Genomic DNA, 109,103 nt, shown 5'->3' with positions numbered 1-109,103 from the left:
GACACGACCCGAAAAAATAAAAATTTAGGCACAACATGGCACAACAAACCCGAAAAGTATGACACATAAGCACGAATATATTAGCTTGAAACTATAACACATCAAAATATTAAATAATCTAATAATAATTACTTATTTAATAATTAAAATAATAGTAATATTAAAATTATAATAATTACGATTATTTTTTATATGATTATCTATAATTATTATTGGAAAAAAATATAAATATAAAAATAATTAAAATTGTAAAATACACATATTTTAGTATTTAGTTCATTAATTGTAATGAAAAAATAAAAATATAAAGTATTCATAAAAAAGTAAATGAATCTATTTTAGAAACGGATTGGCCACTATACGAATATTCGAGCATGGTACGAAATTATCAAATTTACAAACTGTATTGAATTTATCTTATAAAATTATTATACGACAAGACAGAACCCGTATTTTAAAAATACGACAAGACACGATTTATATTTTTTTATGGCACTACACGACTTATATTTTTTATAATCTAGCAGAACCCGTATTTTAAAAGTACAAAAAATATGAGAAATGCTAAAGGACACCACTGGTGCCTAGCACCCTCCTACGTGTCAATATCGCTATTGGTGCAATTAAGTATCGGGTCCCATATAGTTTAATATAATAATTTTTATAGAGTATCGCTAGCCAATTGTAAGTCGACACATTTAGAAGTTGCTAGGCTCCACTGGTGCCCAATAGCAATGCTCTTTTTTGGACCAAATTAACACAACGCGCACAGTAATTACAGCTATTAGTATCGACTCACCTCACCAGCTTTGGAAATTGAACATAAAATACATATTTCCCAAGTTGAAAATAGATGTTTTGGCACCAAACTAGCAACCAAACAAAATGGACTTTTTTTGTCAGCTATTGTTTTTATTTCATATTTTTATTTTAAAGTATTGCAATTAAATATTAGTGATTTGATGCTTAATCTTTTTTATTAACAGCATCTTATAATTATTAGTAATATTTTTAAATAACTACTTGAGACTAGTTTTTTTTTTTGAAACATACTTGAGACTAATTTAAATAATCATAAAAAAAATAAGTGTATGTTAAAATTTAAATTATAATATATAAACGCTTCAAAAAAAAAACCCAAACATTAATATTACCTTTTACCAATTTCCCTTTTTATTTTGAGTAATTTGCGGCAAAACCCCCTTAACTTTCAATTTACTTGCAAAAAACCATCCAACCTCATATTTTGGTGGGAAAACCCTCCAAAGTACTATTCTGTTTACATTTTAAGATGTCGTCTGTCCAGCTCATAATTTTGCCCACGTGGCAATGACAAGTCACTAAAAAATTATCATATGTGACCATATTTTACAAAATAAAAATAAAACTTTAAGAGTAATTTGCGGCAAAACTCCCCCAACTATCAATTTACTTGCAAAAAACCATCTAAGAAACTTTAAGGTTGGATGGTTTTTTGCAAGTAAATTGATAGTTGAGGGAGTTTTGCCGCAAATTACTCTTAAATTTTTTGTTTTTATTTTAATTTTTATTTTGTAAAATATGGCCACGTAGGATAATTTTTTATTGACCTGTCATTGCCACGTGGGCAAAATTAAGACTTAACGAGGCTGAATAGACGACACCTTAAAAATGTAAACGAAACAGTACTTTGGAGGGTTTTCCCACCAAAATATGAGGTTGGATGGTTTTTTGCAAGTAAATTGATAGTTGAGGGGGTTTTGCCGCAAATTACTCTTTTATTTTTATTAAGTTCAAACCTTTCTTTGATTTTGATTTGATATATTCATATATTTTACAGCCTCAGCTCCTCACCCAAGATAAAGTAAAATACAATAAGAGACACACTTGTTCATTACATTCAAACTGAAGCTTTTTCTAATTTATTTTAACATTATGAATGAAAAACAGAGAACTCATGTACAAAAACAAAAGTTTGTGTAATTTAATTTAAAATCTAATCTAAAAGAAGCATGAAGGAGAAAGATTTGGAGGAAAAATCACTCCTTTGATCTGCAAATTTGGGACTTTTCTTCCTCTAACTGAAGAACAACCCTCATTCCAAAACCATTCCCACTTACCCTTTTCTTCTTCTTCTTTTTCCTTCCAAACAATCATTCCAGACTCAAGATCTCTGTACAAGTAAATTGCTCCATTACTGCTCACACACTTTGTACTAACCCAACTTCCTTTTTCCCCCAAAAACTTCTTTTTAAGCTCAAATGGGACCTTCCCAACCAAAACCCAGGTATCACCCTGACCCAATTCCCACACGGACGCACAATCACCACACGTGCCACCCACGAGGGTCAATTTCTCGTTTCTCAACACAATAGACGCGAATTCAAGCTCACTAGCCATTGGAACTCTCAACTCCCTCCATGTGTTCGACGAAATGTCAAAACCCATTAAACTGTAAGCACGAGCTGATGTTATCCAGTACATCACTCCATTACAGTACACATTATCATTTGGTGTCCAAACAGTGAGTCTCACAGCAAATTCCATTGGTAAAGACCCAACAATCTGCCACGTGTCGTAATGTGAATCGTACATTTCCAACGTGGACTCGTAAGCTGAACAACCACTGGTTGGCGAGTCTGACATCCCACCTGCCACGTAGACCTTGAAACTGGGGAAAGAGGAAGAGAAGGAGTGATCATCATCATCATCATCATCATCATCATCGTCTAGAGCTATGAGACCCACAGCTGGATTGGTTCTGGACATGTTTAGCTTAGGAAGTTGTTTGTATTCCTTTGTAAAAGGGTTACAAAGGAGTAAATGGGGATAAGTATTGAGGCTTGTGGTTCTGAAAAGAATAAGGCTTTTTACAGACCCAAGTGGCTTAACTCCTCCAACTCCAACTCCAGGTAAGAAATCAATAGGAATTGAGTACCAATTCTTTGATATGGGATTGTGGGCATAGCAGAATTGAGTGTTGCTCCGATTTGGTAAGGCCATAAACCAATCTGGGTAGTGCTTAGAGTGAGATAAAGGTCGAGTCTTGGCACAGTTTTGCCACTGTCGACATGTGGAGCGCGCGCAGGCAAGTGAATCAGGTGAAAGAAAGTAAAAAATATTGGCTAGGAGATCAAATGGAAGGTCTCTCCACATGGTTGAAACTTTGGTTTGATTCTAATCTTATCTTTGCTTGTAGAATTTGTACATATATATATGTATGAAATTTGGTGGCTGATGAAGTTCAATAATTGGCGGTGAATTATATAAGATTGGATTGTTGTAGGTGAGTGATATTGGCATAGGGACGCGTGACTAACATGCTGAGATTGTGTGTGTTGTGGCGCTATATGATCTGACCCACATGTGAGTCTGTCAATTTGTATAATTTTCTTTCTTTCTTTCTTTCTTTCTTTCTTTTGCTGTTACAAAATCATAAAGAGTGGTTTTCAGATGACCCCAAAGGGCAAATAGATATGGACAAATAAGTTCCTATCAAGTGTTTTACATTGGTTTGGTCTCTCTTTAAAACCAACCCTTCTTTCTTTATGTTAAGATTTTTAGCTTTGTAGGTATGATGCTTTCATCATAATTATCTTAAAACTAATGAAGCTTTTTCAATATTTTTATTTATAGGATAAATGTAGACCCGTTGAATATGGTATATACTTAGGATAAAGCTGAAATTTTGACAAAGTTTGAATTATGATGTTGAATGATATCATGTTAAAAATAATGGGACTTTTTGTAACCATTTATTATCATTAAAGTTTGAACTGATCATATTTATTTATGTTTGGTGAAAATTAATATAGTTGTTGTTGTTATTGTCATTATTGGTTGAAATGAAGAAATGAACGTCTGAAAGTGAAAGTTGACATTGTTTATAACGTTTGTAAGTAGAAATAAAAGAAATATTTGCGAATCTCCCAAGGATTATAATAAGGTTTGGCTCAAAGAAATTTGTAACTGCTGTAGTAAACTCTTAAAATTGTAATAAAATAATTATTGCATTGGATCCAGTTCATTATCATTTATGTATTTAAATAATTAAATATATATATATTTATAAATACTTGTTTTATTACTTGAGTTGTGTCTGTCAGCTCAGCTAGCTTCTATCAATTTTATTTGTATTTTTGTTGCAAATATCTGAGAAAGTGTTTGTCCACAAATTACGTTTGTTTTATTAAAACAAGAAAAAGAAATCTCTTAAAAAAGAAAATGATAGAACAAAAGAAAATTAAATAAAATGGGTCTGCCATTGAAAAAATGATATGTTATATAGGGAAGCAAAGCATTACCAAATTTAATACAACGTTATCATCATCTGTCAACTTGTTTTTGTGCTCTCTAATCTTTAAATACCAACTGTTATATATGTATATATATATTTTTAAAATTTACGAGATAAATATTTAAATTTAATTTTTGATTAAAAATAAATGCTTAAATTTAAATTTTTGTAGTAATAATATTTAAGTTACATATATAAAACTTCCGTAACTGGATATCTGACAGTTAAAAGTCACATTATTATTTATGTGTCATTTTTTATTAGTATATTTAAATTAATTTTCAAATAAAAAATAAAATTTTAATAAAGTGGACTGATGAAAGACTAATTGATTTGGCACTTAAGGACTAAATATCTATAATAAATTAAAAATTAAATTTAAATATTTATTCTGTTAATTACTCATTTTTTTTTTCTTATTCTAATAAAAACATAAAAAATTACACCAAAAATAATATTTTTTTAGGGGATTACCTCATATACTATTTTTTTTAACTTTTTTTTCTTTTTCAAATTTACGGTTTGAGTTTCTAAAGTGGTTGCAGCCCTAATTACAATAGGGGTTTTTATACGATTTTTTGTTGCAAATTAAGTTGTAGCGCTAGTTACAATATGAGTTTTTATGTAGAATTCCGTAAAAATACAAAAAAAAAAAACTATTTTTTAAATGTAAAATAAAAAACCTCAATTTTTTTTTATTACTATCCCAATTACTATTATAAACATAAACAATATATATAAATATTAAAAAAATGTTATTACTGTAGCAAAACTGCATATATGTCATGGTGCAGCCTTTTATGGAAAAGTTCATTGAGAATCTGATATTTTTTTGCAGCAATAACTTTCATTCAAAAAGAAAATATAATGCCATACAACCAAGAATTTCTAACAAAAGAAATCTTATATCAATATTTTTAGAAAATTCTATAATATACCATTTTAGAAGAGATGCATTAATACATTTCTATATTTTCGTATCTAAAATAATCTTTTTCTTATAGTTATGTAAGTTATAGTTATTTAAGACATCCTACAAAATTTTAAGAAATTCAAACTTCACTTCACTTCACTTCTAACTTCACATTCCATACTCCCTATTTCTATCCATACTAATGAGAGTCTGATAGTGGTACGATGGTTGCTTGATGCTATCTATTTTTTTTTAATGTTTTTGTATATAAAAAAATGGTAGCATCAGGACACCATCAGATTATCATCAGATCAGATTCTACATTTATAGATATTAAGCTCGTCACGAAAGCGTCGGACCACTATCAGATTACCATCAAATCATATCTTACATTTATATCAGGCAACTATCAGACATTCGTCTTCAACCTTTACTCGTTTTAACAATAGAAAAATATCGAGCCACCATCGAGCCTAGTAAAAAAAATTATATAAAAGTAATTACAATTATAAAAAAAAATACATAATTTTAATAATTATTCAGTAAAAATAAAATGTAATATTCAAATTTTAATAGTTTTAATGATTTTTTATATAATTTTATATAAAAAGATATTACAAAATTATATAAAAATATTAAAGTTATAAAAGAACACATAACTTTAGTAATTATATCATTAACTATAAAAATAAAATGTAAAAAGATAGAGTACAAATTTAAGTATGTATAAGAAAATAGACTAACCAGAATAAAGTACGACACAAAATCAAGCATAACACGAATTTTTAGCATGACATTATGGCATAGCACGACACGATTAGTATTGATTAGTACTTTTTATGACGCAATACCACAAATCTGTATTTTTTTTATAGCACAACACAATTTATATATTTTTTTATTATGACACCACACTACATAATCTATATTTATAGCAAAATCATGCAATTTACCTTGGAAAGACGATTAAAAAAGAATGGGAAATTTGATTTTCTATACTTACATATACCTAATATTTTATTGGGCATTTTACAATTTTGTATACATTATTTTAATTAATTACAAAATATGTGCAAAAAAACTTATTATCATTTTCTCATACACTTTTATATATAATTAAAAACTTTTTTTCAATTTTTATTATAATATATATATGGTAATAATTATTGATTAGTATATATATGGTAATATTGGTTATGTTTATTTTTATGTTTAGAATTATAATAAACATACTAATAATATAAAACATTTTATATATGTGTTTATTGGCTATGTTTATTTTTATGTTTACAATTATAATAAACATACTAATAATATAAAATATTTTATATATGTATTTATTTTATTTTCTATTAATTAAACATACTAATTTAATAAACAAAATAATAATATTCACATAAGTTTATTATATCACTCTACGTGTGTTATGTTTATTTTTTTAGTAATTTTTTAGAAAATAAATAATATATATATAAAAAAATTGTTTATCTTTATCTTTTCTTTTGTTTATTAATTGTGTCGTGTTTATTTTTTTTAATTAAATAATTTTTGGTATTTATAAAGTTATGTTTGTTTATTTATTTTTTAATGTAAGATTTATACTTCAATAAAAAACTCGTTCACTAACTCATTAGAAAATAATCAATACATAGAAACAATAGAAAGAAAATATACTTATTTTAGTATAGTATAAATTGAGTATGTCTATTTTTATGTTTACAATTATAATAAACATACTAATAATATAAAATACTTTGTATATATATATTTATTTTGTTTTCTATTTATTAAACATACTACTTTAATAAACAAAATAATAATATTCCATATGTTTATTATATCACTCTACGTGTCATGTTTATTTTTAGTAATTTTAAGTATTAATTTATATTTATATACATTAATGTTTATAATTTTGATATTGTATTTTATTAAAAAAATCTTATTAAATTATAATAATTCATACTAAAATAGATAATAAACATTTATCTTTTAAGAAAAAATATTTAACTTGTTTATTTTTATAAAACTGTTTAATTAATTTTACGAAATTGTTTATTTTGAGGTTTAATAAACATATTAAAAATGTATGGTTTCATGTAATAAGTTTTCAAAATGTATAAATTTTTAAAATAATTTTTTTTTGCACATTTTTTGTAATTATTTTGTTTTTGTTGTACATTTATGAAAAAAGCCCTATTTTATTTCTAAACTAATACATATCATCATTGAAAATATATGACCACTTTATCTAAAACCCAAAAATACCCCTCTCAAATTTTCCATACTTTTTTTTAGTGCAAAAACATAAAAAAAAAAAAAAAAAAATTGGTAGTCCGATGGGGTCCGATGGTAGTCCGATGGTGGTCCGATGGTCACCTGATGCTACTTTTGTATGTACAAAAATATAAAAAAAAAATTGGTAGCAGATTTGGTTCGATGGTAGTCCAATGAGTGGTCCGATGGGTGGTCCGATGGGTGGTCCGATGGTGGCCCGATGGGGTGGCCCGATAGATGGTCCGATGGGTGGTCCGATGGTGTAAATGGGGTGATGTAAATGGGGGTATTTTAGGAATATCATAAAAATTGTCATATTTTACAAATATTAGTTATTATTTGTTTAGAAAAAAAAACTAACCAAATGTAAGCATAAAAAATCAAATTTCCCAAAAGAATTTACCTTGAAAAGAAAAAAATATATATTTATTAATTTTTGGCAACAGAAAATAAATGTTTTTTTTTTTTAAAAAAAAAGAAATAAATTAATGTTTATTTGATTGGTAATTTAAGAGAGACAGTAATAAAGTAGGGTTCGTAATAATTGAGCTCTGCCTTTTCCCTAAAATGGGTTCTTCGACGAAATGGGCAACCACCATTTCCACCATTTCTTCTTCCTTGTATTTCCTTCTCATTATTCTCCAAATTCCACTCTTCAGGTACTAATATCTCCCCTTTTCTTCTCTCTTTTTCTTGATGCTTACAGATTAATAATGCTAAAACTTTGAATTAACTCAACTTTGAAACCCCCCCAAAAAAAAAACACGAAACAAATGTGGAGTTCCTTTCTATTTATGTTTGGCTTCTAATAAGATTTGTAATGTATAAGTTTGTTATTATTATATTTGATTTATTGTGTTTTTCTTTACTTTTTAATCATTAGCACTGTTCATTATCCATTAATTTATTCATTATTCTTCCCTGAGAAAATATATTAGTACAAATTGAATCTGGGTATTGAAAATTTGTCACTAGTATATATTACATTCACTTATCTATTAATGTGAATTGTTTTTACATTTGATATTTACTGATTAATAATAATGCTGAAACTCTGAATCAAATCAAATTTGAAACGAAAGAAAACACACTAAACAAATGCTCCTTTCTATTTAATGTTTGGTTTCTAAGAATTTTAAATGTAAACTGCATTTATATCTTGAATATAGTTTATTATTATTATTATTTTTTATTTATTTGATCGTGCTTTTTTCAATCATTAGCACTGCTCATTAGCCATTAGTTAATTCATTTATTCTTCCCTGAGAAAATTTATTAGTACAAATTGAATCTGGGTATTGAGAATTTGTCACCAATATACAAATTATAGACTTATTTACACTTGTTATTAATGTATTATTCTCCTTGGAGAACAGGGTTCCTTGTAGAACTGGAATATGCAGAGGGCCATTAGAGGTGACAGCCTCACACTTAATTGCTACCGAATTGTTTCCTTCAGCTGCAGTGAAGACTGTACTGTACCCTGGGGCTATTGCACATGCTTTCTTTAACAACAAAGCTATACCAACTTATCATCACTTCAAGAAGTCATTTACTTTTGTCTCTTTTAAGTCAGCCCCAGTAACCTTTGATGATCTACAACGACTTGAGGTCAGTGCTTGATCTATGCGTTTGAATCATCTGTTCTGTTGTCAATTTTCATCGCATTTCATAAATGGTAATGGTATAAATTATATGAGGAAATGTTGAAGGGTTTAAACTATGCTGCATGAAAATACAAGATAGACTCTGATAGATTAGGGATTATGCTGCATGAAAATGTACTACAACTAGTAATGTTATAAACATGGTCTAAGTTGAAAATTGCAATTTCTTACTTTGGCTCTATCATCATCATCAGGTCCTTGCAGGAAGCTATTTGTCAGTGGCTGGAGCATTTGCATGTCTCATAAAACCAGGGAGAATGAGCTTCTTTGGGACACTGTTGGTCATGTGGGGTCTGGCTAGAGAAATGTTTCTGAGAAAATCAACCAACATTTATTCTGGGAAAGCTGTCCTTATTCATCCTGCAATGTTCATTGCTCTGGTTTTTGCCTTTTTGTCTATAAGAAGGGATATAAGGAAGATCTTTCGTAGTAGCAAAAGCCGGTCCGTTATGAAAGCCAAACTTGTATAAAATTTGAAGCAGCAAAAACTTGTATGAGGAATTACACTAGTTTTAGTTTGGATTAATGATATATAAATGTTAATAACTGATCTCTATGTGACTCTGACTAAAGAAATATATTGGAGACAATGTTCTTATGTTTTGTGTTGTTCATTTTGCTACTCCCCTCCACAGAAGCATCATCCATGTGTATGTGTTTGTGTATGTATATGATTCCACTTTGTGGCGAAGTATGAGGGTGTGTGGGGTCATGAACCCAAGTCTTTTTTTTTTCTTTTTGCTCCTCAAAATGGCTAATCACATGTGGGCCATAAATTGCTACAGACAACATTTATTTTTGGAGTGGTCTCTAAACTTCAAGGTAAGTCTGTTATAATACACACCTTGAAAAAGATTGTTTGGGTAGATTTTTTATTTATTTTGTTTTTTTAAAAAAAGAAATAATTTATTTTTTTATGATTGTGTAGGTTATAATTATTTAGGACTTATGATAATTTTCATTGCTAAAAATAAAGTTTAAATATTATATTGTATACTAAAGTAAATATTTAAATTTTAATTTTGGTATAATAAATTATTCAGAATTTTTTAAAAATTTATAGATGATTTTGTATAAATACAATGTAAACAATCATTAAAAAAAAAATCTAAAAGAATTTTCTTGATGCTAAAATAGAATCTATGTAATATAACTAACAAATACTCGTGCACAAAAGAAAAAACGAGAGAAGTAGTAAGTTATAAAGGCTTAACAACTTGTTTGTTATATGGATTTGCCATGCTGAGATGAAGAGATTCAGTGATTGTGAGTGGTATAGCAAATCCTTTACCTTTGTCTGTTAGTTTAGAACACTTTACAAGTGGAATGGAACCTTTTGCTATTATAGAAAAGCACAGAGATTCTTCCCACTTGGACACCTTGACTAATGCCTCTTTGTTATTTTTCTATGCCTTAAATAAGACCATATACTAAATGGTTGGTCATTGGTGCGTGTCAACAGCTCTGCAATCTTACTTGTCTGTCTCCCTTATTTTTCTTTTCTTTAAAGTCTACAATCCATCTTCTGATTTTGGATCACGTTTCTTTTCTTCTTTCAAGTTTCAAATTCTGGGACTTTCCGAAGTTGAACAGATTTGATCTTGAAACTCTGATACCGCTCTTAAAGTCAACATTTTTGGAGATGGGTTCTTGTTTTTAGCTTCCATATTATAGAAACTTGGTGAAGCCTGTGGCTTTCTGTGCCACTGAATCAAGAATATTATTCAAGTTTAACTGATTTGGTCAGTTGGGTTTTCTCATGGAGGAAGAATCTTGAGGATCTTTGTATCTTCAACGTAATAATCAATAGCCGGATCTGGTAGAGATTTCTAAGGTACTTTTTCTGATTCTTTTTCTTGGTTTGTGAAATTCAAAGATATTCAGATAAAGTGAGGAGGGAGATGTTTGATGCTTGCTTGATGATGAATTTTAATACTTCTTTGAGTTACCCAACACACAAATTGGGCTATGCAAATGTAAACACTCAAAAGACTTTCTTGTATAAGTCAAGGTCAAATCGTGTTCTAGCAATGCCTCCACCATCTCCATTTCTTTTAAACACAGATGAAGATGGGAAATTTGGTTCAACAAGTAATGATTCTGGTGATTCTTTAGTTAGTTTGGAAAATACTATTGGTATAATTGGAGGGGTATCTGTTGATTCTACTCTGAAGTTCTTGAGAAAACTAGTTAAGTTGGGTTTAAAAGATGAAGATAGTATTCCTTTTGTGCTCTGCTCTGACCCCATGTTGAGTAAGGATCTTCAGTTACTTGAAAGGAGTTCTTTGCCTTCTTTAAGTGGTCACAAAACCCAACGAGTACAAATGGATCCTACCCGAATTGTGGAGAATCTGAGAAGCAAAAGGGTCTTCTTGGAAAATTCAGGAGCTCGTTGCATTGTCATGCCTTGTCATTTATCACATTGTTGGTATGAAGAAGTTTCCAAGGGAGGTAATGTTCCTTTCCTCCATATGGGAGAATGTGTTGCCAAGCAGCTCAAGGAAGCCAAGTTGAAGCCACTTGAAGCTGGAAGTGAAGTGAGGATTGGAGTGCTTGGGACCAATGTAACTTTAACTGCAGGATTTTATCAAGACAAATTGCAGAATGAGGTAATTCCTTTACATTTTGTTTTTTCTCTTGCTGCAACTTACATTCTTTAATATGATTCTAAAGACTAAACACACTTGCAGGGGTTTGAGGTTGTGTTGCCAGATAAATCAACTACAGAACATGCTGTTGTTCCTGCTATGGAGGCTTTAAGTAGAAAAGATATAGAAGGAGCACGGAATCTATTGCGAATTGCTCTCCAAGTTCTTTTGGTGAGGGCTGTAAATACTGTTATTCTTGCCTCAGATGATATGAGAAATCTTTTGCCTCTTAATGATCCTCTTCTCAAGAGATGTGTTGACCCTTTGGATGCATTAGCCATGTCAACTGTCAAGTGGGCTCAAACTGCTGAAACAGGTAAATGAAGATAGTTTACTTCTTCTATGCTATATTGATTTGGAATTCATACAGAAGAACATGTTATTGGTGTAATACTTGATTTGTCTGTGTTACTATGAAGTTGGAGGATTGTATAAATTTTGAAAAGCTTTTCCGTTGATTCTTCAGTAGGACCAACTCTCTTACATATCATATTGAGTAGAGTATATCATTGTCTGTATGTAAAAGAATTCCATTTTATGAGAGCTGGAAGCTTTTTGTCATGGACATGTTTAAAGGGCTGTACAAAAATATTCCAATTAAGATTGGTTGATGTTCTTTCTGACTAAGTAATTGGGATAAGTATCGAGTTGTTTATGATTATGCCCCACTTAATAACACTTAATTACATTCTAAATTACTTTAATGGTCATCATATCACATCATATAATCAAGATAAATGTCACTTATCCGAGAAAATAAGGGAAGAATTGCAATGAGAGCATCCATTACGTTTACACGTATCTTGTTCGAGTAAAACAAGAAAAGTTAATAATTACTATCCTCTAGTGGCATCTTGCTTGTCCCCACAAGACCATGTGTAACAGATTTAAATGGCTACAAAAAGAGAAATGCTACTGGGCACTTTAAGATGCCCCTAAGTACCACAAAAAATAACACATGTTAGATTTTAATAGAGTCTCATATATTTTAAATTATTAATATTGGTGTAGCTTTAGACACCTTAAGCTACCAAATATCAATTCTCTTAAAAAAAGCAAAAATCCCTTTTTACTAACACATTTTCCCACAAGTCAATTCCCATTTTGTGTTTTCCAAAAAATTAGCAGTGGAAATGGAAATGTGTACTAAAGCATGGAGAGTGTAAAAGCTTTTCATAGATGACCATTTTTCATCATTCTGCAATGCCATATTTGATTGGGAGCTTCTTCAACTCTCTAGTCTACATCCATTAACTTCCTTCGAATATCGAAATGTCAAAGGATTTATAAGAAAAACTAAAGAATAATGATATGTGCACCTAAATATTACACGCATGAATATATTACCACAAGTGTTTCGGCAATACCAGGCTCCTTAACTCTCTTGGTAGACACTCAAAGAAGCCATCATTGACTCTCCACTAGTTTTTGTTGCTACGAAACAAAGAGACTGGGGCATGTTGGAGTTTCTAATGGACTCTCAATTCTGATATAAATATATTTATATGTACAAGTTTATATAAACTGCTACATGGCTACCAATTACCAAAGGTGATTACTTTATAAACAAAGGAATATTTAAGAGTGAAAAAAGCAAATACCAAAGTGTTAAACAACACTATTGTTATAAGAAAATATTTCTTAAAAAAAATCTATATATATATATATGAAATATAAGAAAACCAATCTACTGAAGCTTCTTTATCCCAGGAAATGAGGGAAGAATAGCAATGAGAGCATCATTATATCCAACAGGATCTGATAAAAGCAAAACAACCCAAATTTAGAGAGCATTTGAAGAAAGCAAGAACAAAAAAGCACAGTGGAAATTTACTATACTTACCACCATCCTCTCGTAGTATCTTGATTACCTCTCCTGAAACATCAGACTGGATGGGACAAAAAAGTAAAGGAAGATATGTAAAAGAGTTAATAAAGAGAAAATGTATTTGAAAAATTGCTGAGAGCTTTTATAACATTCAAACCTCAATTGGTAGCTCCCCACCAAGCTGTTCTATGTAGCAAATCACTTGACCCTCTTTCACTGTTTGCTTCTGTTAAGTCATAAATGCAAAAGTTATACATTCATAGTAAGCATTACAGCAAGAGTCCAAGCATGACCACTGCCTTGAGATCAGTAAACCAATTTTGAAAAATAAATGAACAAAGTTCATAGCAACGGGGAAGTACCTCTTTACATGGCGGTGGAGCACGCTTCCCTTTTATAGTTCGAGATCTTCTGAAAAACCCCACCTACAGCAGCCTTGTGTTTAGGACAAAATTTACAGAACAGCCAAAAGAAAATGAAGCATAGGAGCACTTACTCTTGGAGACTGAATTATCACCAAGCCGTCATCAGGAGCTTTATTTACAAAAGTTTGAATATTCTGTGAAGAAGTTTCTGACTTAGTTAAAGCCAAAGATAATGCAGAAGTAGACTCATTTAACTCAGGAACTTCAGCAACTGTATATTCACTAGTAGGAGCATAAATTTCGGAGGATGGACTGGTGGGATTTTCAGTCAAGTCCCTTGTAACATGTAAGTAGAATCCACTGAGCTGCTCATATTTTGACATTGCAAAGTGTTACAACAAGGGAAAATTCATAAAAGTTAATCTTTAATAGAATCAAAACATATTGTTACTTACTTTTAGTTCAAACTCTGCAACTGAAGTTGTGTCACATATTGTTGTGAGCAGATATTCTACCTAGAGTCCAAACAAGTAGTTAGAATGTTTTTCACTTTGTGTAAACAGTATATGTATAGATTTCCAAGGAAAACAATGCTTTCACATATAGACACATGATGATTGTCAACAATGTTACCTCATCAGAGTTTGGAATAACTTGGCTCCTTAAACCAGAAATCTCAGGCTCTTCAGATTCATCTTCTGGACTTAAAACGGCTATTACAGACATCATCAACCAAAATGAGTTATAGAGTCAGAAGCCAAATATAATAATCTACCATTAATGACTACATGTTTCAATGAATACTAGAAGAGCATTGCTATTGGGTGCTCAACACCTTTAGCGATATTTCCCAAAGTTATTTTCATTGGACACGATACTTAATTACACCAACAATTGTAATTTCACATTAATTAATTGATTTCTTAGAAAGAAAACCAAATATCACAAACAACTTACAGAGGGTCTCCAGTGATGGACCAATGCTCAAGTTTAAAACTTTTCTTGACAAACTTGATATTCTCAAACCTGCATAATCTAGTGATTTTTTCCCACTCCAACTTCTTAAACCATTTAATCTTAAAATCCCACTCTTTCTTGCAACACAGTCCAAGGTTGATATGTTAACATATGAGGAACCTAAATTACCTGCAAAACCATCATATCTTCCCAACATTTAGCTTTCTATAACAAATATTAGTTGTTGGAGATACATATTATTGTGCAAAATGATTCAGGAAAAATAAAAATATATTTTTTTTCAATAGTTAGATGGAATAAAATAAGCAAGAAGCACAAAATTAAATGACAAATTCTGGTATTGTACACACACACATAAATGGCAATGAAACCAATGCATGGAAAGTTTAACTATTTCTAAGTTGTAAAGACCCCAGAAAAGAAAAACAAAACAAAAAAGTGTAATTATATAAAACACCCAATAATCCTGATATGGTAAAACGATCAAATACAAATTAAGGGAATTCATATTGGGACAGAGAGCGAGACTCACAGGCAGCCATTGAAATCTTTGAGGCACCAAAAAGTGGAGAGAAGAATAAGAATAAGAAAAGGAAGTAAAACCCAGTTATTAAAGAAGTGTTTTAATAATCAGAGAATAGTGATGAATATGATGATGATGGTGATAGTTGATGAAACAGAGAAGAAGGGAAGTGGAGTTCAACCAGAGGCAGCCCTTCCTTGCTTGGTTCCCACCTTAGCTTCCTTTTCCAATATGACAAACGAACGTCCCACTAGTCTACCATTGCCAATACAACTGTAAACAATCCACACCGGGCCCAATCCAATATAATATCTCTAATTATTTTTTTTAGGGTTTTTAAGTTTATACGAGAAAATTTTATATTATAATTATAAGAGATATTAGTGGTAAAATTATCTTAATTTTATTATTAGTGACACTAAATTAAGTAAATTGATATTTTGGTGGTAAAATTCTTTAAATTTTACTTTTATTAGTTATTTATCCATTCCGTTCCAAAATTCTTTTAAGTGCTATGATGTACATGTCACAGTGTACACAAATGTACACATGGCAAATATCTCTTACTAAAAATTTGTCACATGCACACTTGTGAGTATTATATATATTTTTGGATGAGAGACACATAAAAAGAGAAAGTATAGCTTTAAGCAATCAGTGACCAAGTCCCCTTTATAAAGTCACAAAGAAGTTTTGTGGATCAGGAAACAGATTATGACCAAAGAATACATAGAGATTTATCCTGCCTTATTATGTCATTCGGGACACGAAAGGCTTAATATCTCTCCGACTCCAAGATGGCCCGGCTCGGAGTGTGCCTAAGTGATACATGTAAGATTATAAAGGGCTTATCACGGACACTAAGTGCCCAAAAGAAGTCGGATGTTTACCATGAAAAAAGACTTGGATCGCCCACTAAAGGTTATGCCCTTTCTGACACAGGATCAGAACTTGTCTCTTGTATCAAATCATGGTAATGCGCACTTCCCACTCACCTTTTTGCCTGACGGCTAGTTTAGGCATTTACTTTACAAGGTGAAACCTTTTGGTGACATGTTTCCAGTGCAGATAATGGTCCCCATTGTATAGCTGCCTCTTCACATGAGCAAAAACTTTCTTAGGGGCCCAATAGTTAGCTCATAACATGTTATTTACTCCCATAGTGACCTTATTACATAAACCCTTGGGGGTCATGAGCATGTCCATACCTGTCCTTTAGCCTATAAGTACCATTTTATTTTCATACGAAGGGGGATCAAAGATCAGATAGTTGAAGCTCTGCTAAATTTACTCTAAGCTTTTTTATTCTTCAAGAGAAACCTAGTGAGCAAGGTTAGGGTTTCTTGCAAACACTATTGTAAAAATATTTTACAAGTCTCTCAAGGCTAATAGGTTGACTCGTGGACTAGGACTCATTAACACATGAACCACGTAAAAATCTTGTCTTCTTTACTACTTTATTTCATTATTTCTTAAGCTCTTATTTTATTAGTTTCCGAAAATCTCGATAAACAGGGAGGTTTGGAGGGTTTTACCAGTGTAAACAAGTATACACGTGACAAATTATTAATGGGGGATATTGGTTTATGTGGTTAAGTATCACTAATGATAGAGTTCAAGTAGTTTTGCAGCCAATTTCCTTACTAAAAATTTACTACAAGCACACTTGTGTACACTGGCATGCCTACTGTGGCACTTAACAGTACATTCTAAACGAAAGGGATAAATAACTAACATAAGTGAGAGTTGAAGGATTTTATCACCAAAAAATATGTAGTTAAGTGTCGCTAATCATAGAGTTTAAGTAATTTTATCACCAATATCCCTAATTATAGATATTTTATTTGATTTAATAACATCAACAATATAGTAAAATATTTATTCTGGTGTATTTTCGTTGTTTTCCAAATTTCTAATGGTGAATTTGTTCATGTTAAATCATAAAGAGACATGTAGATAGAGTTACGTACGTTGAAACACTGTTCTGATTTTTAATGTTTCATAACAGTTGCATAAACATTTTGCTAACAGTTATTTCATCTGATTGTAACCTTTGTCTGATGCAACCTTCGGCCAACCATCCAGAAACTTTCGTCTGATTCAAATCTTCGTCTGATGTAACTTTCGGCCAACTCAGCAACCATCGTATGATTGAAACCTTCGTCTGATGCAACCACCGTGCAATCATACGCCAACCACCCTGAAACCATCGTCTGATTGTGTAAGTGATAGTGTAAGAGATATTTTGGTAATTAAAATCACATATGAAGTATAAATGTTGTCTACACCTTATGGAGGTATTTTTGTAAATAAAGTGTCAATTTATATTTTCTATGTTATAATGCTTTTATTTAAATTAAGACTTACTATTTTTTTTTTTTTAAAAAATAATATTTAAATTTTTATAATATTCTAACATGTTTTATTAGTGTATATATCATCACTCTTTATTATGTTTATTTATATATGAGAATTTCCAAGATTTTTTTTTTTTGCGAAATATGACATTTTATATCTATTATTTTATGTTTATTTTTTATTTTTTTATTTATACATTTTAAAATATATATTTTTTTTGTGTTTATACGTAAATACAGGAAGTAATCTAAAACACAATACAAGTCTACATTGCAACTTATGCAAAGTAACCCAAATTGTAAAAATGAAAAAAAAAAAAAAAAAAAAAAAAAGGGTAAAAAAATAGCATATGAGGTGATTTTACATTTTCTATCTATTATTTTATGTTTTTCTTTTTTTTTTAAAAAAAATTATTTTATGATTTTTATCGATGTAAATTATAACTTTCGTCATTTTACATTTTCCAAATTAGGTCCAGGCCTCCGCTTCAAATAAGGTCCATAATAACACAAGAATTTTGGGCCAACCACAAAAGCATGGTTGAAGTTGGGGGTAAGTTGAAAAATGCCTCTTTTATTCATCAATTAATCAAATTTACCTCTAATTTTATGTTTATTTGAAACATACCTCTTTTTATATGTATTGTACCCAAAATACCCTTACATAAGAGAATCACATTAAGAGTATCTTGAAGTGATAGGGGTAAAATTGGTACAATGTTTTAAAAAAGAGATAAAAACGATAGATTTTAAAAAATAAGGTAAAAATAAAAAAGGACAATATAAAAAGAGTATAGAGTGTAATTTCCTCTTGAGAAGTTGCATAGATCAGGCCCAAATAATCAATGAAGAATACGGTCTAACTAAAATTCTTAATAATACATTTTTTTACTGTTTCAAAATAAAAATAATAATAACTTTTTTTTTATTTACAAATTTGAATCAATTTTTTTTTTATGCTAAATTAAATAAAAATTAACATAATACACCAAAAACTTAAAAAAATTATAAAAATTCGTTAACATAAAAAAAATTTACTTTATGTTCATTGTCAAACAAAAAAAAAAAATTAATTTATAAAAAAAATTTACTTTTACTATTTGAAATTTTTTATTTACGAAAATAAATCTTGTAAAAATAATAACCGTTTTTTTTTAATTGTTTTATAGTTTTCTTTGTACTTCTATTATAGTTGTCATTTTTTATTGTTTTAGAGCTGATTGATTTATAATTGTTGTGAAATTAATTTTTTGTTATTTTTTTGCTAAAAAAATGTATTTTTATAATTTTAATATTTTTTGTAAATAAAAATTACAGACCGAAATTTATATAAAAACTTTAAAATTTTAGTTTTATAATTTACGTGTACAAGTCGATGATATTTACTTTATTTCGTATTAATAAAACGAAATTTATCATCTAGAAATATCGAGTAATATGGCTATGAAATCAAGTAATGATATTTTGCTTTTTTTTTTTTACTATGTATATAGTTTCATTTTTTTTTTTTGTTTTTGAAAGAATATATATATAGTTATTATAATCATTATCTACAAATCACAATTATATAATTAATAGAAAAGTGGAGAGTTTTCTTTTTCATCAAAATAAGTTTGTTGTGATTTTAGTGGAAGACATATAATTGCATATGATGAGATCCATTTTCAAGTTTATTTATTAGTACTTACTTCTAGTCACTATAATGGAGAAAATTATTATTACCAATCAATTAATATTGAGTTAAGGGAGTAGTTTGACAAATCTGGTCCTAAAGTAGCTATTAATTGAAAATAAAATACATAATTAAACTAAGGAAAGAAAGTGAAACCTGTATACTATATATATCCTTTGAAAGTTAAAGAAAGTGAAAGTGTAATAATATATATAAACTGAAAAAACAGTTTAATTCTATCCCTTGAAACCAACAAAATAAAGGTAGGGAAAAAGATAAGAATCTTGGTAAAAGCATATATATATATATGCATTGAAATAGAGGTAGAGAGAAGTGGGAGAAGCATTTACGAATGCATATACTTACTTTTAAAAGTTTACATATCACATTAGGATTAGGTCAATCAGGAGAATCCAATGGTTAATAATATCTTAATATATCACTATTCTTTCAAAATAATAATAATAATAATAATAATAATAATAATAATAATTATTACAATAAAATGCTATTTTTTTCAATGATATAGGTACCTATATAGATAACATATAAAAAATTAGAGAGATTTATTCTCTCCAACCTCTAGCCATTCAAGGCACTAATAATATGCTGCATTGCTATTAAATATTAGTAGTGCTTATATTATTTTATGATTAGTTAGTGATATTTTTTAAAAATTATTTTCTTCAGTTATATAAGACTTAATATTTAATTATACTAATAATAGTATTAAACACCTTATGCTTTATTATTGAGAATATCATTATTTGTAATGAATAATTTGATATCTCCTTTTAATATTGTGCTAAATGATATATTATAATAATGTTGTTCATTTCTTACTTAAATTAGTTTTTACAAAAAAGAATACATTATTTGGTGATATGACAATCTTCATTGTTGCTAAATAATATTGTTTTTCACAATTCTTTTTTCTTTAAAAACTCTTTGATGACAAATAATAATTTTTCAAATAATCTATAATATTTTAAAAATAGGTTACACTCCTATACTAATAATTATATTTGTATGCACATTCTTTTAGTTGAATTATAATTTTCTTGTCAACATTATATAACCTTATAATAAAATTTCAGGGCTTGAGGGGTTTATATTTATGTACAATTTTAAGAGGCAATTTATATATAAATAAAGTGAAAATATTTATAAATGTGGGGTGGGGGTGGGGTTGAGTCCAATAAAGATGTATATTTTTTTGATAAGTAAGAAGACTAATATTAATGTTAATTAAACTTTGATATGATATGATTGATGTCAATGTAATTGAATGGGTTCCCAATATAGTTTATTGTTATTGAAATTCGTTAAAGCATAATTTTACATATGTTCCCTTGGATAATCTTATATATGTCTACTTCTTTCCTACTTTTGATTCTATACTTCTTTTTTCTCTTTCCATTTCTCTTATCCTACATATTTCTCTCTTCTTCTTCTTTTCATTTAAAATTATTTATGATTTAAAAATATAAAACTTAACCAAATACTAAAATTCCTTATTAATTATGGTGTCGTTCGGTAACACTTTTATTTTTTAATTTTTTAATCACAAAATGAAAGTATTATTTTTGTTTTTAAAAAATTTATTTTTGAAAAACAAAAATACGTTCTGTAACCACTTTTGTTTTTCAATTTTAAAAACAGAAAACAAAAGTGTATTCTGTAAAATTCATTTTTATTTTTATTTTTTGATTTTATTTAAGTCGGATCTAGGTCCGGGGTCGGATTTGGGTTCAAGTTAAAAGTCGGGTTGTGGAGAGAGGATTTGGGTCCGGGTCTGGTCGTAATCCAAAAGATTGATTAAGAAAAAAAAAATTGTTTAAAAAAATATTGAAAGTATTTTTTTTTTTGTTTTTAAAATTTTGATTTCTAATTATAAAATTGAAAAGTAAAAACAGTTTTATAGAACATGTTTTTGAAAAAAAAAATTCACTTTTCTACTTTTAAAAACAAAAAACTGATTAAAAAAGTGTTACCAAACGCCACCTATGTTTTTCTATTTCCTAAAAAAAAAACAAGTGAAGTGAATAAAATAAAGGAAAATTTACATGGTACACTAACTTTTATTATTTTTTATAAAAATATTGTCAGGCGGTATTTTTTACTTTTTTACTGTGTTTTTTTATAAGTTTCATACTGCAGTATACTGTGTTAAGTTTTCACTGGTGTTCTACTGGTGTTTTTTAGTTGTTCTACTGGTGTTTTGAGTTTCTATTTTGTATTCTACTGGTGTTTTATAAAAATGCAGTATTTTTGTAAACTTTCCGTGTGACAGTATTTTTATAAAAGTTACCCAAAATTCTAGTATTTTAGTAAATTTCTCTAAAATAAACTTGTCACCTTACTACAATTATTATTTATTGCTACAAAAATATTCAATCATGATAGAGAGAGTATTTTTTTCATTATAAAAAAGAAAAGGAAAACTTTGATAATGGAACATAAAGTACGTAATGTACAATATTATTAGAGTAGCTAGAGCTTGCCATATTGATTTAAACATAATAAAAAGAATTGCCTTTTTCAGAAAAGAAACTAGTTGTAGTATACTTTCGTTTAATGGGCCTAATCATAATGAGTAATATTCTTATTGTTAGTTACTAATGACAATTGCTCTATTTAAAAGTGAATAAGTACTGTTAATAATCATAGTTATTTGAATCTTGACCCAATTATTCTTTTGCATCTAAAGCACAAATTTGTGGTCCCTTCATATGTCCCTATCTTATATCTTACATATATTAATTGAAACTGAATTTTAAGTATGATATTTTGATTCATTGAGTGCTGTATTAAAGTGCACATTATCGAATTTTAATTAATCATGATTTTAAGTTAAGATATATTATAATCATAATTATATAGTAGTAGATAGTCTTGTCATAATTAAACAATCTAATCATCAAGTGGTAATTGATGATATATCTCATAATTAGGGGCTACGTACTTATAATTTCTCGAACTCAATAATTAATAATAATAATAATTAATAAGTAGTGCTAATTAAGGAATCAATTCCATTTAAGAAAACAATGCAGAGTACAAAAAAACAAAAAACAAACAAACCCTTGATACATAAAAAAAAAAAAACAACAAAAAACTACATCATGACTTTTATAATATTATCTAAGAATTATATTATAATTAAGATGCCAGGCACAATAATATAAGAGTTGTAGTCCAAATATTCATGTTGATAATCTGATTTTTGCACCACCTTAATAGAAAAGCCTCTCTCTTAGCACCTCAAATAAATAATAATCATATTTCATCAAGTGAAAAACACTCCTAATATTTCTTCTACCATATCATCTCTCTCTCTCTCATTCTCTCTCTGGAGATCGCTTGGCTCAAGTGCCTGCAATGTATAAACAATATCATCAATTTTATTAATCTTAATTAAATAAAAGCATAATATTGAATATTTATATAAATTGTGTGTGCATTAATAATAATTATTATTACCCAAAAACTATATTTAAATATAAGATAATGTCTAGTATGAGTCCCGAGGAGCATTGCATCTAAAACACTCAATTCTGCTTGCAAAGTTGTGCTCATTGCATCCAGACCTGTCCAAAGTTATTAATAACACAAAAAAAAAATATTAATAATACGTTGTTTTTTTAAAAACACTGTCACGTTTTTTAATTCAACAGTACCGTTTTTAAAAACGGTCAAAGAATATAAAATAACGTTGACTAATTATAAACAAATAAAAATGATGACCTGTTGCAAATCCAGTCACCAGATTTCCAGCCGGGTCGGCCACCACCACCACCGCCGCCGCCAGAGCCAAAACCAGAGCCGCGAGAACGAGGCATGTCAATGCAGTCGTAACCGCCGCCGCCACCGCCTCCGATGACGTCATCCTTGAAAGCACCGCACTTGAAGCAGCTAGAGCGGCTGGCGAAGTTATGAGCTCCGCAGTTGGCGGCGGCGCAGTACCAGTCGCCGGGACGAACATCAGAGCCGGTAGTAGCGAAAGCGAAGGAATTAGAGGATCCTCTTCCTCCTCCGAAAGCTCCAAAGTCTCCTCTGTCTCCAGACCTGGGATCACCACATCGTTGGCATGATTCTCTCCTCTGAAAGTTGAGGTGTTGGCATGATCTGCAGTTCCAATCTCCTGGTCGGCTCATATTTCTTTCTTGTGTTTTTTTCTTCTACATAAAATGACCACAAACTGTTTGATTAAATTACTCAAAAATAAAATAATGATAAAAATGTGACAATATGAAGTGTAATTATTTAATTACCTAACTCCTTAAGAGTGAGTGAGTGAGTGAGTGAGAGAAGAAGTTAGTGGGTTTAGTAGTAGAATTGGTAATTAGTTTGAGTTGGGAAGAGAATGAGAATGAGAGGGAATTTGGTGATGAAATGCGAGATAAGAGTGTGGTTATATATATACATGTCTGTCTCAACTCTCAACACTCAACACTCAACACTCAAAGCTCAAACAAAGCAAAGGCATAAAAGAGAGAATAAATGGAGGGCCGTGAACATTATACTTTTTCGTGTTCTTCAATTTCCCAACCTTGATAAACGTAAACACTACAACAAAAAAAATCTAAAGGCAAACACCAAGAAAAAGAGAAAAAGGAACATTTTTTTTTTAATAAAAACGATTCCAATGACAGGATATTTTGAATTTTGAATAACTTTAATTTTTCCCTTACTACTACTTATACTTAGTACTTGAATTTGTATATATGGAATGGTTTCTTTTCATTTTTATTACTATTATTAGAGATAGAGGAATTTAATATTCATTATAATTAGTTCATTTTTAGTGATATATATATTTGTTCAAGCCAGCTGTCAAGCATGATTTTATTTAATTTATTTGAGTAAATTTATAAATACACATTTATGTTATGGTCAAATTTATAAGGATCTATAGTTAGGATTGAACTACTTATTGAACTATATGCATAAATGAAATTGAACCCTTCTTTTGGAAAGTGGGCGCCAGAGTCTATAATAGAGGGTGCAATCAGCAGCTGCCATACATATATAAATATATAATATTTACTTTATGGAAAGAAGAAGGTAGTACTAATTATTATTATTATTATTGGAAACCGAAATAACAAATTATAAATAAATAATATAATTTTCTTTTATGAAATATTGCAAGTTCTCACAACACATCTTAGCCTGCCATCTTTAGAAAAAGTGATGCAGAAGAACAGAGTATCTATGAAAGAAGACTATGATAATAACCCAATACCCTTTTAAAAATCAGTGTGCTAAGAATTAAGAATAGTATTTTATTTCTCATTTTGGTAATAATGGAAAGTGAATTTGATTACTTAGGGTTTAAGTTTAAGCAGTGCTCTTTTTTTTTTTTTTTTTTTTTTTTTTCTTTCTTTCTTTCTTCCTTTTCTTCATTCTGATTTTGCAAAGCAATATATGATATATCCTCTTACAAATAAAGTCAAGGACTAAAATTTTTTAAGGTTTAGAGTAGATAGATATAATATTATTCCAATGTATCCAAATAAGATACTAAGGGGACAAATTTACAAATATTGTTTGGTGGAACATAGTTGAACTAAGTTGACCAAATCTATAGTTGTTTGTATAGAGAAGTATAGCCAACAAAACCAGACCCACAAAAAGAAAACTGGGATTCTGTAACCTAATAGCACAACAAATCTGCTCAACTCAATCAAGTGAAGCATGAACCTAGAAAGGCCCTTTGACCATGCCATTTGGGACCCTCTTCCACTAATGTGGCACTCAAAAATTAGGGGTATACCCCACCAAGGCAAATGTGAGTGAGAGAGACCCCATCGAAGGAATTTCATGGAATGACCACTTGTCAGCATTTGATTGGACAATGTGGAATCCTTATCAGCATTTTCTTTTATTAAGTCTTAAGACATTAATTGCATATTCTTGTAACCACAAAGCCCTTGGCCCGGCTCCTCTAACATGTACACTTTCTTTATCTTGGTCACATATCCAAACATGGGTCAGGTCTCTTTCAATTTTAACTTTGAGATTCAGCACATTTTGACAGTCAATTTAAGGGAAAAAATTGTTGTTGCTTTACAAATTTGAATATTCCTTTATTCCTACGTAAGTTCTAACTTTTGCAGAGTCAAGTGAAATAATATAACAACAAATAAAAAGACCATGACAATTTATCATTAAACGCTAGTATTAAATATTAATCTTATCTCATTTTTGTGTTAATTGTTATGTGTATGTGGATTAATTAGTGTGTGACTAATAAAAAAATATATATTGATTAATAAATAAAATTTTCTTGATAAATAATTTGGTAGCTATGATTGTTGATGGAGAGTTGAAAAAGAAAGAGAGAGGGGTATAATTATAATGTGTGCATAAAAAGAAAACGAAATAAATCGAAAACAGAAAAAGAAAGAGGTGAAAATGGTGAGTTTCAATAAAGCTAAGTTGAAGCTGATGATGGAATATATAACAAGTAGTCTTCGAGGTATGTTTTATGCATTTTGACCATCTTTTTTTGTTTTTGTTTTTGGGAGAGAGAGAGAGAGAGATGTGGTGTAGTGTGGTGTGGTGGTGTGTGGGAGGGAGGGGTTCTTTCTTTCTTTCTTTCTTTCTTTCTTTTTTACCTTTAATTTCTTTTGCTGCGGCTGCTATTGCTATTCCTAATTGTGTTGTTGTTCTCTTTCTCTCTCTCTCTCTCTAAGATAACTTTAGCTTTCTCTCTCTCTGGCCTCCATTCTCTTGGGGAAGGGTAAAGGAAAGAAGAGGCAAACTGTAAAGAAGAGCTAAAGGGGAAGTGGGCTGATTCGATTCTCCTTGGGAATCGCTTCCATGCACGACTAGACTACTTCTACGACCAACTTATTCATATTCTCCCTTTTTTGTTCCTCTAATCTAATCTGCTTTCTCTTCTTTCTTCTGTTGTTGTTGTTTTTTTTTATAATATACTTTCTCTTTCTTCTATTACAATGCATGTATTCAATGAATGAAATACTTTAAACAAGGTAGATAGCTATAAGTACTAGCACCAAAAAGTGTCCATGCAACTACTCAATGGGATATCTCTCTCAAGTCTCAAGGATCGAGTTGATACAGTACTACTCAGTAGAAGAAAAAACAGAGAGAGAGAGAGATACTGTTATCATATGTAGATGAACATGACATGAAATGAATTTTCTTTTATTAATTGAAGAAAAACAGAGAGATACTGATATCATATTTTATATACGTACAATTGTTTCAGTGCATAACCAAACTGCTACTATACCTAGTATTACTGTCCTCCAATCAACATCACCTAACATATTCGCCACCCACTATGCACAATACACCACACTAGGAAATCTCACTCTGACACAAATCTAACATAATGAAACTCATTTCCTTCAACTCCAAAATGGCCCTTTTCATCATAATACTTAAATCTATTCTATAATTGTTGATTTCAGTTGTATAGAATATAGATACTTCATGCTTTATTTTATGTACTTAAGTTCAAAATAAATGTATTTGAATAGGTTTCCAATCAAAGGATAGTTACATAAAACTAAACACAAAGTATACCTAAACACATAAAATCAAGCTGAAAAGCACATAACCAAATTTGCCCCGAAGAGTTGAAAATCCAAAAGCATTAATACTTTTAGACCGTGAAAAAAAAATAGTAGTTAAAAAGCCAAGCTTAAGTATTTAGTTTAGTATTTTATACACAAAATTAAACAATTCAATTTCATTCTTGGCCGATAATATATTTGCTCGATCCGATACAAGAATGATTGACATGAATACTATAGACAAATTATAACGCTTTTTCTTTTTCATCTAGGCTTGCACTTGCCCAAAATGCCCACAAAGGCTATACTTACTGTGTGATTTAGGTATCTATCACCAGTCACCTGTGCCAAAATGATATCAAGAAATAAAACCTGAGAGACTAGACCCCATCTTCACAACATACTCCATCCAAAAGGCATGACTAATTTTGGTCAAAAACCAAAAACATGTATGCAAGTAACTAAATATTCTAGCCTAATCATTACAACAGGAAAAAGAAAACACCATTACTATGAAGTTTCATTGTGACCCTCTTTTGCTCCGGCTACCAGCACCAGACATACTAGAACTTGGTGAAACACTTCCACGGGGACCATGTGATGGAACTTGACGAGGAGATCCCGAACTTAAGTTGCTCATTCTCACTGTCTCAGCCTCTAAATTCTTGGCTTCATCTTTGAGTATCAACATCTGCTTCAGCAAAAGAGGGCCAAAGAATGAGTGCAGTTTACATCATATTATAAACACTCAGTTCATCAGATTAGGTTTCTAAGTCATTAAAAAAAATGATGATAATGAAGACAGAGCATCCTATTGAAGAAATGTCTTGAATTTGGTACTCTACCCGAGTTTCATTCTCTCTTAGACGGTCCTGCAGAGCACTTATGGCTGGACTCAAGCTGCATAGATTGAAGACAAGATAAGGACAAAAAAGAAAGAGACAACAGGAAGGGAGGAGAAAAAAGTGAAACAGTAATGCCAGGTAAGAGTTATGCTGACCAATATTCAATTAATTTGCACATGGAAGCCTGATATGTTGATGTGTGATGTACAAAAGCAAGTGGATGAACTTTCCAATTCCTGAGTAAGAATACACAAATTCAGAATATAAATCACTTTCTAGTTTAAAGTAACATGTGATCATCTTTAGCACCTCATATTTTGCAAGATAGCTTGGTTATATGCTGCTTGTTCCTCTTCGTATAATACACGTTGCAAATCCGTGAATGAAGTCAAAGGAGAATCAAGCTTAATAAGGCTTGACGTAGGCATTACATAAAGAGGAACTTCCTTTCTGACATACTCCGCACCGCTGCCACCAAACATAACAGTCTGAGTTAGAGGTCAAGAGTTTTCTTGCAAGAATAAAGAGCAGACGAAGATTGACAATGTGAGAAAATAACCAAGAAAAATCAGTAAATAAGAAAATAAAACACCATAGCTGGAGTGGATCATAGTAGATGTGCCAGTAGCAGATAATAATGTAAGAAAATAAAATAAACTCATCCATAATAACTGACTATTTGATGATTATACCAAAATGTAAAATGTAAAGAGGATGCATCATATTCAAATAAACAAAAGAGTTTCAATAAAATCATATTCATAACCAATAAACACCAAAGTTTTAATAAGAAGATTTTAGACCCAAAAAAATGCTTTCTAAAATGATTGAGAAAGATCTTGAGTGGTTAAGTACATACTCATGTATACCTAATGTCCAAATTTGAACGATGCATTGCTTCTTGCATACTCTCTGACATATCCATGGGATCTATATCAACAAAATCATTTGAATGGTTCGTATTGTAGCTTCCTCCAAATCTATCTTTTTTTACAGAGCTTGCATCAGCATTAGCAAAGAGAACCCCCAAATCGGAAGATCTTCCCCCAACCTAATCAATAAAAAGTTGTAAGGAAAAGCTAGAAGCACTGAATCAATATATATTAAGGACTAAATGAAACTATGCTCTCTCTCTTGAGTATCCAACCAAATGATTGTATATCAATTACTAGAAATTCAAATTGTATCCTATCATCTAAGTATCTCTGCAGTAGACAGGTAGAAAAAAAAATAAAAGGAAAGAGTGAGAAAAGAAGAGAAGAGAGAAACTTTGATGAATTCATTAACAATCTGCCCATGTTTGACATAGCTATACGAAATAGATTACTTTCTAAATTTACACTTATGAAATAGATTAGTAATATTCCCATCAATATACTTTCCTATCTTTAACCCGGTCTTTAGTACTCACTTTGTGCATAAACTACCACCTAGCTATTTCCACTTCAATAAATGAAATTCATACCTTATTACCTCCAGCCATTCTAGAATCACTGATGTCTTGTTCAGAAGTCTCAATGACAGCACCAGATCTCACTGGTGCAATTTCTGCAGAACTAGAAGATGATTCAAGATCTATTACTGAATTTCTATTTACAGGAGAGAGAGAAATTGGTCTTGAAATTTGAGATTGCTTTCCATCTGAGGACTGGAACGCTATGACTTGGATCCTGCCAACCTGAAATTCAATAAAATGGGACCCATGTACACTTTCATGGTGCTACTAAGCTACTTTACTAATAAAATTACTAATAAATAATTTCAACAAACCTTGAATGAATCCTCACTGAAACAGGAAAAAATCAGTCCAATAAACCCAGAGTCAAGGAGTTGGTACATTCCCTGAGTACGCACATCTACGAGCAGAAGGCAGTTGTAAATATTAGTCTTCATTACTAAACAAAAATAACATGTCTAACAAATTTCAATCGTATCAGCGCAGTTAACAGCCTTTTGTAACATTTGTATTGCTCTTTTTAGCTTAAATTTTCACATCAGATCTTGCACAATCAAATTGAAATGAAATAATTCTATTGAGAAACACTCACCAACGTGAGAAGGAAGAACGGTAATATGAGGATGTGAATGGTACCACCCAATCACTCTAGTTGTTCTTCCTGTTGAAGTTGTCATTCTGTGCTAAATAAAGTCAAAGAAAAACAATGTGACCAAAAAGCAAAGGCAAAGAGAGCTAGTTATACAACCTTAAAATATCAGATGTAATAAGCCTGCATGAGACCATTATGTTAAGAGAGTAAACTCATTAAAATCTAGGGCCAAGCCCCATACTTTTTAGGTGTGGAAGAAAATTAATTACTTCGAATTCTAGAAACCTAGAAACAGGGGATTAGGTGTTAGGAGAAAATAACAAAAAAGGGGGTAACCTAAAAAAATGAGACAGAAACTCTCTTAACATTGTGCATCAATAATGATAATACACTATCCTGTATTCCTGTGTAATTCATACAAAAAGTAATAGGATGCTAAGAAAATGACCATTGTAATAATAGTAGCTAGTATTAAATGAAAGCAATAAGGATATTTCAGCTTGAGCTGAAGCAGCAGCCAGCTGTTCAGGATTGGTCTCCACACGATCCTTTCTTCTATCGGATCGAGTTTGTGGTGAGGCTCCCCAAATTAGTGCAATTACATTCCCATTCTTGTACTACACTCACAAAAACCAGATATGAAATATTGATAATAAGAAATCCCAAGGTCAAAATATTTTCAAGGAAAATTAAAACTACTTGAAATATGTTAAAAAAGGATCATACAAAATAAGATGGAAGCATCGTCTAAATACCATAGTTTTAATTCCAGACAAGTCATACCAAGAAATCATGTACATCAAGTATGGGCACACATAATTTAGCGCTTTAAGATACTAGTTGGTTTCCTTGCATACATAAATTGCAGTCATCTTTCAAGTGCCTAATCTTCTGGTGTTTGCTCTTCATAGCAAGACAAACAAGGAATCTGTGAGACCTATATGCATACTCGTACATATTCATACATAAAAATGCACACACATACACACCTGTATATCAGTACATAAACTAAAATTTTCAAGTTTCAAATAGCATTAACAAACTTCAAAACTAAGTTACAAAATATGACCAGTAAATTTGAGAACTAGGTAGAACTGAAATAAAGAAATAGGAGAACCACTAAACTTAACACCCACCGATTCTGAAACACAGATAATTTCAAGAACCCACATCCACTACTATAATCAAACATGTGTGAGTATTGACTTAATTGAATCCACTTTCGAAGCTACTAGGAAATTAACATGCAACTAAAAAGCAATAGAGGCACATTGCTTAACCCCCAATCCAATCCAGCAAGGACGCTACGGTTTCTGAGAACCGCAATACCCTAAAGCACAAATTAGGGCAACCCAAAATCCGTTGCATGAAAATAGTTACAAAACTCCATTCAGAAATGTAACCGAAAAGATTCAAGATCGAAATTTTTGAAAAAATCCTTCAAGAAATAATGTTGAGACAGAATGAACAAAAAGATAGGGGAATTGAAAGAAGAAAAAAACCTCGATATCACCAAGAAGAAGTCCCATGATCTCTTCGGTCTCGGTAGACAATGCATGAGTTAGACAAGTCAACCAGACGTCCTCGGACATTTTCACACATGTTAAAGACATCCTATTCCTCTTCTTTCTCAGGTTTTGGTTACGAACTTTGTACCAAATCTACTTGTACTCGTACTCTCTCTTTCTGTTTCTGTAGAAACAAGAAACCATCAAAGCAACTGTGCTAAGAGCTGTGGTTGAGGATGGAGTGTGGAGAGGGATCTGAGTTGTAAGAAAGCCAGACCACACCAACCAACAAAGCTCCTCAGTCTCAGTCTCAGTCTCAGACAGACCCCTTGCCCTTTGCCCCAAAATTATTACTTTTCTTAAATCTAATATGACCCCCTCAAAACCTCATTTTTCTGTATCAGACCCTCAAAATTTCAGAAATTCTATAAACATTCTGATTTTTATTTTATTTTTCAATATGTATGTATTTTCTTTTCTTTCTTTCTTTTTTTTTTTTTCCTTTTTTCTAAAAAAAAAAAATGTGTAAATAAGTGCTTCTATTTTAAAAACTATTTATTATTGTTATTTTGTGTTTGATCATGGTACTGGTACATAATAAATAATAATGGTACCTACCCTATAATTCAACATCACATAAATTTAATATTTTAAACTCAATTTTGATCCTTAAAAACAAATTCTTCATAAATTTAAAATTGGTTTGGTAATACTTTTTTAATTAATTTTTTACTTTTTAATAAAAAAATAAAAATATTTTTCAAAAATATGTTCTATAAAGTTGTTCTCACTTTTTAATTTTCTAATGATATAACTACATAAGACACTATTTTTTTGTAAAAAAATTATATTTTTACGTTTAAAGAATTTTTTTTTTTTTACATTTTTACGGTTTTCTATAAAAATAACACGAAAACAACAAGAAAATTACATGAAAGTAACAATAAAATAACATTAAAACAACAACAAATTAACAAGAGTACAACATAAAAAGACCGTATTTTCTGAGAATAAAATCGAAAAAATCGTAAAAATATTTAAAATTTCGTGAAACCGTATTTTTGTAAATTTTTTGTTGTTTTTTTTTTATTTGTGAAATAATCCTTTTTTTAATTGAGAAAAATTTTGAAAAAGAAAAATAACTTTCAAAATTTTTTTAAAACGTTTTTTTTCTTAATTAATATTTTAAACTCCGACCCCAACTTAAAAATTGGGACCTAGACTCTGGCCTCGACCTTAAACCTAGGCTTGGACTACGACCCCGACTCCAGACCCAAACCTAAACCCGACTTAATTAAATAAAATTAAAAACCACTTTTGTTAGCCTCAAATCTAGCAAGGGTTATTGGACCAAACCAGTTGCTGGTATGTTAAAAATTAACGTGAATGATGCGATTTTTGAAGCTAACAATGAGTATGGTACTAGTTTTATAGCTCCAGATTGCCATGAAAAGTTGACTGAAGCTTGTTTTACTTTGACCAGTGGCATTTGTGACAATAGCAGAAGTGGTGATCATCAAAGAGGTGTTAAGTTGGATAAAGAAGAAGAAGAACATTTGAATGTGGTAGTTGAGACCGATTGCATCGTAGTTGTGCAAGCAATTTATAGCTCTGTTTCGCTGCCTTCAATCTTTGGTTTGTTTGTTCAAGGTTGTCAATTGCTTCTTTCTATTTTAAATAATGTTACGATTTTTCATGTTAAACGATCTGCTAACAAAGCCACATATTGTATAGCTCGCGATGCTTATTATTGGTCTAATCGTCTTATTACTGAGAGCAATGTCTCTCCTGCTCTTCAGTCAATTATAATAGCGAATTTAGCTATTTAATGAATTATCCATTTTCATTCAAAAAAAATATGTGAATGTGAAATATTTACCAAAAATGAATTTTTATTATTATTAAAATGACAATGAATGCGAAAAACTATCCTTTATACTAAAACTGACAACATTGCTAAAAAAAAACGATACCATATGCGTAAAATGCCAATACTTTCAAAAAACGAACAAGAAATAAAAAAAATACTTATGGCTGAATCTTTAGCTAGGTCTCCAATTCAGATGGAGTAATTCGAATCTCTTCTTCTTACAATGATTATCTGCTCAATTGTTCCATGAGGAGTAGAAACATGTCTTAACAAACTTAAACAAATTAATTAACAAAATCATTTAAGTAGGTTTAATAACTCTTTACAAAAAAAAATGACTCATAAATAATTATAAATTATCCTTCTTCTTTTGATTTTTTTTTTTACTTTCTTTTGATAAAGTATCAAAAATTATTTATGTCGGTACATTAAGCAGGGCAACAACGTTATTAATATATTTATTTTGAAGAGAAATAATTTGTTAATTAAGCCCTGAAGTCAACAGTCTTTTATAATTCATTTGTTAATGTTGAGAGCCACTCCAAGATAATTATCAATACTTTCAATGGTTCTGTACTTTTGTTTTAGTTTGAGTTATTAGTAATTGTGTGACTCAATGCATTTAGGTCTCAAACTTTTTAATTAAGTGTAACTTTTCGTTTATTTTAAAAACTGTAATTTTGTGTCCCATGTAATTAAATAGACTTTTGCTATTAAAGTTATTGGACTAGTTGATCCTTCATCCATCCCAAACATTTTTATATACATATATATCCTCTTATTGCATTAAAAAAAAAAAAAAAAAAAGAGAAAAAAAACTCATGAGTAAGGACTCGACAAGTCATTTAATAGCTTGTGGAGACTGTAGAAGGTGAGTCATTTAAGATGAGTCTGAAATTATTTATTAAGAGAAGAATCAATGGGTGTCTCTTTCTGAAGCTTTTCCATAGGCCACACAGCCACACTACTAAAACAAGATCTTATTTATTTGATAAGACCTATCTCAACCGTAACCAGATTTAGTGAGATTGAAGTTCAGCAATGAAAATGTTTTCGGACCTTAGAAAAAAATTAAATTATTACAACCTTAGAAAATGTGTGGTATTTCCAAAAATTGCTAAAAAAAATAAGTTAGTATATTTTTATAGAGAAAATTATCTTTTTAGGGACTCTAGAGTGGATTGTATACAAGTCTGACCCGTCTTAACCCATAGATGGCTGCCCTGATTGAGTTTTATAAAGAACATGTTCAAAGATAGGACTACTTTGTAAATGACTTTGTTATAAATAAAAAAAAAAAATTAAATTCTCAGTTATTATTTTTTACAAGTTAGGTCTCAGGGGAAATTTTATTATAATTTATTTATTTATTTTTCTGAAGATATATGAGATATTTGATCTCAAAATTATAGGTACAATTTTAAATTTCAAATATAGATTTTTTATTTTATTTTCTGAAATAAAAAATATAGTCGATATTATTTTAGATCATTTAACTTGATGACTTGAGCATATAACAAAATAATACATAAACTGAAAAAGGCATAAAGTTATACACACTGAGATTCACAAATTAATTTTACGATCAAAGAAGAATCGTATATTGTTTAGCACATAAAAATGGAAACATTAATTTGTTTTAAATCTCAAAATAGGGGATTATTGAGAGGAAACCCAATCCAACAACCCCACTTGGAGATTAAACCAAAAACAGTCAAATAAACACCAATAATTATTATTATCAAACAAGTACATATATATTAAAAAGGAAAATCTTTAACAAATAACAAAGCTTCCTTCCTAGCTAGCTTGCTAGGCATGCACTTGCTTAATTTATTTGCCATCTCCCATTCCTATGGTGTTCTTCACTGCAGTGGCTGCTCCTTGAGCCATGTTTGAAATTTGTACTCCAGTCTGAAAAAAATAAATAATTACAAAACATATCATATCAAAATGGATAATTATATGTTCTTAACTCTATTAGTTGTTAAAAAAAACTTTATGTATAGATAGTTGTTACGAACTTGTTGGTTTTGGTTATAATAAAATTTAATTATTATTTTATTGTAAATATAAGTACACTTTTACTTATTTCAGCATTTTAATTTAATCTATTATTTTGGCTATTTAAAATCACTTAGGGTTACTTACCATTCATATAAGTAAAACTATTATATATAAAGTTTTCTGATGGTTTATACCTGTTGAAGGAAGCCGGTGGATTGATCTTTGGCGCCTACAGCAGAGTCTTTGGTGGTTTGAGCTGCACTGCACGTCTTATCCGAGACAGTTTGAGCAGCAGTTTGTGTGCTATTCGACGCGGTTTGGGCCGCAATCGATGCCTTGTCCGACACAGTTTGGGCTGCGCGTGATACACCCTTCATTGCCTCATCTGCTTTTACCTATATATATATTTTTTTCAACAAAATTACATATATAAAACCATCATCATCATCACCAACTTGATAACTTATATTAGTTAAAAATAAAGAAAGAAAAAATACATTATTATTATATATTAAGTACCTGAACATCTCTACTGATTTCGCTGGCCTTGCTTGAGATATCCTTGCTTGCCATTTTTGATAGAGAAAACAAATTAAATTTAGTACTAAATGTATGATTAATTTAGTAAGTGTGAAAGTATGTGAAAGTTGTGGATCTATTTATAAAGCGATGATATTGATTTGTAGCCACATATTATCCAATCAAATCAACCCGTTAGGCATTGCAATTGCATGGAACTGGTTATACTTTTTTTTAGGTAGCATTAAAGAAGAAAGATATTGAATGGTTCAGATCGACAAAATCTCTTATCTTTGGACTATACAACGCATAGATTTATGACACGTGTCAGTGTTGATGGATAGCTAGTGTAATTATTGAACCATATCATACATAGCTTTTAATTTGTCAGCTCTATTATAATTTATATGTTACCCCACCTATACCCATATCCAAGATATTTTCTTCTGTGTAAGATTTTTTTTTTCTTCTTTCGGAAATATAATATCTGTTTTACATTTTGTGAATGTCATATATATATTTTTTCTGAAATTAAAAAAAAAAAAATTGCTGAATAATATTGTAGCCGTCGACATGGGAATACCCGTGTAATAGTGTTATAGTCACATGTCGACTAATTTGTACTTTTTCCCATATAGAAGTCTACAGAAACTTAACGTTAATTATCCACGGAAAATTGTGATACAAATTAATAAAACTATGTTTTTTACACAAATAATTCAAAATATTAAATATTTTTTTTTAAAAAATAAGGATCTATACTTAAATTAAATATAAAAAAATAACACAAATAGAAAAAGGTTATAATTGACAATCCTCAATAATTTCAGTGACTTTTGTAATTCAAATAATATTTTATTAATTATTTAAATAAATAATTTAGGTAGCTAGTAAAGATTATGATTTTTTTTCTGTAAAAGAAATCAGTATTTAAATGTGGCATTCTTTAAATATTAAGTATTTTTCTCTGTGAATATCCTTAATTCAAATGTGCTCAAATTATTTGGTTTAGTAATTAAAAGGACAAATATTATGTGATACTTATACCCCATATTAAAATAAATAAGTATAGATTACATGTTGATTAAGAAAACTATAAATAAACACAAGTATGCTAAAAATATATAAAATATTTATTTATCAATTCCTAATAATAATAATAATATTTTTCCAATTAAGTTTGTAATAAAATAAAAAGCACTATACTATTAGATACTATAAGGTGCCCATGGCACTATATATAATAAAAAGCAATACCTTATACTTACACATGTTGAAGTGCAAAAATACAACTCACTTGTAAAAAATTGCTTCCATAGTGTGCCAAACGTTATATCAAATTTAACAAATGTACTAAAAATTCTAATAAATTTGATAATATGGTGTATTTGCTTTTATTATATTTTCTATAAATATTTAATGAATATTATGGATTTGTTTAGTTTTCATCAAATTTTACACTTGTTGAAACACACGTGATTTGTTGACCTTTTATGCTGAATGTATATAGTATATTAATTAATTTTTGCTTATCATATTAAAGATGGTGTTAAGGTGTTTAGCTAGCATTTAGTCTATTGGCTTTTGTATTTTTTTTCTTTAAAAAAATAGTTTTTTACCCTTAAACTTTGACAAGTACCAAATTATGCTTCCTGAATTTTTAAGGTCGTTAAAAATACCCTTTACTATTGTTTATGTACTAAACCATAATCCCAGACTTTGATATATACAAAATCATGCTCGTTGAATTTTGACATGTACTAAATCATGTCCCCTTAACTTTCATCCATGTTAGATTTTAGTAAAATTGGACAAAAATCCTTAAATCCAACAATCTCAATAGTTCAAAGAACATTTTTAAGACTTTAAAAGTTTAGAGCACATGATTTGGTACATGTCAAAGTTCAGGGCAAAAATCCTAATTAAAAAAAAAAAAAAAGTGCAGCGTGTTGTAAGGTAATAATGAGGGTGGGAGGGGGTTAGTTAGTAAGAGCCATGCAGCTTAAAAAGTTAGGCAAATATAGGCGCATGCACTTGGAAATTAAACCAAACAGTCAAATACATACCAATAATAAAAAGCAAATTCTTTTAAACAACACATGCATATTAATAAAAAGGAAATTGATCATGCAACAAATAATAAAGCCTTCCTTCCTTTCCTCCTAGCTGCTATAGCTAGGCAAGGCCAAGACACTTGATTAATTAGTTTATTTGCCATCTCCCATTCCAAGAGTGTTCTTCACTGCATTGGTTGCTCCTTGAGCCATGCTCGAAATTTGATCTCCAGTCTGAAATTAACAAAATAATATATATATCAAAATAAAACTAATTGGCTGGCCAGGTGGGCTATTTGTATGTAATTTTGTAAAATAATCATAATGAGCCCATGCCATTATTATACCTGTTGTAAGAAGCCAGGAGATTCATGTTTGACGCCTATAGCAGAGGCAGCAGAGTCTTTGGTGGATTGAGCAGCAGTTTGTGTGTTATTGGCCGCAGTTTGGGCTGCTGTTGATGTTTTGTCCGACACAGTTTGGGCTGCGCGTGATGCACCCTTCATTGCCTCATCTGCTTTTACCTATACATATATATAATAATGTGTCAACTATATATACATATATTATATCTATATCAATTATTATGATCATCATCACTAACTCTAAATTAGAAAAAAAGAAAGACTTATTATTAATATTATATATTAGTACCTGAACATCTCTGCTGATTTCGCTAGCCTTGCTTGAGATATCCTGACTTGCCATTTTTGATAAAGAAAACAAAAAAGTTGGTTCTAAATGTAGGAAGGATTATTAATTTAGTAAGTGTACTGAAAGTATGTGAAAGTTGTGGATCTATTTATAATGGGTTGATGTTGATTTGTAGCCACATAAAATCATCAAATTATTATCAACCCCTTACGCATGCATGAAATCAAAATGGTTCACAGGGAAATCTTATCTTTGGATTTTGGACTAGACAAGGCATAGATTCTTGACACGTGTCAGTCTTCATGGTGAACCACTTGTGGGGTTACAGTGGAGTTTTGTCGATCGTTATTAATATTATGTTACCCCACCTATATACCCATATCCATATGCTAGTTTTTTATTTTTTTTCTGTAAGGCCCATATCAGATATTTTCTTCTTCTCTAAGATTTTTTTTCCTTCTTCTTTCGGAAATGAAATATCACTTTTACATTGATGAATGATATTTTTTATTTATTTTTCTTTCCAAAAACCAAATAAAAAAATATTTACAATTATGAATAATGTCATAGTCGTCGACATGGGATACTAGTGTAGTAATGTTTTATAACATGTCGACTAATTTGTAGTTATTTCTTTATAAAAATCGACAAAAAGTTAACGGTATCCACCGAAATATATTTAAATATAGAAAAAGCAATTTCAAATAAAATTTGTGTTGTCTTGGTTGTTCAGCTTATATTATATAGGAGTACTTTGTAAAATATGGGTCGGGTCGTGTTGTATCGTCTAATTGAAAGATATAAGTCTTTTCGTGTTATGCTTACATTTTTATTTTTAAAGAGTAGGCTCAATTTTTTCGCCTTGCTCGAATTTATGTCATGTTTTATTTGTGTTTTCGTATTTTTCTTAAACGGGTCGATCCATTTTTATATTCGGAGCCAATTATTAACGTATAAGTATTTTTTATAACTTCAATTATATTTATATAATTTTTCAATAATATTTTACACATAATCATTTTAAAAAATTATAAGATTATTAAAATTTAAATTATTACTTATAAATAATTAAATTTTTATTTCATATTTTATAAATAAATTAATATATATAGTTTTAATTGTATATTTCTAATAGTTTTAATTATAAAATTATTTATTTAGTGTTTATTTAAGTTTAATTATAATTTTAGCATATTATAGGATTTTTAATGTGTTGTGTCGTGTTTTTCAGGCTTGTCTCGTGCTATGCTTTTAGAGTTAGTCTATTCGTACTTAAGTTGCCGTGTCATTCGTGCTTAAGCACATATTTTTTGGCTCGTATCATGCCAATATATATAGCATCGTATCATATTGTGCCTAATAAACTCATATTTTTTGGTGTCCTCCGAACTCGTGCCAATTTCGTTGTATGCCAAAAACCACAATCCATTTTTACAGCACTATATACTCTAAACTGATTATTAATAGTAAATGGTAAATTTACTATTAATGTGTTACAACTTATCAAGGTCACATGTGTCATAATATAAATTCTATATTTCACTATAATAGAAAAATTCAATATGCATCTCATAAAATAATAAATACATTTCAATATCTAAAAGATTATGCTTAAAATAATTTTTAAAAATTAGTCTTAATATTTTTTTTTTAATTTTTTTCTCACATTATTTTGTGTTAATTTCAATATTTATTTGAATTTTGTTTTCGTAATTTTTTAAAAATCATGTATTTTTTATTTCTTTTTTGTTATAATATTTAAAATATAAGTTATTTTTGTTTAAAAGATATTTTTTCAAGAATATAAATTAAGAGAAAGAAATTAGAAAATTTAATATAATTAAAGATATTGTACATAAAATAAAAATTATTAATTTGAGGTGCATTTATAAATTTATTAGATGCAAATAAAACTTCAGCAGAATAATTTAAGAAAAAATTTCAATAGAATAATAAAAAGAGAAAAAATTGATAGAAATAAAAATATAGAGGCAAATATCTTAAATAAATTGTGTTTGGCGGTTAAGATTTTTCCTCCTTAAAAAATATCTTAATTTTTTTTTTTTTAATATAATAACTAATTTTGTTACTAAAAATCAAACCTAGGTTATTAAATAAGGAGGAAATTTTTTCCAACCAAGAAATCTCGTTTTCCATCTATAGTGCACAATCTCACCATGTGTTGCAGTATTACCATTTTGCATTATATACTGAAGATATATATTTGAAAAGACACATAACAAGAACCTAATAAATCTAAAAAATATCTTTACCCTAATCCAGCCTAAAAAAAATGATTAAATTGACCACAACTTCAGAATTACTTTCTATATCTTAAATAAATTTTAAAAATTATAATCAGTAAATAAAATATACTCAAATAAATTGTTACTAATTAATTAGAAGGACAAATATAAAGATTTAAAGAAATGGCTTGAGCCTCTTCATTGGTCGCATGTAATGAAGATTCTCATAAAGGTGGAACAAAAAAAATACGTCACAATGATTATTTAATAAACACATAATAACGCTACATTGAAGCCTAACTTTTTAAGATGTTCAAATTAAGTTGAATGATTGTTTCTCAATGCTCTTTTACCAATTCCTAATATAATCTATTATTGCAATAAATTTATGCGTGTCTTGTTAGCCTGATCTGTATTAATTCGTGTTTTTCAAAGAACAAACCGTGTCGTATTGTGGTACAAAAAAATATGATTCGTGTCGTCTCATGCAATATTTTTAAATGGTAGGTGCCCAGCACAGTCCGTATAAATTTAGTATTTTCATATTGTACTTTTTTCATATCGGCCCGTATTTTTTAAACAAGCCAGTCTATTTGGTAACACTATAGTGGCGGAATTGATGCTGAGGAATTTTTAGTTTTTTGCTAACACGATGAATTTTTAATTAGTTAAGAGCTTGGTAAGCAAAATACCTAAAATTAGCTCATAAAACAGATCCCTTAAGCGAAAAAAAACACCCCAAGATAGTACTCTAAGCAACTTTTTTTTTTTTTTTTGAAGGAAAATACTATTATTATTATTATTAAACAAATAAGGATTCGTACTCTAAACAACTTACCTTGCCCTATCATAATACTTACTAAAAAGATAGCTATGTTATATACATATTGCATTTGCATGTGGTTCTATTATACTCAATTAAAGAAGCGTGTAAGCGATCTGCGCTGACCACGTGTCAGTTTATACTAAATGGCACCACGTGGCGACATCGTATAGGCTGAGTCATTGAGTTAACCTTTCCCCAAATGTCACATGCCCCCGAGGTTATGCCCCCTTCGTTACGAGAGCATGACACGTGGCATACAGGTGTCAGCAAATAAAACACGTGTCTATGTCTCACCCTATAGAAAAACACTATATAATTACCCTCATTGACACACTTCTATTCTCATCAAGTACAAGCAAAACACAGTTCCATAAATATTATTCATATTAACTCCATTGCCAAACTCACAATTCACTTTTTTCAGTCGAAAAGAAACAATGGCATCCCAAGACCAGGCTCGCAGAGCTGCTGAAACTAAAGGCCGTACTGAGGTAAAGTCGTTCGTATCAAATTATTTTACAGCTTTATTTACTCTATTTCTTAGAAATATGACACTTTTTGTTTTGTTTTGGGCTTTTTACCTTATCGGAAATATTATCAAAACTTTTAACACAAACAAAAAAATATGGTTGTAAGTTAATTTTTTTTATTTTTTTTAGTTACTTTATGTATTTTTGGAAAATTTGTCTTTTATAGGAGAAGGCGAACCAAATGATGGGCTCAGTAGGGGAGAAGGCCCAAGCTGGTAAGGACAAGACCGCAGATACAGCCCAAGCGGCAAAGGAAAAGACCGCAAGTGCGGCCCAAGCAGCAAAAGAAAGGACAGCAAATACGGCCCAAGCGGCAAAGGACAAGACTGCAGATACGGCCCAAGCAGCGAAAGAGAAGACGAAGAGTGCGGCCCAAACCACGAAAGAGAAGGCATCGGATACGGCGGCAAGGACTGGAGAGATGGCCCATGAAGGGAAGGACAAAGCTGCAGGAATTCTTCAAGATACTGGGGAGAAGATGAAACAGATGGCCCAATCGACTGCTGATGCTGTGAAAAGTACACTTGGCATGGCTAAGAACGATGAAGAAGAGGATTCTCCAGCCCCTTTCAAGACCAGGGGAAGGGACTATTAGAACAACACTAGAAATTAATTAGAGCAAGTTACTTTTTGTTGTCGTTTTTGTATTTTTGTTTTGTCGTTTTTGTATTTTCTTTCATGCTCCTCCTGCGTTTCAAAGTATCATTTCATCATACATGAAAATGAAATGAAGTGAAGAAAACTGCATTGAAATAATAAAATATACTTAACTTTCTTTTTTTACTATTTAGTTGTTTAACAGAGCTTTGTTTTGGTACAAATTTCATCACAAAATTATTAGAGTAATTATAAATATTTAAGTTAAAGGGCTGGAATGAAAGCGTTCTTTGTTCTATGCTATGAGTTGTTTTCAGTTTTTAACAGAACATAAGTAGAAAACTGAAGCCACTAAGATTAGTGGTGAGGGAGAGATGGAAAAAGGGAGAGGTCAAGGTTCGAACTTAGGACTTTGAAGCTATTAAATTATTAAATGATTGTAAAATACTATTATGCTACACTAAACAAAAAAAATTGGGAAATTCTATGTAGAACAAAGGAAAGAAAGATTTGGAATTACAGAATAAAGCTTACAAGGTTAGATTGTATACTAACTTTTGACATTTTTTTACAAAAATACTGTCAGGCGGTATTTTTTACTTTTTTACTGTGTTTTTTTATAAGTTTCATACTGCAGTATACTGTGTTAAGTTTTCACTAGTGTTCTACTGGTGTTTTACTAGTGTTTTACTGTTGTTTTGAGTTATACTGCTTTGTATTTTACTGGTATTTTATAAAAATACAGTATTTTTGAAAAAAATTCCGTGTGACAGAATTTTTATAAAAGTTAACTCAAATTCTAGTATTTTCGTAAATTTTCCCAAGGTTATAAATGGAGGATTGGTTCAAGGAGATTGGTTTATCTTATATATTTTCTAAGTTCGAGCTATTGAATGTAACTCGCCTAATTTAAAAAAAAAAAATCTGTATGGATTAACCTGTCCAATTGGGCCAAATTTTTTTTATATCACCTCCACCAAATTACAACACAATATATTAACTTTGAAACACAATATATTAACTTTAAAATTAATAATTAAGTATATAAATTTATATTATTATACATTTAATTATTTCATTATTTATTTTATATATAATAAAAAGTAAAAAAGTTGAAAAAAAAAAAATCTAAAATCGAGTTGGTCGGTTTAATTAGGCGGGTTAGATTTATTTTCAACCCATCCAATTAACATATTAAGCGGTTTGTAATTTTTTCGAGTTATTTCGGGTTGTAATTTTTATCGGTTTTTTCAATTTAGTTTGGACAGATTATTCGATTTAAGTGGTTTACAAATTTTTTTGTATAGCCCTACTTCGAATTATGGAAGATCCTTGAGTTCTTAGCCTAAATCCTTTTCTTTCTATGATAATTTGACCTTCCATGTATTAAGGCTATTTTTGATGAAGAGATGCGAGTGAGAAGCGAGGGGTCTTTGATTCCTGGAGACTTTACATGTATGATATGATTAACTATTTCACTAATTTTTCTTTTTTATTTTGACTCAAGCTAATAAACTAATATATTCACACATTATTCTATCAAATTAATCCAACAATCCAAATTCTAATCCTCTACTACGTGGAGATTTCGAGCGTGAAACATATAGTGAGTTTAAAAAATTAAACGATACTTTTGAAAAAGACGAGAAGTAAATTTATATAATAGGCAATTTATGAAACAACTCTTTAACATGTAAATGATGAATATATATACAAAAATTTCACAATTGAACATGGAAGTTGAAACACATGGGGCAAAATTTTCATTCAATTATAGGAATATTCAAGCTCAGATAGGCAAAATTTTAATTAATTTTAGTATATTAAAGGGGTTCCTACAAATACATTGAAAAGAAACTCAAAGCTTCAGCTACTCGCTCATGCCTTCAAGATCACTAAGATCACCAAACGCTCCTTCAAGAGCCTCCTTGTCATTGTCGCTGTTGGCGTTGTCACTGTTGTCGTCATCGTCGGTTTCCATGGCGTCTTCAGACTCCTCTTCGCTTTCATCTCTGTCCTCGTAAATAAATGGCACGTTCATTTCACCTTCATCTTGTTCCTCGTCTAGAACCTGTTCAGGGAAAAGCTCCAATAAGTTATAAAACTAAAAGCTTTCTAAGTGAAGCCATTACATACTTTATCGATCACACTTACCCCGGAATAAAGAACGTCCAAGACGCTTGACACTTTAACAGCTGACTGGAGAGTAGAAACTCTCGATTCTATGAGCTGCACATGAAATAAGATGATTGAGTTTTCAATTTCATCATTTTCAAAAGTTATCATGGTTACCTTTTCTATCAAAAATAAAAACTGGGATCCCCCATTCCCCACCTAACTCTAAATAGTTGGGGAACAGAAAACTAAAGCAATTGCTATGTCGATACCCAGAAAGGACTCGAATCTGACCATTTGAGCTACCCCTCTTCACATGTGTTTCTGATAATAATTTACCTGATACACCGAGTTTAAGGCAAGTAAAGAAGATTCCTGGGATATAATTCCACTTGCATGGTGAAGAAGTAGGCTTCTCAGCCATGGAAGTGCACATACCAAGACTGCACCCCTGAGTTGAGTAATAAAAGCAGTTAAATTATTATGACCAAATAGGCTGTTATATTGTGCAAGTGATACTTGATAAGGGATAATATGAGAGACGGCCATTATATTTAAAATCATTTAAGAGTAGAACGTAGGTTAAGTTCTTACTTCGACTGAATAATAGATATGAGAGATTGTAATAGCTTCAAAACATCTGATGGATTCAACTGTGAGATTGATTTTGTTATAACCTGAAATCAGAGATTGTGTTATGAGTATTTACAAGGCAATAATTTGATAACAACCACTAATGTTAATTAGCCTAAGACATGAAGAGATAGATACCTTCTCATCTTGGGTAAATAAGCAATCCAACAATATAGCGCGATCATCAGCATGTAGAGCTTGCTTAAGAAGAACATGAACAGAATCTGCGCTAGGAGGCTTAACAATAGCAGAAGACTCGTCAATTTCATTGCTCTTTGCTGTATTATCTTCTGCTAGATTTAGACCCGCAAGTTTTTCTCCCATGGTTGGCTCATTTGTATCGTCATCAACAAGGACTCCGTCGGCAGCTTCTCCATGACCTACAATTATCAAACAAGCAAGAAACTTTGTTCCTCAATTATTCACATTTTCTCAATTTGAACACAAGTTTCTGGCATATATGATAAACGAATGATAAGAACTCAAATTTGTACATCAAAATATTCAGCTTTATGACAAATAGATTTCCTGTGTGAGGTGAACAAAAGTGTGTTATCCCGAAACCCCTCTTCAAAAGATGTGGATTCCACCTTGGTAAGGGAATTGTATACAAAAATAGTAATGACGGCATGGCAAATGAAAGACTGCCTGCACCCGTATTACAACCTAAAGTGTTTCATCCTATCAAGTAAATTCTTATTTCTTACCAATATCAACTATGTCTCCTGTAGTTGACTGATCTGCTTCAGATGCTGGACGCTTCTTACTTGCTTTTTTATTTTTCTTTGGTGAAACCGTTGCTTCTGGCTGCAAACCATCTGTAATAAAGCATTCCACAATGTTTAAGAGACTAAGCAAGTATGGCAAACATTCTATGATCTTATGTACGATGCAGATAACTAAAACAATGATCTTATGATCCAAACTTGCAATCCACATAAAATTGTCTATAATGAAATTAACCAAATTACTCCACAAATACTCTTCACATTTCTTTCTCTCAGATTACTCAGAAAAAATAAATTACAACTACCTGAATGGTCAACTATTTTCACAAAGAGAATTATCAATGTCTTAAAAAATCTAAAAAATATAGGGAGAATCAGGCCAACCTTCTCTAAAGTTTCACGAATTATAAAAATACTATGGCAACCTTTTCTCTCAAAGCACCGTCAACATTAGAAAAGTAAATTTTAGAAACATAAAAGATAAATAGAGTGGAAAATACATGTTTTTCAGCGCTGTCAGAAAAAGTCAAACGACAACAGAAACAAAAAAGTTTATCACACCTTTTGCAACTCCATTTTCGAAAATGTTTGTAGTCTCTTCTGAAGCATTTATGACAACATCCTGCCCTGATTTACTAATATCCACAAGACTGAACTGGGGGTGATCAATTGAACCAAAAGCTACGAGCGCTTTCATATCTTTGCTAGCATCTAAACTTTGTAATCTTGCAGCAAAAATAGAAACGCGACTATTCTTCACACTTTCACCGTTTTGTAGGGCCTTTTCATCTTCATTTACTTTACATGTTACTTTAATTGGATTAACCTCATCTTCTAATAGTGATTTCAAATGCCACACATAAGCTACACCTGACTTTGAGATCGCCAAGACAGTCAAACCAGGTTTTCCATTGCATCCATCTTTACATTGAAAAGTTAATGGAGTATGTTTCATAGAAAGAACAGAGCCACGACTCACGGTACCACTATTTTTATCCAAACTCCATACTTGAAGATGTTTATCTCGAGAGCCTGACGTAATTAGGGCACCAGCATCATCAGATATAGAAGCAAACTGAACCTGGCCCTGATGGAGCATAAGTGTAACTATCAGTATTTGAACTTTAAAGATGAAGAAACTACCCATTACAAATATGCTTTAGTAATCTTACCATCTCATTAGAAAACTTTGAAAGTTTTTTCCCATCTTCCAAACTTAAAACACATATTTTATCATCAGCTACAGCCAAAAAATTCCCATCTGGCACATAAATGAAATATCATTAAGTCAAATAACAAAGTGATGTGAAGGAAAAACTAACACGTAATACATTGATCACTAACCACTAGAAAAAGCTAAAGCAGATATCTGCTTTCTTGAAGCTTTGAACTCTAGTAAAGGCGTTCCAGTTTCTGAGTTCATTTCAGATACCTTTCCATTAGTTCCGACCACATGCAGACTACGACCTTTATTTGTAAAAGATAAACCAGCCACTCCACTGTAAAAAAAATAAATAGAAATACATGTACAAAACTATCAGTTCATCTGAATTAGTATCTTGACCAAATTATTGTGCAGATGAAATCATGCATTCTTTCATGACAAACAAAACAAGCAGTTTCTTCAAAGAAGGCCTCTGATACTTACATGCCTAAACCTTTAGAATGAGGCCTCATTTCTCATTTTTTATTTAAAATTAGGATCAACCCCAACCCCTACAATATGTGAGGAAAACTATAGCAATTGGCTATGTAAGTACCTAGGAGGAACTCGAGCCTCAAACCTTATGGGAGCAAACTACATACCTGACCATTTGAGCTACCCTTTTGGGTTAGAATGAGTCCCTCGCGACTACTGTAGCAAACCATTACGAGTAAGAAAAGAAATCTGAAGTATGTATGCTACATTTTACATTTGCTATTGTATACATGCATATTGTTCATACATTAATGTTTGGTGTGTGTACATTAATAAATGAAATGAATTATTCTTCATCTGCAGTAAGGATGTAGTTTTCAATATTAAGTTGAGTCAGCATAGGTAAGCTTATAACGAACAACTCACAACCATTGGAAACTAGAACTTAGAATGAATATAGAAAACAGATACTTGTCAACCTAAAAATCTAGTACAAAAAATTAGTTTAAATTCAGTCCCCTAATTACAGTCAAGGTGAATTTATTAGTTACAACAACTTCGTGCCAATTAATAAAGTCTCAGGAGGTGCTAATAGTACAAATTAGTTGAAAAAAATAGCTTTCATACCCAGGAAAGGAGCCAGTAGTTTCCCACTTCCTCTCTCCAGATGAAACATCAACAACAAAGACATCCCCATCACTTGAGCCGAGAGCTAACAATAAGGTACCACGCACTTTTCTTCGCTAATATTTGAAAGTAAAAAAATCAGACTTCGGGATTATTTAGTTTCAATTAAGTAACAAATTTAATAAACAAAAGGCTTCCTTGAGTCTTAAACTACCTTTTTCCCAACAAAACTGCATCCCATACAAGAGAACTTACTACCAGGATTTTCATCCAACTGCTTCCACTCAGAGAATAAGCTCCCATCACTCGTGCTCCAAATCTGAAATTATTGATCACTTCCCATCATTATAGGAAAATTAAGTTCAAGGCAATGCACAATAATTCCTTGGAGCAAAGAACAAACCAGAGACATACACGTCTACTATTAGCTTTTCTGTGCGTATTTCTAAACAACAAACTTCTGATTGTATGCACTTCGAAAGCACTTTCATGGTCTCCACCAGTTCAAAGTATAAGAAATACATAATTTTTTATCTCCAAACCTCCCATTTTCTAAGCATTTATTTCAAAGTAAAAAATCAGCATATATTTTAAACATTTTTTTCTTCTAGTTACATATGTAGCACACATAAAAATAAGCATATGCACACGTGCAATATACATGTTTAATAAATTGATGTGCATAAAGGGATAAAAAGATCTTGCCTTCACTATTCCATTAGAGGACAAAATTGCAATGTAATCACCGTCCGGGGTGAAAGCCGAGATTAGGTGCTTCATTTGCTCCCTTAGAATCTACCAAAGCCATTCATATAAAGAGAGCAATTAGATTGAAAGAAAGGATTATCTCCAACTTGTAAAAGAACTCCGAAACCATAAATGCAGCAATTTCGACAGTTCCCACTGATGATTTCACTCTCTAGTTCAGAATTTTCTCAATTCAACAAGCACAAACAAACAAACCCAGATATTAAAAACAAAAATAAGACAACCCATTTGTTTATCCAAGAACCTTTTTTTTTTATTTTACAATTGCACAAATAAATTATACATATTCTGCTTAACACACTTCCTCAATAAAAAATCCACCTATTTTCAACCTATAAAACTCAAAGTGTAAACCTTTGGGAAAATTATTATTATTATTATTATTTTAGAAACTACAAAGGGAAATTGAATACAATAGTTCAATATATCAATATGGCCAAAATTATCAAACATCACTTACTGTTTTTCAGAAGCTACGAGGCCGTTGGAAAAACCTGCGGCGTTGGCGGTGGACGGCTGGGAACTCAAGGCAAGGAAAAAGAGAGGTCTGAGTTGGAAAGAATTCCGAAGTGGATAAAATTAGGAACCTATAACAACTTAGTTATATGACTAAATTAAAGGAATTAGCGAATACATCAAGTTTTTTAGTTCAAAACTTCTTTCTGGTGAGGTATTTAGAAAATAAACACACACATGTATATATACATATATAGCACAAAAATATATACAATATGGAGGCATGAAGGGTACAAGTGATTACCAGCTCAAAATATGAGGCTCCGGCGATCCGTCGTGGTCTGCGTTCTCCGGTTGGGGGCGTGAGGGAGCCTAGGAGAGAACGGCGGGCCTGGGTGGGTGTGAGAGAGAGGGAAAGGTCAGGGGTTTATGGTTTTAGGTTTTTTGTATTTCTTTTCATTCCAAAAAAAAAAGAAAAAGAAAGAAAAAAAAACGGGTTTTCGGATCAATAGATAAGCATACTGGGCTTGACCTTAGTGGGCTTAGACTAGTGATAATTATAAGGAAACTTACAAAAATACTGAAATTTGAGTGAATTTTTACAAAAATACTGTCACATGAATTTTTTTTCAAAAATACTGTGTTTTTATAAAACAACAGTAAAACACAAAGCAGAGCAACTCAAAACAACAGTTGAACAACTAAAAAATACCAGTAAAACACCAGTGAAACTTAACACAGTATACTGCAGTATGAAACTTATTAAAAAATACAGTAAAAAAGTAAAAAATTCCGCCTAACAGTATTTTTGTAAAAAAATTGTAAAAGTTAGTATACCATGTAAATTTTCCTAATTATATTAAAATTTTGTCATTTTTACAAACTCAAAAAATATTAAAAATAAAATTACTTTCGACGACTAAAATCAAGATAATGTGTCAAAATTTAATAGGTAAGAGCAAGACAATTAAATTTCATTATTTATATCATTTTTTTCATCATTAAACTAATAATACTTTTATCTTATAAACATCACAGGCTTCAAAAATAAAATATTTTTTAAAAAAATAAAAATAATAATAAATACATTTAAATCATAAAAAATTCAAAAACACATCCAAAACAAACTCTAATTTTGTACAGCATACTAAAATCTTTTCATCATAGATTTAAGTTTAAAATTATTAAACTATTACGTGCAAAAAGATATTTTATTTGTAAAACTATTTAAAATTTATAATATAATAAATTATTATAATGTTTAAATGCAATAAACAAGTGATTTTTTTTCTTTTTTGTAAGAAACAAGTGATTGGTCAATCATACATTTTTGTAAATATAAGTTGGGCTGGGCTGGGCTGGGCTTATCTTTAAATTGGGCTGGGTCTGAAAAGGGCAGTATGGTACTTTCAGTAGTGAAATGTTACGTAAAATGACGGTGGTATTGCTATATATATAGTAGTCTCACATGTCTAGTTCTGTTCGTCTCTTTCTTTCATATTCATTTGTTTTTAATTTTCTAGAAGTTTCCCTCGTCGCCACCACAACTCTCTCCGGTAAACCCTTTCTTCTTCTTTTTCCGATTTTTAAATTCACCACTCATATTTCCAATTTGTAAACCCAACAAAATATTCCCTTTAATTTGCGATGATCACCCATAACTTTGATTACATAAAATATTGAAATTGTTATGAATTTCAGAACATAGTACACGGTTAATTCATGATGTCTCACTTTGATTTTTTCTTGATGCTTGTTGGTAATTTGCGTAAGATGATGTGATTTGGCTTGATTAGTCTTTGGTAATAATCTCTGTAGAATATACCTAAAATCTCTCGTTGCATGGTTCTGGCACAAATAAAAAGGTGGACTTTTTTTTAAAGGGGAAATCTTTTATAGGAAAAGGAATTGATTGAACCATTATGTTTCATATTTTATGATTTTTTGGGCTGGAATGATCACAATTCCTCAGTTTTAGACAGACTAATTAAAGAATGTTCTTGATTTTTTTACTGTTTTTTTATTTTAGTAACTTATTGTCGAAATAGATTGATTTAGTTTCGAAAATGTACACTTACATACATGGTGGAGTTTATTTGAATTGTAATTTTTATTAAATTTTTGAGCTTTCTGGTCGTCTTTCCTTAGGGTTATATAACTATCTCAATACCTGAACATGTTACTATTTTCTTCTGTTAAGTTTATTCTTATAGTTTAATTAGTTGTTTAAGACTTGTTGAGAAGTGCTAGATGCTATTTTAGGTTTATAAATACCTGAACAATTTGGTTTTTTTTGGAAAGGGGAGCTTCTTGAATCAACTCACTGTATCATAATATATACCCAAGCACACCACACTTCCTTTGTTTCCGGTTAAACTATTGATTTCTTGTATATGTGAATTGTGATCCTTACTTCTCTCTGTTTTCCTATTTATTGTTTGCTTACTTGTTCTAGTCACTTTGTTCATTTTAAGGACTTGTTTCTAACTTGTTATGTTTTAATGCCTCCTGATATCATTCTTTGATATGCCAAAAGCAGAGTTTAGTATTCTGGTGGTATCTTAATTTAAAAAATGCCAAAGGTTAGAAGCGTAAGGTCCTTGTCTTTTGATCAATCTAGGGTATCTCCTTACCCTTGTACTACATCTAAGGATGATAATCCAACCAATTTTTGTAGTCCATTGGTCTCAGTTGATGATATGAAAGAATGGGAAGAGGCTAGGTGCCCTATATGCATGGAACACCCACATAATGCTGTGCTTTTGAAATGTTCGTCTCATGAGCAGGGATGCCGGCCTTACATGTGCAATACAAGCTACAGGCACTCAAACTGCCTTGACCAGTTTTGTAAGTCATCTGAGCCTTACCCTTCAACAGCATTGTTGCAAGAAATTCCTCTCACAAGCAATGCCTCTCGCAGAATAAGTGAAGAACCATCACTGCCTGGGTTAACCGGGCCTTGTGGGAGCCTTATGCACGGAAATCTTGTCTGCCCTCTATGTCGAGGAGATGTCTTTGGCTATATGGTAATAATGCCTGCTCGTCAGTTCATGAACACCAAAGTTAGAAGTTGCTCTTCCGAAACTTGTGATTTTAATGGAACCTACACAGAACTGAGGAAACATGCGAGATCTGAACACCCTTTTGAGAGGCCATCAGAGGTGGATCCAATGAGGCAGCGCGATTGGAGAAGGTTGGAATGGGAAAGAGATTTGGAGGATGTCCTTAGCGTAGTGCAACCGAGTAGTTTTGAAGACCCACCAGACAATGTTGATTCTTGGATGTCATCTTTTTTCTCCAACATGTTTCGTTCTATTGAGATTGTGCTTTACAGTCGTGTTTTGAATGCTTCAAGAGATAGAGAGCAATCCCATTATAGAAGATCAGATAGAATGCCTAGGTTACATCAAGATATTGGTTCTAACAGCTCTGGCACCAGACGAAACAATAATTTTCATGATAGTAATCGCCAAGCCAGAAGGCTGCGATGGCGCACACCACAACCAAACTATGAGGTGGACACAGTTTCAGATATCCATTCAAACTATGTGGCTGGAACTGCTCCTTTCCCTCGGAGGAGCAGTTATTCTTTTCGAGATAGAACAAATCACGGGCGACGACTTCACTGGCGGAATCAGAGATGGTCAAGCCACAATAACCAGCGGTGATTGCTAGCACATTGTGAGTTACTTGGCTCGTAGTTTAGAGCTACCTTAAGATTAAGCTAAACCTATGTATATATATGTACACAATGTAATGTCCTATGTAGTTTTTATTGTACTTATAGTAAGAGGGTTATTTATTTTTGTGGTAATTGTAACATTGATTCTCTGTTTTTTCAGATGTTGCAGATAAAGTTAAAATGTGGATTAGATATTAGCAGAAAGAGTTTGGAACGTCCCATTGTTGAGTTGCAATATGAAAATTATGTTTGAGGACTTATGGGATTCTTTCTCTAGTTCACTTTTTGGATCTTTATCAAAATTATTGGCTTTTTATTTGTTCCTGTGATTAAATGGAACTTTTTATTTGAAATTGAGATGTGTGTGGCCACTGGCATTCAAAATAATAAAAAATATTGATGTTTGTCAAAACTAATGCCTTTTGTTTTAATTGTTTTTTCTTTATCCTTAAATATATCACTCGTTGTTTGTGGACCAAAAGAAAAGAATCTTTCAAAAGACATTGTAAATCAAGATGGAATTTGTGTGTATCAATTGTCTTTTTCAACAAAAATCAAGCACATCAAAAGTAATATTACGCCAATATTCAGCTAAAAAGTAATATTACGTCAGGTCAAATTTTTTAAATGTTTAGCTAAAACGGTTATATTTTTTTGCAATAGATTACTTTCTTGATTCTAAGTCATAATGGTCAAAAGCTAATTCTCAATGCTGTCAACTTTTGTTACTTGATTAACTCTAAAAACTTTCACTTGTTATCCCCTATTCAAACATCATTTGTTTATGTACTAAATGATCTCTCAAGACTCAAGGTATCACAACAAAATTTGTAGAACAAAATTTTTCCTCAGGTTTTCATTCTCAATACAACCCTTCTTTGAAATACAGCAAACTGCAAATCTGAGCACAAATGCAATTATAACAAAACCGCCCGACTCTTTCGGTTAAACTCATATGAGACCTCTCTCCATGATGATCTCAAGCACAGAGTTCTGCTGCCGTGCAAGGTTGGAACGCACGGCCACGGGTCTCAGATATCAAAATGGTTCATGTTTCTCTAAATTATGCCGACTATTTCTTGGAGCTTGACGAGCATAAATATCTTAGCATATATTCATTTGAAGAACAAGTCTCTGCCAAATCCTGATGTATTCTAGTGATTGCTTTCTGTAAGGACTTCAAAGAAGGAAGCAGATTTCGGGAAGTTTGTTGTATAGAGTTACCATGAACCTTACAAAGCTCCTGCAACAAAACAATGTTTGGATTTAAGTCGGAAACTCGAATGTAAGTTATGATCTACGTTACAAAGAAAAATGGAATGAGAATATATTTTTACCTGACACCACCTTAGTATGAATTCTAGATGCGCGCAACTTTCTAAAAGATCAGCTAGTGCCTCGATTAATCTCTGCAAATATCTTTGTGGGACTGACGTGGCAATGGCAGCAATATCAACTGGATTCACAGCAAAAATGCTTTTCTTGATTAGACTGTCCTCATTTAGACGGAGACTAAGAAGTAGAGCTCTGCTTGGCTGATCTTCATTCAGTGCTGCCTCAACTGCCTATGCCACATTGAAAAAATAAAAAAAATAAAGAATGGTCTATAATTTTAAAATACTGGATATTGTCTTATTGCTATATAGTTATATAAGACAATGATTTGTAGTAGTTCTAGTTTCTGCTAAATACCTCAGGTGTAACGTCTATGTCAAGGTCTGTTGGGTCAAATATGAAAGTATCATCAATTGAATAAACAAGAACACCCTCCGTTGTTGATGCTGCAAAGCTTCGACCAGTGGGTGCAAGTCTTAGAGATTTTGTTCGTACAACTGGCCTACCATGGTTAGGCATGGATCCTGGCAAGTCATAACCTAGTTTCCCTCGGGTTTGTTTGTCTACACCTTCTTCCACATCACTGTTGTCATCTTCAATAAGATCAAGTGGTCCAGCCTCTGTCATGTTCTTTGAATTTAAGAAATCAAGCACTCCATCCAACGAGAGGTTATGAGTTATTTGAAACCGACGAAGCAACACCTGCACAACATGGGGTCCAATTAGGAATCGATTTATACACACATTTTTTTTCTGACAGTGGAATCATTTACAAAGAGCGTGTAGGCGTAATCACTAACCTGATCGGCAACATCATACATACAAATGTACTTGCTACATCCCCCAGCAAATATGTAACTCCCATCAGCAGAGTAACATAAGGTTGTGAAGCATTTTCCAGAACTTGAGTTAGCTGCTGATCTACGATCGGTCATAAGACGCCCTCCAGCAATATCCCTGCGTCCCTCGATGGTGTACATTAGTACGCCATCAATTGGGTCCCAAAAATTAATTTGCCCATCTAATGTACTACTAGCCAACTGCCTTCCATCCGGACGATAAACCACAGTGAGAACATCATGCGTGTGAGTGAATGATTCAACTGCACCTTTTCCCTCAAAAACATCCCATAAGCGAACTGTTTTGTCCCATGAAGATGAAGCTAGGACAGCCTACAATGTAAACATTGATAAACTTCAAAACAAATATATAACCAATAAAATTTGGTGCGTGGCGACCGCACAACATTTCCTAAAGGGAACAAGAGCATGAATAAATAATAGAACTCAGCCACTCACACTTGAAGGAGAGAACATCAAACCATGAACAGGACCTTCATGACCACTAAGAATGTCCAACAAACGTCCAGTCTTCATTGACCATACACAAATCTGTCATTGGGAAAGAAAAAAAAATAAGGAAAGGCATGACATCCCAATAATCTTGAGAACTCTCTACCAATTAGAAAAGCACCTCAAACGAATCCAGAGTGCCAGCACATATAACTTCTCCGCTCTGATCTGCTGCCAAAGAAACAAACTGTCTGGCAGAAGGGGTTGTAAATGTTCGAAAATTTCGATAGCGGAACAAGTCCCACGCACGGACAGATCCATCCAGAGAAGCACTTAAGAGACAATGGTTATTGCCCATGAAATGAAGAGCAGTGACAGCATTGGTATGCTCAGTAAACGTTACAAAGCAAAAGCCTGAGGAAACAGTCCAAACCTGTATGAAGCAAACATAATATGGGAGTTTGAGTTCAAGGACATTTATGAGTTAATCGCCTAAGGTGATAAAGCAAGGATAACAATGATTGACTAAATAAGAGTTTGAGTTAAAGGTCCTACTATAGATAAACATAAGAAGCAAGAGCTTGCAAGCTCAAAATACACATTTACCTTCACTTTGTTATCATCTGCTCCAGTAGCTAAAAGTTGTGAATCTGGTGAATATGCAAGGCAATTTACATCAAAATAATGCCCCTGCTGCTTAAGTATGTAAGTCTCCGACCGCCACTCCCATACAAGCAACTGTCCTAGCTTCGCACACCCAAAAGTCAACCAATTACCAAGCTGATTAAAAACTGCAGTTGTTATCTTTTCCCTTGATATAGATAACAAGTGAATGCATACAAAATCAGGCATTTGATACAACCCAAATACACCATTGGAGAACCCCACAACCACCATATCAAGCCCTCGATGATAGTCACAGGCAGTCAACTTTGATGGGGCCTGACTAAAACCATCCTTCCTCAACAACTCCCATTTCCCTTTCTGCAAATACCCGCTCTCTTCACCCAGATTACTACTTTTTCTATCACGATCCACTCTCTTCTTCAAATTACCAGTATTGTCACCTACTAAATTCCCTTCTATATCCCTATCAGGGGTACCAGGTGAGGGTGGCTCGGAAGCTTCCACCTCCATTTCATCAAATTCAGCTTCATTAGCCTTGAAACCCCAACTAAAGATATAACAATCCCGTGTAATCGTATAAACTTTGCAGGCCTTATTGGTTTTTTTATCAACACCAAAAAAGACACCCATAACCGTATCTCTATGACCCAAAAACATGAATGGCTTATCCCTAACCTGACTCGATTTTAATTTTTCCATACAAAACAATCTAGCTGTCAAATCTTTTGACCCAGCAAGCAAATAACTCGAGTCCGGGCTCCAGTCCAATGTAGTAACTTTATCATCACAATCAGCGAAAGTTTTAACCAATTCAAATGGAAAAAACTCCTTTTTGAAGCCAGGTGATCGCCAAATTTGGATCAACTTACCCATAGCAACGGCAATATAAGCACCGTTGGGGCTGAATTTGACAGCATTTACAGGGTGCTTGAAGGTAATACGATGAAGCACAACTCGTCGCCGAAGGTTTATGAAGAGACAACGGCGATTCTCGTCGACGGTGAGGAGGAACACACCATCGGGCGAGGCAGCAATTCGACATATATTCGAAGATGATTGAACTGGCAAAGTTAGGGTTTGAGATTTGATGAGGTCAATAACAGAAACTCGGTTACCAACTGGGGAGATTAGCTCAGTATTGTTGGTGACTATAGCATTGCCTCCTCTATAAGGAGCTCCAAGAAGATTTTGGAATCGATAGTTCATAATTTTTCTGGAAGAAATTATAACAAAAACAGAAGAAAATCATCAAACCTATAACACAGCAGCTAATTTATTCGCTTAACTAAACCAAATACAACAAAATGAAAGCAATTAGCTAACTAAACACATAACATTTTAGTTCAAAACTTCTCCTAATTTTCTTTTTCTTTTGATTTCTGATGAGTACTAGGAAGTACACTACACTATATAGTTACATATATATATGTATATGTATATAGAGAATATGGAGGCATGAAATGAAGGGTAGAAATGATCACCAGCTTTAATCTCAGTCGAGAAGAAAGGAGGCTCCGGCGCGCGAGGAGTATGAAGCTTCGTAGGTCCGTCGTGGTCTGCGTTCGGCGGTTGGGGTCCGAGTTCGCGTGAGGGAGGGCTAGAGGAGAACGGCGGGGCTGGGTGGGTGTGAGAGAGAGAGTAGGGAAAGGTCAGGGGTTTATGGTTTTAGGTTTTTTGTTTTGGAAAAAAAAAAAAACATCGGTTTTCGGATCAATAGATAAGAATACTGGGCTTGACCTTAGTGGGCTTAAGACTTTTTTCTCAGCATTAGTGGGCTTTGACTTATAATATAATTAAAAATTATAAAATAATGAGGAAATTAGAACGTGTACCCATTGTTATCTTTTTATTTGGTAATATATCATTTAGTACATTGTGTTTTCATTAAAAAAAAACATATTTAGTACCTTGTGTTTTCAATAATACTTAATTGTTATCTCTTATTTTTAAATTATATATATTTAGTACCTTAAATTAAAATTCAATGAATACAATTTTCTCAATTTATCTAAACAAATCTAAGTTGTATGTAATTAAATAATTAATTTAAAATTAAAATTTATAAAATTTTAGACCGTTTGATTGTATTGATAAAATTCTATTACAAAAATTAAATTTAAAGTACTAAATATATATCTTTATATATTAAAAGTGCCTATCTAACGACATTTCTTGGTTTAACATTCTTGGTTTAACAGAATATACTTAAAAATAAAAGAATATTCTGTTAAATTTAACGATTAGGTTTGATCTCCCATTAAAAAATAAACCCAATAATTAAACCCAAAAAATTAAACAATCTTTTAAATAAACAATCTTTTAAATATTAATAATCTCTTTTTAAATTAAAAAAATCATCTTTAGCCACATATCTCTCTAACAAACCTATCTTAGGAGAATATTAATAATTTTTTTATTTATTTTTTAAAAAAGAAAAATATAGATAAAATATCTAGAAAAGATAATATAAAAGAACATTGATTGTGTTGGCTTAGAGATTTTTGGAGAGGAAATTACACTCTATACCCTTTTTATATTGTCCTCTTTTATTTTTACCTTCTTTTTTAAAATCTATCATTTTTACCTCTTTTTTTAAACATTGTACCAATTTTACCCCTATCACTTCAAGATACTCTCCATGTGATTCTCTTATGTAAGGGTATTTTGGGTACAATACACATAAAAAGAGGTATGTTTCAAATAAACATAAAATTAGAGGTAAATTTGATTAATTAATGAATAAAAGAGGCATTTTTCAACTTACGCTTAAAAAAATAATAAAAAAAAAAGATAAAATGGGCTGTAATTAGTATTTACCTTATATATGTTTGTGCTTATTTTTAGTTTTATTTTTAATTTTACCACCAAGAGGAGAAGGTTGAAAAATATTAAAATATGAAAATATTATTGGTGCTTATTAGTAATTTGCAAAGAATGTGAAAGTCTATAAATATATAGTTGTGTAGCTATTATTAGATATGAAATGAGATAATAGAACTTTTTTCAATTAGAAGATTAATGTACATTTTACTATTAATAACATACATTATTATAACACAACTATATTTTACTTACTAAATATACTGACACATATTTTATTTTTATAAAACAAATCGTTCAAATAATTATACTATTTTAATTATTAATTCAAATAAAAAACTAAAATATTAAATAAAACTAACACTACGTGGCTTGGCACGTAACAATCACCTAGTAATTTTAAAATACATGGTACCAAATAAGTATTATTGAAAATATAAGGTACCTAACTTAGTAACTTGTATTTAGATAAAATATTGGGTACTAAATGTGTAGATACTTTTTTATTTTTATTTTATTACTCTTTCATTTATAACTAGTTTTATAAGTCATATACTTTAGAGACTTTAGTTTTAATAAATTATGTAAAGTTATATTTAATATTTTAATAAATTATTGTTGGGTAAATACTATTTTAGACCATGTGTTTTGTAAAAGTTACTAATTGGACCTTCTGTTTTGTTAAATAACAAAATAGACCATGTAATTTCCAAAATTGTACAAACAGGACCCTGAACTGATTTTTTATCAAAATAAAACTTAATAATAATCTGATTTAGATATACTATGACAAAACTGGTTACATTTTCTGTATTTGTTCGTATAAATTTTTTTCTTAAAGTTGATTATATTAAAAAAATAAAATTATTGAAAATTGAGCTCAAAGTCCTATTTTTACTATTTTGGAAAATATAGGGTTCATTTTGTCATTTAACAAAACAAAATGTCTAATTGGTAATTTTTTAAAAATACATGGTCCAAAATAGTATTTACCCATTATTGGTAGAAGAAAAAAAATTAAAAAAATTAGTACAACCAAAAATATAAATTTTATATGAAATAAAAATTAATAAAATAAAATATCTTTAAAAAAATTTAGAGTATAAATTTCTCTTTTTTTAATAGTGTAAATAAAACTCCCGATTTTAAATTAAACATTGTTAAGGACGATAATATCCCTGAAACACCGTTCGTTTGGTACGTATGATTTGACTGGATTAGATAAGTTAATTTGTCCAATCCAATGTTTGACATGTTAGAACGTCTAGATAAGTAATCCAGCTAATCCCATTTGTTTGGAATTATTTATCCCATCGAGCAAAGTGGGATAAATAATCTCATACAAGTAAGTTTTTTTTTTATCCTTTTTTTAGTTTTTATTTTGATTAAAAAGAATTTAAATGAAATAATTTTTACAAATCTATTTATAAATTTTTTTTATCAAGGAATTATTCATTAAAATGATTAAAAAATGTGTAATTTTGAATTATCATGCATAAACTTTAAAAAATTAAAATAATATTGATTAAATAATAGAAAAATTTATTTACATCCCAAAAATTTCTAAACACGCCCCATATTAATAATTTTTATTTTATATAAAATTTATATCTTTAATTATGCTAAGTTTTTTTAATTTTTTTTTCTTCCAATTCATATCTCTAAAAAATATACCTATCAAACAAAAATAAATTATGTTTTTAATATTATGACAAAAAAATCAAAATAAAAAAATATATGAATTTTTATTCAAAAACAATATATATACATGAGTTATAAAAAAATTATAAAAAATAAATCAAAATAAGTATCGAGATTAAGATAAAATAATGTGAGAAAAAAAATTAAAAAAATATTAAAAGTAATTTTTAAAAATTATTTAAGTTTATATTTATTTAATAATGGGATGTATTTATCATTTTATGGGGTAATAAAAATCACCTTAAACAATAATTACTTAAATTAATTCTATAAAAAGAACAATATGACAATAAAATTATATCTATTCTATATAAAGTGTGCCTATATAACTAAATTCTTGGTTTATGAGAAATTCATGGGTGTGACTTTTTATTTATATTTAATAAAATAATAAAATATTATTTATATATAATAAAATAAGAAAATAAAAATAAAACAAATCCCATTTAAACTGATATTTGATATTTGAACTGATACTATTTATATATATACAATATTATATATTGTTCTCAATGTGATATTATTTAAACCATAAATTTACTATCCTATTTTGAATTTAATTAAAACCAACAAAATATATATACCTAATCTTGTACGTTCTCATTTTTTCTAATTTTTTTTTATTAAAGTTAATTATTTTAAATAAATAAAAATTCATAATAAAAATCTGATTTTTAAATTTTCTCTATTACTATACTATTTTGAATTTAATTAACAACAATAAAATATATGTACGTATATTTTTCATTTTTTTAATATAAATTTTCTATATACATATATATTTATACAAAAAAAAAATAGAGATAAAAAATAGTAGTGAAGAGATTCAAAAAATTTCACATAAGCTTCAAACACACTCTAAAAAAAGTATCATTTATAATTCTATGTGTAACTAATTTATTTGTTTATTTGGATGATTTTAGTCTATATATCTCAAATTATACTTTTTAATTTTTATAATTCGGTTATAGCAAGTAAGAATATTTGGGTTGATGTAATCATAACAGTATATATATAGCTTTAGTTGAGCATGAATTGTCCATTTGATTTTGTTTTAAGTTTAGATTTTACAATTGTATTTGAATACTTAGCTATATATATGTGGATCTTGAATTTATCGGGTTAATTTGTTGAAAATATATGTTTACTGATTTGCTCAAAACAAATATACATAAACACATATATTTTGTTGAATCTATCATGGAGTGCTATGAGATTGATGAGAGGCTTCAAGAGAAGAATGATATTAAGATAAATTTGGAGAGCATTGCTTTGTTATAATATTATTTGGAAGCTATCATATTTCTTGTTTTTTATATTCTTTCTTTCATATGTCCAGTTATATGTCTGCTACCCTTATTCTTTATAATTTTATTGTTACCGACTCGAGTTAAGTGTCCATAGTAAGTGTGTAGCATTATTATTTTTTAAATATATTTTAAGCTAATCTCCATTCTCCTCTTCTCTTTCTGCAAATTTTAAATTTGACTTTTTACTATTGATTTTCAAATAACCCCACACACTAATTAAAATTAATTTTTAAATCATTTTAAATTATATGATTATTTATTGAATTTTTCTCAATTAAATTACAGAACACCTAACATAAAACTAAATATACGTGCTTTGCACGTAACTTTTTTCTAGTATTCTCTTTAAATATCTAAAAATTTATATTAATATTTTAGAAAGTTAATATTTGTATTAAATTAGTATTTCAGATGTTTTAAATGATAGAGATCAGAGTTTAATTTGGAAAATTCTTTTGTCTATTGGCTGTGAAGGAGATAGTTGGTATTGATGGAAGGATAACCATGGTCTCTTCACTGTTAAGAGTGCCTACGGGTTGTAATAGAAAAACATTACTAGTCCTGGTCATTCTAATTCTTCTGATTTTTGGAAAATATTACTAGTTATGGTCATTCTAATTCTTCTGATTTTTGGAGGAAGTTGTGGAAGCCTAAACTTCCCCCAAAGGTTCAAAATTTCTTATGGAGAGTGTGTGTAAATAGCCTCCCAACAAGATTTCAATTGGCCACTAACACATGTACTTGTTAACACCTATTGCCTGATGTGTTCTGTTGCACCAGAAATAGCGCTTCACGTGCTAGCTCGCTGTAATTTTGCTCAAGATTGCTGGAGACAAACCAGGGTGGTTGTTGTTGCACCTGCTGCCATGATGTTTACAAGTTGGTTTGAGGAGGGGTTGAACCGTTGGAGTGAGGTTGCGTGTGTTGAAGCAGCCATGATCCTTTGGTCTATTTGGAATACAAGAAATGGTGTGGTCTGGAACTCTAATCTCCTCCTAGCTGGTGAGCAGGCTCGGCCCTGGGCATAGGCGGGCTAGGCCTGTGCCTAGGGCCCACCTATCCCAGGGGCCAAAAAAAAAATATTTTCCTTTTAAAATTATATATATTTTTTTTTACTAATTTTCAAAAATACCATATTTTTTTCTAAATAGGAGCCAAAATAATTTTTTTTTCTATGGCCCACTAAAAGTTAGGGCCGGCCCTGCTGGTGAGGTAATTCAAATTGCAAAAATTAATTATGTGGACTGGTTTAATGTCCAACAAGTTGATATTGACTCTCACAATGGGAATCAAGAGGTGTGGTTGGATCGTTGGATGCCTCCCGACTTCCCAATCATCAAAGTGAACGTAGATGGAGCAATTTTTTTTTTTTTTATGGAGAGGCATTATGGAGTGGGTTTGGTTGCACGTTCTGCAACTGGTTTGGTTGTTCAAGCCAAGACTTTGAACAAGATTACAGCGCTTCCGTCTCATGAAGTCGAGGCAATGATAATAAAATAAGCTTTGAGTTGGATTAAAGCCAATGGTTGGCTGAATGTGATAGTGGAGCTGGATTGTCTTAAAGTTATAGCGGATTTACAAAATAATAAAATTATGGCTTCTCCATATGGCCATATTATTTCTGATTATACGGCTTTGATTGCTGATGTTGACAATGTCTCGTTAAGTTTTGTTAAGCGATCTGCTAATAGGGTTGCGCATTATTTGGCGCGATTATCTCTTGTTGAGATTAATCGTATTTTTAGTAGTCACTCTTTGCTTATTATAATTGCATACTTAATTTTATATGATTTGATTTAATGAAGTTTTCACAATTATTTAAAGGGTAAATACCATTTTGGACCCTCTATTTTACAAAAGTTACCAATTGGACCTTGTGTTTTGTTAAATGACAAAATAGACTCTGTATTTTTTAAAATAGTACAAATAGGACCTTGAATTGATTTTTTGTCAAAATAAAATTTAATTATAATCCGATTTAAAAGTACTATATGACAAAACTGTTTACATTTTTTGTATCTGTTCGTATTAAGTATTGTCTTCAAGTTGGTTGTATTAAAAAAAAAGTTATCAAAAATTAAGCTCAGGTCCTATTTCTACTATTTTAGAAAATACATGGTCTATTTTGTCATTTAACAAAACACAGAGTCCAATCTGTAACTTTTGCAAAACACAGGATCTAATATAGTATTTACCCTTATTTAAAAGAAAAAAAAATTACTATTTAACATAAATAATTTTATATTATTTAAGTATATTTATTTTACTTTGAGCATAATCAAAATCTTGTCCTGTTCTTACCAAACGGACCCTAAGAGACGATTCATTATGTCAATTGTAAAAAGAAAGCACAAATACCTTTCTCCCTTTCGATATCTCTCTCGATTCTCCGACGACGGCAGCGCAGGTTGCCTCACTAACTCTTACCCTCTCTGTTCAACTTCTCCGGCACCCAGCGGCTAAGGTGGTGCTCGAGTCGAGAGTGGTCGAAGCAGCAGGAAATAGAAGATCAAACCCTCTATCTTTTCTTTTTTTCTTCGCTAAACCCTAAAAAAGTAAACTGGGCTTTCTCTCATTATCAGCAGGATCCGTCGCCAGTCTCTCTCGGAGGTCTCTCATTCTCTCCGCCGGCGGTATATCTTTCGGAGCCCTCTCAGTCGTTATATCTATCGGAGCTCTCTCAGTCTCTCGATCGGCCCTTTCTCTGGGTAAGTTGTTCTCTTCTCTCTCTATTTTTCCCTCTTTTCCTTCGTCGAGGACTTTAATCTATTGATCTTTAGTAAAATGATGGTGATTTACTTAGTGATTACATATGAGTGCTTTATTATGTATATGCCGACTCTTAGGGTTTGGAGAGCCATAAAACAATGAGAGAAATAATCAATGAAAGAAAAAGTTTGGGATAATTAGAATTTTGCATGAGTTCTTTTCTATACTGCTTGATAATTCTCAGTTTTTGCACATAGGTTTGTGTAATAGTTTTTGTAATGTTTCTAAGCATTTAGAATTTGATGAACAATTCCTGTTTTAGAATCAATTATAAAAATTAATTTCATTTTAATTTCTGTTGCTATAATATCTAGTTATCTGTACAAGTAATTTTCTTGAACAAGTTCATTTCTTGAAACTTAATTTGTTTTTCATACCCTGTATTTCTTTTTCTTTTCTTTTTTTTCTTTTTGCAGTTCTGCTTATTTGGTGAGCAATTATGTATTCCTGTTGTATATTAAGTCAATCCATTTTAAAGTTGGTTCTTTTCTTTGTTGATTCTAATGCTTTTAAATTTTTTCTGTCTGCGGTCTTGAAGTATAATTATTTATTTCATTGGTTGCGGTTTCTGTTTTTTTTTGGTAATTGTAATTAATTTGGTTCATATTGTTACTTCTTTTCTGTATATTAATCCCATCTGAAGTTAGTTTTATTTTGATCTGCTAAGCATATTGGGCCCTGAAATCTTGGTGTATATGCCCTTTATTTATAACAAATAAGAATTTTGATTGAGATATAAATATTGTTGTTCCTGTATTGTATGTTTTGGAGAGAGAGTGAAATGAAAATGGTCTAAATCTACAATATAGTAGCTCCTATTAGTTTTAATTTTGTGTGAGCGTTCATAATTCATTGCTCACAATTTTCAATTTATTTTATTATATTTGGCAGGGAGTTAGGAAATTCAAATTTGTCAGGGCATTTGGTTTCGAACTTGAGAAGCTTGAGCATCTGCAGTATCTGTATGTTTCTTATTCTGTTTTTTTCATAATTAAGCAGTTGAATTAGTGATGCTTGCGAATATTCCTTGTATGTGTTTACTTTATATGTATCTCACTTTTTTAATTTACTTCCATATTTTCTTTTTTATATTAATATTTATATATTATTTAATTATATTTTAATATTCCTTGTATGTGTTTATTTTATATGTATCTCATAAGCATGACTTTGTTTCTCTTTTCCATGTAGGAACTCTACAAAAGCAACATTCACAGTACTATTACAGCATCTTTGGGTCCTAGATTGTTTCCCGTCATCTTTGCAAATGAAACTTTCATTCTCCCTCCCTTCTAAAACAAATTCAAAGCCAAACCCCATAAAACCATCAAATAACTTTGGGGATGATAGTAAGAACAGCAGCAATCCCGTGGATTCTAAACAATTTGTCACTGAATTTAACGCACATGAAATTGTAAATGACAGTGGCAGGCAAAAGGCTTCGGTTATCCCTCCTATACAAAATGAGTGGGAGCCACGTAAAAAGATGAAGAATTTTGAACTTCCACTTGTGCAAGCCGATGGCTCTGGTGGTCTTCATTTTGAGGTTGAATCATTGTCCGCTGTTGCAGAGGCTAATGATTCGAATATGTCATATGGCCTCAACCTGAGGAAGTCTACTAAGGGTGTTGAAGAGACTGAAGGCCCTAAGGATCAAGTCATCGGTTCAGATTCTAAACCACCATTAATGGAACCATCAAGAAATGTTCCTGCAGAAGATGGTTTGCTTCAGAAATTAAAGTTTGACCTGCATAGGTTGCCTGAGGATCAGGGAATGGACGAGTTTACAGATATGCCCGTGGAGGGTTTTGGTGCTGCTTTGCTTGCTGGATATGGATGGTACGAAGGGAGAGGCATTGGGAAGAATGCCAAGGAGGATGTTAAGGTAGTTGAGTATCACAAGAGAACGGACAAGCGTGGTTTGGGGTTTGTGAGTGATGATGTTCCCACTCCTGGTGTGAATTCTAAACAAAAATTAAATAGCAAAGGAAAAGAGAATGATAGGGAGAAAGAGAAAGAAAAGGGCCGAGAGGATAGGAATAGGGAAGGTGGAAATTTCGTAGAGAAATATGTGCGGATAGTTGGGGGAAGTGATGCAGGTCTGAAAGGAAGGATTGTTGAAAAACTAAGTCGTGATAGAGTAGTTGTGAGGCTATCGAGGAGTGAAAAGTTGGTGGAACTGCAAGTTGGTGATGTTGCAGATCTGGGTTCTAAGGAAGAAGAAAGATGCTTGAAGAGATTAAAGGAATTAAAGATTAAAGAAAGAGGCTTGAAGAGAGTAGAGGAGTTTCCAAGGAGTCAAGACAGGTCAGAAATTAAGGCAAATAAGCCAGTGAGGGAGGAGGTAAGAAGAGACAGTAAAAGCCTCAATAATGAAAGTAGAAACTCTAGTAGCGTTGGGCAAATCTCGTGGCTTACAAGCCATATCAGGGTTAGGATCATTAGCAGAGACTTGAAAGGAGGAAGACTGTATTTGAAGAAGGGCAAAGTGGTTGATGTGGTAAGTCCTAGGGTCTGTGACATATCCATGGACGAGAGCAATGAGCTTATTCGTGGTGTCTCACAAGATCTTCTTGAGACTGCACTTCCTCGACGAGGAGGGCCAGTACTTGTTTTGTTTGGGAAACATAAGGGAATCTATGGCAGCCTTGTGGAGCGGGATTTGGACCAAGAAACTGGTATTGTTCGAGATGCAGATACTCATGCTTTGCATAATGTCCACCTAGAACAGGTTGCAGAATATATCGGGGATCCAAGTTATCTTGGCTATTGAGTCTTCTGAAGCCATTTAAACTAATATTAATTATTCTAGCGACCTACTGTACTTTCCATATTTCACTCATGTAGTGATAATTTTTTTACTGATAGATTTGGTCAGCTCTTCTCTTGTTATGTAAATTTTCTCTTTGCGAGCTTAAAATTCTTTACTATAATTTACAATCTCAATCATAACCCCTTTTTAATCTCAAAATAAAAAATAGCTTATAGTGTATTGTTTGTATGAAATTTACATTTTGTTTTTCAATACCGACTGGAAAGTGGGTCTTGTACTATTTACATTTTTGAGGACCATGTTTGGTTTTTTCTGAGTTTTGTTTTGCTAATAAGGGTTTACTTATTAAACAGAAGAAATAAAAAGGAAAAAATAAGTTAATTATTTATTCTGGTATACAAGTTTGCAAAAGAAATTAGAAAACATTATCTGTTGAAACTCATATATTTTGAGAATTTAAACAGATTGACAGATAACCTCCAAAAACTTAACTAAGAAATCAAAAACAAAAGATAATGAATGTTTCTAATTACAGCAAATTAACTAACTCAACTTCACTAAGGAAACAAATTGAAATAAAAACTAGAACTTCTAAAATAAAATTTGTAGAATCAAAGAAGAAGCAATCAAATTCCCCTACAGAAAAATGTCATCTAGGAATTGGTTTTCAATGTCAGCTTCATTTTTATTTTTATTTAACAATGAGCACTCCAATGAAGATGTAAGGCTAAAATCCATGTGTATGTGTACAAGTTTCATGAACAAAAGAATGGTGGACAATGTCGACACTAATTGCATTTTAATAAGAATCTTGTTCTCTGTCAATTCTGGAAAGACCCGTTGAAAAGATATAAACATATGATATCCAGAGAAAATAGCTAACAAGATATTTACAATTATCATCTCCATCTTTCTAATGTCGATTCCACAATAAGATGAAATTGTTATTAGACGATCACACCAAATTGTTAAAAGCGCAAACAACAAATAAAAAATGGTAACAAGTGCAGTAAGTGTAGCCAACAGGCCCCATGCTTAGAATGTTGTCACTTAATCCAAGGAAGTCTTCAAAGAGTGCAATGGTGATGTATAGTGCTAAAGTTGCCAACGTAATAAAATTCTCAACTTTGAACCTTAAGAGCTTTATCTCTCCTTTTCTCTCTCTCTTTCTTTCTTGCTCATAGTTTGTTGAAATGATTTCATCTTTTTATATAGGAAAAATTACCTAATTATAATTGTATACCAATTATAAGTATTATCTTTTTCCTGAAAAAAATATATAGTAAGGAATCTAAATCCTTTTCTATAATTTTTTTTTTTAGGAAAAATCCTTTTTTATAATTTATTATTATATTCCCTTTTCCTCCTATTATTACTATTTATAGAGGAAGTTACACAATATTCGAATATTTTAAATTAAACATAAGAAAAAAATTACCTAATTATAATTACCAGCCGTTTATGGCACAAGTCTAACTTTTTTAATTTACTTGCATATTTTCTTTTTTATATTAATATTTATATATTATTTAATTATATTTTAATATTCGTTGTATGTGTTTATTTTATATGTATCTCATAAGCATGACTTTGTTTCTCTTTTCCATGTAGGAACTTTACAAAAGCAACATTCACAGTACTATTACAGCATCTTTGGGTCCTAGATTGTTTCCCGTAGTCTTTGCAAATGAAACTTTCATTTTCCCTCCCTTCTAAAACAAATTCAAAGCCAAACCCCATAAAACCATCAAATAACTTTGGGGATGATAGTAAGAACAGCAGCAATCCCGTGGATTCTAAACAATTTGTCACTGAATTTAACGCACATGAAATTGTAAATGACAGTGGCAGGCAAAAGGCTTCGGTTATCCCTCCTATACAAAATGAGTGGGAGCCACGTAAAAAGATGAAGAATTTTGAACTTCCACTTGTGCAAGCCGATGGCTCTGGTGGTCTTCATTTTGAGGTTGAATCATTGTCCGCTGTTGCAGTGGCTAATGATTCGAATATGTCATATGGCCTCAACCTGAGGAATTCTACTAAGGGTGTTGAAGAGACTGAAGGCCCTAAGGATCAAGTCATCGGTTCAGATTCTAAACCACCATTAATGGAACCATCAAGAAATGTTCCTGCAGAAGATGGTTTGCTTCAGAAATTAAAGTTTGACCTGCATAGGTTGCCTGAGGATCAGGGAATGGACGAGTTTACAGATATGCCCGTGGAGGGTTTTGGTGCTGCTTTGCTTGCTGGATATGGATGGTACGAAGGGAGAGGCATTGGGAAGAATGCCAAGGAGGATGTTAAGGTAGTTGAGTATCACAAGAGAACAGACAAGCGTGGTTTGGGGTTTGTGAGTGATGATGTTCCCACTCCTGGTGTGAATTCTAAACAAAAATTAAATAACAAAGGAAAAGAGAATGATAAGGAGAAAGAAAAGGGCCGAGAGGATAGGAATAGGGAAGGTGGAAATTTCGTAGAGAAATATGTGCGGATAGTTGGGGGAAGTGATGCAGGTCTGAAAGGAAGGATTGTTGAAAAACTAAGCCATGATACATTAGTTGTGAGGCTATCGAGGAGTGAAAAGTTGGTGGAATTGCAAGTTGGTGATGTTGCATATCTGGGTTCTAAGGAAGAAGAAAGATGCTTGAAGAGATTAAAGGAATTAAAGATTAAAGAAAGAGGCTTGAAGAGAGTAGAGGAGTTTCCAAGGAGTCAAGACAGGTCAGAAATTAAGGCAAATAAGCCAGTGAGGGAGGAGGTAAGAAGAGACAGTAAAAGCCTCAATAATGAAAGTAGAAACTCTAGTAGCGTTGGGCAAATCTCGTGGCTTACAAGCCATATCAGGGTTAGGATCATTAGCAGAGACTTGAAAGGAGGAAGACTGTATTTGAAGAAGGGCAAAGTGGTTGATGTGGTAAGTCCTAGGGTCTGTGACATATCCATGGACGAGAGCAATGAGCTTATTCGTGGTGTGCACTTCCTCGACGAGGAGGGCCATAAGGGAATCTATGGCAGCCTTGTGGAGCGGGATTTGGACCGAGAAACTGGTATTGTTCGAGATGCAGATACTCATGCTTTGCATAATGTCCACCTAGAACAGGTTGCAGAGTATATCGGGGATCCAAGCTATCTTGGCTATTGAGTCTTGTGCAGCCATTTAAACTAATATTAATTATTCTAGCGACCTACTGTACTTTCCATATATCACTCATGTTTTGATAATTTTTTTACTGATAGATTTGGTCAACTCTTCTCTTGTTATGTAAATTTTCTCTTTGCGAGCTTAAAATTCTTTACTATAATTTACAATCTAAATCATAACCCATTTTTAATCTTAAAATAAAAGATATGTATGAATTTTAAATTATGTTTTTCAATACCGACTGGAAAGTGGGTCTTGCCCCCTTCAAAAAAGGAAAGAAAGTGGGTCTTGTATAATTTAAATTTTTGAGGACCGTGTTTGGTTTTTTCTGTGTTTTGTTTTGCTAAATAAGGGTTTACTAATTAAACAGAAGAAATAAAAAGGAAAAATAAGTTAATTCTTTATTCTGGTATACAAGTTTTCCTTACAAGTTTGCAAAAGAAATTAGAAAACATTATCTGTTGAAACTCATATATTTTGAGAATTTAAACAGATTGACTAAGAAATCAAAAACAAAAGATAATGAATGTTGGTCGGAATTTCTAATTACAGCAAATTAACTAACTCAACTTCACTAAGGAAACAAATTGAAATAAAAACTATAACTTCTAAAATAAAATTTGTAGAATCAAAGAAGAAGCAATCAAATTCCCTACAAAAAAATGTCATCTAGGAATTGGTTTTCAATGTCAGCTTCATTTTTATTTTTATTTAACAATGAGCACTCCAATGAAGATGTATTGGTCTCTTTTTTAGAATTCTCTACGCTGATATCCATGTGTATGTGTACAAATTTCATGAACAAAAGAATGGTGGACAATGTCGACACTGATTGCATCTTAAAGAGAATCTTGTTCTCTGTCAATCCTGGAAAGACCCGCTGAAAAGATACAAACGTATGATATCCAGAGAAAATAGCTAACAATATATTTACAATTACCATCTCCATCTTTCTAATGTCGATTCCCCAATAAGATGAGATTGTTACTAGACGATCCCACCAAATTGTTAATAATGCAAACAACAAATGAAAAATGGTAACGAGTGCAGTAAGTGTAGCCAACAGGCACCATGCTTGTTTGGCTAGAATGTTGTCACTCAATCCAAGGAAGTCTTCAAAGAGTGCAATGGTGATATATAGTGCTAAAGTTGCCAACGTAATAAATTTCTCAACTTTGAACCTTAAGAGCTCCATCTCTCCTTTTCTCTCTCCTTTTCTCTCTCTTTCTTTCTTTCTCTCTTTCTTTGCTTATAGTTTGTTGAAATGGTTTCATCCCTTTTATATAGGAAAAATTAGATAATTATAATTGTATACCAATTATAAGTATTATCATTTTCCTGAAAAAAATGTATAATAGGAAATCTAAATCCTTTCCTATAATTTATTATTATATATCCTTTTCGTTCGATTATTACTATTTATATGCCTTTTTGGTACTATCTTTTTTAGATTTTCTTTTATATTTTGATAAAAATCTTTATATGCCATTTACTACGATATTTCTTTTTTATATTAGTATTTATATATTTTGTAATTATAATTTAATATGTACACATAATTTTAATTTTTAAAAAAATTTACAACAAAAATCTGATTTTTTTTCTTTCTTTTCCTTAGATATTTTTTTTTATTTCTTTTTTCTTTTTTTCCTCTTTCTTTTTGTTCACGTAAATCTCTCTTTTCTTTCTCGATCTTAGTCCCGAGCACCAGCACAGGCCACCTCGGCGTCTCTCCGACCACTGCCCATCTCTTCCTCTTCTTCTTCTTCTGTCCCCGACGTCCTCCTCCACAACCACCGTTGAACCCCAACCTCCTCCTCCTCCGCTGACGTCGAAGCCTTATAACACGCTATCTCTAACTCTTCCATCTTAGATTCGCCATTAAAGCCAGCGAACAAAGATGTAGCTTCGACGTGGTTGGACGTTCATTTTCTAGATTGACAATGAGGCAGAGGTTCTCGATCCGCCATTAAAGCCGACGAACAAGAATAAGAGAATAAGGGCTTTCTATTCAAAATCTCTAGCATTTTCTTCTAGTTTCAGATCTGAAGCCTCATTATTAATGTATTTAAAATATTAGATGGTTGAAATTTTGTCTTTTAGATTTAGATTTTGAGAATTATATGTTAATTTTAGATCTAAAATGGGCTGTCGTGGTGGTAGCTGCAAAGGTAGTAGTATTGACAATATTAATGGTGGTTTCAGAAAAATTAAACTTTTAGGAGAAAGAGAGAAGAGAGAGAACTGCAAATGAAAAGAAAAAAAAGTATATTTTTTATTTATAATTTTTTAATTTCAAATTGATTTAGTTTTAATTTTTTAATTTTTTTTAATAATTTTTTACGTGGATCAATAAAATCGTGTTGTACGTCAGGCTAATTTGTCCAATCTTTTGGGCATGTTACAAGTCTGGATAACTAATCCAGTTAACCTCATATGGGATAAATAATCTCATGCAAGTGAGATTTTTTTTTTATTATTTTTTTAATTTAAATTTTATTAATATATTTTAAATTTAATAAGAATTTAAAGGAAATAATTATCACACATTTATTTATACATTTTTTTTTATAAAAAACTTATTCATTGCAATTAGTGAAAATGTATAATTTTGAATTATTATACATACATTTTTAAAATTTAGAATATTATTAATTAAATAATAGTTACTTAAATTAATTCTAAGAAAAATATATGACAATAAAATTATATATTATTTTTAAATTACTAAAAAATTTATATAAATATTTTAAAAAATTAATATTTATATTAAATTAGTGTTTAAGATAAACAAGTTTATATTATTCAAGTATTTTTATTTTACTATTTTAATTATTTATTAAATAAAAAATATGACAAAATATTTTATTATATATTTATGATATATTCTTAATTATATATGATATATTATTTTTTTTGCTACGAATTATTTATTTATATTTACATATTTTAATTTTAATTTATTATTATATATTTTTTTTAATTTATTTTTTTTTTCTAAAAGGAAATAAATAAAATAGTCCAGTCCAAAACCAAACACAGGATTACTTTCAGCATAATCCAATCTTGTCCAGTCCAGTCCAATCCTTTTCAGTCCAATTCAGTCCAATCTTGCGTTCCAAACGGGCCCTTAACACTTAAAATAGATATAAACTGTAAATCGCTAACTGTTTCTTAATTTTAGAGGTTTTACCGCCAAACTTTAAGTTCTGAGGTAAGTACAAATAAAGTGAAAGTATTAAAAGTTTTGATGCAATTAACCCTTTTTAATATCTTCTCTTTCTCTGCTCACAATTATAATTAATATCTTTTCTGTTATATTTCTTTATTTATCTTTTTTCATTCTTGAACTAGCTGGGAGTATAATTTAAATTTATGAGGATCATGTATTTGCTGAGTTTTTGTTTTGCAAAGCTAATAAGGGTTTACTTAGTTTATTTATAAAACTAAGCTTTAGCATATATATAAAGGAAAAAAAATAGTTGAATTATTTATTCTAAAATACAAGTTTTCCGAATGAGAATCTTTATATTTGAATAGACAATGTTATTTCTCGAAACTAATATATTTTGAGAATGTTAGCAAATTAATTGATGGCAAAGTAAGTTCCAAAAGCTTAACATAAACTCAATAATTAAGAAATCAAGAACAAAAGATAATAATGAATGTAGGTGAGAATTTCTAATTACAGCAAATTAACTAACTCAACTTCTCTAAGAATGTTATAAAAAAAAAAAAACAGTGCTTCTAAAATTTGTAGAAACAAAGAAGAAACAATAAAATTTCCTAAAGAAAAATGTCTTCCAGGTATTGGTCGTCAATATCGCCTTCATCGTTATTTGTTGTTAACAATGAGCACTCTATTGAAGATACATAAATCTCTTCTTTAGAATTCTCAATGATATAATCCATGTGTATGAATACACATTTTAAGAATAAAAGAGCAATGGACAATGTCGATATTGAATGCATTCTGAACAAAATTTTGTTCTCTGTCAAATTTGGAAAAATTCGTTGAAAAGACACAAACGTATGATACCCAGTGAAAATAGCCAACAAGACATTTATAATCACTATCTCCATTTTTCTAGTGTCAACGCCCCTATAAGGTGAGATCGTTATTAGACGACCATACCAAATTGTTAACAACGCAAACAACACATATATAATGGTAACGACTGCAGTAAGTGTAGCCAAGCCGCTCCATGCTTGTTTAGCTAGAATGTTATTACGGAATCCAATGAAGTCTTCAAAGATTGCAATGATGACATATAGTACTATAGTTGCCAATGTAACAAAATCTTCAACTTCCAACCTTAACCGCTGCATCTCTTTTTCTCTATTTCTTTCTTTCTCTATTTATTTCTTGCTTATAGTTTGTTGAAAACTTGAATTGCTTTCATCCCTTTTATAAAGGAAAAATTACAAAATTATAATTGTATACCAATTAGGATAACCCGATTGAATACTATCTTTTTTTTTTTAATTGTTTTTTTGATAAAAATCTTTTTTAAAAATTTATGGTACGGAATCCAATCCTTTTACTATTATACTTCCTTTTATATTATTATTATTATTATTATTATTATTATTGTATACTAGGTAACTCCTTTTAATAAGAGAAATGTTTTGTAATAAGTATTTTTAGCTAATTGAAAAGTGATATATTTAACAAATATTAAAAACTATTTGAGTATTTCCAATAGTAGTATTTTTTTTAAGAGTATCAAAAAATTTTATCATTTAAAAATTTATTATTTTATTTTATTCTTCTTTCACATTATTTTTGACATTTTTTATTCTAAAATAATCTAATAATAGGTTTCTTTAAAAATTATTAAATAAATAATATTTTTTTACTTTATGATAAATAATAATAAAAAAAATATAAAAAATACTATGGTATGATATTCTTTGGTGATAATTTTTTTCATTTCAACATTAAACATCAATTAAAAAATATTAAAAATATATTCATCTCATCAAACATTCAAACCTATTCTAGTATTTAATAACAACCCTCTTTTAATATTTTTTTTTTTTAGATTTTCTTTTATTTCTTTTTGTTTTTCACAAAAATCTTTTTTAAAATTTTATGGTAGGGAATCTAACTCTTTTTCTTTAATTTTTAATAATTTTCTATTATATTTCCTATTACATATTACAAATTAAAAGAAGATAAACCTAAATCTTATATCCAGGCGTGGCAGTGTTGAGCCAGACCCACCCTCTCCTTCCCTGCCGATCGACCCACACGGCCACACCCCCCGTCCCTTTCCTCCCCGTCGGTCTGCTCTGCCGTGACTCCTAGGCTACGACAGACGCCAGACACTAGTGGTGGCTGCGAAGCCGTCAAGGCACAAAGGGTAAGTAAGCTCCCAAAATTTATTCTCAGCTAGTTGCATTCTCAACACCTCTATATCTTTCTATGTTTATCGGATTCTTCCCATTTGAGTTTTTTACTTTTTGTTTTCTTTGTTTTTAAAGGTGTTTTATGGATTTCCTCTTTGATTTCAGTCATGTTTGTCTCAGTCCTGGCTTTGGAGTGGTTCGATTTATCTTGTTGAGGTTAAATTTCTTTTTGTTATTTTTACATATATATATATATTTATACACTGATAGCAAATAGTCTGAAAATTGGGAATATTCATGATACTTGGAATTAGAAATAAAATACAATTTTGTTTATGTATGCTTCTTTCTTGCGTTTGTCAATACATGAAAATATGAATCTTAAACTATATTTGATTTCACCAACTTTTTTCAACTCATTGTCCATTGTCTAATGGGCTGAAATCACGAGCAAATAATAGAACAATTATGTTAACCCATTAAATATCACAAACTAAAAGAATAAATTTATGTGATAAATAATTTGTCCTATAACTGCGCCTATGATTCTGGACACTAATGATGAGGACAGGAATGATGTATATACGATTATAACTTTTCATTCTAGATAGCTAATGAGATCACTAATTACAAAGCTAGGTATGTTCTAGTTTGGTTGTAAACTAACTGACAATTTTGAATAGCTAAACCATGTGATAGACATGGAATCCATCCTTTATCTATCTATTAAAAACAAGAAAAAACAATAAGAAACCATCCTTCCATCGAGAGTGAAAACAAACCTTATCATGTACCAAAGGTCAGTACTCAGTAGTATCTCACTTAGCTGCATACAAACTTAAGTAACATTGTTAAGTATGAGACCATTGTGTGTTCAATGAATTATTGTGAAAGAGTAAAATTTATTGTCATGTCTTGCTGAATTATAACATAGGTTATCCAAAGCACTTCATTCATGGTGTCTCGCAACACAAGTAATAGATGAAGCAATAGAGAAGTCACCAATGAGTTTGTCTCCATGTCAAAGGCCATCTAACATTCCTCAAAACATAGAAAGGTACTTACACTTGTAATTTGTATGTACTTGATTTTTATTTGAAGGGACCTATCTAATGTGAAGTTAATTTATACAGTGGAGATTGGGGAGTATATGCTATTAAGCATATCGAATTTGACAAATGCACGTTTTTTTTGTGGTGAGGAATTTAAAATACGGTGCCATTTCACCCCTAAAATTATAACTTCTTCATCTTTATTTTTTGGCCGTTAAACCTCTCCCAAAACCCTCTTAAAAAGCAATGCTCTGTATCTCCAACTCCAACAATGGCGGTTTCAGCAAAGCTTCTCACGTTCCTCCTAACCCAAAAATGCCCTATTCTCAACTCCATAGGACGCAAAAGCTAGGAACCCTTAGCTTCTCTTGTACTCTTCAAACTCGCCAACTTTCCTTTAGAAAAACGCAGGAGACATCAGTCCTTAGCACTTCCTCTATAAACTCCCATAACCCAAACTATGATTTGAAAGACCTTTGCCTCCATGGGAAATTGGAAAAAGCTTTGGAATTGTTGGATTCTATGGAAGAACTTGACATTTTTGTAGAAGAAGACGTTTATATTGCTCTAGTAAGGCTGTGTGAGTGGAAGAAAGCACGCGATGAAGGTACTCGTGTCCACTATCATATTCTAAATTCAAAGACCCATTTGAGCGTTCGGCTGGGGAATTCGTTGTTAAGTATGTTTGTAAGGTTTGGGAATTTGGTTGATGCTTGGTACGTGTTTGGGAGAATGGAGGAAAGGAATGTTTTTTCTTGGAATGTTTTGCTTGGTGGGTATGCTAAAACAGGTTTTTTTGATGAAGCTTTGAATTTGTACCATAAAATGTTGTGGGTTGGAATTAGGCCCGATGTTTATACTTTTCCTTGTGTTCTAAGAACTTGTGGCGGTATACCTGACTTAATTAGGGGTAGGGAGATTCACGTCCATGTTATTAGATTCGGGTTTGAGTCGGATGTCGATGTAAACAATGCCTTGATCACCATGTATGTTAAATGTGGTGATGTGGTTAATGCACGCTTAGTGTTTGATACAATGCCCAAGAGGGATAGGATATCATGGAATGCAATGATCTCTGGCTATTTTGAAAATGGCTTGTGTTTAGAAGGATTTAAACTGTTCTTAGTGATGGCCCAATTGTCAGTATTACCAGATTTGATGACTATGACTAGTTTGATATCTGCTTGTGAGATTCTTGGCAATGAGAGATTGGGGAAGGAAATCCATGCTTATGTGATTAAAACAAAGTTTGATGATGTTTCGGTACAAAACAGTTTGGTTAAGATGTACTCGAGTGTTGGTTATCTGGGGGAGGCAGAGAAAGTCTTTTCAAGAATGACATCTAAAGATGTTGTGTCATGGACATCTATGGTTTCCAGTTATGAGAATAATGCGCTGCCTGATAAGGCTGTTGAAACTTACGAAATGATGGAGTTACAAGGTATCACACCAGACGAAATCACCATAGCTAGTGTTTTAACTGCTTGTGCATGTTTAGGGAATTTAGATATGGGTGTCAAACTTCATGAGCTTGCTATAAGGACTGGGCTTATTTCATATGTCATAGTTGCAAACACACTGATTGATATGTATTCCAAGTGTAAACGCATCGATAAGGCTTTGGAAGTGTTCCATCGCATCCCAGAGAAGAATGTCATATCATGGACTTCAATTATATTTGGACTTAGAATCAATGATCAGTGCTTTGAGACTTTGATTCTTTTTCGGCAAATGAATCTTGTGGTGAAACCAAATTCGATTACCTTGGCTACTGTCCTATCTGCTTGTGGTAAAATAGGACTTTTGATGGCTGGAAAGGAGATTCATGCTCATGTTTTGAGGACTGGTATAGCTTTAGAGGGTTTTTTACCCAATGCCCTTTTGAATATGTATATATGCTGTGGAAGGATGGGTCCTGCTTTGAACCAGTTTAACTCCAATGAAAAAGATGTTGTGGCTTGGAATACTCTTATCAATGGTTATGCCCAGCGAAAGCAAGGGCCTCTCGCTGTGGAGACTTTTATGAAAATGGTGAACTCCAAGGTAAATCCAGATGAAATAACTTTTGTTTCACTATTATGTGCTTGTAGTAGATCACATATGGTCACTGAAGGCTTGGAGTATTTTAATGATATGAAGCATAAATACTCAATCACTCCTAATCTGAAGCACTATGCTTGCGTGGTTGATCTACTTGGCAGATCTGGGCACTTAGATGATGCTCATGCGTTTATACAGAAAATGCCTATAAATCTAGACGCAGCCATATGGGGTGCTTTGTTAAATGCATGCAGAATTCACCGGCGGGTTGAACTTGGGGCTCTTGCAGCTAAGCATATTTTCGCCATAGATGAGGAAAATGTAAGGTATTACGTTCAGTTGTCTAAGCTGTATGCTGACAGTGGTAGATGGGATGAAGTTGCAAAACTAAGACAAACAATGAAAAAGAGAGGTCTAATTGTAGATCCTGGATGCAGTTGGGTTGAAGTAAAAGGAAAGGTTCATGCATTCCTAAGTGGTGACAATTTCCATCCTCAAATCAAGGAAATAGAAGCTGTTTTGGAAAGCTTTCATGAGAAAATGAAAGCAGTAAATTTCGAAGACGCAGAAGGAGGTCCTATAGATAAAGTTGAAGCTTCAAAATCTGAAATTTTTTGTGGGCATAGTGAGAAATTGGCAATTGGTTTTGGACTCATCAATACAGGTCCTGGGACACCTATTTGGGTGACAAAGAATCTGTACATGTGCCAAAGCTGTCATAATACAGCAAAGTTTATAACAACGGTTGTCCGCAGGGAGATTACTGTTAGAGATGCTGAAGAGTTCCACCGTTTTAAAGATGGAGTTTGCTCTTGTGGAGATGAAGGTTATTGGAAAAAGAAGAAAATAGCATAACAAGAGGTTAAAAAAAATCTATTCTTTGGCTCTTTTGTAAAATCTATCATATTCACCTTTGAACAGGAAAGTGAAGAGTTTATTTGGGGCACTTCACTGGAAATTTTGTTTAGCTCAGAACAGTTGATACTCCGTTCTATCTGGAATAGAACAATTTGCATGTATGTATGTATACTATTACTATTTACTACTGTCATTTTCATTGCTATTCCAGTACTAGTCGGTTTCCTGATCCATAATCTTAAGCCTTTTAAAAAGTTGTAACTTTACATGTAATGTATATTTTATGTATGAAATGTTATTATTTACCTACATGAGTTTAAATTTCATATAAAAAGTTTACATAGCAGAAGGAGAGAGTCAGTCATAGAAACAACTGCTCTAGAAGTGTAACTGTGCTACCTTGCCCTCTGATGAGGTTCACTGCAACAACTCCTTTTTTCTATGGAGGTTGATGGTAGTTTTAGCACAGTTGAAGCTCTGGCTTCAACCCCGATTTGCAGTATCATTCACTCGATCTCGGGAGGACAGCCTCTGTTGATACTTGGAGTTGCAGAGCCTACAGTTATTATGTACACCTATCTGTACAACTTTGCAAAAGGAAGGGAAGATTTGGGGCGTGAACTGTTTTTGGCTTGGGCGGGATGGTAAAGAGAACTGATCTACCACCTTCATTAACAACTATTTTTCTTTTGTTTTGAGTTCACAGAAGTTTCTGTATGATTTTAATATGGTTTTTTTAATGCAGGGTTTGTGTGTGGACGGCAGGTTTAATATACAACAGGAGGTGTCATAGTTTTAATTTACATTATATTCCTTATGATCGAGCTAAGTTTTAGATGAATGACTAAATCTTTTTTCATATGCAGTTGATGAGAAGGAAAATGGTGGAGAGTGCCAAAGAATGCGTCGAGCAAAAACCGAGCAACTCGGAAATCTATGGAAAAATGCAAGCCGTGTTCATCGAAATGGATAGTTGTCCATCTGTAAGTAGTGTTTTCAATAAGGAATAGAATGTTTATCAAAACAAGAATATTTTTATGTCATTCCTAAATGGTTTTTTCTTCTGGTGCAGGCTAATTCAGATGTACATGAGCTGGAGGATTTAAAGATGGCAGTGATGAATGGTAAAAGCGAATTGGAGAATGCAAAGGACACGTTTGTGATAGGCCTTTGAATATTAAATAAGAGGGGTATAAGGGTAATTGTAATGGGCTATTAGTATTATATATGTGAGTGAATAGGAGAGGAAAAAAGGGGAGAATTGTAGCAGTAGGAGAGGAGAAAAGGGTAAGTGTCATCAATTCTTTAAAAAAAATCCCCTTTTAGAATTATTGCAAATGATATATGAGGAAGAGCTTATTGCTACAAACAAGATTGGATTCAAATCACTTATTTATGCTTCTCACCCTAGTCACTTTGAATTGTTACTCACTAATGTGTTTATTTGTGTAGATTTTAGCTCCCAAAAAGTACCATCTTCTTTACTTGTGCTCTTCCTCTTATTGGTTTTTTTAATATAATTTGTTTCTAATAAAAAAAATACTAAAATTTAAGATATTTTGTTGGTGAGGAATTAAGGATACGGTGTTGTTTCAACCCTCAAATTATAAATTTTGTAGCTATTCTTATTTTTTTGATTAGACCCACTGATTTTTCCTAGGCTTAGTTGCAGTTTGGTCGGAGTTGTGTTTTGCTACAGCGATTAGTCTTATCTCTGTGATATAGTTTTGAATGTTTAATATTATTTTTGTGACATTGTTTGAGTATTTTAGTCTTGTCTATGTGTTATGTTTTTTTTTGTTTGTTTTGTTTAGTTGTTGGTTATTTTTTGTTTTCTGAAGGCTTGCCATCAACTCGTTGTTAGTTAGAAATTTCTCTGCAACTGAAGGGATTGTTTGTAGTGCAGTAATGTATCTTGCATAATAGTTGAGTATTCAAGCTACGAGATTGAATGAAGTTGCTGCAACAGTTTTTACTGTCATATCTTGTGAGTGGTGGAAAAAACTGAATATAGATATTCTTAATGTTAACTGTGATGTTGTAATTTTTTTCATATAATTTTATTTAGTATTTTTGTCAAAACGATTTGAGAATTAGGCGGCTGATTATTTGACTCATTTTTTATAATTTTAATCCTGATCATGTCTTTAACGGGGGAGATATCCCAATTGAATTGCAAATTATTATTTTAAATGATTGCTATTAATAAAATTGCATAATTTATTAAAAAAAAAATAATGGTATAACAATGTCAAATGAGAAAAGCATAAAAAAATTGAAAAACCCCAACTAGACAGAGAGCTTTCCACACTTAGGAAAAATTGTCTTTTTATTTACCAATATATTTAATTAATTAGTCTCCCTAAAAATCGTTTAAATACACCTAAGACTAAAAGAATAACACACTTAGTATATTACATATGTTAATTTTTTTTTTTCTATATTTTTATAAATAATCCTATTTACTATATATCCATTATTAGCCATTAAGTTATTTTTTTTTTTGATGAAACAGTCACTAAGTTATTTATTGTATTAATTTAATGAAACACTTGAGTTTTGTTGTAAATTCTTAGTAAATCAAAATGCTTTTTCATATATTTGTAGGAGAGGCAAGAACAATAATAAGCACCAAGGCAAACTTTGTTGGAAATTGATGGTGGCCTTATTGGAACAACTACCCAAGACCAAGCCCAAATCAAAGCCCAATACCAACACCACTACTCCAAAAGTCATGGCTATGTAGGATCAATTTGAAGACCACATTTTTCATCTCAAAAAAAAAAATTTGAAGACCACATTTTTTTCCCCCTTTTGCTAATATTTCAAGAGCACAATTACTACAATTAGCATAGAATACATTATGTGAAGTTTGGATATTATTATTTAGTTTTAAAGTTTACATTAGCTATCATATGTTGGCAATGTCAATTAGAATAGAGTAAATTTATCATACAATGTCTTATTTTTGGAATTATATTCATATTAACAAAATAAATACCAAATAGAATATATTTAATATTAAGAATAATAACTATCATGTTTCTACAAGTAAAAGAAAAGAAAACAAAACCACATCCAAAACTTTATTTTTAGGACAGACAAAAGGAAAACTATGAGGTTAGTTTACCTATAACATCATCTAGCCCATGCCTCAATTCTACTTTTACATATGCATTTTTATTTTTATAACTATTATTCCCTTATCATCTCCAACTACAACCTCTCTTCTTCACCCAAAAAAAAAAAAATTAAATTAAATTAAAATTCTCAGCGCGAGCCCTCGAGTCCAAGCCTTGAAATAAGCCAGTTGCAGACTTCATCCATTTCTCTAGGAATTGTATAATGACCAAGCCTGCATATGGTTAAGATGAAAGTGATTATAGTTTTGCTTGTGTTTAATCTATTCATGTCAATTTGTTGTAAATAACAAGTTGTTATGTTACCCTTCATATGGTTTTAGTGTAAGGTATCGAAATCCTGCTGAACTTAAACATTGTGCTGACTTTTCTCCATACTTGTAAGGAACTACATCATCACCTATATAATAACAATAATAAGATTAGAGTCATATCATGAGATTCATCTACATGTTGAAAGTACAGAAGTTATGCATTTGCTTACAGTTTCCATGACAGAGAAAAATAGGTAACGATGCAGCTCGCCTTGCAGCCTCGTGAGATGCTTCTATTTTGCTCCTCAAGTTCCTGCACATGAAATTTTTAATTGTATTCTGTTATGGAAAAGAGAGTGTGAATAGGGTGGTTTGTGAAGCCTCTTTCACCAACTCATACCTTGATCCTGGAAGCCAGCCACTTAGACCGATGACTGCCCTTAAGTTCACATTGTATAGGTTGCCATTTCCATATCTTCCCATGGCAAAACAAGTTGCAGAATATAGGGCCATAGCAGCTCCCATACTAAAGCCTCCAATACCAACTTTAACTGTCATCAGATAAGAACATGATACCATTATGAAAAAGTTTCTTCTTAATCAAATGGATTGATAGCTTTCATATAATACAGGATATATAGAAAGTACCATCTGGGGGTTCAGTTGACAACAAATTTGCAATATGTGCTGCTGAAGCATCTAAACCCTCCGAATCATCAGGACCATCTTCTGAAAGCTCACCAACATCAAACCCTGATAGAAATTTCACTTATCAATATTAAAACTTGAGAGTTTCTTTTAAGCTGATGAAAATTATAAAAAGGTGATCGATCTTACAAGCAGTGCATGGAAAACCGCCAAGGACTGCAACAGGACGAGTAGGAGCTGTTGGGCATATCCATTTGATCTGCACCAAAGTGAAAAAGTTTAATATTAGGAAACAAAACAACTTATGAATGAAAGAAAATAGTATTAAGTTTTTTGGGCTGAGAACATATATATATATATATATATATATATATTCTTACATTTGGGAGGGGAAGTGATTCCATAAGCTGAGATGAGCTGCAAACAACAGGAACAGTTATGAGACAACTTGTCTATGTATACAATAATAGTTTATCAAGCCTTTCAAACTCTTGACAAAATATATCAAAACTTTACCAAAAGATCTAATTTTGATTGCTTTGATGAGTAGAAGAGCCACATATTTGATGGAAAACAGCAGAACCAGAAAAACTAACCACAAACATGCTAATACATGTAGTTAACTTAATACTAAGAAGATATTCATAAAAGCTATAAAGAGCAAAAATAAACACTCTGGGGGTCCAAAAAAGTATCCTTTAAACTAATAAATATCCTTCATTAGAAGTTTATTATGGTTAGTTGGACATTTCAATGAACTAATGGGCAAAAATTTGGTATATACTTATTCCCCCTGAAACAGTTCTTGAAAATTAAGCTTTAGAAGAAATAAAAAGGAAAAATTAGTTGAGTTATGTATTTGCAATTTACTTAGCACACAGCTCTAGTTTTTCTAATGAGAATCTTCATAGGAAAGAAGCTTAGAATGGAAAAGAAAAAAACATGTATCACATGGACCCGCCACCATTGAGATGTTGACATTCTCAAAATCCTTTCTTTTAATTAAATAGCAAAAACAGTAAACAGTGCAACTACTTAAAAACAAAACAAAAGAATACCCCATTCAACTGTAGATGACAAGTCAGGGAATATATTAGAGAGAAGAAAAAAGAAAAGAAAAAAAGACAAATTATCATTATTTTTGAGTTCTCACCTATACTTCTCAAATTAAAGTTTACTAAGAAAAAGGTAAATGATTTGATTCTCTTATAAACATGATCATGCTCCCATTACTGTTATCCTATCCTAAAGAGAAAATTTCATTAGAGATTGCAACTAGTACAACTACTTTTTCTAAAACAATCTTTTTGAAAAACATTACTCACATGATATCTTTAGCTAGCCACAATGTCATTAAAGAGTTTGTACAATGGAAAAGCAAAAAAAAAGAATACCTTAAGCCGTTATCACTAAGGCCATGTAGCCAGATTATTGTTGCTTGATGCTTTCCTTTGGGTTTCACCACATGGGTCCTTCCAAACTCCAATGTCCTTCTAGCAGTTCTACTACCTGAAAAATCCCAAAACCAACAACTTATACCATAACTTGATTTACAATAGAGAATAGAAAAGGAAAAACAAGAAACCAAAAAGGTTATAACTTTAAGTAAATAAGGAGAAGAAGAAGAAGAAGAAGAAGAAGAAGGAAACAAACCAGAGCTCATGTTGGAATGTGCATAGCTCATCTTGGGAAAATGGGGGAAAGGGGTATTGTATTGTATTGCAATGTGATGAAGAAAAGGACAATGAAATGAAGATGTAGAAAACTGTGAATGGGGAAAGGGGTATTTATAAGGAGATGGAGGGGAGTGAGAGAAGGGAATAAAATGTATGAATATGCATCCTTTTTTGCAAGAGAAGAGAGTATTGTGTACACCAGCTACGTACTACTATGCCTAAAAACTCAAAAAGGGGGAAGAGGGCATCAATGAAAAGGAGAGGTAAAGACAAGGACAAAAGCAAGAAATCTTTTTAATGAGCTTAGAGAATCCAACCTCAGCAGGGTCATATTCATCCATTGCTAAGCTAAGCCACTCACTCTAATAAGCCTGGTAGAGAGGGAGAGAGGGCTCTGGATTTTGCATAGAGAGGAATTTATGCTTTTGGGCAGTGGCCAGAAAATAAAGCAAACCAAAACTAAGAATATTGCTGAAAACAAGAAAAGGGGTAATCTAAATTTGCAAAAGAAATATCTTTTTTCAATCATTAGTTTATGAATTTCTGATGATTGACAGATACCCATTAACAAAAATAAAGTATATTTTCATGACTTCATTTTTACTTATTTATTTTATTTCTCTAAATTTTTTATAAAAAAAAAAAAAAGATGTAATTTTTATTTTTGTTTTCTTGTTATAAAAAATAATAGAATAATCTAGAATTCACAGATGGCAGAGGACATGGGAAATGGGGTATAATAATAAGGTTTCTCTATTCCAAGTTGGTTTTTTTTTTTCACTTTCAAAAAAGTTTAATAAAATTTACATTTTCATTTACTTTTGATAATATCCTTTGCTTAGATATTCTTTTCATTTATTTATACTTCTATAAAGATCACCAACCTTGATTTATTTATATCATGTGGAAGAGACAAAGAGAAAAGCAAGTGAACTTTTTTCTCTCTTTCCATCCTTTTTCTTGCTTTGTTGCTTGCCACTCATATTTTTTTTTTCTGTTCTTCTTACTCAAGCCCCACCCCTAAAATATTTTTTTGTATAAGCTCAAAAAAACAGATACCAAACAATACTTACATTAATTAGAACAGAACAAGGCCAAAACTAGACTTTCTATATTCTCACTTAATAATAAAATGTGACAAAATCCCCTCCTCAAACTAAAGTATTCTCTCTTTATTTCTTTCAATATTTTTAGGTGTGAAAGTGTGTGTGTGTTAGGTTAGAAATTTACAAAGGTCGATATCTAATATGAAATTTAAAAATAAATAAATAGAGAATAAAGAGAAAAATATTGCTTTCTTTTCTTGCATGGTTTGGGAAAACACTATACAAATTTATCCTGAAACACTTTCTATTTGTGCAAGTCTATTTTAGAGGTTTTTAGGGAAAGTTAACATTGCTGGATTGCAATATAGGTTGCTAAAGTTAGAAAACTCAATACATTTTGAGTAAGAGTATTAGAATTGTATTAAAATCAGTTGACTTAATTCTTATAATAAAATGCTGATATGGCAAATTATCAATGGTTAATACACCCAAATGGCAGTATCTGATCTCCTTACAAGGTCAACATTAGCAATAAAAATTTTCCTTCCTTTATGGAAAATATTAGGTCACCTTTTTGTTTGTCAACCCATTTCTTACCCCACCATATACATATGGTAAAGGAAAGAATCAATCTTAATTTTGATTTAGAATAATTATTATAGGTACTATTTCTTTTGGGTAAATTTTTATTTAGGGAGACAAAATATGCTGTTGGCACTAGTATGTAATTATAAATTAAGATACTCCAATATAACAATATATCCAGTTATATGGTTTCAGGTTGGTAAAGTTTCTTTCTTGTATATAAAAATGTATTTTATGTATAGAAGAGAACATTTAACTTTTTTCTTTTCTTCCTTTATAAAAATGTTATGTTTCATACAATACAAGTATAGAAGTTTGTTCACATACAAAGCAAAGCCATCTTTTTTATTATTTTGATTGATAATTTTGTTCACTTCAGATTGCAAGCTGTATTGCATAGTGAAAAAGTTACTCTATAGATACAAATATCAAGACTTGAAAAATCAACATTATCATGCAAAAAGCAGTAGCAATATATTAGCTAGATGCAAGCTAGTTTTAATCTATTGACTAGACATTTGTGAACCATACTATGTCTTTAAATTAGGGGGTATTTCTTTATTTTTAATTTATTTAATGAGCAAGTGTATACATATAGATTGGTGTGAAGTAATAAAAATTTCTTCTTACACAGCAATAGGGTCTTGTCAGATGTGATTGAATGTGGAAGAATCATATAATTATTAGGGGAAAGGTTAAGAGGATAAGGTTCATATTCAACTTTCAAGCATTTGCATACAACAAAGCAGCTACTCTTAGTATAATATAATAACCAGAGGACTCTATTTTTTCTTCATTTTTTTTTTCATCTTTCCAATGACTTAAGTGTTTGGACAGAATTATAGTGTCCCAACATTAATGTTCCTTTTTTTGCACCATTAGACACTTAACACTATTGATAGTCAATATAAACATCTTGTATCAAGTATCTACAATCTACTAGTGATTTTCAAATTTTGTCTTCTTCTAAATTTTATATTTTATTTCCTCTTCATTTCTCCATCACGTGATTCCACTATGTTATATGGAATCAAAAAACAAAATAATGCTCTTTTTTTATATATATTATTAAAGATGCAAAGATAAGTGTATTATCATAAACTGTAAAAAAGATAATTGGGCAAGGTTCTGTGTCATATTTTGCAAAGAGAGAGAGAGAGAGGGCTTGTTCATTGGGATAGTGGACTCATTATAAACTGAGTATAAAACTTTTTTGTTTTTTTTTCTTTCTATTTTTTGATAAATAAGTTTGATATGAAAATGGAAGAAAATATTGGTGGATTGTTAATAGACGTCCAAGTTTCTATCCAGGCATTTGTCTGTCATTTTTCTCAGTGGAACAAAAGCTGATGTTATTCTATCTCGTTATTGGTAAGATTGCGATATGAGTGAGTGAGCCTTTGAATCTATTCCATTTTTATTCCCATTTCTCTTTTATAATTTCCCACGGTACAATATTTTCCTTCTATTACATATACAATATTTTCTTTCGAAACAAAAATCTAATATCCAAAGCTTTCTTCCGAATATGTTCTAAATAATTTTATATGTTTATATCAGCAATTTACTATAGTTCAGTTCACTACAACGAAAACTATCATTAACACTCAATTGGGTTCTCCAAAGCCAATAAATGCTTACTCCAATTTTGAAATAAATACTTTCTTTTGTTTGTTGTCATGACTAATAATGATTCAAAAGTGACTTGCTTGGTTAATTGATCAAATTGAGCCCAAAAAATTGAAAAGATTTATTGACAAAATAAGAGATGAACAAAAGTGATTAGGCTATTTAATTGCAAGGAATAACCCCTTGCAGCAGACGGAAAAAAACTCAGGTTCTACTGTTCGAAAAGAATCAAGTAGCCATCGATTATTCGACAAATGCATAGAACAGATCTATTGTTCCAACAGATGACCAGCCTTTGTCTAAATTTATCAGAGAAAATTAAATAGTCTCAAATTGTTGCAAAAAAAGCAACAGCAAAAAGAAGACTAAGACCGACCAAAATCAAACAAAATGCAATCTTTTTCTTTTTTTTTTTGAATTCGAAATCTGCAGTGTGTACTGAAAATTTTCACTTTCATTTCTCTAGACACCTTTTTTTTTTCTTTTTCTTTTATTCCATCAAGGAGGATAACTGAAGGCTGTGATCAGTGATGTTCATCATCATCATGTCCATCTGGAGATCCTCCAGGTCCCACCACTTCGAGCTGTGGAATATTATATGACATAAAATATATTAGAGAATTATGCATTTGATTAACAAAAGAAACTCAAGATATCTCAATTTCACACTGAGGTCTTTATGTCATGAAAGAAGTAAATTAGAGCATAATGATATATTTATCATATCCCACATTCTATCAGAATTTATACTTAGCGTTTACACAGGTATATACTCGAAATAATACTAGATGCCTAGGTGGAATGTCAATCAGTTGACATATGAGAATTATAAAATATTTGGCAAATCATATAATTTTTAAAGAAAAGTATTTATGCATGGATGGAATGTGAATCAGCTGAGATAAAACATTTGGCAAAATGCTTTACATAAATCACGAAAAACACATTTTCTCAAAATTGCATTTATAGATTATGCTGTGTTTAGCATGTCTCCAGTCAAGTTTCTGAACTTCCCACATGCATTTGCCGAAATAATAGTGGAGATTTAAGCCTCGGATTTTCTAAATTTTGGGCTCAATAAAATGTAGGGCCTCAGTCAACATTTAAGGCTAAGATAACAATCCCATCTTATTTGTAAGACCAAAATGGATTAACACTTCAGATAAGAAGAAACTGTAAGTCTGTAATAGCTTGATGGAGCCTCTAGTTTTAATTTCTAATATTATGAAAGGCTTTACGATTTGATGGTTTCAATTATAAATGCTTGGTAATTTACCCATGGATGTGCTATTGGGTAAACAAAAGGAAATATGTACACATACAAACCCCTACATTGATACAAGACAGCATTGCCTGTACATTGTGTACAACCACCTTATAAGAGAGAGAGAGAGAGAGAGAGAGAGAGAGAGAGAGAGAGAGAGAGAGAGAGAAAGGCTTTAAATTGTTACCTCGAAATACTGTGTGCAAACTGGACATTCATGTGACTTGCCCTTCTCCAGCCAAAACCAGACTATATCATGCTCATCCTCTGTATAATAATAAATGACAGAAATCACAACTACGAATTTAGAGAAATCACCTGATATCATTTCTCTTAAATTGAATAAGTTACGTGGAAGTACACACAAACACATTAAAACAACCAAGCGTGCCACTCACCCCCTTCACCTCCTGGGCAACCAACTATTCTCTTGTCATAATAAGACTTGACAATGGCAGGAGCTTCCTACAGGTACAAGAGACAGAAGAAAATATTATTGAAAGTTGCTTGGAAACAGAGACTTGAAACTCGTTTATAAGACCACAGCAGCAAAATATTCATATTCCAGCACATAAAGAAAATACTAGAAACCACTAGGTTGTTTCTTGTATCTTAAAATTGAATCAAAGCTAAAATGATTTCACCATGTTTGAACTGTAGAACTGCAATCAAAATAAGGTTACAAACAAATATACATTCAAAGTCACCAAATTATACAAATGTAATAGTGCAGTGGTAGGATTTCACATTTGAAATACAGAGGAGATTAAATACAAAATAGATAGATAATAGATTGATTGAATAATGAAACAACACCTAGTAAACTTAGACGATGCATAAATCAGCATGGTGACTAACATTGAAATTGAAACTGTACTCGATACTATCCTAGAGTTACCTTAAGATCAAGCAATAATGATTAAAGTCATGTTTACTTTTGAAATCCAAAACAACATTCACGTAAAGGACACATTATACGTATTACATATACTAAAAGATCTGAACACCAAACCAAGAGCCAAAAACCAAAATTCAACATCAAAACCAACCAACAACCCACGTCAAAATCAAAAGTACTAAGTTTTACAATCAATTATATATCACATCACACTCACCTTGGTACCAAAAGGACCAACGGGATAATTAATTTCCAGAAGATCTTTTCCCTGCCAAAGGAAAACAATTCAAAATTCAATTAAAGAAAAAGAACAAGAATAAAAAAGTTGGGTGCTCTGATAATGTAAGAATTATGAAATTCAAAACCTAGCAACCTACATTCACTGACATCCATTTTCCTTGCGAAAGAAATTGAAAGCAATAAACTGAAAAATGTTCCGCCAATTTCAATTTCATTTTCTCCATTTTTACGTCATCGAAACAAAATTCTCAGACAACAATGAAAATGAGTTTTCATTATATACCTCAAGTTCAGCTTCAAGCTCCTCACGCTCGTGCCCGGTCGCAATCGGCACTACATCCTCAACCTTCTTCTTAACAGCGGTCTCCGCTACAATACAACAAACAGGCATACAAACTTCAATATAGATATCGATATATTCACACAAATTTCAACCTGCCGAAACGCTGTACAACAAAGTTGACTAAAAAAACACTCGATCGAAGCGTACCTGAATCTGAAAAATTGCGGGCGAAGAGAGAAGCGGCGGAGGCTGAAACAGGCACCCGGTCAACCAATCGTGCGACTCCGGCAGCGGATCGGGAGGGAGCAGCAGCGGCCGATGCGGATGCCGCTAGGGTTAGGGTTTTGAGGTGGGATGAAGAGAGAAGTCTCCGCCACATGACTAATGAAATAGGTCAGAGAAGAATCTCTAATGGTGTTCTGGTCTCAGGTCACGCCCCTGCGGTGTTGAGAGTTTAGATCTCCGGAGAGTGTTGGATGAAATGCTGGAAATGCAATTGTTTGAGAAGAGAAGAGAAGAGAAGCCAACAAACAAAGAAGAAAAAGTCTAAGAAAGGGACGATGGTATTGGTGGGCTGGAGGTGGCGATTGGATTGGGGTCGGGTCGAAAGTTTGAAGGTGGGACTGGGTACTACGATGCGATTCATGCGCACGTGCAAACTAACACGTGCTAAATTCTTTCATTATTGGGCTAGGGCAATATACTCACTCATGGACTCTGGCCCAATGTCGTTTCTTTCGAATGACCCACTAAACTCGATGTCGTTTTATTCTTCTCTTCTCTTTTTTTTTTTTACTTTTTGTTACAATATTTTTGTACTGGTTTTTTTCTTAAAAAAAAAAATTAAGGGTGCATAAAATAGATGAAATAGACAAACAATTAAACTGGTGGTGAGTAAAGGTCTACTTTGACACATTATAGGTCATTAAATTATAAGTTCTTAAGTTATTACAAAATAAACAACATACAAAGGAAGGATTAATTCTTTTACAAAATAAGAGGTAGTTCACAATTTCTCATTTAGAGTCCACACTATTGAAAAAATTGATCATTGCCTTAAAATCGCTTTCTATAATAATAAATTTGCAACATTTATCCTTAGCCAACTTCAAAGCCAAGCAAACAGAAGCGACCACAAAGAGTGTTTGGAATTGTGGTTTGATTATATATTTTTTTGTTTGTTTATGTGTTATATTATAATTAAATTTTTTTTAAAAAAATTATTTTCTTTTTTGAAGAAAAAGGGATGAGGAGGCTACCAAGTGTGGATGGACGTAACCATGAGATTATGAGAGCTCCACAGTGACGGACCCAGAATTTTTGTTTTGTGCTTATTTATCATTAAAAAATATTTATACACATATTATAATTATTTTTACTAGATTAATTTAATTTTGTGGGGGCTTTTTCTACTATTTTAATCTATAATTATGAAATTAAAAAAATTGCATTTAATTTTTTAAAAGGCAATATTTTTGTTAGTGGGGCTATAGCCCCCACATCATTCAAAGTGGGTCCGTCCCTGGAGCTCCATCCCAACCCCCATGAATGTACACCCAAGACCCTTTAAGGTGGGTCGCCTCCCCCTACAATTGGGTGCATCACGTAAGCCCCAACCAAGCACTTAGCACTAGGTTTATAAATGCTCCTACAATGGATGTTAAGGGTGGTTAGGATGACAAACATTGTCCTCATATTTAAGACTTCTATATGAGCTACTTAGATTAGAACCTATGACCTTCAACTTAGAAAACTACTTAGAAATAAACACTTTGCTACTAAATCATTCCCTCTGTGATTTATAAATTATACTTACTCTTATATTTTAGTTGACGATAATACAAGTCAAACACAATAGTAAAATTTGAAATCAACATGAAATAAATGGAACAATTTTATTAAAAATACACGTATTGTAAAATAATTTACTGCGAAATATATAAGTTTATCTTCCAATACAATTAAATGCCTAAGTAAATTTGTAGGGTACGTTAAATTTCTCATGGTACTTCTTCATTTTCTACCATATAGTGCCATGGTTGTAGTTGGTAGACATGTTATAAAATGGTTGTGAACATAAACTTGTCACAAACCCCCCATTTTTTCAAACCTTGTACGTTGTTCTATTTAGTACTCGTTTTAAATATTTCATTTAAAAGCGTCCCTATCTCTCTCTCACCAAAAAAAAAAAAAAAAGTGTCATTATTTTTTAATAAAAAGCTTCCAAAAAAATCTTTGTTTCATATTGTGGTCGCTGATTACAACACATTAGAAAACCATTCTATAATTAATTATAAAAAATAACTATCAAAACGATAATATTGAGCAAACAAATTGTTATAAGTTATGACATAGTGAGCAAAACCTATGATCACTTAATTAATATCATTTTTACAAACGACTCGATTATTTTACTACCATTATCTTAACAATTTAGGTAATGAAGACTGCAGAGAACTAGACTAATAAAAAGTTTCTTTAACAAATACAATTTCTGCATAATTGAGTGTGTTGTCAAATATAATTAACCTTAGTAAAAAAGTAAATGAACATGGAACAGCCAACATACTATTTTGTACTCATCCAATCATCAATGGTCTTTTGCTTTTTTGTTTTGACCTCTTGGACTTGGTTCTTCTTATCATCTTCCTCATCCAATCTTTTTCTTAAGCTACTCAATTCTTCTTCACTAACCAACCCATTAAACTTTTTATTCAATGCATAAGCTTCACCCATCCTCCTCTTACATTCTTTGCTAGCAGAATCGTGTAATACCACTACAAGAGAAATTAAAATCAAAAATCAAAATGCAAGGAGATAAGGTTGAATTGGTAGAGTTTTACTCAGTGAAATGAAGAAAAAGACTGACCTGGTTTTGGATAATCTTTTCCAATAATGCACTTTGCTTTAGTTTGAATGCTTAAAGGAGCCGTCCAGGGCTCGTAGATGTACTCCCTTGGCATGTCTAAGCAGTGAGTGGAAAGATTATAGGAGTCAATTATAAGAAGCCAGGAGAAATTGGTATAGGAGAATCAAGGTTTTTGTTTGTAGTACCTTTCAATATAGGAAGAAAATATCTGATATAGTTTCCATTAGGATCATACTTCTTTCCAAATGAGATAGGGGAGTATATCCGGTTGTACTGATCACAGAAAATAAAAGAGAGTTAAAGACATGTCAAACATAAACATTCATAGTGGAAAAATATGTCAAGGCTAGAATGAAGATGAAGTGTAATAATTGAGTGTTATAACCTGATAGAAAAATGAGGAGCATGATAGCCATAGCCAATTTCCATTATTAATAGCCCAATCTGAATCAATCAGAAGCCTTTCGAAAACATCACGACCTTTCTCCCAGTGGACAAACTTGCATAGAGAAGGGAAAGATAGTTTTATGTCAAAATAAGATAGATGGATAAATAGATAGATAGATAATAAAGACAAAGAAAGGTCCCATGAAATTATTTAAAATACCAGATCCCCGCGGGTCAGAAAACACGCAACACAATGTCGAGCTAGATGGTGCATCCAACCCCACTTGTGAAGCTGCAAAATCAAAATGTACAGATTTTAGGTACACTGTCTAATTGTTGTGCAAGAATACCCCCAAAAATTAATTAGCACAGTTTAACTCAAAGAATATAACCTGCACCATAATTGCATCAATCCAGGGGTACCCAGTTCTACCCTCCCTCCAAGCTGCAAATAGTTCATCATTATCATTCCAAGGTATCTGCAACAATAATAGCATTCTGACCTTATGCCACTATGATTAACTTCTTGTAGCATCTAATAAAGTGAGCTGTTGAAAGTTGGTTTACTGATAAGACTAATTAAGATAAAATTGAAAATTTGAGATTTGAAATTATGGTGAATCCCATAAACATTTTTACCTGCTTGCATATTGTACTATTCTTCATCTGATCAAAATTTGGAGTGCCAAAGGCTACAGTATAGAAGAAATCCCGCCATAGTAACTAGAAAAGAAGATAATGTCATTTTCAGATTGCTGCACTCAAAACACGTCTCAAGGAAATGAGTCATTCAAGAAGATTATAACCTGTCCAACAAGGGAGACTGGGGGTGATGTGTGCTTTTTCACTATCTTGTGTACATCTTGAAGGCATTGATAAAAGTATCTTGAAGACAGACATCCAAACTGCCATATACATTTTTTATCTTCATAAAAACCAATAGGCAAGCAAATAATACAAGGCATAACACTCAAAACATATATATAAAGCTCTTATTGTTTGTTACTCACTTTCAAATAAGGTGATAAAACAGTAGTTGCTGGCTTCAAAAATGCAGATGGGTCACCCTTAGGTTTCTCAAACTTTGCCACCCACTCCTGCAGTGTATGACTGTGAATGATTTATTTTTTTTAAGCAAAGAAAGGAATTTTTATTCAAAAACAACCACCAAACCATACAAGTACAAGCTGCAAAGGTGCAGCCAAAGCTCAAAAAGAGTTGATTACAGAAACAACATCAGCCTCCCTTTTACTAAGTCTAGCAAAGTTCACATCCTTAACTCTGGTTCTTAAGTTAACTTCCAAACTAATCGAATTGGCAAAATTACAAGTAAGCTCAAACACACACCTATCCCTGTTACACCAAAATAAATAAAAAAAAGTAGTAACCGTAGCATTTAGAACAGTAGCCACCAGCCCTTTCCGGTTACACCAAATAAAATGAAAGTGAATGATTAAGACAAAAAATTAACACATACTATTTTAGTCCCCTGTATTTTGCTCAAATTCTACTTTAATTTCTCTATATAAGCCAAAGTCAATACATGAACTCCAAGAAACCATATCCTACCTTGTCACTTAATGAATCTCTTAACCTCTTCAAGGCTTCAGATTCACCTCCTCTGAAAGGAGTTAAGTAATCCTCCTGCAAAAAAATTATTTAATATTTTTACCATATAAATTGAACTTCAAAAAAATATAATAGTAGTAGGTTTTTTGAGCTCAAGACCTGTTCAGTGTCTTCATAGCCAAGTTCTTTAAGCGTTGGAACTTCAAAAATTTCACAATCTCCATGATCTCCAACAAGAGGAAGAGAAGAACGTGAGGTCATAAGTGGAGAGGATGCCCATGATGGTTCCCCAGCAAGTTTCAAAAAAGATTGATAAGTCAGCGGTGGCTTTCCTCCATTCTTTCAACCAATCATTGCAAAGAGAAAAACTATATATGAATCAGTCAGAAGAAAACGAAAAAACTTCTCAGATAAAAAGCAAAACGAAACTAGATAAAGCCAATTGCAACATTCTTGTTCTTACAATGTTACAAGTTTGGTCTATAAATATAAATTACCAGCGTTTGAGGTGAAAATTATAATGAAGTATTAAATCAACTATCATATTCAGAAGTAAGTACTAGTCATTTCAAAAGGTCCTAACAATTTAAAATAAAATAAAGAAATATATGTATTATCATAACAATCATGTTACCCAAAAACCAAAAACTTGGGCAAGACAAAGAAATAAAATTACATGCACAATCGAAATAAGCATGCCCAAAAAGCTTTTCCTTTTCACTTACATACCTTTTGTATGATATCTCCAGGGTTAAATAGTGTGTGACTCACAGGAGAGAAAACCTCAATTCCAGCTGCAGATGCATAATCCTATCACCCAAACAGAAAAACATCACAATTTTTTTTCTTTTTCATACTAATACCAAAAATTAACTATAATGTTTAACCAAGAGCAGAGATTACCTTAACTCTAACGTCCAAAGCTTGGTAATACGGTTCAGTATCATATTCAAAGCAAAGCTTTTTCACATCCCACTGCAAAAAAAAAAAAAAGTGTTCTAATAAAATTTCAACGAAAACCATAAACAGTAATTAAGACCCATCAACGAGATTAAGTTATAAACCTGCTTCAAGCAACGAAAAAGGACCTCGCCAGGTTCCCCCTTGAGAACCAACAACCGGGAGCCGAGTTTCTTGAGGTTGGAATCCAAATCCACCAGGCTCTCAAGCAAGAACCGTATTCGGTTCAACCCGGCCCGAGACGACCCGGGAGAGAAGGCGTTGTAGTCGGGTTTCATGTAATGTGGGTCGATGATGAAAACAGGGTAAAGGGCGGCGGTGCTCTTGGAGGCATAATCGAGCGCCGGGTTGTCGTGGATCCTAAGACCTTTCCGAAACCAGATCAAAGAGCTTGATCCGAACGCCATTAATGATGGGTATGGATTAGAGAGAAAGAAATTGGTGTTTGATTTGGAAAAAAGGGGTTTTAAACTGCCGGGTTTAGTTTCGCGCCTTAAATTGGTTATGGGACCGGTTTAAAACACGCCACGTAGCTCGTGTTCGTGCATGAAATAAAAAGTGGAGAAGTGACGTGTGAAAGACCAAAACGACGCCGTAATTGATAGGTTGCACTTTGGATCCCTAGCCTCTCGAATGCCGTTGCCCGTTAGAGTGGTCTTTCTAAAAGAGACAATGTCCGTGTCTTCTATTCTTTTCTTTTTCTTTTAGGAAAAAAAATTATTTTTACCAAAGAATTTTATTAATTTAATATTTAAAATGTTATACCTGAGACCACCATTGTCAATTTTTAGAGCTGTCTATTGAAATTTGTTTTTTATAGAAAAATAAAAAATGTATTAAATTTTATGTAGAAGAGAGGAAAAATTAAAAAAAATATATATTTTAAGATGATGTGTTATTTTAGGCAACTATAAATATTGTCTTTTATTGGAAATGCTCTTAGAGCATAATAATGGGGCACGACCATCGTTCCATTTTTCCATCTATACTCTCTCTCTCTAAGCATCAAAAATTTGAATTCTCTCCGTACAAGTCCTTACCTTCGTCCTTCCTCGTACTGTGGTGAGGTGGTAGTGGGCGGCTCTGCCGCATGGCGCAGGGTAGTGGAAGGCTACCCCCAGGTACCGTACATGGTGCTTTAGGGTTTAATACCCTTTCCTTTAAGGAGCATGATTACGATTGCTGCTTTTCACAGCCGCTTTATATTATCCTCCTTAGGGACCCAGAAACCTCTGTTTTTACCCAGAAATCTCTGTTTTTTTCTAAGCCGAAGACGTCTTCTTTGTTGAAAACTGCAACTATACTAAAGCTTATTCGTATCACTATGGCGGCTATGGCGGGTACTATGGTTGATGAGCTGGTGGAAGAGACGGAAAACTTCTCTTTGGATGACTTCTCGATCCAAGTCATTCCGGATGATAATACGGCGAGGGATACGATAGCTCGTACGGTGGTTGGACGCTTCGTCGGAAAGAGGGGAGTAGCCATGGGTACTATGCGAAGAGCTCTTTCAGGCATGTGGAGACTATCCTCAGGGTGGCGTCTACAGGAGCCACTCCCCAAAACCTACATCTGTCGTTTGAACACCCCGAAAGAAGCTAAGTTTGTCCTTGATAATGGACCGTGGAACCCATGTAATGGGTTTCTCTTGGTGGCTGCCTTGCCGGAGGACGGAAACTGGAGAAATGCTAACTTGAATACTGTGGACATTTGGGTCAAAGCTCTTGGTGTGCCGATGCCTTTCATGACCGAAGAGTGTGTTTCGAACATGGCAAAGCGGATGGGAACTCTCCTGCAATCCAATAAGGTTAGAAGAAATGGTATTATTCTTAATCACTACCTTCGTTTTCAAGTTAGATTAAATATTTCTACCCCCCTTTTGGCTGGTGTGTCCCTTACTGATGAGAGGGAAAAGAAGTGGTGGTGTCATTTTAAATATGAAAGATTGCCTCTGTTTTGCTTTAAATGTGGGGTGATTGGCCATGACGAGGAGGGTTGTTCAGGTAGGAAGAGGACGGTTACGGTTCAGGATGGCCGGACTATTCCTCTGTATGGGCCATGGCTCAGAGAGGGCTCGAAGTTGGATAATGGTTTTGCTCTGTTGGAGGTTGAAGATATTAACGATATCCGTCGCCTGGAAAAGGAAGACCCAGCTGGTATTAGCATCGGGGCCGTCTCTGAGAAGGTGAATGGGGCTAGGGAGCCTGGTCGGGGTGGTGAGAAGCCTACTGTGGGTAACACCTTGGTCGAGCGTGAAGGTATGGAGGGGGTGGTCTCTCAGAAATCGGATAACTCATTCTCTGTTGCGTACAACGACTATGTTGATCTATCAAAGTTCCCTTCCAAACATGTATTGCAGGTGGCCAACATATTTAAGGAGAAACTCGGTCCAATCAAGTTTGGGGCCACTAGTGATGATGCGGGTTCCAATGGTGGGAAGTCGGTCCAAGTCCAAAAACTTAAGAAACCAAAGTTGATCGGGCCAAAGGGAGTCCCTAAGCCACCGGTCTTTGGGCGGCGGTCGGAGATGGGACATCTTAGTGGTTCCAAGAGAAAGAAAACCACGAGGTTTGGGCCTCGTAGTAATGAATTTGTGGCCGAAAGTCAGGGGCCTTGCTGTCTCCTGGTGGTTGATAAAACAGGGGTTAATGATGCTTTCGGTGAAGCCAGTGGAGTTCATTCAAAGGATAAGAGCAATGGAGATTCGGGTAGTGGTGACTCGGGTAAGAGACATCGGATTGACATGGCAGGGTTAAGGTCTAAAGAGGGTTCTTTTAGTTTCTTGGAGCATCAGGCAGGTAGGGAGCGGTGTGATACTAGGCCGAGCGGGGAGGAGGGTGTAGTGGGGACTCATGTTTTGGTGCCCCCGGGTTTGGGTACGCTCTCAAACCCTTTGGTTTTGGCTCCCTCTGCTGGTGGTGCTCTTTCTAATACCTCGGATGCTAGAACCCCAGGAGTTCTTCAGGATTTTACTATGGCCGAGGAGGCGGGCCTTATCATGCCCCCCAACGCCTCATGAAGCTCCTCTCGTGGAATTGCCGGGGACTTGGAAACCCCCGTGCAAAGAAGGCACTTCGGAGCCTTGTTCACTTGAATGATCCGGATGTGCTTTTCCTCATGGAGACTAAATTGAGTAGTAGGCGTATGGCAAGTGTTTGGCGGCAACTGGGTTTTGCGGGAGCCTCTGTGGTTAGTTCTATTGGTACAGCTGGTGGTTTATGCCTCTGTTGGAAGGAGGGAGTTCATTTGGAAATCCTCTCTAACTCTCTGTCAGTGATTTCATTTCAGTTCAGTGGGGTCCTCAACGGCCCTTTTTGGACGGCTTATTGCGTGTATGCCCCCCCTGTTCGAGGTGATCGTGCAACTTTCTGGGACTCCCTTTCCCTGGAAGTGGCGGCTGCTGATAATCCTTGGATAGTGATGGGTGATTTAAATATGATGACAGATCAATCGGAGAAGTTTGGTGGAACTTCGCTCTCGTATACGGACTGTCAGGGCCTTCGGGACTTCCTTGAGATCACTGGGGGTGTGGATTTGGGGAGTGTGGGGGTCTTCTATACTTGGTCGAATGGTAGGGATCTTCATAACCTTATCCGCGAGCGGTTGGATAGAGTAATTGGTGATACCTCATGGATCATGTCTTTCCCGAAGGCGGGGGTGAGAACCTTGCCTATTAAGGACTCGGACCATGCCCCAATTCTGTTAGACTTGTTGTTTGATAGAGAAAGGTTCTTCACCCCGTTCCGCTTTCTCGATGCTTGGACTCGGGATCCTGGATGTCGTGAAGTGATACAAAAGGCGTGGGAGTTGGTTGTAACTGGTACTCGTAGTTTTCAGCTGATGACGAGACTCAAGGAATCAAGGAAACTGTTATCTAAGTGGAACCGTGAGGTTTTTGGCTTCTGTAAGGCTAAACTGAGTATGTTAGAGAAACTCCTGGTGGAGGTGCAATCTCGGACCCCAACACAGGATAATCTGAAGCTTGAAGCGGATATTCTGTTGGAATTGGAGGAGGTTACCAAGAGAGAACAAGAGATTTGGAGGCAAAAGTCTCGTGAACTTTGGTTACAGAATGGGGATCGAAACACGAGATTCTTCCATGCCTCAACCATTATTCGACGGAAGCGTAACTTTATTGGGGCTGTCTCAGATGATGGGTTGGAATGGATTACGGAACGTCATGCGATTGGCCATTATTTTCGTCTTAGATTCATGAATGTGTACTCCTCCTCCCGTTGCAGTCCCGACCTGATCAGTGAGATCTTTGAGGAGATCGCCCCGGCTGTGACAGATGCTGAGAATTTTGACCTTATGCGCACACCTAGCCGTAGTGAAATCAAGGATGTGGTGTGGTCTTTGGGTCAGTTGAAGGCCCCGGGACCGGATGGGATGCCGGGGCGTTTCTATCGTGCCCACTGGGATATAGTGGGAGATGATGTGGTTGGTACTGTCATCCAATTCTTCCAATCGGGGGAATTTGTCCAAAGTTTGAATCAGACTTTTATTGTCCTCATCCCGAAGAGAGGGAATGCTCAGGGCTTTGATGACTACAGACCCATTAGCCTCTGCAATTTCGCCTACAAGGTAATTTCCAAGCTTCTTGCGAATAGAATAAAATACCTCTTGCCCCGCTTTATCTCTCCGTACCAATCGGCCTTTGTCCCGGGGCGGTGGATTGCCGAGAATGGCATCATAGCGCATGAGGTAATGGATTCTTTTAAAAGGATGAAGGGGAGAAAAGGCTATGTTGGGATAAAGCTTGATATGTCAAAAGCGTATGACCGTATTGAATGGAATTTCCTTGATCATACCATGGAGGCTTTTGGGTTTTGTCCACAATTTAGGCGATTAGTGGCTAAATGTGTGTCTTCGGTGTCCTTCTCGGTTCTTCTCAATGGGGGCCCTCTGAAGCAATTTCGGCCGGAGAGAGGGCTTAGACAAGGTGACCCCCTCTCGCCATATCTGTTCATTATGTGTAATGAGATCCTGTCTCGGATGCTGATTAAAGCTGAAAATGATGGATTGATTGGCGGTTTTAGAGTCTCCCGGCAGAGCCCTTCTATCTCTCATCTCATGTATGCGGACGACACCTTCATTTTTTGTGAAGCCTCCCTTGAGAAAGTCTTGGCGACTCAGGAGTGTTTAGATCGCTTCTGCTTGGCATCGGGACAGTGTATTAATGTTCACAAGTCGGCTCTTACCTTTTCTGCTAATGTTGATCCTAGCCTCAAGTCAGAGCTTAAGGAAGCCTTAGGTTTTCGGGACATGTGTGGAGATGACAGGTTTCTTGGCAACCCCATCCTTCTCTCGGGTAGCAGGGTAAAAGATTTTAACTTTCTCACTGAGAAACTGGCTAGGAGAATCGAAGGGTGGAAATCTAAGCTTCTTTCTCAGGCAGGTCGTTTGACTCTGTTGCAATCTGTGGCCTCAAGCACTCCAGTCTACACTATGTCCACCTTCTTAATCCCGAAAACCATTAGTCATGCCCTGGATAAGATGTGTCGGTCCTTTTGGTGGACGGGGGAGACGGATAAGTCTCATTTTCTTGCTCTTGCTAGCTGGGATTCTATATGCCTGCCAAAGGAGCGGGGAGGTTTAAATCTGAAGAAATTCGAAGATTTCAACTTGGCCTTAATTGCTAAACTCGGGTGGAGGCTTGCTTCGGGGTCTGAGTCACCTTGGTGCTCCTTGTTTCGCGCCAAATACTTTAAGCACAATCAATCCTTCTGGTCTGCCCCTTCCCGAAGCACTATGTCTTTTGGTGCTAGAGGAATCATGGCCTCCAGGGACCTCATTCGTAATGAGGCTTGTTTTCTTGTCGGTAGTGGTCGTAATGTGGATATTTGGCATTCCCCTTGGGTGTCGTGGCTTTCTTGGGAGGAGTATGTAGCTTCCTTCAATCCAAGGATCCAGGAACGTGGTGTTACGGTTAGCTCTCTTCTCTTATCGGATTCATCTTGGTCGATGGAGGAGATGGGTAGAATGTTTCGCCCGAGCCTGAGTACCATGATGGGGTCTATCCCCAACCTTTCTTCTAGCACTCCTGACGATTTGATTTGGAAAGCATCCAAGGATGGTTCCTTCTCGGTTAAAGTGGCCTACCAAGCTATCATTAGGGGGAGAAGTGTTGCGAAAATTATTAATTACTACGCAAGTATACGCAATCAAGTAGTACACTCACACAGGTGAGGTCGAACCACAGGGAATTGGACTAATTACTACTAAATTATACTATTGATTCTATATGGTAAAAGAATACTTTTTATGAATTAGATAAAACAATTCAGAAAATTAAAACTAACAAAAGGAAGATTAATCAAGATAAGAAAATAGGGAGACGAATCCTGTTGTTAAGTTACCAATGTTAATGTTTAAATGCTATCCTTCTCTTGAAGTGAATGACAGATTAAGAATTAACCTAGCTCTTTTCAGATCTTCTAGGTTCTAAATCTCATGCTCTCTAATTAATCTCTTAATTAAACTAACATGAAATCAGCATTAAGCAATAATCTAAATATCACAAAGGCTATGTAAATACTTTCGTTTCACATCAAAACCTAGACTATCCAATTTTAGCATTCTCAATTCTCACTTTTCAGATTTTGAATTGAGATCATAAAACATGTAAAAGGTGATCAATCTTGCACATGGAAATTAAACACAAATATGAATAGTATTCACAATCAAGATGGAGGAATGGCAATTATCCATTAACTAGGAAAAACTTAAACAACATTCATCATTCTCCCTAAATAGGAGTTTAGTTCAAAACATCCATAATCAAATCCATAATTAACATTGAAACAGAAAAGAACATAGAAAAATTAAAGAGAAGAGAAAGAACTAGTTGAAGCAATTGATTCGGGTCGCCACAAGCCGCTCTTCTAGCCTCCTCCTTTGTTTCTAGGGTTCCAATTCTGAATAATCCCTAATTTTCACGAACCCTCACTATTTAAACCAATTCTCATCTTTAAAATTCGTGAAATTACGAAACTGCCCAAAAATCCCGTCACTGGGTGCCCCCGTCGCGACTGGCAAAGCTCCCGTCGCGACTGGCAAAGCTCCCGTCGCGACTGGGTTAAGCAGTTTAGTCTCAAAATTCTCTCTGCCTGTTCCAGTCGCGACTGGCAAAGCCCCAGTCGCGACTGGGGTGCAGTTCGAATTCTTGGAGATGTCTCTGCCAAGTCCCGTCGCGACTGGCAAATTCCTAGTCGCGACTGGAACTGGCAGCGACACAAATTTTGGATTTTCTTCTCGATTCTTTCGCCATTTCGCCTCAATTCTTGTACATACTTTCTTTAAATGCCCGAGGACCTGAAACAAGAGAATCAAGCGTAATATAGCCCTAAAACTAGAAACAAAGAGTGAAAACTAACCGAAATATGACTCGAATCTTAGAGTAATTTTAGCCTAACAAGAAGTGGTTTGGAGGACGAGCTGTGGAAGCTTATTTGGAGGAGTAAAGTCTATGAAAGAGCCAAGTGTTTCTTGTGGAAAATTGCCCGTGACATCCTCCCTTTTGGGAGTAGACTGCACCAGATTTTTGGTAACACCTCCACTTGCATCCTTTGTCTTGCGGAGGAGGACTCTCCCATACACTTGTTCTTCAGATGTGATGTTGCTAAGCAAATTTGGCGTTCTGGCCCGTGGGGAATTTGCTCTGAGGCCTTGGTTTTTCAGGATAACAAAGCGATGGTGCGCTGGCTCTTAACTCCTTTAAATTTGCCTTTGGCTAATGCAGGAGAGAGGTCGAGGTTTACCCTGTATGCTATAATGGTGTGTTTTCATCTTTGGAAGTATAGAAATATGGTTTTCCATGATGGAATTAAGTGGCCAATCCCTAAGCTTCAGCAGGCCATCCTCGCGGATGCTAACTCCCTTGCGGAGTTGGAGGCTGCGGAGGAGTTGCAGCCACATACCCCTAGTGTGGCGGACATGGCTTTGGGACTTAACACTAGGCAGTATCCGTGGAGCAACTTTAATATTTTTGTGGATGCTGCGGTTCGAGGCCGATCGGGGATTGTGGCCTTGATTGTGTTTAATTTGACGGGCCAGGTGGTGGAGGCTGCGACCGTGAGACATGAAGTCGGTTCGGCCTTGGAGGCTGAACTGGTAGCCATCCGTGAGGCGTGTGCTTTGAGTGCTCGACGCAACTGGGCGAATTCCTTGGTGCTCTCGGACTGTCAAGTTGCTGTTGCTGGTTTGAAGGCCAAGAGATGCCCGGATTGGACTGTTAGATGCTGCTTTGATCGGTCTTTGCAGGCCATGTCGACAGCCCCTAATTCTGGTCTGGTTTGGATCCCTCGCAGACTGAATGTTGCAGCTCATGACCTTGCGGCTTGGGCTGCCAATTTCAGTTGTTTTAGAGCTTTTTCGGATAGGGAAGTGGCACCCTTTGTTGCCACTATGAACTTTATTTTCTGAGGTTTTTTCCTCTTCAATAAAAGTTTCCTTTATCAAAAAAAATAAAATAATGGGGCACTATCGTTACAAAATATATGCATCATTCTAAAATATTACTTTTTAATTTTCTTTTATATCCTCGTAAGATTTGACACATTTTCATACAAAAAATACTCTAATAGTATACAACTCTAAATTAATTATTATTATTTTTTTTTGTAAAAAGTTTTTTTGACATTTTTTCACCGACGCCTATTCTATCTAATTTTGCGACTGTCGAATAGGCGTTACCGATAGGAATACTTTACTCGACTATTTAGGGCCCGTTTGGCACAACTTTTGGAAAAGCTAAAAGCTTCTTTTCAAAAAAGCTGTGACAAAAAGGTGTTTGGTAAGCAGTTAAAAAACAGCTTATTGAAGAAATTATGGAAAAGCTACAGCTAAAAGCTAAAGCTGGTACAACCCAACTTTTAGAAAAAGCTGTTTTGATTAAAAGACTTTATAATAAATTATTTTTACTAAAAAATTATTTAATTATTTATTATATATTATAAAAAATAAAAATATTTTTTAAATGAAAAAATATTTAAAAATAAATAATATTTAAATTTCTAATTTTTTATTTTATTTTAAAAAATATTTTATATTGATATTTTTATTATTAACAAATAATATCAATTTATGTTTCTTATAAACTACAATTTTATCTTTTGCAAGTGATAAAAATATAATTTAAAAATATTAAAAATTATTTTATCAAATGCATATAAATTTATACTATAGAAAAAAATAATTAAAAATATATAAAAAAATAAAAAATTTATATAACATATTTTTTTATATATATTTGTAATTATAATGAACTAGATTAAAATATTATCATTATTGTAATAGAATCTTAACAACTCACAGCACTTTAAAAATTATAATTTACCAAACACTCAGCTCAGCTTTTTTCCACAGTTCTGCTACAGCTGCTTTTTCCCACAGCACAGCTACAGCTGCTTTTCCCCACAGCACAGCTGTGCCAAACTGGCCCTTACAATAATGGGAAAAACCCAATTTTTTAGTAGCATTTTTTTTTCTGAAAAGAATCGTTCATTAGATATAACAAGTTAGACTTCACGGTCATTCCAAAATATGTTCTTAGGAATAGCCGAAATAGATAATTACTCAAACTGAATGTGGACAAAAGCACACTTAACCATATTATGTGCCATAAAATTACAAGTTCGTAAGGTACTACAAAATAAACAGGTAACAAAGGAGGAAATGATTCTTTGACAAAATAAGAAATAGTTCTCAATTTCCCACCTAGGGTCCACGACATTGATAAAATTATCATCACTACCTTAGTATCGCTTTCTACCGTGATAAACTTGCAACCTATATCTTTCGCCACTTCCAATGCCAACAAACAATGACAACCTCACCTCTGAAAATTTAATTTTGTCGTGTTCACCCAAACCACCTCACCCAAAGTGGTCTCTAGCTACAACCACAATACATGCTCTATCCCCACTTTAACGTCACAATTCAACTTAAGCTAGTCTTGAGGAGGAGGGAACCAGATAACACAGTAAGTCGGAGGCAAAGAAGGCGTAAGGAAATCTATGATATCTGCATAAGAGTGAAGAATAGAGTTATACATTGATTCACATTATTCGTCTTATTATTATTACCTTGTCATTCTGACCCACCAAATTGCGTCAATAACAATAGATGCATAAAGGAAGACCTCGTATGCATTAATGCCTTTGTATTTAAGGCTCCAAATAAATTTGATCCAATCCCACATACGAATATATGTACTAGAGACAGGAAAGATACCATGGATGAGTGCCAAAGGTAAGGCCTGACTGCAATTAAGAAAAAGGTGCTCAACTGATTCGTGCTCTACGTACCCTACAAATCGGGCAGGTGTTCTCAATAATAGGAAACCGTTTAATCAAGGCTGACCTGATTGAGAGCGCATCAGACAAAATGCTCCATCACATGACTTTGTGGCGTTCAAGAATCCTGGTATTCCACAACTTGTTCCAAGGCGAGGGGCAAACGTCACAGCGGGGGATCCGTTGTAAAGCTTGGACTAAATAGGCTGACTTGCTAGAGAAGCAACCATTACCTTTCTTAGTCCAAATCCAATTGTCCTTCCCCTGGCCAGAAAGTTTACCCAATCTCCCAATCTCCAAACTCTGTCAACAGGTCTACTACTTTACTGTAAGCACGGATCCTTTCAAATGTTTGTATTTTTACCATCAGTAATCACTTTATACACTCCATTTTTAAGAATATCATTTGCTTTAACCACATTTTTCAAACCATAAGTTTGATACCTTAGCCACCACGGGATTTAGTAGCGTTTGACTAATATACTTAACTATTTTTATCAATCAATGGATCATTTGTCAAAAAAAAAAATATAAGTATATTTTTTCGTACATTAGTTTTTTTCTTTTTTTTCTTTTTTAGAGAGTATATTAGTTATTTTTAATTAGTAATATATTTATAATAATAGACCCGAGATATGGGAAGATATCATGAATGCAAGGTGGAGTTCTTCCAAAAATCAACCTACCCTAGTAGTAGCTACACCCCCGACTTTAAGGCACCATGCCATTAATGATTTTCTTAATTAATACTCAACCCAACCAGCTCCCCAATGAACCCTATATATTCCCAGCTACTTTGTACAATATTTAATTTGTTTCTCCATAGATAAACCTTGCATTTGTACTTCCACTTGAAAATAAAAAAAAGTTTAATTTCAGATCA

General features: G+C 32.5%; 19 protein-coding genes and 1 long non-coding RNA gene across 35 annotated transcripts; 9 read left to right on the top strand and 11 right to left on the bottom strand.

Moving 5' to 3' along the window:
• Positions 1–1,873: 1,873 nt before the first annotated feature.
• Positions 1,874–3,635, bottom strand: LOC115705295 (F-box/kelch-repeat protein At5g15710-like). The gene has a single exon (XM_030632598.2). The coding sequence runs from the start codon at positions 3,133–3,135 to the stop codon at positions 1,981–1,983; it is 1,155 nt and encodes a 384-aa protein (XP_030488458.2). The 5' UTR covers positions 3,136–3,635; the 3' UTR covers positions 1,874–1,980.
• Positions 3,636–7,967: 4,332 nt separating this feature from the next.
• On the top strand, positions 7,968–9,742 carry LOC115705340 (uncharacterized). The gene is made up of 3 exons (XM_030632655.2): positions 7,968–8,125; positions 8,843–9,077; positions 9,328–9,742. The coding sequence occupies exons 1-3, from the start codon at positions 8,034–8,036 to the stop codon at positions 9,601–9,603; spliced, it is 603 nt and encodes a 200-aa protein (XP_030488515.1). The 5' UTR covers positions 7,968–8,033; the 3' UTR covers positions 9,604–9,742.
• Positions 9,743–10,240: 498 nt separating this feature from the next.
• Positions 10,241–12,408, top strand: LOC115705309 (uncharacterized). The gene is made up of 2 exons (XM_030632617.2): positions 10,241–11,742; positions 11,824–12,408. Exons 1-2 carry the CDS (start codon positions 11,035–11,037, stop codon positions 12,103–12,105), a joined length of 990 nt encoding a protein of 329 aa, XP_030488477.2. The 5' UTR covers positions 10,241–11,034; the 3' UTR covers positions 12,106–12,408.
• Positions 12,409–13,239: 831 nt separating this feature from the next.
• LOC115705325 (uncharacterized) lies at positions 13,240–15,788 on the bottom strand. 2 transcript variants are annotated; one of them, XM_030632636.2, is made up of 10 exons: positions 15,657–15,788; positions 15,485–15,500; positions 14,932–15,120; positions 14,608–14,687; positions 14,430–14,489; positions 14,106–14,339; positions 13,972–14,034; positions 13,767–13,835; positions 13,625–13,670; positions 13,240–13,539 (listed from the first exon to the last, which is right to left on the bottom strand). In XM_030632636.2, the coding sequence occupies exons 2-10, from the start codon at positions 15,492–15,494 to the stop codon at positions 13,469–13,471; spliced, it is 822 nt and encodes a 273-aa protein (XP_030488496.2). In that variant the 5' UTR covers positions 15,495–15,500; positions 15,657–15,788; the 3' UTR covers positions 13,240–13,468. The 2 variants fall into 2 exon arrangements, with proteins under 2 accessions (XP_030488496.2, XP_030488495.2); XM_030632635.2 differs by having other exon boundaries at positions 15,485–15,767.
• A 6,734-nt stretch (positions 15,789–22,522) lies between these two features.
• Positions 22,523–24,075, bottom strand: LOC115705350 (transcription initiation factor TFIID subunit 15). The gene is made up of 4 exons (XM_030632674.2): positions 23,779–24,075; positions 23,252–23,685; positions 22,988–23,094; positions 22,523–22,880 (listed from the first exon to the last, which is right to left on the bottom strand). Exons 2-3 carry the CDS (start codon positions 23,659–23,661, stop codon positions 23,019–23,021), a joined length of 486 nt encoding a protein of 161 aa, XP_030488534.1. The 5' UTR covers positions 23,662–23,685; positions 23,779–24,075; the 3' UTR covers positions 22,523–22,880; positions 22,988–23,018.
• Positions 24,076–25,544: 1,469 nt separating this feature from the next.
• LOC133039145 (uncharacterized) lies at positions 25,545–27,636 on the top strand. Its single transcript, XR_009688609.1, has 2 exons — positions 25,545–25,988; positions 26,206–27,636. It is a non-coding gene; the product is annotated as an uncharacterized LOC133039145 (long non-coding RNA).
• On the bottom strand, positions 27,118–31,928 carry LOC115705288 (uncharacterized). Its single transcript, XM_030632592.2, has 10 exons — positions 31,450–31,928; positions 30,442–30,564; positions 29,948–30,035; positions 29,670–29,755; positions 29,365–29,577; positions 28,769–28,950; positions 28,209–28,367; positions 28,055–28,135; positions 27,900–27,954; positions 27,118–27,745 (listed from the first exon to the last, which is right to left on the bottom strand). The coding sequence occupies exons 1-10, from the start codon at positions 31,558–31,560 to the stop codon at positions 27,575–27,577; spliced, it is 1,269 nt and encodes a 422-aa protein (XP_030488452.2). The 5' UTR covers positions 31,561–31,928; the 3' UTR covers positions 27,118–27,574.
• A 2,962-nt stretch (positions 31,929–34,890) lies between these two features.
• On the bottom strand, positions 34,891–36,108 carry LOC133028905 (late embryogenesis abundant protein 2-like). The gene is made up of 3 exons (XM_030632689.2): positions 35,852–36,108; positions 35,527–35,727; positions 34,891–35,239 (listed from the first exon to the last, which is right to left on the bottom strand). The coding sequence occupies exons 1-3, from the start codon at positions 35,903–35,905 to the stop codon at positions 35,159–35,161; spliced, it is 336 nt and encodes a 111-aa protein (XP_030488549.2). The 5' UTR covers positions 35,906–36,108; the 3' UTR covers positions 34,891–35,158.
• A 1,753-nt stretch (positions 36,109–37,861) lies between these two features.
• Positions 37,862–38,717, bottom strand: LOC115705362 (late embryogenesis abundant protein 2). The gene is made up of 3 exons (XM_030632691.2): positions 38,560–38,717; positions 38,253–38,429; positions 37,862–38,139 (listed from the first exon to the last, which is right to left on the bottom strand). The coding sequence occupies exons 1-3, from the start codon at positions 38,611–38,613 to the stop codon at positions 38,059–38,061; spliced, it is 312 nt and encodes a 103-aa protein (XP_030488551.2). The 5' UTR covers positions 38,614–38,717; the 3' UTR covers positions 37,862–38,058.
• A 3,258-nt stretch (positions 38,718–41,975) lies between these two features.
• Positions 41,976–42,947, top strand: LOC115705351 (late embryogenesis abundant protein 2). Its single transcript, XM_030632675.2, has 2 exons — positions 41,976–42,122; positions 42,328–42,947. The coding sequence occupies exons 1-2, from the start codon at positions 42,069–42,071 to the stop codon at positions 42,754–42,756; spliced, it is 483 nt and encodes a 160-aa protein (XP_030488535.2). The 5' UTR covers positions 41,976–42,068; the 3' UTR covers positions 42,757–42,947.
• Positions 42,948–44,492: 1,545 nt separating this feature from the next.
• LOC115705270 (uncharacterized) lies at positions 44,493–50,209 on the bottom strand. 4 transcript variants are annotated; one of them, XM_030632557.2, is made up of 14 exons: positions 50,029–50,209; positions 49,729–49,815; positions 49,206–49,295; positions 48,715–48,819; positions 48,501–48,616; positions 47,579–47,733; positions 47,407–47,495; positions 46,796–47,321; positions 46,214–46,324; positions 45,645–45,886; positions 45,468–45,550; positions 45,213–45,324; positions 44,913–44,987; positions 44,493–44,829 (listed from the first exon to the last, which is right to left on the bottom strand). In XM_030632557.2, exons 3-14 carry the CDS (start codon positions 49,278–49,280, stop codon positions 44,629–44,631), a joined length of 1,890 nt encoding a protein of 629 aa, XP_030488417.2. In that variant the 5' UTR covers positions 49,281–49,295; positions 49,729–49,815; positions 50,029–50,209; the 3' UTR covers positions 44,493–44,628. The 4 variants fall into 4 exon arrangements, with proteins under 4 accessions (XP_030488417.2, XP_030488418.2, XP_060973946.1 ...); XM_030632558.2 differs by having other exon boundaries at positions 49,729–49,784; positions 50,029–50,179; XM_061117963.1 differs by having other exon boundaries at positions 49,729–49,791; positions 50,029–50,173.
• A 926-nt stretch (positions 50,210–51,135) lies between these two features.
• LOC115705302 (uncharacterized) lies at positions 51,136–53,818 on the top strand. Of its 4 annotated transcripts, XM_061108410.1 has the most exons (4): positions 51,137–51,280; positions 52,264–52,306; positions 52,402–53,405; positions 53,567–53,818. In XM_061108410.1, the coding sequence occupies exon 3, from the start codon at positions 52,424–52,426 to the stop codon at positions 53,390–53,392; it is 969 nt and encodes a 322-aa protein (XP_060964393.1). In that variant the 5' UTR covers positions 51,137–51,280; positions 52,264–52,306; positions 52,402–52,423; the 3' UTR covers positions 53,393–53,405; positions 53,567–53,818. The 4 variants fall into 4 exon arrangements, with proteins under 4 accessions (XP_030488466.2, XP_060964393.1, XP_060964394.1 ...); XM_030632606.2 differs by having other exon boundaries at positions 51,136–51,280; positions 52,264–53,405; XM_061108411.1 differs by lacking the exon at positions 52,264–52,306 and having other exon boundaries at positions 51,203–51,280.
• A 406-nt stretch (positions 53,819–54,224) lies between these two features.
• Positions 54,225–58,342, bottom strand: LOC115705252 (periodic tryptophan protein 2). Its single transcript, XM_030632533.2, has 8 exons — positions 58,142–58,342; positions 56,640–57,873; positions 56,215–56,466; positions 56,040–56,132; positions 55,542–55,913; positions 55,099–55,443; positions 54,744–54,971; positions 54,225–54,649 (listed from the first exon to the last, which is right to left on the bottom strand). The coding sequence occupies exons 2-8, from the start codon at positions 57,864–57,866 to the stop codon at positions 54,479–54,481; spliced, it is 2,688 nt and encodes an 895-aa protein (XP_030488393.2). The 5' UTR covers positions 57,867–57,873; positions 58,142–58,342; the 3' UTR covers positions 54,225–54,478.
• A 6,429-nt stretch (positions 58,343–64,771) lies between these two features.
• On the top strand, positions 64,772–68,421 carry LOC115705275 (protein MOS2). Of its 3 annotated transcripts, none has more exons than XM_030632566.2 (4): positions 64,772–64,898; positions 65,074–65,199; positions 66,152–66,222; positions 66,452–68,421. In XM_030632566.2, exon 4 carries the CDS (start codon positions 66,528–66,530, stop codon positions 68,031–68,033), a length of 1,506 nt encoding a protein of 501 aa, XP_030488426.2. In that variant the 5' UTR covers positions 64,772–64,898; positions 65,074–65,199; positions 66,152–66,222; positions 66,452–66,527; the 3' UTR covers positions 68,034–68,421. The 3 variants fall into 3 exon arrangements, with proteins under 3 accessions (XP_030488426.2, XP_030488430.2, XP_030488427.2); XM_030632567.2 differs by having other exon boundaries at positions 64,800–64,898; positions 65,077–65,199; XM_030632570.2 differs by lacking the exon at positions 66,152–66,222 and having other exon boundaries at positions 64,793–64,898; positions 65,077–65,199.
• A 1,159-nt stretch (positions 68,422–69,580) lies between these two features.
• LOC115705276 (protein MOS2-like) lies at positions 69,581–71,280 on the top strand. The gene has a single exon (XM_030632571.2). The coding sequence runs from the start codon at positions 69,721–69,723 to the stop codon at positions 71,173–71,175; it is 1,455 nt and encodes a 484-aa protein (XP_030488431.2). The 5' UTR covers positions 69,581–69,720; the 3' UTR covers positions 71,176–71,280.
• Positions 71,281–76,338: 5,058 nt separating this feature from the next.
• LOC133028941 (pentatricopeptide repeat-containing protein At1g15510, chloroplastic-like) lies at positions 76,339–80,786 on the top strand. 4 transcript variants are annotated; one of them, XM_061117917.1, is made up of 4 exons: positions 76,339–76,541; positions 76,663–76,743; positions 77,462–77,584; positions 77,661–80,786. In XM_061117917.1, the coding sequence occupies exon 4, from the start codon at positions 77,826–77,828 to the stop codon at positions 80,472–80,474; it is 2,649 nt and encodes an 882-aa protein (XP_060973900.1). In that variant the 5' UTR covers positions 76,339–76,541; positions 76,663–76,743; positions 77,462–77,584; positions 77,661–77,825; the 3' UTR covers positions 80,475–80,786. The 4 variants fall into 4 exon arrangements, with proteins under 4 accessions (XP_060973900.1, XP_060973895.1, XP_060973910.1 ...); XM_061117912.1 differs by having other exon boundaries at positions 76,341–76,541; positions 76,693–76,743; XM_061117927.1 differs by having other exon boundaries at positions 76,341–76,545; positions 76,693–76,743.
• A 132-nt stretch (positions 80,787–80,918) lies between these two features.
• LOC115705263 (boron transporter 4) lies at positions 80,919–81,946 on the top strand. Of its 3 annotated transcripts, XM_061117945.1 has the most exons (4): positions 80,938–81,121; positions 81,223–81,261; positions 81,344–81,460; positions 81,550–81,946. In XM_061117945.1, exons 1-4 carry the CDS (start codon positions 81,119–81,121, stop codon positions 81,649–81,651), a joined length of 261 nt encoding a protein of 86 aa, XP_060973928.1. In that variant the 5' UTR covers positions 80,938–81,118; the 3' UTR covers positions 81,652–81,946. The 3 variants fall into 3 exon arrangements, with proteins under 3 accessions (XP_060973929.1, XP_060973928.1, XP_060973925.1); XM_061117942.1 differs by lacking the exon at positions 80,938–81,121 and having other exon boundaries at positions 81,128–81,261; XM_061117946.1 differs by lacking the exons at positions 81,223–81,261; positions 81,344–81,460 and having other exon boundaries at positions 80,919–81,121.
• A 1,529-nt stretch (positions 81,947–83,475) lies between these two features.
• On the bottom strand, positions 83,476–86,725 carry LOC115705329 (uncharacterized). Of its 2 annotated transcripts, XM_030632640.2 has the most exons (9): positions 86,173–86,725; positions 85,914–86,028; positions 84,900–84,936; positions 84,709–84,778; positions 84,520–84,624; positions 84,272–84,422; positions 84,102–84,184; positions 83,924–84,017; positions 83,476–83,832 (listed from the first exon to the last, which is right to left on the bottom strand). In XM_030632640.2, exons 1-9 carry the CDS (start codon positions 86,201–86,203, stop codon positions 83,748–83,750), a joined length of 771 nt encoding a protein of 256 aa, XP_030488500.1. In that variant the 5' UTR covers positions 86,204–86,725; the 3' UTR covers positions 83,476–83,747. The 2 variants fall into 2 exon arrangements, with proteins under 2 accessions (XP_030488500.1, XP_060973917.1); XM_061117934.1 differs by lacking the exons at positions 85,914–86,028; positions 86,173–86,725 and adding an exon at positions 85,036–85,868.
• Positions 86,726–89,552: 2,827 nt separating this feature from the next.
• LOC115705347 (cytochrome c oxidase subunit 5b-1, mitochondrial) lies at positions 89,553–92,806 on the bottom strand. The gene is made up of 6 exons (XM_030632667.2): positions 92,348–92,806; positions 92,141–92,226; positions 91,835–91,885; positions 91,118–91,184; positions 90,907–90,986; positions 89,553–90,039 (listed from the first exon to the last, which is right to left on the bottom strand). The coding sequence occupies exons 1-6, from the start codon at positions 92,517–92,519 to the stop codon at positions 89,980–89,982; spliced, it is 516 nt and encodes a 171-aa protein (XP_030488527.1). The 5' UTR covers positions 92,520–92,806; the 3' UTR covers positions 89,553–89,979.
• Positions 92,807–94,461: 1,655 nt separating this feature from the next.
• LOC115705273 ((6-4)DNA photolyase) lies at positions 94,462–98,571 on the bottom strand. Its single transcript, XM_030632563.2, has 14 exons — positions 98,030–98,571; positions 97,869–97,940; positions 97,695–97,775; positions 97,125–97,304; positions 96,966–97,040; positions 96,407–96,493; positions 96,203–96,301; positions 96,036–96,119; positions 95,789–95,875; positions 95,617–95,688; positions 95,395–95,508; positions 95,195–95,282; positions 95,010–95,105; positions 94,462–94,917 (listed from the first exon to the last, which is right to left on the bottom strand). Exons 1-14 carry the CDS (start codon positions 98,330–98,332, stop codon positions 94,709–94,711), a joined length of 1,647 nt encoding a protein of 548 aa, XP_030488423.2. The 5' UTR covers positions 98,333–98,571; the 3' UTR covers positions 94,462–94,708.
• Between the last annotated feature and the right edge of the window lie 10,532 nt (positions 98,572–109,103).

This window comes from Cannabis sativa, chromosome 1, assembly GCF_029168945.1.
Source record: "Cannabis sativa cultivar Pink pepper isolate KNU-18-1 chromosome 1, ASM2916894v1, whole genome shotgun sequence".
Classification (NCBI taxonomy): domain Eukaryota; kingdom Viridiplantae; phylum Streptophyta; class Magnoliopsida; order Rosales; family Cannabaceae; genus Cannabis; species Cannabis sativa.
The sequence above is the reverse complement of the archived record's forward strand: the minus strand, read 5'-3'. Positions and strand labels throughout refer to the sequence as shown.

What these genes read in the sequence shown, in the direction of transcription:
- LOC133028905 (XM_030632689.2), bottom strand. Translation starts at nt 35,905, where the DNA reads ATGGCAAGCAAGGATATCTCAAGCAAGGCCAGCGAAATCAGTAGAGAT. An exon ending in AAATCAGTAGAGATGTTCAG is followed by an intron (nt 35,728 to 35,851) that starts GTACTTAATATA and finishes ATATATATATAG; the next exon opens with GTAAAAGCAGATGAGGCAAT. An exon ending in CCACCGGCTTCCTTCAACAG is followed by an intron (nt 35,240 to 35,526) that starts GTATAAACCATC and finishes TATTTTTTTCAG; the next exon opens with ACTGGAGTACAAATTTCAAA.
- LOC115705350 (XM_030632674.2), bottom strand. Translation starts at nt 23,661, where the DNA reads ATGAGCCGACCAGGAGATTGGAACTGCAGATCATGCCAACACCTCAAC. An exon ending in GGTGACTGGATTTGCAACAG is followed by an intron (nt 23,095 to 23,251) that starts GTCATCATTTTT and finishes AACTTTGGACAG; the next exon opens with GTCTGGATGCAATGAGCACA.
- LOC115705288 (XM_030632592.2), bottom strand. Translation starts at nt 31,560, where the DNA reads ATGTCTTTAACATGTGTGAAAATGTCCGAGGACGTCTGGTTGACTTGT. An exon ending in GAATGGCTGGAGGTAATAAG is followed by an intron (nt 28,951 to 29,364) that starts GTATGAATTTCA and finishes TTTATTGATTAG; the next exon opens with GTTGGGGGAAGATCTTCCGA. An exon ending in CGTTCAAATTTGGACATTAG is followed by an intron (nt 28,368 to 28,768) that starts GTATACATGAGT and finishes GTTTGGTGGCAG; the next exon opens with CGGTGCGGAGTATGTCAGAA.
- LOC115705270 (XM_030632557.2), bottom strand. Translation starts at nt 49,280, where the DNA reads ATGAAGCACCTAATCTCGGCTTTCACCCCGGACGGTGATTACATTGCA. An exon ending in CCTCTAATGGAATAGTGAAG is followed by an intron (nt 48,820 to 49,205) that starts GCAAGATCTTTT and finishes CAATAATTTCAG; the next exon opens with ATTTGGAGCACGAGTGATGG. An exon ending in TATTTACCCAAGATGAGAAG is followed by an intron (nt 45,551 to 45,644) that starts GTATCTATCTCT and finishes CTCTGATTTCAG; the next exon opens with GTTATAACAAAATCAATCTC.
- LOC115705351 (XM_030632675.2), top strand. Translation starts at nt 42,069, where the DNA reads ATGGCATCCCAAGACCAGGCTCGCAGAGCTGCTGAAACTAAAGGCCGT. An exon ending in AAACTAAAGGCCGTACTGAG is followed by an intron (nt 42,123 to 42,327) that starts GTAAAGTCGTTC and finishes TGTCTTTTATAG; the next exon opens with GAGAAGGCGAACCAAATGAT.
- LOC115705302 (XM_030632606.2), top strand. Translation starts at nt 52,298, where the DNA reads ATGCCAAAGGTTAGAAGCGTAAGGTCCTTGTCTTTTGATCAATCTAGG.
- LOC115705276 (XM_030632571.2), top strand. Translation starts at nt 69,721, where the DNA reads ATGAAACTTTCATTTTCCCTCCCTTCTAAAACAAATTCAAAGCCAAAC.
- LOC115705309 (XM_030632617.2), top strand. Translation starts at nt 11,035, where the DNA reads ATGTTTGATGCTTGCTTGATGATGAATTTTAATACTTCTTTGAGTTAC. An exon ending in AAGACAAATTGCAGAATGAG is followed by an intron (nt 11,743 to 11,823) that starts GTAATTCCTTTA and finishes ACACACTTGCAG; the next exon opens with GGGTTTGAGGTTGTGTTGCC.
- LOC115705295 (XM_030632598.2), bottom strand. Translation starts at nt 3,135, where the DNA reads ATGTGGAGAGACCTTCCATTTGATCTCCTAGCCAATATTTTTTACTTT.
- LOC115705362 (XM_030632691.2), bottom strand. Translation starts at nt 38,613, where the DNA reads ATGGCAAGTCAGGATATCTCAAGCAAGGCTAGCGAAATCAGCAGAGAT. An exon ending in AAATCAGCAGAGATGTTCAG is followed by an intron (nt 38,430 to 38,559) that starts GTACTAATATAT and finishes ATATATGTATAG; the next exon opens with GTAAAAGCAGATGAGGCAAT. An exon ending in CTCCTGGCTTCTTACAACAG is followed by an intron (nt 38,140 to 38,252) that starts GTATAATAATGG and finishes TGTTAATTTCAG; the next exon opens with ACTGGAGATCAAATTTCGAG.
- LOC115705347 (XM_030632667.2), bottom strand. Translation starts at nt 92,519, where the DNA reads ATGTGGCGGAGACTTCTCTCTTCATCCCACCTCAAAACCCTAACCCTA. An exon ending in TTGCCCAGGAGGTGAAGGGG is followed by an intron (nt 90,987 to 91,117) that starts GTGAGTGGCACG and finishes ATTATTATACAG; the next exon opens with AGGATGAGCATGATATAGTC. An exon ending in TTTGCACACAGTATTTCGAG is followed by an intron (nt 90,040 to 90,906) that starts GTAACAATTTAA and finishes AATATTCCACAG; the next exon opens with CTCGAAGTGGTGGGACCTGG.
- LOC115705252 (XM_030632533.2), bottom strand. Translation starts at nt 57,866, where the DNA reads ATGAACTATCGATTCCAAAATCTTCTTGGAGCTCCTTATAGAGGAGGC. An exon ending in ACATAGACGTTACACCTGAG is followed by an intron (nt 54,972 to 55,098) that starts GTATTTAGCAGA and finishes AATGTGGCATAG; the next exon opens with GCAGTTGAGGCAGCACTGAA. An exon ending in TCATACTAAGGTGGTGTCAG is followed by an intron (nt 54,650 to 54,743) that starts GTAAAAATATAT and finishes GTTTTGTTGCAG; the next exon opens with GAGCTTTGTAAGGTTCATGG.
- LOC115705325 (XM_030632636.2), bottom strand. An exon ending in TTGCAGAGTTTGAACTAAAA is followed by an intron (nt 14,340 to 14,429) that starts GTAAGTAACAAT and finishes AAATATGAGCAG; the next exon opens with CTCAGTGGATTCTACTTACA. An exon ending in GATACTACGAGAGGATGGTG is followed by an intron (nt 13,540 to 13,624) that starts GTAAGTATAGTA and finishes TGCTTTTATCAG; the next exon opens with ATCCTGTTGGATATAATGAT.
- LOC115705275 (XM_030632566.2), top strand. Translation starts at nt 66,528, where the DNA reads ATGAAACTTTCATTCTCCCTCCCTTCTAAAACAAATTCAAAGCCAAAC.
- LOC115705273 (XM_030632563.2), bottom strand. Translation starts at nt 98,332, where the DNA reads ATGGCGTTCGGATCAAGCTCTTTGATCTGGTTTCGGAAAGGTCTTAGG. An exon ending in GAGATTCATTAAGTGACAAG is followed by an intron (nt 96,494 to 96,965) that starts GTAGGATATGGT and finishes CATACACTGCAG; the next exon opens with GAGTGGGTGGCAAAGTTTGA. An exon ending in AAAAGATTATCCAAAACCAG is followed by an intron (nt 94,918 to 95,009) that starts GTCAGTCTTTTT and finishes TTTCTCTTGTAG; the next exon opens with TGGTATTACACGATTCTGCT.
- LOC115705329 (XM_030632640.2), bottom strand. Translation starts at nt 86,203, where the DNA reads ATGAGCTATGCACATTCCAACATGAGCTCTG. An exon ending in GTCAACTGAACCCCCAGATG is followed by an intron (nt 84,423 to 84,519) that starts GTACTTTCTATA and finishes ATCTGATGACAG; the next exon opens with TTAAAGTTGGTATTGGAGGC. An exon ending in TTTTCTCTGTCATGGAAACT is followed by an intron (nt 84,018 to 84,101) that starts GTAAGCAAATGC and finishes GTTATTATATAG; the next exon opens with GTGATGATGTAGTTCCTTAC.
- LOC133028941 (XM_061117917.1), top strand. Translation starts at nt 77,826, where the DNA reads ATGCTCTGTATCTCCAACTCCAACAATGGCGGTTTCAGCAAAGCTTCT.
- LOC115705340 (XM_030632655.2), top strand. Translation starts at nt 8,034, where the DNA reads ATGGGTTCTTCGACGAAATGGGCAACCACCATTTCCACCATTTCTTCT. An exon ending in CTCCAAATTCCACTCTTCAG is followed by an intron (nt 8,126 to 8,842) that starts GTACTAATATCT and finishes CTTGGAGAACAG; the next exon opens with GGTTCCTTGTAGAACTGGAA. An exon ending in ATGATCTACAACGACTTGAG is followed by an intron (nt 9,078 to 9,327) that starts GTCAGTGCTTGA and finishes CATCATCATCAG; the next exon opens with GTCCTTGCAGGAAGCTATTT.
- LOC115705263 (XM_061117942.1), top strand. Translation starts at nt 81,205, where the DNA reads ATGGTTTTTTTAATGCAGGGTTTGTGTGTGGACGGCAGGTTTAATATA. An exon ending in GGTTTAATATACAACAGGAG is followed by an intron (nt 81,262 to 81,343) that starts GTGTCATAGTTT and finishes TTTCATATGCAG; the next exon opens with TTGATGAGAAGGAAAATGGT. An exon ending in AAATGGATAGTTGTCCATCT is followed by an intron (nt 81,461 to 81,549) that starts GTAAGTAGTGTT and finishes CTTCTGGTGCAG; the next exon opens with GCTAATTCAGATGTACATGA.